General features: G+C 59.5%; 16 protein-coding genes across 28 annotated transcripts; 5 read left to right on the forward strand and 11 right to left on the reverse strand.

The window, feature by feature from the left end:
• The first annotated feature begins 4,054 nt into the window (after nt 1–4,054).
• On the forward strand, nt 4,055–13,258 carry VAT1 (vesicle amine transport 1). The gene is given in 7 exon segments (XM_055697359.1): nt 4,055–4,456; nt 5,727–5,831; nt 5,833–5,935; nt 6,308–6,478; nt 6,568–6,657; nt 7,605–7,849; nt 8,920–13,258. Coding segments are annotated over 7 exon segments (1,164 nt in total). The 5' UTR covers nt 4,055–4,108; the 3' UTR covers nt 9,022–13,258.
• Nucleotides 13,259–13,594: 336 nt separating this feature from the next.
• On the reverse strand, nt 13,595–20,722 carry LOC114015919 (uncharacterized). 3 transcript variants are annotated; one of them, XM_055697297.1, is made up of 5 exons: nt 20,243–20,720; nt 19,261–19,364; nt 15,379–18,294; nt 14,808–15,016; nt 13,595–14,332 (listed from the first exon to the last, which is right to left on the reverse strand). In XM_055697297.1, exons 1-5 carry the CDS (start codon nt 20,418–20,420, stop codon nt 14,263–14,265), a joined length of 3,477 nt encoding a protein of 1,158 aa, XP_055553272.1. In that variant the 5' UTR covers nt 20,421–20,720; the 3' UTR covers nt 13,595–14,262. The 3 variants fall into 3 exon arrangements, with proteins under 3 accessions (XP_055553272.1, XP_055553273.1, XP_055553274.1); XM_055697298.1 differs by having other exon boundaries at nt 15,379–19,405; nt 20,243–20,357; XM_055697299.1 differs by lacking the exons at nt 13,595–14,332; nt 14,808–15,016 and having other exon boundaries at nt 16,157–16,360; nt 16,456–18,294; nt 20,243–20,722.
• Nucleotides 20,723–21,247: 525 nt separating this feature from the next.
• Nucleotides 21,248–24,463, reverse strand: LOC102047578 (interferon-induced 35 kDa protein). 4 transcript variants are annotated; one of them, XM_027805841.2, is made up of 9 exons: nt 24,314–24,463; nt 24,141–24,233; nt 23,721–23,876; nt 23,297–23,410; nt 22,850–22,994; nt 22,503–22,636; nt 22,108–22,297; nt 21,733–21,839; nt 21,248–21,504 (listed from the first exon to the last, which is right to left on the reverse strand). In XM_027805841.2, exons 1-9 carry the CDS (start codon nt 24,326–24,328, stop codon nt 21,466–21,468), a joined length of 993 nt encoding a protein of 330 aa, XP_027661642.1. In that variant the 5' UTR covers nt 24,329–24,463; the 3' UTR covers nt 21,248–21,465. The 4 variants fall into 4 exon arrangements, with proteins under 4 accessions (XP_027661642.1, XP_005439555.1, XP_055553333.1 ...); XM_005439498.4 differs by having other exon boundaries at nt 21,248–21,527; XM_055697358.1 differs by having other exon boundaries at nt 21,248–21,547.
• Nucleotides 24,464–25,028: 565 nt separating this feature from the next.
• Nucleotides 25,029–27,326, reverse strand: RPL27 (ribosomal protein L27). 2 transcript variants are annotated; one of them, XM_055697379.1, is made up of 5 exons: nt 27,206–27,326; nt 27,031–27,113; nt 26,705–26,874; nt 25,962–26,072; nt 25,029–25,118 (listed from the first exon to the last, which is right to left on the reverse strand). In XM_055697379.1, exons 2-5 carry the CDS (start codon nt 27,109–27,111, stop codon nt 25,070–25,072), a joined length of 411 nt encoding a protein of 136 aa, XP_055553354.1. In that variant the 5' UTR covers nt 27,112–27,113; nt 27,206–27,326; the 3' UTR covers nt 25,029–25,069. The 2 variants fall into 2 exon arrangements, with proteins under 2 accessions (XP_055553354.1, XP_055553356.1); XM_055697381.1 differs by lacking the exon at nt 27,206–27,326 and having other exon boundaries at nt 25,029–25,803; nt 27,031–27,199.
• A 922-nt stretch (nt 27,327–28,248) lies between these two features.
• RUNDC1 (RUN domain containing 1) lies at nt 28,249–32,922 on the reverse strand. Its single transcript, XM_055697341.1, has 5 exons — nt 32,460–32,922; nt 31,647–31,805; nt 31,173–31,371; nt 30,801–30,908; nt 28,249–29,824 (listed from the first exon to the last, which is right to left on the reverse strand). The coding sequence occupies exons 1-5, from the start codon at nt 32,787–32,789 to the stop codon at nt 28,959–28,961; spliced, it is 1,662 nt and encodes a 553-aa protein (XP_055553316.1). The 5' UTR covers nt 32,790–32,922; the 3' UTR covers nt 28,249–28,958.
• Nucleotides 32,923–32,966: 44 nt separating this feature from the next.
• On the forward strand, nt 32,967–35,130 carry PTGES3L (prostaglandin E synthase 3 like). Its single transcript, XM_055697378.1, has 7 exons — nt 32,967–33,126; nt 33,384–33,497; nt 33,637–33,703; nt 34,029–34,127; nt 34,521–34,610; nt 34,716–34,769; nt 34,951–35,130. Exons 1-7 carry the CDS (start codon nt 33,119–33,121, stop codon nt 34,960–34,962), a joined length of 444 nt encoding a protein of 147 aa, XP_055553353.1. The 5' UTR covers nt 32,967–33,118; the 3' UTR covers nt 34,963–35,130.
• Nucleotides 35,131–35,284: 154 nt separating this feature from the next.
• Nucleotides 35,285–41,458, forward strand: AARSD1 (alanyl-tRNA synthetase domain containing 1). Its single transcript, XM_055697354.1, has 13 exons — nt 35,285–35,462; nt 35,533–35,655; nt 36,142–36,301; nt 36,775–36,832; nt 37,172–37,328; nt 37,419–37,535; nt 38,228–38,358; nt 38,536–38,602; nt 38,796–38,887; nt 39,368–39,422; nt 40,007–40,101; nt 40,267–40,398; nt 41,285–41,458. The coding sequence occupies exons 1-13, from the start codon at nt 35,424–35,426 to the stop codon at nt 41,328–41,330; spliced, it is 1,272 nt and encodes a 423-aa protein (XP_055553329.1). The 5' UTR covers nt 35,285–35,423; the 3' UTR covers nt 41,331–41,458.
• Nucleotides 41,459–43,507: 2,049 nt separating this feature from the next.
• G6PC1 (glucose-6-phosphatase catalytic subunit 1) lies at nt 43,508–47,659 on the reverse strand. The gene is made up of 5 exons (XM_005439440.4): nt 47,368–47,659; nt 46,155–46,264; nt 45,430–45,538; nt 45,085–45,200; nt 43,508–44,685 (listed from the first exon to the last, which is right to left on the reverse strand). The coding sequence occupies exons 1-5, from the start codon at nt 47,595–47,597 to the stop codon at nt 44,174–44,176; spliced, it is 1,077 nt and encodes a 358-aa protein (XP_005439497.2). The 5' UTR covers nt 47,598–47,659; the 3' UTR covers nt 43,508–44,173.
• A 3,937-nt stretch (nt 47,660–51,596) lies between these two features.
• LOC102047909 (membrane primary amine oxidase-like) lies at nt 51,597–55,789 on the reverse strand. The gene is made up of 4 exons (XM_027805827.2): nt 54,031–55,789; nt 53,647–53,932; nt 52,767–52,896; nt 51,597–52,631 (listed from the first exon to the last, which is right to left on the reverse strand). The coding sequence occupies exons 1-4, from the start codon at nt 55,598–55,600 to the stop codon at nt 52,329–52,331; spliced, it is 2,289 nt and encodes a 762-aa protein (XP_027661628.2). The 5' UTR covers nt 55,601–55,789; the 3' UTR covers nt 51,597–52,328.
• A 999-nt stretch (nt 55,790–56,788) lies between these two features.
• On the reverse strand, nt 56,789–62,124 carry AOC2 (amine oxidase copper containing 2). Its single transcript, XM_005439501.4, has 4 exons — nt 60,320–62,124; nt 58,262–58,547; nt 57,907–58,036; nt 56,789–57,395 (listed from the first exon to the last, which is right to left on the reverse strand). Exons 1-4 carry the CDS (start codon nt 61,887–61,889, stop codon nt 57,111–57,113), a joined length of 2,271 nt encoding a protein of 756 aa, XP_005439558.2. The 5' UTR covers nt 61,890–62,124; the 3' UTR covers nt 56,789–57,110.
• A 439-nt stretch (nt 62,125–62,563) lies between these two features.
• Nucleotides 62,564–68,269, reverse strand: LOC102048254 (membrane primary amine oxidase-like). Of its 2 annotated transcripts, none has more exons than XM_027805828.2 (2): nt 65,436–68,269; nt 62,564–65,339 (listed from the first exon to the last, which is right to left on the reverse strand). In XM_027805828.2, exons 1-2 carry the CDS (start codon nt 66,000–66,002, stop codon nt 64,386–64,388), a joined length of 1,521 nt encoding a protein of 506 aa, XP_027661629.2. In that variant the 5' UTR covers nt 66,003–68,269; the 3' UTR covers nt 62,564–64,385. The 2 variants fall into 2 exon arrangements, with proteins under 2 accessions (XP_027661629.2, XP_055553317.1); XM_055697342.1 differs by having other exon boundaries at nt 62,564–65,036; nt 65,169–68,269.
• A 2,230-nt stretch (nt 68,270–70,499) lies between these two features.
• Nucleotides 70,500–77,266, reverse strand: PSME3 (proteasome activator subunit 3). Its single transcript, XM_055697366.1, has 11 exons — nt 77,116–77,266; nt 76,280–76,312; nt 75,895–75,957; nt 75,287–75,391; nt 74,931–74,979; nt 74,186–74,298; nt 73,624–73,692; nt 73,308–73,375; nt 73,102–73,156; nt 72,774–72,860; nt 70,500–72,287 (listed from the first exon to the last, which is right to left on the reverse strand). The coding sequence occupies exons 1-11, from the start codon at nt 77,155–77,157 to the stop codon at nt 72,207–72,209; spliced, it is 765 nt and encodes a 254-aa protein (XP_055553341.1). The 5' UTR covers nt 77,158–77,266; the 3' UTR covers nt 70,500–72,206.
• A 126-nt stretch (nt 77,267–77,392) lies between these two features.
• On the forward strand, nt 77,393–82,206 carry BECN1 (beclin 1). Its single transcript, XM_055697351.1, has 11 exons — nt 77,393–77,589; nt 77,669–77,736; nt 77,824–77,882; nt 78,276–78,366; nt 78,640–78,776; nt 79,297–79,491; nt 79,696–79,842; nt 80,385–80,534; nt 80,620–80,680; nt 81,113–81,255; nt 81,598–82,206. Exons 1-11 carry the CDS (start codon nt 77,463–77,465, stop codon nt 81,764–81,766), a joined length of 1,347 nt encoding a protein of 448 aa, XP_055553326.1. The 5' UTR covers nt 77,393–77,462; the 3' UTR covers nt 81,767–82,206.
• A 439-nt stretch (nt 82,207–82,645) lies between these two features.
• CNTD1 (cyclin N-terminal domain containing 1) lies at nt 82,646–86,303 on the reverse strand. Its single transcript, XM_005439504.3, has 7 exons — nt 86,132–86,303; nt 85,955–86,030; nt 85,582–85,747; nt 84,902–85,064; nt 84,266–84,410; nt 83,770–83,866; nt 82,646–83,148 (listed from the first exon to the last, which is right to left on the reverse strand). Exons 1-7 carry the CDS (start codon nt 86,301–86,303, stop codon nt 82,987–82,989), a joined length of 981 nt encoding a protein of 326 aa, XP_005439561.1. The 3' UTR covers nt 82,646–82,986.
• Nucleotides 86,304–87,444: 1,141 nt separating this feature from the next.
• LOC129734354 (cytochrome c oxidase assembly factor 3 homolog, mitochondrial) lies at nt 87,445–88,162 on the forward strand. The gene is made up of 2 exons (XM_055697382.1): nt 87,445–87,681; nt 87,762–88,162. The coding sequence occupies exons 1-2, from the start codon at nt 87,480–87,482 to the stop codon at nt 87,872–87,874; spliced, it is 315 nt and encodes a 104-aa protein (XP_055553357.1). The 5' UTR covers nt 87,445–87,479; the 3' UTR covers nt 87,875–88,162.
• An 853-nt stretch (nt 88,163–89,015) lies between these two features.
• On the reverse strand, nt 89,016–102,048 carry WNK4 (WNK lysine deficient protein kinase 4). Of its 6 annotated transcripts, none has more exons than XM_055697296.1 (20): nt 101,501–102,048; nt 95,515–95,687; nt 94,749–94,969; nt 94,497–94,654; nt 93,771–93,859; nt 93,476–93,695; nt 93,067–93,397; nt 92,766–92,896; nt 92,625–92,692; nt 92,403–92,544; nt 92,208–92,324; nt 91,987–92,133; nt 91,632–91,689; nt 91,360–91,512; nt 90,606–91,216; nt 90,259–90,355; nt 89,725–90,142; nt 89,345–89,547; nt 89,138–89,241; nt 89,016–89,051 (listed from the first exon to the last, which is right to left on the reverse strand). In XM_055697296.1, exons 1-20 carry the CDS (start codon nt 101,942–101,944, stop codon nt 89,034–89,036), a joined length of 3,903 nt encoding a protein of 1,300 aa, XP_055553271.1. In that variant the 5' UTR covers nt 101,945–102,048; the 3' UTR covers nt 89,016–89,033. The 6 variants fall into 6 exon arrangements, with proteins under 6 accessions (XP_055553271.1, XP_055553266.1, XP_055553270.1 ...); XM_055697291.1 differs by having other exon boundaries at nt 89,138–89,235; nt 89,725–90,145; XM_055697295.1 differs by having other exon boundaries at nt 89,016–89,054; nt 89,138–89,235; nt 89,725–90,145.
• Nucleotides 102,049–102,657: the final 609 nt, after the last annotated feature.

Below are 102,657 nucleotides of genomic sequence, written 5' to 3' on the forward strand. Positions count from 1 at the left end.
CAATAATTGTCAGTAAATTATTGATGCTGCGGTGGCAGGTTGAAGTTAAGGAGGAGTCTCATTTCACAGGATTACTCACAGTAGAGAAGATGCCTCGGTGGGATGCATTCTGTGCACACCTGGAAACTGGGCTCGCTCCAGCCATTGCTGCGTGCTTGTGCTGCCCTTCCTCTGGCTCTGCTGTTTGGGTTTGTGCAGGGGAAGACGCCGGAGCAGCCTCAGCCCAGCTAAGGCAGTGTTCTTTGTAGGAATGATGCTCCGTGCTGGGAGGATTTCTTCAGTCTGCTGTCACCGTGAGGAGTGAACTGATGTTCACTGAGCATCAGGTACCACTTGACAATTGCCTCCATTGTCTCTGTGATCAAAACAGCAGCGCAGGGAACTGTGGCTGTGAGTGGCAGGTACGTCTGAAGGGTTGTGTCAGATCTCTTCCACCCGCTGCTCTACCTGTCAAATCTAAATGTAATTTACTGTGATACAGGCACGGTGTCATCCAGGAGGCACCAGCGTTCCTGGTACACGTGATGCAGCTGGGAGATCTCGTCTGCGTCTACCTCTGTGTGCATCCCAACACTCTGCAGACACAGGTGAGGAAAAGGCAGAACAGAGGCAGGAGCAATCTTTCTCTTGAGAGAGAGACGGATTGAGGTCAACACTTGCTGTAGATCCAGGATGCCAAAATACACAGCCCTGAAAACATCACTGTGGGCTGCAGCCCCCCGTGGGGTCTGCAACAGCCCCACAGCCCCTTCCACAGCCAGCGCCCTACGCCGCTCTGCAGCTGGGGGTGGCCTGGGAGTGGGTGGTCTTGGGGAGCAGGGGCAGCACCAGCAGAGCAGAAGGGAGATGGTGGCACAAGGTCAGGGTCTGAGTGGGACAGGGACAGCTCAGCTCTGCGTGCTCACCTGCCACCAGGTGTGGGGATGCCCCACAGCAGGTGGTCCTGAGCAGGGTCTCAGGCAGCCTCGCTGGCTGAGGGAAGGATTTTGGGGGCCTGGCCCCCCTGGGCTCCATCCTGAGGGAGCCCAGGGGCCAAGGTTGAGCTCCCACAGGCAGCTGACTGCTGACTGGCGAACGGCTGCCAGGCTTTCTTATCTCCGGCATGTTCATTGTTCCTGTGTCCTTGAGAGCAGAGGAAAGGGACTGTGAGAGCCCTGTGCGAAAATAAAGGGAGGTGGAACAAAGAGCCGGGCAGGGCGGCTGGCACTTCTCCTGCTGCCAGCGCGTCCTCCTCACCCCTGCCAGAGGCTTCGGGGGGAGCACCGGGGGGGCTGCAAACAAGCAGGGAAGCTGAGACTCTGGGAGAGAGATAATGGGGATGCTTTCCTCGGGGACCTGTGCCTACCTCTGACTGTAAATCACAAGTCAATGCCGTTCAGAAGGTCCCAGCACCTTGGCTGCGTGCTTCTGTGCCGCGAAAGCCCACGGTCAGAGAGCTTGCCAAAAAAGGGCTGGAGGAGTGAGCACCAGTTCCACTGGGGAAACGTGTTTTCTCTGGCTAGTGCTTCCCCTTGCCAGCCCGCACCGGTGTCCCAGGGGTGGTGAGCGGCACCCGGTCACCGTGCTGTGCCGGGGTCTGCAGAGCTGCCAGCTGAGTGTGCAGCTGCAGACCGGGCACGGGCACGGGCACCTCCCCACCCCCCACAAACAGCAGCACTTCACCCGTACCGACCTGCCCGAGCTGCCCCTCTGAAACCTGCACCAGTGGAAAAGCCACCACGGCAGAGCAAAAACTGAACTAACTGGGTAGAGTGAGATTTACAGGGAAAACGTTACTGAGCTGAGCTGATCAGGAAAGACTGACTCGGAAGCACAGGAGAGACACAGGCAGCAGGAACAGCCCACCCAAGGGTGGCACCACACAGAACTACCCCGGGCTGATCCGCTTTGGAGCTGCAGGCAGCTGGAGCAGCCTGGCAGGAGAGGAGCCTGGCTCCCCAAACCCGCTGCCTTCGTCTACCACCCCCTGAGCTGTTGGGAGCCATCCCCTTACCTCCGGTGCCTACCGGGGCTCCCTCCTGGCCAGTATGTTCCGTCCCTCCTGGCCAGTATGTTCCATCCCTCCTGGCCAGCATGTTCCATCCCTCCTGGTCAGCACGTTTCACCCCTCCTGGCCAGTATGTTCCATCCCTCCTGGCCAGCATGTTCCATCCCTCCTGGTCAGCACGTTTCACCCCTCCTGGCCAGTATGTTCCATCCCTCCTGGCCAGCATGTTCCATCCCTCCTGGCCAGCACATTTCATCCCTCCTGGCCAGCATGTTCCATCCCTCCTGGCCAGCATGTTCCATCCCTCCTGGCCAGCACGTTTCATCCCCCACAAGAGCCCTGACAACTGTGAAAATAAATCACTGAAAGGGCAAATGCTAGAAAGCTCCTCAGAAGGGCAGTAGGAGACAGAGGATTGTGCTTTGACTGCTTCTGACTAATTGTGGGTGTGGGAGATGCCCAGATGTCAGGAAGGCACATCTGTATTTCTCAGAGCTCAGCAACAGCAAACCAAGGTGTAAAGCAACTGTCCCAGCCGGACTGCCGTCCTGTCGTGCAACGGGACATGAGCCTCCTCCTTGTTCCTACCACAGCCATAAACATGTCATGCTGCAGGTGCTGATGCTGCACTGCCTGCTCGAGGTCTCTGCCCTCCTGGCCGCTTTCCTGCCTTTGTGCTCGGCTTCCTGAGCCGCACAGCTCGCCCAGCTCGCCCAGCTCGCCCAGCTCCCGGCCAGCCCTGCCGGACAAGGCCACATTCATGTAAAACTCCCGCTGGCCTGGCTCGGCAGGCTGCATTTGCCTAACGAGCGGGACTGCTGTGGCAAACAAAGCCCCTGGACAGGCTGAGCTTCACTAATCCGCTGGCTGGCCAGAGACTTCCATGAAACGCTGTCGGGAGCCCTGCCCAAAGCAGGCACCGTGCCCAGCTTGGCTAGGCACCGGAGCACTGGGATGACACAGAAACTTGCCCAGTACATGTTCGGATCATCCTCCAGGTGGTCTTTGCTTGCTTTGGGGGGGCGGATGCTTTTCTGTTTCAGGGGCTCGTTGAGCTGTGTGCTCGAGCAGTCACCCTGCGATGGCTGCAGGTTATTAGGGAGGAGGGTGCGTTCGCCGAGCAGCGGAGCGTGGATCTGACACGAAACCACGGTGCATCAGCAGCCGCCATGGCGAGCGTGACACACAGGAGCTGGACACAGACCTGTGCAGTGAATTAATGGCGAGCTGTCTGCTGGCAGCTGCTTCGCGAGCGGGGAAAAGAGGCTGGATCCATCGATTTATCAGCGCACCCTGCCTTATTGATGTGTCTTGAGTTACCGGACTAGAGCTCTACTCCTCCCTCTTGTCTGTGAGCCAGTCTGTGCCTCATCTCCACCACACGCAGCCATTTCAGGGCTGGGAGCGGCGAGATGTTTATTAAACCTCCCTGCAAGTGACATCAGTTACAATAAATTGCAGGAGTAGCTCAGCCAGATGACACTCCAGCAAAACAGCCATTTCGCATGTGTCTCCAGAAAAGATGCGAGCAGTTTGTTTGCTTGAAATGAATCATTGGGGGGGGGGGGGGGGGAGAGAAAAAAGAAAGAAAAAGCAGGTTGTGAGGGCTGGGGGGGGGGGGGAGATGCTGCGGGCAGGAAGCCGAGGGCGGCGCATCCCGCAGAGCCGGGGCACCTCTCGCTCCCCGGCAGCGGCGCCGGTGCCCCGGGGAGGGGGTCGGGCAAATCCCCCCCGCTCCCGTCTCCCCTGGCAGCGGCTCCAGACCTGCCGGGGGAAGCGGGGGCCGCGGGGAGGGAGCGGGGCTAGGCTTCCCCCGGGGCACCGGGCTGCGGAGGGGCGCCCGCCGTCGGGGCGGGAGCGGGGAGCGGGGGGCGGCCCGGGAGCGGGAGGCACACCGGGAGCAGGCCTAGGGCCCGGGGGAGCGAGAGGCACACCGGGAGCGGGAAGCACACCGGCAGCGGGCCCAAGGCCGGGGGAGCGGGAGGCAGCCCGGTGCCCGCCCCGGTGCCCGCCCCGGTGCCCGCCCCGCCCCGCCCGCGCCCCGCCCCCAGCCGCGCCCCGGCTTTTCCCCGCCCGCCGCCGCCCCCGCGCCCGCAGCCGCTCCCGCCGCTCCGCTCCGCCATGTCCGCCGAGCCGGCCCCGGCCGCCGCCGCCGCCCCCGAGCAGGCCCCCGGCCCCGAGCAGGCCCCCGGCCCCGACCCGCCGGCGGGCGGCGGGGAGCCGGCGGAGCACCGGGCGCTGGTGCTGACGGGCTTCGGCGGCTACGAGAAGGTGAAGGTGCAGGCGCGGCGCGGCGGGGCCCCGCAGCCCGGCGAGGTCTCGGTGCGGGTCCGCGCCTGCGGCCTCAACTTCGCCGACCTGATGGCGCGGCAGGGGCTCTACGACCGGCTGCCGCCGCCGCCCGTCTGCCCCGGCATGGAGTGCGCCGGCACCGTCCGCGCCCTCGGCGACGGCGTCCGCGACCGAAAGGTGAGGGGTGGCCCGGCCCGGTTCCGCCCGGCCCGGCCCCGCCGCACTGCGGTGGCCCCGCCCCGCCGGTGCGGCCCCGGTGCGGCTCCGAGCCCCGCGGGGGCGCCCGGTGCCCGCAGCCCCGGGAGGCGGCGGCGAGCTGGGGCCGGGGCTCCCCGTCGGGGCGGCCGGGCGGCGGTTGCCGTGACCCGGCCGCACACAAAGCCCCGGACAAAGGGGCCCGGCCCGGTCCCGGCGGCTGCAACATCGCCCCCCCGGGGGGGCCGCGGGGGCTGGGGCCGGGGGGGGGCGGCGCGTCCCCCGGGGGCTGCCAGGTGTTTGCACGGGCACAGATGCCTTGGTGGTGGCGGACGCCGGTGGGGGTGGCGGCTGCGGCGGGGCCGTGCTGGTTCCAGCGCGTTCGTGACCGTCCTTGAACGGCAGCAGCACGGGGGGGGGGGGGGGGGGGCGTGGGCGGGCAGCGGATGGGGGGGCTGGGGCTGGGGGGGCTGGAGCTGCGGCCCCCCCCGGCAGGGCACTCGGGGGACAGAGAAGCTGGCTCTGCCTCTTCCCAGCCCGTCGGTGGGGCCGTGGCAATCACGGTGCTGTAGGATCATCTGGGGTGCACAAGTAGCAAGACGAAGTGGCTGAAAAAACGCCCCCCCCCAGCGTGTCCGAGATGATTCCCTCCCATCCAGGAAAACCTCGTGGTTTATTCACGTGTAAAAGCCAAACCCAGAGGCCGGGAGCCGTTCTGAGGAGCGGTTCTGCCGCTGCCTTGGTGCCTCTTGGTGCCGGCTGCTTCCCCTTGCACAGCCAGATGTTTCTTGTCCACTGGGATAAGAGCAGATTTTGGGGGATGCCTGAGGCTTAGCCCTGAGGGGTTTTCCTAAGGTTGGCTGTGCTTTTTCCAGAGCTGATCCTGTTAGGCCCTGCCCCAGGCCTCCTGCAGCAGGAATATTTCACAGCGTTCAGACTCCTGCTCCCAGCTTGGGCAGGGAGGGCAGGACACAGCCCCCTCCCCTCTTTCCCTTGCTGGGGGTCCCCTGGTTCGGGCAGCTGGCAGTCAGGCAGCACGGTGGGTGCAAGCCAGAGCCTGGGGGTGCCTGCGGTCCCATCCGGCGTGCGCCCAGGGCTGGGCGAGAGGTGCTGTGGTGCGAGCAGAGCGCAGCTGCGGGCTCCCATCCAGGGCTGGGGTGCTGCGGTCCCTGCAGACCTCTGCATGGAGAACAGCAGGCGTGGACCTGGCTCTGGCCTCTGGAGACGCACCTTGTCCTCTGTTTGATTTTAGGTTGGTGATAAGGTAATGGTCCTGGCAAGGTCAGGGCTCTGGCAAGAAATTGTGAACGTGCCAGCCAGGCAGACATTCCTGATACCTGAGGGGATGAGCTTCGAGGGAAGCGGCCGCTTTTCTTGTAAACTACATCACCGCCTACATGATCCTGTTTGACTTTGGAAACCTGAGACCCAACCAGAGCGTCCTCATCCACATGGCTGCAGGTAAACGGTTCTTGCCAGCCTGTGCTGAGCCTCTTGACCTCGATGTGCAGCTTCACATCGGGTGTGAAGGGGGTGAGGCACGGGGGTGGCACGGGTGAGGCGGTGATCGGCACGGGGCTGGACTGCCAGAGCATCGCCTGCCGGAGATGCAGGCAGCACGCTCACCCTGGCAAATGCTGAACCTATTTCTCAGCAGCCGGGGTCAGCCTGCCCCAGCGTGTCGCAGGCATCAGCCCGCCCCAGGCAAAGCCGTTATCCCGTAGCCTCCCAGCACTGTCCAGTCAGTACGAGCAGGGATAATTTACCTATCCAAAAGCTTTTCTGACTGCTCGGGCTGTTTGCTTCTAAGTCTTTCTCGCTGCTGATTTTCAGGTGGTGTGGGAACTGCTGCCATCCAGCTGTGCAAGACAGTAGAAAATGTCACCATTTTTGGCACAGCATCTGCCTCCAAGCACGATTTGCTCAAGGAGAGCGGAGTCGCTCACCCCATTGACTACAGAACGATGGATTATGCAGAGGAGGTCCGGAAAATCTCTCCCAAAGGTACCATGTGGTGGTGGAGGGACTTCTACAACTGTCCTGCATTTCTTTCAAGTGCAAAGAAACTTCTAGTTACTTTCAATTCCCTCTAGGTGTTGACATTGTCCTGGACCCCCTGGGAGGATCCGATACGTCCAAAGCATTTAACCTGCTGAAGCCGATGGGCAAACTCATCACTTACGGTAAGTGTGAGCAGCGTGCCCACAGCCCGGCTCCTGCGTGGGAGGGACCCTGTGATGTCAGGGAGGGCTTGGATCCGCGTGGGAATGCTCCACACCGCTCCGTGCCTGGATGCGCAGCCATGAGGGAGCATCGCCGCTGCTGACTGCTGTGCGTGTTGTAGTTCTGTTATCTCGTGAAGGTCTTTAGGATGCTTCGCCTGGGTGATGCACTGAGGGGAGTGAGATTTGTGCCTTGTCCTGAAAGCTCTCCTGGTCACGGGCTCCAAGGGTCTTCCCTCCCATGCCAAGATCTCTCCTTGAATATGAGCTGGTGCCTGCAGGGGAAGCTGGAATGTCCCTGTGGAGGAACGCTGGCACAGCTGCTTTGTCCAGGCTGACTTAATGCACAGCACTAATAGAGCCTTGCTTTTTCTTCTAGAGGATGTGTGGGTGATGAGGTTTGAGGCTACTGAATACTTATCTCTCCATTCCCCGGCCCTGAGACACTGTGATTTTTGTCCTGTAGACAAAGCCCTCACACAACCCCCAGTGAGATTCCAGGCACTTGCACCAGTGTGCTGCTTCTGTTGTCCCAGCCACTGCAGCGCGTGGCTCCCTGGAGAAGCGTGGCTGTAGAGAAGAGGAGTGCTGTCCTGCCAGCCTGGCTGGATGTGACTTGTAACCCTCTCTTGCCTCTGCCACCACTCCAATCTAGCTGTGCTGCTGCTGCCCACCTAAGAGAAGAGTTGTTCTGTATTGTGGGTGCCCATAAACCAAATTCTGTCTCTCGAGGCTGAGGCAGGTACCTGTTTCCACTGAAGGTTGACTGGGCAGATCCTGGTGTGATCCAGTTTTCACCTCTGTCTGTGTGAGCGGCTGTTGCCCCGCGTATTCTCTGAGCTGTTACGCGGGATGCCCGCTGCTTCTCGTGTTGATCCCAGCTCATCTGTGGCTTGCCTTTTTTTTAGGGATGCGAAACCTGCTCACTGGGCAGAAGAAGAAGAACTTCATGGCTATGGCTAAAACCTGGTGGAACCAGTTCAGCATCAGTGCCTTGCAGCTCCTACACCATAACAAGGCTGTGTGTGGCTACCACCTTGGATATATGGATGAAGAATTTGAGCTGATTGGCATCGTTGTAGCCAAGCTGCTTTTCCTGTACGGCCAAGGCAAAATCAAGCCCAAAATAGACTCTGTATGGCCCTTTGATCAGGTGAGTCTGAGCTAACGTATAGGATGGCAGCACTCAGAAATTACTGGGTGATTGTTTTCTGCACAGTGAGCTCTGGTTCAGTGTGAGCCCCTTATTCACGGGGGCTGAACTGTTGCAAATGTTTAATAACCATCTGTTCTCAGACATTCAGTGCCTTTTTTTCTTTTTAAGATATTAAGGAGGAGCAAAGTGGCTTGGGCTCTTCTGCTCCAGTGCGCAGAGCTGGGCAATGCCAGACAGTGTCCCTGTGGAATAGGGCAGGTGCTCAGCTGTGCTCCGTGGGCAGCAGCCGTCTGTGAAGGGGGCTGGGTTATGCATTAGACTGGAGACTGCCCTTGAGTCTGCACCCTGTAATTATGCAGACAGCTGGTAAGACTGCTGCTGCCCTCCCATGAGTGAAAAAGAGCCCAGGCGGTGAAGCAGAATGAGGATGTTTGGAGAGAGCGGCAGGTTCTTCAGCAGCTCTGCTGTGCTCAGTGTTGTTGCATTGATGCGTCCAGGCAGAGTCAGGTTCTTCCCTTGGAAATCCTTTGCTGGGATAGGACTTAGTGCAAGGGAGCAAAGGACTTGGTAGCGATCAGTTGGTGTTAGTACCTGAGAATTAGAATCAAGAAAAAAATTGATTCCAGGCCTGGTCTAGGTGCTGTTTTACTTAATAATGATAAAACCACCGTGCATGTGTTGTTCTGTGTTTGTGTAGATGGTAGGAGCACTGTCTTTCTGGCTGTTGGCTGGGTTTCTGCGATGCTCCCCTCTGTTTGGGATGGAAGCTGTGGTGACTCACACTTCACTCTTCCACAATTTGTGTAGCAGAACATCCTTGCGTGTGTTACCAGTGGGCTGTGTGAATTCTTGAGGACAGTTTCCTATGGGCAGGCTGGGGTAGCTGCCCAGCTCTGTCCAAAATGCATCTGTGCAGAGGCATCTGGGTGCTTCGCGCTTGCTCGGCTGCTGGGAAAGCTGCCCCCAGGGTGGCCCTCGGGCTAGTCTGGGTGGCCCAAGGGGCCCAGGGAGGGCACGACTGCACTGCATGGTGGGCCTGGGTCTCACGAGATTCCTGTCGCTTCCAGGTGGCAGATGCCATGAGGCAGATGCAAGAGAAGAAGAATGTTGGAAAAGTCATCCTGGTTCCTGAAGCACCCAAGGAAGAATCCAAAAAAGAAGAGAACTAAGGAGAAGACGTGTGCAGATTGTGAATTCATGGTTTAACTCCCTGATCTCTTTTGGGACCTGGAAATGGACAGATCAGTAGCTTCCATATTCACTAGAACAAGAACATTGTGCTTAAAGCTCAGGATGAGGTTTGCATGCTCTCGTTGTGACTGACCCTTTTGCCAGAAGCCGGCCTCCTGCCCTAGCTCTGTCCTGAAGCCTGCTTATTTTCTATACTTTTTCTAATCCCTTGGTTCTTTTGCTGAATTTCCAAACTAACCTTCGTTTTCTCTGGCAGTGCAACTGGCGCTTCCAGCAGCTGCCGTGACAGTGACAGGTTGTGCGGTTGTTAAAAGTCAAGGTGTGCCACGTACTGTAGCAACTGCTGAGTGTCTCCACAGAAGCCGAGCCCTGCTGAAGCATTTGCGCTGTCACCTTGGGGAAGCTCGTTCAGCAGGAGAATGGGCCAAACTTGGCACGTTTCCTCAACAGCCAGAGGCAAAGCCTGGCTGGCCCGGTTTAATTCTAGCACGAGCTACTCATCTGTTTACACTAACCACGCACTTTCCCCTCTGCTTTTGTAGGCCTCCAGCACCAGTCAGAGCGTAACAGGTCTTTGCCTTGTAAATAACCATCCTGGCACTCTGGAGTCTGTGGCATATTGCACTTAATTTGCAGTCACTCTTCTTTGCAGTCGGCAAGAAACCCGACAGGCTGGGCCGTGTCTGAATACGGAAGAAAAAGTTTCATTTGGGTAACTTGATCTTGTCCATTTTCCGATTCCAAACTGTATAGGGGAGATCTAAACCGTGTCTTGATTTTTAGAGACCATAAGGACTCGACTGTGTCTCAAGTGACTGGAACAATTGATGTTGGCTCTGTGCTTTATTAATGTTGGGCTCCAAGTTGGTATTGTTAAGGCTAAACTTCACCCTCGTGTTTGTATTTCCAAGGGCTGCGGTGTTGAGTCGGACTTAAGCAAGATGGGAAACAAACTAAGCCCCCTGTTAACGCTTGCTTTGTGCTGTGCCCTGTGTGCTGGGGAGGCGTTGCAATTTGGGAATCAACGTGTAAGAACTGGTCGCGGGAGCCTGGGCTGGCTCGCTCTGTGCACGCCGCTCAGCAAAGCGTGCGTCGAGCCTCTTGGCTTGGGCGCCTTGAGCAGTGTAGACGTGCTTTTCATTCTCTAGCTAGCTCATTCGATACGCGCTCAGACCAGCTCCCACCTCGGGGCTCGGTGCTGCAGTAGGGCTTGACTTTTTCTTCCCCTGAAACTGCAAATTTGGGGCTCTCATTCAGCACTGAGGGTTTTAGGAGCTGCTGGGGTGCTCCTCCCAGACCAGCACTCTGTTTCCTCCTCCTTTTTCTTTCCTTTCTTCCATGCATCTGGAAACCGTGGCTGTGCAGAGAGCCAAGCCTAGTTCTGTGAGCATTGAACATCCCGGCGAGTGCCCCCCTTTCCTGCCAGACGGTGTTTTCAGGCCTGAGTGACTGTGGTGCCGTTTGTGCTTGCTTTGAGGCTTTGTCATGGATTGGAGGTGCTGCGGGATTTTTAGGCTTCATTTTGGATTTGAAAAAGGTGTAAACCTGGGGGTGCCAAGGAGAGCTGCCCATCGAGGGAGAGCTCGGGCTCCAGGAGCAAATCCCTGCTGCCCGGAGCCCTGCGTAACCATGCCCCAAGGAGGAGGGGATGCTCGCTGGGCAAAGGGCCCCGCGTGTGAAGCCCCTCCAGGGCTCGAGGGCAGGCAGGCTGCGTGCAGGGCTGGGGGGTTCTGTGCGGCTGAGGACGTGGGGCTGCTGCCTCAGCCAGCCCTGTCCCCCAGCGGGGCTCCTAGCTTGGATTTCAGGTGCTTGGGTTCAGTCCCTAGTTCTTCAAAGACGCGTAGGCGCAGCCTCTCAGGGACTTGCCGCTGGCTCACTTTTAAGTATTAAAACAACCCGTTCCCTACGACCTCAGAGGAAGGCTGGAGCCCCATCACAGATCCTTGTCAGTCCATCTCTCGCACTTGATAGGCAAACTTCATAAACGGGGTCTGATGAAACTCGTAAGCACAACTTTTAACCTTTCTGAATCCAAAATCTTGCCGCTTCTCCATTCGATCTGCCCTGTCATTCTAATTCAGATTAAATCGGACTGTCTAGTGCTGCTATGCCAGGTCTCCACAACAGGACTGTCAAAATTGCTGAAATGGGAAGCCTGAACCTGTTCCTCTGAGAAACTGAACTTGACCCTGATGAAAGAGCAGCGTGCTCAAACAGCACACCACCGCACACTTGCAAAGGGGAAAACGATCTAACGGTGTTTCACGGTAACACCCTTTTCCTTGCTTTAGTCTCGGCTAAGTGCGTGCTCAGTGCCTTACTTGGTTGGCCGTGGTCAGGCAGCGTAGCGAGGCTCTTGCAGCCTGAAGGAGGAAAGCGGGAGTCTTGGAGCTTCCCATGGGATACCCCTGACGTGCTGCCTTGCGGTGTGCCACAGAAAACAGTATCTCAGTGCCTTCTTCTACATGCCTGTAAGGACTAGGAAGTCACTGGCGCCTTTTCCATTCTGGCCTTTTGAAATATTGCCAAAAAACCTCTTGACAACTCTCGCTGGCTCTGTTTTGTGAACGTTGCTGGTGTAGTCTGATTTACTGTGAATAAGACACTCCCTTTCCGTGTATTGCAGCCTTTCCAGGGCCAGCCTGGCGGTTCTGTGCTCCCCGCTCCAGAAGAGCTGTTGTAGAGCCCTTGTCTCCCCCCGGGGTGGCTGCTTGGCTCCAGCTGGTCCTCGACTGAGGCTTTATCTGCCACCCTGGCCTTGGCTCTCTGGAAACAATCCCGGCTCTCTGGAAACAATCCCGGCTCTCTGGAAACAATCCCGGCTCCCAAGTCTTCGTGGGTAGCTGCTTGCACATCTTCTGCCTACAAGTCCCAGAAGCCCTTATCAGGGCAAGAGTGCAAAGCAGTTACTATCTGTCAGAGTTTAGCACTGTTTGTTTTTGTCCCTTGGCAGAAACAATGTTTTCTACAGAAAGACTAAGATTCAGTGTAACTTTGCTCTCCACTGCCTCAAGGCTCTGCTCTAGGTGGTTGTGGTTGGTTGTTTTTTTGGGGTTTTTTGTTGTTTTTACTTTTTTTTTTTTATGGACAAGCATTTTATGGGCCAATAAGTATAGAACCTATGTAAAACAACTTCAAGTGTCTTAAAAAGTTAACCAGCAGGTTTGTATACCAAGGACCAAAGCAAAAAACAAAAAACCTAGGATGAAAATCATTCCAGTCGATGTTGCTCAACTGTTTAGGGCAAAGTTGTGCTATTGAGGAAATAGAAGGTTCCTGCTCTTAAATTGCATGTGCCATTCCACCTATCAGAAGTGCAATTTAATGTTTGTTTTATGGATTGTCTGGCTCAAAGTTTATGCTGTGTGGAGTCCAAGTGGAAAGCATGAGGAGCTCGTGAGCAGAGGCGACCTCAGCCCTGGGGGCGCGCCGTGCAGGGGCTGCTCAGCACAGGGATGCCTGTGCCAGTGCCATTCCTGTGTCATTACTGCAGTTGTTACCTCTTCCCAGACTGGTACCACTGGTCTTGGGCAAAATGCAACTCCTTTGCTATCACCAGGCAGCTTTTTGTCATGTTTTGACTCTTTGGTTTCTCTCAAACTCACTCGTGTTGCACGCTAACTGCGGAAGGGGAAGGAGCAGAGCGTGTGCGGAGGAGTGCGACCTCTGCCAAGTACTTTGAGAGGGGGGAAGGAGTTTTAGCTGTACATTTCATTTTGGACACCTGTATTAAACTAGAATTGATTGACCAGGGAGAAGAAAGAAGCATCGTGGGCCTCGGGCTTTACTTCGTGCAGGATCCTGGTGTACCTACAGCTGCTATCATAGGTGTAAAAACCACTCTTGTTGCCTAATGAAGTCTCTAGTGTGCTAAGCCCTGGTGATGGCAAAGTGTGGTGTGAGTGGCAAGTAGTACATGAGCGTGATGTGAAATGCATTAGACTCTGAGCCTCTTGCAACATATGGTCTGGTCTGTGCTGTCTGAGTCGTGTTGATTTGCAGATATGTGATATGAGTGATACTCATCCTACAGACACATGGAAAATCTTTGTTTTAAAAAAAAATATATTCTGCTTTGTGCGTGTAACCAAGTCGGACAGAAAGCAAGTGTGCCAATGCTGTTTACATGACTATACTGTGTGATGCTCCTCTGTCTAATGTTACCATATGCCTTATGTGTTTCAAATGTTAATTAAAAGCATAACAAAACCCTCAGCAGTGTGCTGCTCAGTCTCCTCTTGGAATGAACCCTCTGCCCCTAGCTCAGCCTCTGGGGCACTTTTATCACTTCTCCAAGGCAATCAGTGGGTAGACACACTCAGTTTACAAATTGTACCCCTCCCAGGGTGAGAAGATGCCTCTGCTTTCAAGGACAACTGTTAATTGCTGCCTCAAGTGTTGCACTGGTCTTCTAATGCCCTGTTCAGGAGAGCGAAGCCCTTAGCTGGCCTCTGCTGTTTACTCTGTGTCTGTCACTGAGAGCCGTGGAGATTGAAATGGGTGCCTGAGGTGATGGTAAAGACAAGGCGTGAATAACAACTACTACAAATGTGGGAATAAATCTTGTTTATTTGCATTTCTCCACTTAGAGACTGTCCCTGCCTGTATATTCTCAGGGGAGGCAGCTGTCCTGGGCACTGAAAGCTGTTCCTGCTCCCCCAGGAGAGCATCAGGGTGCCTGCTGGCCCCAGAGCAGGTGCTGGGGAGGGGCTGTAGCTTGGGGCTGTCTGCTCCAGGACTCAAATGGCTGAGCCAACAGCTGAAATTAATCACAGCTCAGCTCTGGCACAGTCTCCGGGGAGGGGGGGGCTGAGCTGGAGCCTGCCTGTAGTGGCTGGAGGTGGAAGAGACTTCCAGAAGATGGGGCTGCTGGACTACACGCAGGCTCCTGCCCAGGTTTGGGTTCTGCTGCTGAAAGCCACGCCGGGGCTTGGCCTGGAGCTGGTGTTGACACAAGCTGCATGATCAGCTGGCTAGGGAGGACCCGCATCCAGGAGGAGCTGGAGTTTCAGGGAAGCTCCCATCCATGCAGGGGCTTGCCGGGGGCCAGGGATGGAGGTGCTGCTGTCACTGACGTGCAGCTTTCTGTCTGTCTCTGATGACACAGGAGCTCCTTGGCCAAACACTTGCTTTTTCCTGAGCTATCTGTGCTAAGCTGCAGTTTTGTCAGCTGGAAAGTGAAGCAAAGGCACGGGCCGTGGTCACTCAGGCAGGGAGCCTTACGCAATGCCCAGTTTCTTCAGTACTGCACAAACCTCACGGAGATACTGGGTGTCTGGATAGCCGTTCCTGTGGGGCAGAGAGGGAAGTAGTGTAAATCCTGCTGATGGTGCTAGAACCACTGAGGGGAGAAGCAGTTTCTTTTTGCCTCAGCCCTTCAACAGGGACTGAGGGTGGAAGTCCTGCTCCCTGGGAGCTGCCTGCAGGCCCGGCTTGCACCCAGAGCCAGCTGCAGAGCACCGTCACGGGAAAAGCCAGGAAAGCTGTAAGTGAACAGGGCCCAGAATTCTTGTCCATGGGGAACTGGGTGTGGGATGGACAAGGGCTTTCAGCTCCAGCTGGAGGGTGCCAAGTCTGGTCTGCCACACCACAGCTGCCCTGTGAGCCAAAGCAAAAAGGGAGGCACCAACTCTGCCATTGCAGGAGCCTGGAAGAGCCACCCATGCCAGGATGTGTTGAGCTGGAGTCCATGGTTCTCCTCCTCCAATTGCTAAAAAAAAATAATAAAAATACACCTAGAAGCTTAGGATGAGCTGGGCCATACCTGGCTTTGCCTCCACCCCAGGAGGTTTTGTGTGGAATAAGGCCCCATGTCACTCTTTCCTCTCCGTTGCAGGACTTGATCTGGAATGTCAACCCATGCTCAAATGCCTTCTTTAGCAGCATTGCTGTCTTCTGTCCTTCCCTATTGTCAGGCAGGAAGGCACAGAAAGTGCCCCCTTTGTAAGGCTGTCCTGGGCGGGGGTCACCAACCTTAGAAGAGGAAGCAAGCATTTTAAACAACAACCTGAGTGCTGTGCCTCGGAGCCGGCTTCTGAGATTCTGGCAAGCCTGAAAATACACAGACAACTGTGGCCTCTCACTTTGAACTAAAGCCAGAGCTTACACACTCTTCAAAAGCAGCAAGCTGCTCCCAGGCCTCGTGTGGAGCTTTTTGCCTTCCACAGGTCCATACCTCTGCTGCTTCGGTATGTGGGGCATGGAGCTCTAGCTGTCCTCCCCCCTGACACACACACACACACACACGCACACACTCCCTGCATGCCCAGCAATGCTGACAGAACCCATTGCACGTCCTGCAGCAGGACGGAGAAGCCCCCGCAGTGGGTACCTACCCCTTGCACGCCATCAGGGATGTTGTAGGCAACCTGGAGCGTTAGGTCTCGATAATAGCCAGGCAGACTCTGAGACAGGGAGGAGATCCTGAATGTCCCCGTGATCTTGCAGCTTGGGGCAACCGAGGAGGAGCTGCAACAAGCTGGTTGCGTACTGTCCACTGCAAAACATGTCCTGCACAAGGCGTGACCGCAGGGGGCCTGGCAGGTCACACCTGAGCCCTTGCAAGCATCACACTGGCCCAGAGGGGTCTTGCTGCTTTCCTGTCCAGGGCTGGGACCTCTTGTCTGCTGTGATGAGAGGTCAGGCTCCTCCTGCACACTGCTGCTGCCCGTTGGGAGCGGGGCCCTTTCCTGGCCCCTGGGCTCTGCTGCAGGTGACGGTTCGGCTGCAGCCTCGGGGGGCTCAGCAGCCGTAGCCCTGTACAGCCAGGTGGGCAGGGAGTGAGGAGCACCATCTGCCACAGGAACCAGCGGACGCGCCTGTCCCATCGCTTCATTGTGACCTCCTCTGATCTTGTCTCTGGCAAACTGGAATCTGTCTGGCAAAACCTGCTTTAGCCGTGCAACATCAGGCTCCCCCCCAGACAATTTTGTCTTCAGCTGTTCCTGGGACTCCCTCAGACCAGCAGGACTTGGCTTATCCACGGCACTGGCACTCAGAAGGCTGCTTCCTCCTTGCGCAGCCCCAGAATCAACATGGTCATTGGCCTCCTCCTGCCCCAGTGCCTGCTGGAACCTCCAGGGACTGGGGGACCTCTTTTCCTTAGCCTCTGGCAGCTGGAAAGCCTTGAGCACATCTGCGTGGTCTGCTTTGTTGCTGATGTTCAGGTGCTGCAGGCCCATTTGTAGGGACTCCAGACTGCTGGGAAGGGCTGCACCCAGCACCACGTCCTGGCTTCTGCTCGGCTGGATGACACTAGAGTGCCCTGTACTCTCTGGTCCTGGAGACAAGGATGAAGACTTCAGGGCACGGAGCCTCCTGGAAGAAAACACGTGGAAGGCCTCAGTCACTCCTGGCAGCATCTCCTTGGGGCAGGCAAGATAGAGCTGGTGCTTGTCTTTGCTGAGTCCAACCTGGAGGGAGTTTCCTTGCAAGAGGCTGCACAGTTCACTCAGGGCATCATCATCTGGACCATCTACAGCGAGCTCCGAGTAGCTCATACTCTGACACACAAGGTCAGGACACTTCTGTACGAGGGCCTCCACCTTCCATTTAGCCTGGAAGAGCTTGCTCCTCTCCACCGCCTGTAGCGTCAGCACAGTGCAGTCCCCGGTACGGTGCTCTGAGATCTGCACGCCTCCATCCCTGCACAGCTCATCAATAGCAGCGTGGCAAACGTCTTTCAGGTATGACCACTGCAGAGAGTCCAGACTCATTTCTTCACTCACCCTATGGCCTCCACTGCCTGCCCTGCCAGTGTCTTGGAGCTTGTCGCTCTCCTTTGACCTTGGCAGAGAGAAACTGTTGGAACGTCGCAGAAGAGGCCTGGATTCAGAGGGTTTAGAGTCTAAAGCAGAAGAGGTCCTTGTCGTGTCAAAGGTACTAGGTGCACTAGTGAACAGGTGGAGCTTGATGGGACCAGAGCCTTTGGAGTCCCCAGGATACGGCGAAGTGCTGTTTTCTTTACCCGCAAAGGGAGACGCAGCCTTGTGTCTCGTAAGCCTGGCACCTCCTTTCAGATGGTTATATTCTTTGGGGTCCTTCTGCTGAGACTCTGCTGCTGACCCCAAAACCACACCTGTTGTAGAGGCATGAGGCTGGTACTGCCGGGTCAGAGCTGTTGGGTCACTTGGACTTACAGTATCCACGTCTGATAAGTGTTTTGCAGAAAACTGTGCCTGTCCCACTGGTGGAGAGTCCTGATTCAGCGAGAGGCCCTGGCTGGCCTGGGACCTGTCAGCTCTCCGAGTGCTGAAGTTGGCAGCCAGCTTAAGCTCACCTTTCAGCTCCAGCCTGCCTGGGCTGAGCCTTGAGGCTGAAGTGTCCACAGGCACTTTGGGTTTGTGGGGTGCAGCCTCTGTGGCGCGGGAGGTTGCTGGGTGTGAGGGCTGGGAGCTGCTGAGCATGCCGACCGTGTGTGCGTGGGCACCTCTTCTGGTGCTGAAATCCTGAAGGTACTGCTTGGCCTGGGACACATCAACAAGGTTTCCAATAAGATAAAGCTGCTTCTCATCCTCATGGCAGAGCAACTGGGGATACAGTTTCTGCAGCTCAAGTGTCAGAGCCCTGAGCGCTTGGCTGTCCATATCCAGTCCTCCCTTGGCGATCTTCTCCTTGCGCAAGCTCACCTCCAGCTGCTGGTAAAGCTGCTGCAGGGCCAGGCGGGCCTGTCGCAAGGCGTCCATGTCCCCAGGCACACCTGCAGATGGTTGGAGGTACAGTATGGTGATGCCATCGCTGCTAACATCCACCACATCCACATGGTGCTGGCACAGCACACCTTGGTACTCGGCAGCACAGAACCTCTGCATGTACAAGTAAATGTCCAAGTCCATCACTAGGGAAAAGTCCTCCATCTGTTCCACAGACTCCCCATCCACTGGGCCCCGAGTCGACGGGACTTTAGCTGCCTTTTTACACACCCGGTCCCAGTTCAGCAGCTTTGCTGTGTCTTGTGGTGACTCAGTGGAGTCAGGCACTTGTTGGTGATCATGAATTCTGGTCTCTTTGGCCACATGGCTGGAACCTGGCTGGAAGATCTCTCCAGCAGCTTGGCTCTTGAGGTTCAGGCTGCCCAGCAGCTCTCTGCTGAAGGCCTGCAGCTCAGTGAATGGTCCCTTGATTATGCAGTGTGTGTTCTTGGAGTCGAAGTTGAACTGCACATTGCTGTAGCCTTTATGCAGGTTCCTCAGGAGGGTTTTGCCAGCAGGGAGCTTGCCATAGTCAACTACCATGCAAGTGCGTATGAAGATCTGCAAGTAGATAGCAAAGGACTGAAAAAGTAAGGAGCCTCCAAGACAAAGGGGGAGGCAAATGCACCTGACACTTGCCACCGCCCCTGCATTATTATGACAGAAGGGATGACACGATCTGCCACTTCTCTCTCTCAGCATCCTGCTTTCCAATGAGATGGGAGCATAACATGGGCAGGACTCAAAGACTCAGCCAGCCAAAGCCACTCTTGGGACTTTGTATGCATGGCCAAAAGCTTTCTGCAAACAAGAAATGCAGGGGGCAAATTGCACAGAGATTCCCCGCTTCCACAGGCTCTGCAAACAGCCCAAACCCAAAAAAATCCACCATCCGTTCTGCACCTGAAATGTAGCTGCCCTCTTGCTCTCCCAGAGCTTCAGCTGCAGACCTTCGAGCAGCCTGGCACCACAGGCTTGCAGGAAGGTCTGCGATGCCAGGCTAGCTCCCATGCCCTTGTATTCAGTGCTGAGACATGAAAACATGAGACGTGGCTACTGCCATACTTTCTTGAAACTGGAGGAAGAGGCAAAAACTCTCCAGTGCCTCCTAGATACTAGCATGTCTGTCTCCTAAGCTCTCCTGAGAAGGAGAGAGGAAAAATACACTGTGCGTGTCCAGCTAATGACACGGTGTCCAGCTAATGACACGGCAGAGGCATTAACAGGATCCCTCGTGTGTCACCAGATGGGCTGGGGAAAAGTGCCGCATCCCTCCAGCCTATTCTTCCTTGCTTTGACAGGCACAAATACCAATCAACTGACTGCACAGTCTGCCTGGCTGTCCCTGTGTTATTAGCACAGAAAAAAATTTGAATATGAATAAAAATGGATTTGCTTTAAGTCTAATTAAGATTAAAGGACAGAGTGAGGTCTTTGCTCCCAAGCGTGTCTGCCAGGCACAGAGCTGCCTGGGAGCCAGCTGGGGCTGTCACGACTGCGCTGGCAGGAGCCGTCTGTCCTCGCTACCTCGTCGGGGCTCAGCTCCACGATGTGTGCCGTCACTTCCAGCGGGTATTTCTTCCCTCCGATCGACAAGACGTGATTCTTCGCCTTCAGGATCCTCTGGGCCACTGGGTGGGAAAAGCCACCAGGAGCCGCATCAGCCCAGCCCCTGCGAGGAGGAGCAGCAGCTCCATCTCTGCCCTGGGGATGTGGGGGAGGATGGGGCCGGCTGCTGGGGAGCGGGCAGAGCCCCCGGCAGGGCCCACGGTCGGACCTGCGGGCAGAGCCCGTGATCAGGGTGTACAGGCCGGGCCCACGGGCACAGAGTCTGGGCAGAGCCCCGGGCAGGGCAGACCCATGGGCAGGGCCCACAGGCTGGGCCCCCGGCATGGAGCCCAGGCAGAGCCCATGGGCACTGACCCGGGGAAGGGCCCAGAGCAGGGCTCACACACAGGGCCCACGGGCAGAGCCATGGGCAGGGACCCAGGCAGAGCCCCGGGAAGGGCCCACGGGCTGGGTCCCCAGGTAGAGCCCACGGGCAGAGCCCCAGGAAGGGCCCATGGGCAGGGTCCCCGGACAGGGCCCACAGGCAGAGCCCCAGGCGGGTCCCCGGGCATGGACCCCAAGCAGAGCCCACGGGCACAGACCCGGGAAAGGGCCCCCGGGCAGGGCCTGGGCAGAGCCCCCAGTCAGAGCCCCTGACAGGGCCCACGGGCAGAGCCATGGGCAGAGCCCACGGGCAGGGTCCCCGGTCAGGGCCCACAGGCTGGGCCCCTGGGGCATGGACCCCAAGCAGAGCCCACGGGCACTGACCTGGGAAAGGGCCCCCGGGCAGGGCCTGGGCAGAGCCCACAGGCTGGGTCCCCGGGCAGAGCCGACGGGCACAGACCCGGGGAAGGGCCCACGGGCAGGGCCCCCGGGCAGAGCTCCCAGGCAGAGCCCCCAGGCGGGTCCCCGGGCAGAGCCCCCGGGCTGGGCCCGGCGCTGCGGGCCCCCCGGCCCTCACCTTCCAGCGCCTCGAAGGTGATGAGGGCGCAGGCCCGGGGGCCGGGCAGCACCTGGACATCGGCGATCTCCCCGCCGCCGTTGCGGGAGCGCAGGAAGTGGATGGTCAGCTTGTCGGCCACCCGGTCGGGGGGCAGGTCGGCGGGGAGCCCCCCCACCCGCACCGTGCGGCCCGCCATGCTGCGCCCGGAGCCCCGGCAGCAGCGCCCCCCGCCCCGCGGGGCTGCGTCCCCTCGCCGCGCCGGGCCCTCACCCGCCCCCCCCGGCCCCGGCCCGGCCGCGCTACTTGCGGCCCAGCTCCGGCCCCGCCGCCGCCGCCGGGAAACGAAAGCGAAAGCGGGGCCGCCCCGCCTCGGCCGGCACCGCCCCCGGTGCACACAGGGCCCGAGAAGGGCCCAGCCTGGCCCCCGGCTCTTGCACGCAGGGCCCCGGCCCCGGCCTCATCGCCAGCCCTGTCCTCGGCCTCAGCCCGATCCTCATCCTCATCCCCGGCCCTGGCCCCATCCTCAGCCTCGTCCCCATCCCCATCCCCGTCCTCGTCCCCAGCCCCATCCTCCTCCCTATCCCTGGCCCTGTCCCCATCCCCGTCCTCGTCCCCAGCCCCATCCTCCTCCCTATCCCTGGCCCTGTCCCCATCCCCATCCTCATCCCCAGCCCCATCCTCATCCCTGTCCCTGTCCTCATTCCCGTCCCCATCCTCATCCTCAAACCTATCCCTGTCGTCCCCATCCTCATCCTCAAACCTATCCCTGTCCTCATCCTTATCCCCGTCCCTGTCCTCATTCCTGTCCCCATCCTCATCCTCATCCCTATCCCTGGCCCTGTCCCCACCCTCATCCCCGGCCTCATCCTTGTCCCTGTCCCCACCCTCATCCCTGTCCCCATCCCCAGCACCGTCCTCATCTCCAGCCCTGTCCACATCCCCATCCCTGTCCTTGTCCCCCCATCCCTGTCCTTGTCCCTTTCCTCCTCCCCGTCCCTGTCCCCAGCAGGACAGACACACTGCTCCCTGCAGATGCTTTAATCCCTGTGGTGCCCAGGGGCTGGCAGCCAGGCAGGGCTCTGCTGCGTGGGGCTGGGGGCGCTGGCCAGGGTCAGCCCGCATCTTCCGTGAAAACGGCCACCGCCTGTTGTCCCGCCGGCACGTAGGCGAGGGCATCCACCTCTCCCCCGCCGCGGCTGGCCTTCTGGAAGTGGATCTCCAGGCTGTCCCTCATGAGCTCCTCACCCAGCACGTCTGGGATGCTCGAGAGCAGGACGGTCCTGGGGCAGCGGGACGGCTGGAGCTGGGCAGAGCCAGGCTGAGCTGCAACAGCCCTGTGCTGCACGGGGCAGCAGGAGGGCCACAGGGAAGGGACCCCTCGGGGCTGCCCGCAGGAGCCGCGCCTCGGGCTGGTGGCAGTGCGGGCAGTGGGTCTTCAAGACCCCCCACCAGTGCTGCCGTGCCCTGGGCTGCCAGGTGCTGCTTGGCACCGGGGTTCCTGCTGTTACCTGCAGGTTGGTGATGTCTCCACTCATGCACGGTGATATTTTAAGCTTGTACTCTCTCCTCCCAATAAGCACCTGCATATGTCCTCTTGCAATTAGTGGCTCCGCTACTGCAGGTGGAGAGGAAAGCCCTGAGCCGCACAGGCCCCTGCGGAGCTCCAGGGGAGGCTCCGTCCCTAGCATGGACACCAAGGCTGGCACTGCCCAGCCCCAGCTCACCTGCACCACCACAATCTCGGGGGAGACAGGGCAGCCTGGCCTCACTGCCTTCCCCGTTCCCCACAGACACAGCCCCATCTAATCTCAGATGACCTGTGCTCCCCCAGAGCCGGACACGCTGCTCCCCCCGGCAGCCTGAGCTCAGCACGCCCCACGCACCTCCGTCCCGCGCGAAGGTCAGCACCACCTGGCCAGAGTCGTCCAGGAACTCCCTGCTCTCCACCTCACCGCCGCCATTCTTCGTCTTGCTGAAGAAGAGCTCCAGCTTGTCCAGCAGCGTCTCCTCAGGGATGCCCAGGCTGGGCAGGTCAGACACGAGGATGCTCCTGCTGCTGCGAGTCAGCCCGATCTGCAGGTGGCACAGGTCGGTGCCAGGGCCAGCCCCAGGGCTCGGGGAGCAGCGCAGAGCTGCGGCACTAACACACTGAGCCAGTCAGGTACCAGTGACCTGGCAGAGCCAAGCCTGGGCAGTGGTGGAGCAGGGCACAGCGAGGGCAGTGTATGCCCAGGGCAGCTCTGCGTGGCATGGGGAGCCACAGGCCCTGGGGACCTACCTCCAGGGCAGACGGCAGCAGCACATCCACCGGCGCTGCCTGCACTCGCACCCTGCACCGGTCAAGCTCCTCCAGCTCCTCCCCAGAGCTCAGCTCCACCATGTGCTCCTTCGCCTCTATGATCCTCTGAGCCACTGCAAGCAGGGACAGCCCCCAGCACAGGGGATCGAGCGCGCCATGGGACAGGACATGGGGGCAGCTGGTGCTTTGGGGAGGGGGCACAACCCTGCACAGTGCTGGCAGGGGGGGCAGCGCTCTGAGCCCCGGCCCAGGGAGCAGGTGCAGGGCAGGCGCCAAAGCTGATCGCCCAGGGCACCTGGCTGTGGCAGCGCTCCTCTCGCTCTTACCCTCTGCCTTCTCAAAGGTGATGAGAGCTGAGCCCCCCGGCAGAGGGTAGTGGATCAGTGGGGTGAGAACCAGCTTGTTCATGTCCTCCTTGTTTGTCTCAAGTCCCTTAAACACCATTTTCTTCTCTGGCAAGGCAGGCAGCATCTAGGTTCAAGTACACAGACAGCACCTAGGGGAGACTGGACCCTGCACAGGGCCTGTCCCTGCCCATCCACAGACTAGAAACAAGCTCATGGCTCAAAACAAACAGCTGGGGAGCCTCGGCAAAGTCTCTCCCAGGGTCTGGCTGTGCCTGGAGTCCCAAAGGCCCGATGGGAGCTGCTGGCCCCGGCAGAGGAGCCACCTGCCAGCAGAAGCTGTGCCAGCTGTCAGTGCCCGGCTGCCTGCAGCCTCTGCAGCCAGGCTCACGCCCCTGCCAGCAGACCCCAGCGCCCACACGCAGTTACCGTCGCCAGATCCTCCCAGAGGACTCTCTTCCTCACTTCTTCCAGTTTCTTTTGCAACACCTGCTTCTCCTGCATCAGTCTGTTCTGCTCCTCCTTTGCTAAACAAATGCTCGCCTGGAAGGAAAGAAAGATGGGGCAGCAAGGGAAGCACTGGGGTGCGAGGGGCTGCAGCACGCTCCCCATTTTAAGCACAGCACTGTCTGTGGACACGGGCCCACCCACTCTTTTTCTGCTCTTGCCGGCCTGCAGCCCTGCCCTGGCTCCTCACGTTCAACGAGAGCCCTTCGGCACGGCCCCGATGTGACACCCTGTGGGACCTCCACCGGCTCCACAGCAACGTGGCCCCAGCACAGCGAGCTGAGGGATGCATCCCACCACCCACCACCCCCTTCCCAAGCCCATAACGAGTCCTCCGACCACCAACCTGGAGGGATCCCTCTTCATCTCTGTTTAAAGACATTTGTTGCTCAAAATTTTTACAAAGTTCTCCTTCTTTCCTCAGCTCCTGTGTCCTTCTCTCTACGCCTTCCTTGGCCATTTGTAGGTCCACATGTTCTTGCTCCAGAGCGCTGCAAAGTTCCTGTGGGAGACATGTGAGACCCTGCGGATGTCCCACCACCTCAGCAGCTCTCCAGTCTCAGCCTGGGAAGGAGGTGGGTGCGCCCAGCGTGGAGCCCCGGACCCCAGCGCGGGCTCTCTTAGCCATGGGACACCCCCTCGCCACCACTTCTAGCTCAAGAGTCCGAGAAAAAAATCAGAAAGCCAAGCTCACAGCCCAGGCTGGCTGGATCGCCGTGGGGATCCCCGGCCCGATCCCGGCCCGATCCTCCGCCCAGGGACTCACCTTGCAGCGCTCGATCTCCTGTCGGACTCGCTCGGGGGTCAGCTCCAGGCAGCTTCTCCCCACGCACCCGGGGGCGATCAGGTATATGAAGTCCTAAAGGCAGGAGGGGTCCTCAGCCGCGCTGTAGCGGCCCCGCGCCCCGGCCCGCCGCCCCCCGGGGCTCAGCCCCTCACCTCGTCCGGATCCATCCCGGCGGTGCTGGCGGCGGAACGACGGCGGCTTGGCTCAGCCCCGGGGAGCCCGGCCCGGCCGGTGGGAACCCTGGTGCCGTGGGACCCCGGTGCGCCCCGCACCTCCTCCCGCCCGTCGCTTTCACTTTCGTTTCCTCGGCCCGGCCCCGCCCCCCCCCGCGGGCGGTGCTGACCCCAACCCGCGTTTCTCCGCCCGCTTCCCGCCGCAGCCCGGCCCCCCCCCCCGCCGGGAAACGCCCCCCGCATCCCCACGGAGCCCACCCTCCCCCGGCCCCTGCGCGACACAACCCGCCGAGCAACGGAACACGTAACGGTCGCCGGAGGCCACCGCTGTTCAGCCAGAGACGAGGCACCTACCCCCATCTCTGCCCTCCCCCCCCTTCCCTCTCCCACCCCTCTGCCCTCTCCCCCCCCATCCCCCCCTTCCCCCCCCCAGTCCTCTCGCAGGGATGACCGCAATTTTGGGAATGGCAGATTCCCAGGAGGGGCAGGAGCAGCCTCAGTCACCCTCGTGCGAGGGCAGCTCAGGGATGTCTGGCCGCACAGCCCTCCACCGTCCCACCCCAGCCCCCCTGGTCCCACCCCAGCCCCCCTGGATGGTGACGGCCTTCCCAGCTCTTACAGACACACCAAGAAGAACACCCGCACCACAGAGAAAAAGGCCTAGGAAGGTTTTTTCCATACAACAAACCAAAACGGATTTTAATAAACATTTATTGATGCGACCTTGTTACACTTTTAGAATCGCAGCTTCTGGAAGAACCACTTATTCTTGCCTGTCTTGTATCTGGAAGAGGAACACATAGGTTAGAGAATGCTCCGTACCAACAGGCAACAGCACCAGCCCCACACCCTAGATGTCCTTGACTTCCCAGCCAGGCAGGATGCAGTGCCCTGCTCGCCCACAGGGAATTCACCTGGTCTCTTCAGCCCAGGCTGCCACTACAACTGCTTTACACGTTTGAACTCCCGATGGAAGTGAACATCAGCTTCCAAATTCTCTGATGAAGCCACCTTGTGAAGGACACCTGCACTACAGTGGCTCCCAGCCCAAGAGCCCCACTAGACACCTTGTGCAGAGGGCAGCCACCGGGAGGTGCCTGCGATTGGCCTACGATCACGGGCAGGGTGCTCTGAAACAGCCAGCGCCCCGGGCTGCCCATGAGACACCCTGCGTCCCGCTGAGGCTGCACCACTTCTTCTGCTGAAGGAGCTTCTGAACAGAAAACTGACCAGAAGGACCGTTAACCCCAACGCTTCTAGGTAAAGCATCACCACTGCCCTGTCCCACTCAACCCAGTGACAGGCAGTGGATGAACTGGCAGCGTGATGCCAAGAGATCGTCATCTGGCACCTGAAAGGCCCCCGCTCGTGCCAGCAGGAGGCCACAGCATCGCCATAAACATCAGCCCACCTCTGCGGCTGTTGGTCAACTGCTCCCCATCTCAACCCACCGCTCCCCGAACAGACGGCTGCATAAACACGCACAGCAGGTGAGGAGAAATGCCCTCAACCACAAACATATCTGAGGAATTTGGGGCAGAAGCGTCCAACCCGGGACTCACCCAGGCTACAGCACAACTGCAACCGAGTCCTCTGACACCGCTGAAGAGACCAGCTTCCCACTCACCTTTCCTCAAATTTCACCTTGGCTTCACGTCTCGCTTTGCGTTTTAGAGCGGGGTCCCTGAACACGTCCTTGTTGACCACCGTCTTGTCCAGTGGAATATCGACAGAATACCTGGCCAGGAGAGCAGCCAGGTTCACAACAGTTGCGGTATGTGGCAGGGGGATGAAAATGAAGTGAGCAGCCCAAAGCTGCTGTCAAACACAGATGCTAGTGCCAGCGTAGGGGACTACAGTCCTTAAAGCCTTCTCAGCTCAGGAAATCACCAAACCAAAAGCATTCAAAGGCATTTAATGCAGTCTATAAAGGAAACAGCTACATGCATCACAAGGGACTGTACACAGTTCTATCCACTGTGCTGCATCTGGCCACCTGCACCAGCAGGAGCTCCCAGGAGATGGGATGAAATGTCACTGGCTTGCAGCAGCTCTACCAACACCCCAGAGCTTCGTGCTTGCCTCAAAGGATCATCCACGATCAAGAGCAAAGTGAGTGTAGCTAAAATAAGAGCCAGCTGCCTTATTTCAGTAGTTCATTAATATTTCCTGTCAGCCTCACACCCCCCAAGTCTGTTTTTGCAGGGTGTGCACCCCACGTTCCTCCAACCGCGTAATTACGATGCTTAGTGACTCCCAGTGTTCACTAGAGAGAACACACAAGAGCTACGACCGCTGAAGAGACGAGACTCCCCCAACCCCGGCAGCAACAGCCGCAGCCCTGCCAGCCGCACTCCTGCGGCCACTCACCGGGTCGGCATCAGGTGGTTGTAGTTGTAAACCTTGACGAAGGACTTGATCTTGGACCTCTTTGCGATCTTCTTCTTGCCCATGGCAGCTGTCACCTTCCGCGGGTACCGGTCGATGCCTGCCACCAAGGCGTGGCTGTACGGCCGGTCCGAAGTGCCATCATCGATGTTCTGAAACACAGCGACCGCAGGCGGCCATGGCACCGCGGAGCCCCGCCAGCAGCCCCGCCGGGGCGGCCGCTCCCCAGAGAGCCCGCGGCAGCGCTCCGGGCCCTCGCCCACCCCGCGGCACCGCCGGCAGGAGCGGCCGGGCCCGCCCGCGCTCACCTTCACGATGACGGCCTTGCGGCCCGAGTAGCGGCCGGCCAGCACCAGCACCACCTTCCCCGGCTTCATGAACTTGCCCATCTCTGCGGGACACAGCACGCCGCGGTCACAGCCCGGCCCCCGGCCGCCCCCGGCCCGCGGATGGCGGCGGATCCCTCACCGGCCCCGCACTCACCGAGGATCCAGCGGCGATGGCGCCCAGGCCGGAAGAGGACGCAGCCGCCTCACCCCGACCTTTCACCCCGACCTTTCACCCCGTGTCACCGCCGTCACTTCCGCTCCGCCGCGACGAGCCGGGCGCGCATGCGCGGGGCCACACCGCCGGTGCCGGCGAACGGGCCGCAGTACCCGGTGTCCGCCCCCCGCGCCCTCGGCCCCGCTCCTGGCCCCTCCCGTTCCCGGTGCCCCCAAATCCCTGCCTCACCCCCCACCCCCGCCTCCGCTTCTCACCGCCCTGATTTCGGTGTCCCCCCATCCCGGTACCCCCCCCCCCCCCCAATTCTCACCGCCCTGATCACCATGTCGCCCCCATCCCGGCGCCTCCTGCCCCACTCCTGGGGTGCTCCCGGTGCCCCCCAATCCCAGCCCCCCCCCCCGATTCTTACAGCCCTGATCCCAGTGTCATCCCCTCCCATCCCGGTGCCTCCCAATCCCACCCCCTCCCCCCGATTCTTACAGCCCCGGTGCCCCCCCCAATCCCAACACCCCACCCACCCCCCCCTCCACGCCGATATCCCCGCCCCCCCTCCCCCCCCCCCCGGTTCTTACAGCCCTGATCCCAGTGTGTCCCCCACCACCCCAGCACCCCCCCAAACCCTGCATCCCCCCACCCCAGTACCCCTCCCTGATTCTTACAGCCCTGCTCCCAGTGTCCCACACCATCCCGGTGCCCCCCAAACCCTGCATCCCCCCATCCCGGTTCCCCCCCCACATTCTCACAGTCCTGATCCCAGCGTCCCCCCCCACTCCCAGCCCCCCTACCCCAATCCCCACCGCCACCCCCCCCACTCCCAGTGCTGTGGCAAGGTAGGCCCCACGGGGAGTGGGTGCCTGACCACCCACCGCAGCACAAAGCCAGGCCCTGTTCTGGCAGGAATTACAGAAAATGTAAAGCCCGATCCCGGGATTCCGAGCCCGGCGACCCAGCACGTGCGGCACAAAGGCCAGCAGCGTACACACATTCAAACACGGTTACTGGAGATGGGTCTCCCCCCACAGACACTTGCTAAAGCGATTTAATGAATCCCCTAGAAAACACGGGGTCGTGGGCACACTGACCACTGCACAAACGCTTCAAAAAAGGAGCTCGGGGACCGTCAGAGGAAGCTCCCAGTGCCAGCCCCTCACCGGCAGCCTGAAGAACGGGGCCACTTCTGCGGCCTGCGGAGCCACCACGGAGCACAGCCCCCCATGCCTGCAGCTCAACGTGTCTTCCTCATCCATACAGCAGGCAGGGAAGTCATTTGCCATGAGGCAACCAAACACCTGCCGGCCTGCCTGGCCTTCCTGGGAGAGGTGTCTCCGAGGGGCATCTTTTAGAGCACAAACTTTGAGAACCAAGTGTGCAGATGGGGCACAGGAGCCAGGCTGCGCATTCCAAGGGGCTTTATCGCTCTGTGGCCAGCCCCCTACCACGCTCAGGCAGCCAGCCCCACGCACCGCACGCTTGCAGGCACCTGCTCACCAGCGCAGCCACTTCCGAGCTGCACAAAAGGGGGCAGGGTGAGGTGCTGTACAGCGTGTGGCCTCCAGCAGCTTTGCAGCAGCAGCCTTGTCAAACACAGATTTCCAGCATCAAGACACCGTGAGATTTCCCTAAAAGCAAATACCAGTTTCAAAGAGCTGAACTTAGTCTTAAAAAAGCCAGGCTTCTTGAGCCCAACAGCTGCCTACTTGTGGAAAACCGGATGACCTACAACAAAAATACATCAAAAAGCGTCTTTGATGTTTTTCAGCTGCCGGACAGCCAGGTCAACCGGGAGGTTGAATTTCAAGTTGCTGAGGCGACTGAGAACATTGAGCGCGCTCTCAAAGCCTGTGTTTGCCATGTAGCTCCATGGCTGGTAGTGGGACTGTACCAGAGCTCCAGATTTGCAGATCAGATTGACCCAGGAGACCAGGCGCTGCTCGTTCAGCGCCATACACACCAGAGCTTTCAGTTCAGAGTCTGCACTGCGCTTGAAGGGGTCATGTTCCGTCAGGACAGTGTGAATCGCTGTCAGCAGGCTCTGCTTGGGGGTAACGGCCACTCCTCCCGTCACAGGCAAGGCAAAGGACTGGGAGAGCTTGTGAGCCGGGGATTCTACAAAGGCTTGTCCATTCTTAGCATTGTAGTACTTCACAAAGAGCTCCCAGGGGTGCATGGTCTGCGGCGATGAGGTGAACGCAGGAATCAAGCACGCAATGGGTGCCAAGACCAGGCTCATTCCTTGAGAAGAGGCGTAGAGCCCGTGAGCCATCAGGTCCCGCAAAGCTATGGTCAACTCCTTCCGCACAGCTAGAGTCAGCTCATCTCTGCCTCCTAAGGGAACGTCCTGCAGGTCGGAGGAACTGATAACGTGGTCTTCCTGCTGGTGTTTCAGAGCCAGCTGCCTCACCCGCTCTACTGACAACTCCAGTTTCTTAATTAAGGGGGAATAGTCCTTGTTGGCTTGGTCCTTCTGCCAGAGGGTCCGAGGAATCTGATCAGTAGCACAACCAAACTGACTGACAGCAAATATTTGTAGCACGGCCAGCATGCGACGCATGAGGTGCAGGCCTGTCTCTCGCATCTTTCTGGCATCTTCTGGGTTCACTGATCAGGTTAGAAAAGAATAAAAAAAATCTCATTAAGGAATCACCAGCTCTGGTCTTTCATATACACAAAGGGAGCACAAATGCCTGCTTCTCCTCCTTGGGAGCTTTTGTCACTAGAACTGATGCTACTTTTTCTAGTTTCAAAGCGCTGAAGCCAACCAGAAAAGCAAACATTTGCATATCTTGTTCTCGACAATCGGGTCATCTTACAGAGAAGAAACCCTACAACAGCTTTGCTAGTGGGCATGTACACAGTGAGGAAAGATCATTCTTTAGACACGACGATATCACACCGGTAATCAAGAGATATCAAAACCTTTGCTGAAGGAGATCACTGCTTACTTTTAAGAAGCGTCTTGTCTCAGCAGGCTAACATATACTGCTTATTCCTGAAGCCATTATTAAATTCAATTTTTAAGAGCAGCCACACCAGCTAAGACCCAAATTTCATCCCTGACTAGCAGCAGATGCCTCAGATTACAAAAAGCAAAGGTATTGTAGTATTTCCTCTAGTATACTATTCTAGCTCCAATAAATTCACGTGATAAGTAGACAAGTCTCAAATTATAAAGAACACTGGATCCATCCAGCTCCCTGTACCTGCTCACAGAGCTAAGTCTTCAAACAGCATTAATTACAGTGCGGCCCAACAGCGTGTACAAGACAAGGCTGCTCAGCCTGTCTGCATTTTGCACTAAGCATCACAAGTCCCTTACTATTCCTGATCCCTGCTGAGGACCAATCCCACCCTCTATGCCCAGGCTCAGGTTCTGTGATTACACTCATGATCCCACAGAGGAAGGGTAAAGGAACTGGACACAGGGCTTGTGTCAGTCAGAGCAGGAAAGCAGAAAATCCAGCTGCCAGGAAAAAGCAAAGCAGCCTAGTGTGACTGGATGCTGGTTTGTGCTTGCCAAACCCCAAGTGTGTGGCAGCGGGAGCAGTGTGGAAGCTCTGAGCCAAGCAGCGCCCACCTCTGTTTCCAGAAGGCCGTGTATTTGGTTTGCAGGAACCACCACCATCTTTTCTGCCTGCACATTCACAGTGTCCATCTTCCACCTTACCCGAGCTTCCAACTTCATCTAAAACAAGAGTTTCACACTGTTATTTCACACTTGTGAATTTAAGCTGTGTATCCCAAGTATTAAGGTCAATATTTATCAGACCTCTCTGTGCTCTTTTTGTCAAGTCTCTCGTTCTCCCCACCATCACTTCAGCGAGATTTGTACTTCCCTGTGAGCCAGAAACTCTTCCTGCATCCTCTGACACCTGTCCCCCCTCCTCATGACTTTTTTCAGGGAGTTACAAAGCAATTCAATCTGCTCATCTAAAAATTCAGCACTGACCCTGGATGAAGTTGATGAACATTTCGAGGTCCCTTATCTGTGTCTTCAGTTGTTCCACCAGCTGTTCCTTCACCCTGGCTGGATTAACGATCTGTGCTATGGCAGCATCCACACGCTGCCGCAATTCCTCTGGTGAGAGCGTTGCAATATCTTCACTTAAGTCCATGTCCAGCTTCTTTATCAACTCATTTATAATCATCTGCAACACACAAGTTAGTAGCATGATCTCACCATGTGGTGCTGCTGCCCGTGAGCTTCAAAATACTCCTTTACCCATCCGTTACCCTGGAAACAGGCCACCTTTGCTGCACATCGAAAAGTGCAAGAGAAGACATGGGACAGGTTTACACGCGCAGACAAACTACTAATACTCTACTGCAGCTGCTGGCGAGACATAAGGACTAACTCCTACCGTCTGCAAGAGGCTCTCACAGATATTAAGAAATACAGCCAGAAGGGTTTTGTGAGCCTTACCCGTTGTCTTTCCATAACCACAGACTGTGGCAGGGAATCATAGCTGCCCTCTTGGTAAGCAAATGTCTCCAGGTCATCCAGCTGTGTCTTCAGCTGCAGGATCAGCTCTCTCTGTTTCTCCTTCTGCACCTCAATTTGCTCCCGCTTCTCTTGCTCACTCTGGAAAAAAAATACCAGTAAATAAAATTGAAGACTTATTGTCATAATAAAGCCCCAGAGAACAGGATCACAGTATGAGGAACATTTCCTTCAGCTCATGCACTAACTAGCCAACACTGCAGGCCAGTCCAGGAAAGAGACGTGCCTGCGCATCAGGGAGAGGCACCAGCTGCTTCGCCTCACCTGACAAAGGAGGCGCCTCCCCAGACCTGCTGCACCCAAACCCCGTCTCACCAGGCCAGGGCTCAGGAAGCACCGTTGCACGTTGCCAACCAAAGCGTACGTTATCACGGATCCTCTGAGTCAGCACCGTATCGCGGAGCAGAGCAGTGACACACAAGGCAGGGCTTTAACGCCCGTCCCCGCAGGCTGGCTCCCAGCCACCGAGGCCACACACGGCACGGCAGCCCAGCTTTGTGCGAGCTCCCACGGAGGCAGCCGGGGCCTCTGGGCAGCGTGGGGCTGGTCACCTCAGCCGCCACGCTCCCTCCATGCCTCCCCACAGCCAACGGGCTCACAGCCACCGCTACCGGCCAGCAGCTGGGTGGGACGCACACAGCGGTCCCGGGGCTGCCACCGCCGTTATCCGAAAGGAGACGGGACTCCCGTCAGGGGGCCCAGGCCTGGCCTGGTGGCGGCGCCCCCCGCACTCACCGGGGCACCCCCTAGGCCGGGCGCTAGCGGTGCGGGGCAGCCGCGGAAGGCGAAGTCCTCCAGGTCGCGGAGCAGGCGCTGCTGCTCGGCCGGGCCGGCCCGGGCCACCTGCCGCAGCCGGAACTGCACCTGCGCGAAGTGCGAAGCCAGCGCCAGCAGCGCCCCGTGCAGCCGCCGCCGCTCAGCCCGCAACCGCGGCACCGACTGCGGCGACCCGCCCGCCGCCGCCTCCTCGTCCTCCTCCTCCTCCTCGGCCGTCACCGCCGCCGACACGGCGCCCACCGGCGCCCAGCGCTCCCCCGGGCCCAGCGGGCCGCCCTCCGCCTCCATGACCGCCGCTACCGGCGCCGCCACCGCCACACCGGCGCCATCTTGCTGCCGCGGGGCGGGGCCTGGCGGGGGCGGGGCCTGGCGGCGGGGGGGCGGGGCCTGCGTGGCGCCAGGGCGCCCCCCCGCGGCCCAGCGGGGCCTGGCGGTCCCGGGGGGTGCCGGGGGTCCCGCGGGGCCCCGGGGTTGCGGTCCGGGGCGGGGCGCTGGGCTGGCGAGTGGGCCGCGAGGTGACCGCGACCGGCCCGGCCCGACCGCCCCCCCTGCCCACGCTGCCACCCCCCGCTGACGCCCCCCGGCCCAAAATAGCGCGGGGCGGAGCCGGCACCGCCATGGCGAGGTGAGTGCGGCGGGACAGGACTGGACGGGGCAGGCAGTGCCCGGGGGGTCGCTCCGTCGTGGCCCGGGGGCTAAGGCACCGGCAGGCAGGACCCTCCAGCGCGGGGCGGCGCGGGGAGCGAGGGCAGGCCGGCCTGCAGGGCTGGGGAGGGCCGGGAGGGGGGCCCGGCCAGCCCACTCCCCGCGGGCAGGGCACCCCCGGGGGACAGGGACCCGGCGGGGGGCGGCGGAGGCACCCCCGGCCCGCTCTCTGCACAGGCAGCCCGCCAAGACGCTGTGGTACGACCGCCCGCGCTACGTCTACCTGGAGTTCTGCGTGGAGGACAGCAGGGACGTCCAGGTCGTCATCGAGGAGCAGCGGCTGGTCTTCAGGTGGGCTGCCACCACCCTGCCCGGCGGGGCCGAGGGCCCCCCACCCGGCTGGCTCGCGGGGCTGGAGGGACCCCATCAGAGCCGGCTGCGCGTGGCCTCGGCCCCCTCCTAAGCCAGGCTGTTGGCGGTGTTTTGGCAGTTGCAAGAATGCAGACGGCGTGGAGTTCTACAATGAGATCGACCTGTATGCCAGGGTCAACTCCAAGGTGAGCCTTACCCCAGCAAACCGCTCGCCGACAGCCTGCGTCAGGCTCGGAGCTAAACCCAGCCTGTGCGGGGCTGAGCAGCACCGCTTGGCGTTGAATCCTGCCCGTTTCCCGAGAGCCTGAGTGGGGTGAACACCAGCCTGGGAGCCCTGGGCCTGAGCCCGGCGCTCACCGTGCTGCCTTGGGCCAAAACCAACCTGCCTCCCTGCTTCTGTGTCTCTCATGGCCTGCACGTGGCTGAGCTTTAATCCTGTGTGTGTCTGCAGTGGATTACAGAGAGGAGTCTGGCAGACGCTGAGGTGAGACACACCTGATCTCTTGTCAGGACTCACGGGAGAAGCGCTCTGACCGCTCCATCACGTGCTTTATGAGGAAGTGGAAGGAGAAAGTGGCCTGGCCACGCATCACCAAGGAGAACATCAAGGTGTGTGTGGCACAACAGGCAGGACCAGCCTCAGCACGTGTCCTGTCCTCACACAGCACCTCGCAGCCCCCGGGGAGCAACCTACCCCCGGGACAGACACCAGGGACCCCAGCAGAGCTTCCAAATAGCCCAACATCACGATCACCGCCATTCCATAGGCCTCTGCCCTCCAGGAAGGATGTGGCTCCCCTTTACCTTAACACACGCAGGGCCAGGGCCAGCACCGGCTGGCGAAGGGACACGCTCCCCTTTCTGCCCTTCCCCAGCCCCCTCGCCTGCGTGGGAGCAGCCTGCGCTCGCCCCACAGAGCGACCCCTGGGCTGCGAGGATGTGGGTGGGTGCTGCGGCCCCGCCGTGCCGCTCCCTCCCTCAGGAGATGCTCTCTGCCCACAGCCGGCCTGGCTCTCCGTGGACTTTGACAACTGGCGAGACTGGGAAGGGGACGAGGAGGTGGAGAGGGCCATGATGGAGCAGTACGCAGAGGTGAGCTGGGCCGCAGGCCTCGGGGTCCTGGGGTGTGTGGGCGGGTGCTCGGGATGGGGGGAGCCGGGCACCTGGAATCGCCACAGCCGGCTGTTCCCCATCCAGCTCCTGGAGAAGGTGACGGACAAAGGCCCCCCGCCAGCCATGGATGACCTGGATGTAAGTACGGCCTGCGGGCTGCTTCCCCCGAGCCTCCGGCTCCCGCTTGTCCCGGGACACCGGCAGCAGCTCCAGCTGCTCTGCTTGGGCTGCCGGTCCCGGGGGGGCCCGGCCGGTCCCTGCTGCCGTGGCCGGGGGCTGGCCAGCCCCTTCCCCAGCACCTCGCCCTTCCCTCCCGCAGGACGAGCTCTGAAGCCCGGGCCCCCGAGGACACCGCGGAGGCCTCCCGGTGCACCGGCAGCACGCGCTTCCGGGGGCCGCCCCAGCAGCTCCCCGCCGGGCCGTGACCCAGCCGGTCTCCGGTCTCCTGTGCCCGTTACCCGCGCGGGGCACGGGGCAATAAACGTGAGCTGCCACCGCAGCCTGTTGTCTGCTTGGGCCGCCGCCGCGTCAGTCACTGGGGAGCCGTCCCCCCCACCGGCACCGGGTGCTCCTCCGCTCCCCGCCAGCCCCGTGTCACTCCGCGGTGGCCGTTCCGCTACCCGGCCCCGTGTCCCTTCTCGGCCGCCGTACCGGTTACCCAGCCCCGTGTCCCTCCTCGGCCGCCGTACCGGTTACCCAGCCCCGTGTCCTTCCGCGTCCGCCTTCCCGCTACCCGGCCCCGTGTTCCTCCGCGGTCACCGCCGGCCCCGTGTGTCCCCCCCGGCCATCGCCATGGTGTTCCAGTGCCAGCGGGACAGCTGGGCCCGACAGGTAGCGGCGGGGCAGGCGGGGGGGGTAGGGGGCGCCCGGGCCTCCCCTCACAGCTCCGCGTCTCTTGCAGTTCGCCACCCGGGTGGTGTCGTGCCGGGCGGCGGAGCTGCGGCCCGAGGGCGGCGGGGAGCCGGTGCGCGGTTTCCAGGTGGTGCTGGAGGACACCATCCTCTTCCCCGAGGGCGGCGGGCAGGTGCGGGCCGGGCCGGGCGGGGAGTTGGGGGCCGGGGCTGGGTGGGGGACAGACGTGGCCAGATGGGGGGGGGCGGAGCTGGGGGCCGGGAGCCGGAGCTGGGGGCCGGGGTCCGGAGCTGGGGGCCGGGGTCGGGGGCCGGAGCTGGGAGCTGGGCCGAGGCCGGGGGCTGGGGGCTGGAGCTGGGGGCTGGGGTCGGGGGCCGGGGCCAAGCTGGTGCTGGGCTGGGGGCTGGGCCGGGGGCTGGGGCTGGATGGGGGCAGACATGGCCAGGTGGGGGGGCCGGGCGGGGGGCAGGTACGGCCAGGTGGGGGGCGCCGGGGCTGGGGGCCGGGGTCGGGCCAGGCTGGGGGCTGGGGCCGGGTGGGGGCCAGACATGGCCACAATGGGGGCGGGGGGGGGCTGGGCTGGGCTGGGGCTGGGGGACAGGTATGGCCAGGTGGGGGCAGGGGCCAGGCCAGCGGCACTGACCCCCTGTGTCCGCAGCCGGATGACCGCGGCCTCATCGGCGAGGTGCCGGTTCTGCGTGTGACCCGGCATGGCGCCGAGGCCGTCCACTTCGTGCAGACGGCGCTGGAGCCGGGCGCTGAGGTGCTGCTGTCGCTGGACTGGGAGCGCCGCTTCGACCACATGCAGCAGCACTCAGGTGCGTGCCCTGGCCTGACCGAGGGGTGTCCGGTGGCTGGCGGGGCCGCGGAGCCTCACCTGGCTTCACCCAGGCAGGGGCATTCAGTGCCCAGCTGTCCCCACCCAGGTCCTGGCAGGGGGCACCCCACAGCTCTGTGTGACCAGTCCATCCCCGGGGCCACTGAGGAGGGCAGGTGGCTCCCCTGCGGGCTCTCCTGGACTTGTGAACAATCCCGCTGCAAACAGGGGATGTTCAACCTGCTTCGAAGTCTTTAGCGTGCGCCATGGGGCTCTCGGGATCTCAGGGCCCACGGGGTGATGGCCACTTCTTCTGTCTGCTCCTAAGCAGCAGCACAAGCCCCACAGCGCCAAGCGCACAGCTGGGCATTTGCAAATGGTGTGGGGAACATCAGCAGAAAAAATACGGTCTGACTGAAAATCATTTCTTGTATGCGGTGGTGCTCAAAGCTGTTGCTTGCACGTCTCTTCCAGGACAGCATCTCATCACTGCCGTCGCCGAACAGATGTTTGGATTCAAAACGACTTCATGGTGAGGGGAAAGGCTCCCTTAGACCCCGGTCTTACCTTGCTTGGCACGTGCCACCGTGCTGGGCCGCAGGGAGCTGAGCATTGATAAATCAAAAACAGTTTGTCCTTGGACGTTTCCCTTGAGCTCAGAGGGCCTGGGAGAGGTGACTGAACTGGAGGACGCTCTGTCTTGTCCTCCTCCAGATGTTTGGTGTGCATCTGGTGTGCTGTAAATAGCAGGGAGAAGAGGGAAGTATGTTTTTAGTTGCCACGTTCCCAGCAGTGGGATGGCATGCAGTGCTGCACAGTGGGACCTTCCACTGCTCTTAGCTACAGCAGCAGATGTTCTTCATTGGTGCAGGGAGCTGGGCCGTCAGCGAAGTGTCATTGAGCTGGACACCCCCTCCATGACAGCAGAGCAAATAGAGACCCTGGAGAGGAGCGTGAATGAGAAAATCCGGGAGAGGGTGCCGGTGGTGGTGAGGGAACTGGCTGCAGATGACCCTGAAATTGAAACAGTGAGTGGTGGGGAGAGAACTGACGGTATCCACGGGACCAAAATAACTGCGGCGTGGATGTCACCTTGTTTGCCATTGTCCTTTTGCTAGGTGAGAAGCCGTGGTTTGCCCGATGACCACGTGGGGCCAGTGCGAGTTGTTGACATTGAAGGCATCGACTCCAACATGTGCTGTGGGACCCACGTCTCCAACCTGAGTGACTTGCAGGTGAGGGGCTGCAGCTGAGCTGCCGTCGAGGGCCTCGTTCCACACATTCAGACCTAGCACAGCGGGAGTCCCCGAGTTCCACGGTCTGCTGGAAATTGTCCCGATGGTAAAGGGAGTGGTGGAAGCCCCGTGCTGGGTGAGCCCCCGCAGGACTGCACACAGGTTGGCAGGCTTTGTCCGGTCAGCCAGGCTCATTTTTTTGTTAACAGAACTCGGCCCTTGGCTGTAGCAGTGATGTTTTCTGAACTGTCCGTGCCTCTGCAGAGGGCTCGTGGTATCTCTGCAGTATGGCGGTGCATTGCTGGGTGGCTAGCCATTTGTTCCCTCTGCTTAAATCACTGATATTTTGAGTGTCACGAATGAGATATCCTCTCTGCAGAGAGGTGGAGATAAAATTCTAGAGCCACCTTTAAGTGTTCCTGTCTTTTCAGTCATTTGTTGGAGCCTGTATCCCGGCAGAGGCATCCAAATGCACTGCAGAGTGCAGCGTGTGACTAGCAAATTGTATTAATTCCACTATATCACCATCCTTTGTTTTTTGTGTGTTGACCTTATGGTTGATTTTAATCGGTTTATTTTCACTGTCAGAGAGTCAATATACACGACAAGGCATAGCCTAGTAGGAACTGGCCACCTCTGTGAGTATAAGTGAAATACTGTTCTTTTCTGACAGGGGTGATTTTCTTTTTAAGGTTATTAAACTCCTTGGCACAGAAAAAGGGAAAAAGAACAAAACCAACTTGGTTTTCCTGACAGGAAACAGAGTGCTGAAGTCAATCGAACAAAGTCACAGCACTGAGAAGGCTCTAACCTCACTGCTCAAGTAATACCCTTTCCACTTTTGTTATTTCATCTTTATTGTTCCTTCTGACAAATATCACATAAGCCTCAGAGTACAACTACACGGTGCTTTTTGTGATGATACCTGTGTTTGCTCCTTTAAGAAATCCTTTCTTTGTCCTTTAGAGTAGGGATTCAAGTTCGCCTTGTGTTCTTTCAGAAACGGACCAGGTGAGCACATAGAGGCTGTGAAGAGACTGCAGAGTTCTGTGAAACTGCTTCAGAAGGTATGAGGATGGCTCAGAAAAGCAGGTTGTGCTGCTTCCTGTAGACGTGAGCTTTAGTCGTGATAACTGGGAATTGAATCGTAGGCATCTGTTTTTGTGGAAATGGTGAAAACTGCTCCGATCTCTGGGAACACTGTGTTCACAGTGACTTCTCCATCTGCAGCACAGTTTATTTGCTTTTTTTTTTTTTCAGAATAACTTGAACCTGCTTAGAGATATTGCTGTTTTGATAGCCCGGGACTTCAAGAGCAAACCTGTTCGAAGTCAGCTGTTTGTGTTACACAGGTATGGGAGAGTTCAGGGAAAAGGGTAAAACAGTATCTTGCACCTTTTATGGCAGTTCTCTCCGACACCTATTCAGGCTTGTTTCTCAAGGAAGAATACAGACAAGGTGAATAGAACTGCCTCAGCCTGCTGGAAGGTTGTGTGATGAAAGTTCATTTATTGTGTAAATAAAATTCAGTCACTGAATTCTCCTGGTTGTATAGCTAAACGGTCTTATCTGGTTTCTCTTTGCCCTTGAAATTTTTAAACAAAACCGAGGAGCTCTGTTTTTTAAAGATAAACACTTAAATAATTCCTAATATGTCCACAGGAATGCACAGAGAGGATTTAGATATATAGAAAAAACCCTAATCCCCATCCTAACAGCAAGAGGCCAAAACACAAGGCTTGATCAGGCCTTTGGTTTCTGGTTGATATTTTGGTCTCTAGTGGGGTTTTTTTGCTTTTTTTCTGAAGTGCTTTTTTTACCCACCCATACAGGAAAGAGGGTGACTCTGAATTTATGAACATCATCGCTAATGAGATTGGGACAGAGGTGAGTCACTGATGAAGGCTGACCTGGCACCACTGGCTTTTTCCTTCAAGCTGTAGCCCAGGCGGGCACTGGCCAGGCTTCTGTTTGTACCGTAGTCACAAGCTACAGGTCTGTTTCCTTTCAGAAGTTAGTGAGGTGATTGTCCCCAGCAGCCTCGGTCTGCAGGGGAATCCTCGACAGCCAAGAGATGCAGCAGTGAAAATTCGGAGCCCTGGGGAAGAGCCTGTCCCCCCGAGAGCTGTACAGAACCTCTTTGGATGTGGACGGGATAGGATAGGACAGCTGTTTTAAAACAGAATATTTTAGTTGGAAGGGACCTACAACAATCATCTAGCCCAACTGCCAGCGTTTAACTGGGGATACCCCAGTACCTGTTCTGTCCCCCGCAACATATGATTGAACGTGAAAGGTTCAAAAGCCCCCCTTTCCTTTTACTTTCTTCAAGTTGAGTCTCTGTCTTGGTAATGCACACAAACTGCTGAATTGTTGGCATGCTTGGGGTCCTGTGGCCAGGGTCTCTGTCCTCTTCCCAGACCAGGGGGGCAGTGGTTATTCCACAGCAGGACCCTTCTCTCTGTCCACAGGAGACCCTGCTGTTCCTGACTGTGGGAGATGAAAAAGAAGCAGGACTCTTTCTTCTAGCTGGACCTGTTGAAGCAGTTGAGAATTTAGGTCCCAGGTAATGCGTTCTATGGTTTCTTTAAAATTAGTAGGAATGCTAATGTTGCAGACTAAGCAGCTGAGCAGTATAATTAGGGCACGGATCCTTGTTTGGGTCTGGAGCAGGTTAGGCTGGGCAGCTCTCTTCTCTGCGAGTGGCCTTCAGCCCGTACTGTTGCTGCAGGGTGGCAGAGCTGCTGGGAGGCAAAGGAGCTGGGAAGCGAGGCCGCTTTCAGGGCAAGGCGACCAAGATGAGTCGGCGAGGAGAAGTGCAAGCTCTGCTCCAGGAATTTGTCAGCCACCGAAGCCCTGAAGCGTAAGGAACAATTCTCGAAGTCTTCCCTGCTTTGCATAAGCTCCACCACCTTCTCTCCCAGAGAATAAAGACATTAAACCCAGGAGCTGGTGTGCATATGCTCTGTGTGAGCTGATTTGGTGCTCGTGGAAAACTGGGGGAGGGCGTCTGCCATCCAGGCTTTGCTGCAAGGCATCTTTCATTTCTTCAGACAAATGGTACACAGTCTTAAGTGATTAAAAGTAGTCATTATTTAACTACTTTGTAGGCTTCCTAAAACGAAGAGCGGGGCCCTCCTGTTTGCAGTACATTGTGGCTTTTTACTTTGTACCAGTTGCTGAGGAATAATTGCTTTGTGAGCACATCAGACTTACAAGCTGGATGACCTTAAAAAAATCAGAACAGTGGTATGAAGCAGAGAGTTTGAGTATGGTATTTGCCAACAATCGCAGGGAAAATGAATCAGGCTTTTGCTGCTGGAATTTTGTAGGGAGAAGAAGGGATGAAATCAGGCAGGAATGGGAGGGATGCTCAGATTAGTAAATCCCCCTTAAAAGACCAAACTAAGAAGCTCACCGGTTATAGCTGCCTACAGAACTGGGAGGCAAGATGACAAGATGTTACCAAGCCTGTGAGCAAGGAAGGAAGAGGGCACCAAAGGCCAAGGCTCCATGAGCCCTTTCTTAAAAAAAAAGGACCTGACATTTTTTTTCCTGGCTATTGGGAAATCTGCGGATGCAGGAGGTCTGAGGGTGTGTGTGCTGATGCCACTGTCACGGCTCCTCGCTGCTGCCCAGCGTGCAGGGTCGCTGCTGAGCTCTGGGCTCAGTGGTCGCTGTGGCCCCAGCTGCAGCGCTGCCGGGAGCAGCTGGCGGGTGACACCGGCTTTGTCACTGCGGTCCCACAGCTCCACTGCGGTACCATCGAATATGTTGCTGCAAAAGGGAATCTGATCCGTTTCCAGTTGGCCTGGCAGAACCATGTTGACACACACCCGCTCACTCTGCATGGATAGAAGCAGCCACCCGGTGCCTTGGTTTGCAGGCAGACAGAAAACCCTATTAAAGTTGTTTGAGCTGCACGTTGGGCGTTTCTTGTAGGTATGTGCTCGAACATTTCCTTCAGTTCTGTCACTGTGAGTTTGAGCTGTCATTACCGTTCTCTTCTCCCCAGCAGTGGCCTCTGCCTCTGCAAGAATATCTCATGTTCAGTTGTTTTCCACGGTAAGAAATGCCCCTACAGAAAAGCAGCAACCTGGCCTGAGCATTGCTCTGAGCAAGTTGGGACCGTCAGTGACGGGTGGCATACAGCTGACACACCGCTTGCTATGCTAGTCCTCAAACTGTGGCGTTGTCCAAGCCCGTGCCTACGGCTCCTGAGCGTCCCCTTCGAACAGCAGCTGTTCCTGGAGTCCCCCAAGTAGAATCTGCAGCTTTCTGTGCACAGGGGCCCGGGCACCAGGCTGTGCTGGTGGTGCCTTGTCTTCACCGCACCCAGGGTGGCATCTTCCCGATCCTACTCCCGGCCTTCCAGCACGCTGTACCTGGCCTTCGCTGTGGGGTAGCTGGCAGAGGAACCGAGCCCGCAGCTGTCCTCCAGCAGGTCACCCCCAGTCTCATCTCCCGTCCCCACTGCAGCTGCCTTGGTTCCCCTCTTCCCCTCCAGCTCCCACCACACGAACAGGACGTGAGTTCAGAAGTCTCCGGCAACCAAACTCATTTCTGAGGGAGTATCGTCGCTAACGCTCAGCAAAAGGGGGCTGTTCCCCACCCGGTGCCTCGGCCCGGAGGGGGGCAAGCTTTCTGCAGGCTCGGCCAAGCGCAGCAAAGGGCGCAGCAAAGGGCGCAGCCCTGGATCATCAGCTGGGGTAGGGCAGCTGGACCGGAGAGCGGGCGCTCCTTCGGCTGGCATCCTTCCCCTTGCTGGGGTGCACTTGTTACCCGTCTGTTTTTGAACATCAGGACTTTCTTCAGCTAATGCAGGTGTAAACTCCCCGTGGATCAGGGTGAGCTACCCCCCAGTGTTTCGTCAGCTTGTCCGTTCTGCCAGGCTGGGTCCTGCAGCTGATGCAATCTCGGCTGCAGAGACTGAAGGGCGCTGTGGAGCCACAGTGTGAAAAAGCACCACAGGTAATTTGGGATTTTTTCCCACTTTCTTGCTAGAAAATGACAGGTTCATTCCAGGTGTTGTTAATAAACAGAAATAGAAAGGAAACCTCTGCCCTAAGGAGATTTATCTGTCACGAACACAGAGGCTGGCAGTAGCCCCAGCACGCAGGGTGTCCACACGCAGCTAACGCGGATGCTGTTCCCTCCATCGGCTCTGGTTGCCCCGTACTGATCCTTCCTGGTCGGGATAAGCACTGGGCCGAGCCTGGCCGCTCCCAGCTGGAGTAAACTGGGGGGGATGTGTGTGTGCTGATCTGGGTAACCTTTCTACAGAGGCTGAGCTCCGTACCGAGCGAGAGCCGCAGCACGTTTTGCCGTGGGAGGTGTTTTAGTGTGGATGGGTGTTAGCGTGGGGTTCTGCTGACGTGCCCTTTGGTCAGAGGGAAGGTGCCCTCCCACCTGACAGCTCTCGCTGTTTCGGTGCCAGGGGGCTCCCACCAGGCGCTGATGGCCCATCCATCCATGGCAAGACAACGGATGCTGGGCACCATCTCCCAAAGGCGCTGCAGGACCTGGGCAGGGGAGGTGGCACGTCCTGGGTGCCACAGCAAAGAGCACTGGTGATGCTTATCGCGAGGTATGGGCTAAATGCTGCAGGAACTGGTGTTTTGGGGGAGATGCCGTGCATGCACACGGGCAGTCTGGCCGGGAGAAAGTATCTGAGGTGACAGGAGTGTGTCTCCTGGCACAGGGTGCACCCAGAGACCCTGGATGAATGGTGCAAAAAGCAGCTTGTCCCCACCCCGCTGTGCTGGCTGCGTTTGCACCCAAGGGTGAAAGGCAACAAGGAGCAGGGAGCCTGGCGCTGCCTTTCCCGGCGGTTTGGCTGAGCCTGGCAGGTGATGGTAGGAGCAGGGCACCAGGAGAGACGTCCTTCCTCCAACGCCAGCAGCAGCCCCTGTGCCGGGGAGCCGATCCCCCATCCTGCCTCACCGGCCACCAACATCTCTGAACTCACCAGCTAAACACACCTTCAGCTTTAATAAAATCCCCCTGTTTACAGACACCCGTATGTATGTGTGTGTATGGATACACATTATTTCTGTATACACACACATGCATACGTGTACCCCATGCTGCTCACGCAGCAGTGAATCCCCGACACCTCGGGGCTGGGGGGGCTCCCGCAAGCCGGCACTTTATCTCCAGATCACGGTGTCTGCTTGTTCCTGTAACAGCTGCCTTACCAGCAGACCCTGAGCACCCATGGGTGAGCACCCTGCTCCCGGTGGAGCCGTCCCCAGCCCTGCAGTGTGGAGGTGACACGTCCCCATCAGCTGCAGGGGAGCACAGGGTCTTCCTGCTGCTGCTGCTGGGTCCCGGGCTGATGACCCCCACCCGTGGGCATGGGAAGGGCAGCAGGAGAGCCCTGGGAGTGTGGGGCTCACCGTGCCATCAGCTGGCCACAGACCGCCCGAGCCTACGGCACGACTGGCATTGCGGGTCCGTGCTGCAGGAGCCAGCCGGCAGCGCCGCCAGCCCAGCCTTCGTGGTCCGCTCCTGGTGTGGAGTCACCCCGTGCAGGTCTAGTGGGGTGGCTGGGGTGCACCCATGGTCTGTTGGGTGCCCCCAAGCCTGGAGCCGGGGCGGCCACCTGCCTGGGCATGCCGTTACCTGCGGGGACACCCCTAGACACCCTTCTTGTGCTGCACGGCCAGGAGCTGCGAGATGCAGTAGGGGATGAGGCCGACGGTGGCCAGTGGCACGGCTGCGCTCTTGCAGAAGGAGAGGATGTAGAAGAGCAGCTGCATGTGGGAGGGTGGCTTGAAGGCATCGAAGAGGTGTAGGACCAGGAGGGAGGCGGCGATGCAGCCCAGGCGGAAGGGCAGCTGCTGGCCCTGCTTCCCCCGGCAGCTCTCCAGGTACATGTGGGAGTTGAGGGCCAGCCCCAGCCCAAAGAGGATGCCCAGGTTACGGAGGAGGCTGGCAAAGGGGGTGGTGTCGATGTGGACCCACTCGGGGTGGGTGCACCACCTCTGCGCCTTCTCCAGAGTCCAGAGCAGGTCCACGCCGAGCACCCGCAGCAGCAGGTAGAAGCCCAGGGCGAAGCTGAAGAGGAAGAAGGTGATGCCCAGGTACTGGCGGAGGCTGGCGTGGTAGATGTAGCGGATGTGCTGGAAGGTCTTGGCCACGGCCATCCCTGCCAGTAAAGAAGGGGGAGAGGAGGCGGTGCTGAACAGCGAGCCATCGCCTGCCATGGGGCGGTGGAGCTGAGCGGGTCCCGCAGCCCTGGGCACTTTGGTGGGGAGCATGTGCCAGGGGCTACCCAGGTGCTTCCACATGGTGCTGACTGCCCCGACGGCCACCGCTGTGCCCCTTGGCTGGCTCCCTCGCCTGGTGACGACCCTTTCACACCCCAAGCCTGCCCTGCCTGTGCCCCTCAGAGCCCAGCAGCAGCCCCCCGCACCCTGCCCGTCCCCCTGGGACTCGTGTCTCAACCAGGGCAGGGACAAAGCCGTGCTCTGGCAGGCATCCAGTGCTGCTGGTGTTGCGGTCCAGCACTGCCGTGGGGAAGGGGACAGGGGTACAATATACTCACCTGAGATGACCCCCGCGATGACCTGATGGGGGAAGTGGGCAGCAATGAAGACCCGGGACAGGCAGACACAGACCTGAACTGCCCAGAACCCCGTCCAAAGCACCGTCCACAGCACCCTGCGAGGGGCAGGCGGCCACATCAGTGCCAGAGCTGGCTCATGTTGTCTGGGGTACCACCATCATGTACCCCCAGCAGTGCCTGGCCACCTGCCGAGCCCACCCTCACGCACAGCCCACCCAGGGGGACCCATCCCAGCTCTCTGTCCACAGCCTTGTGCCTCGCCGGGCTCGGCTGCGCGCCCATTGGCTCTGGAGCAGCCTCTGCCCAGGATGGCGCACGGCTTACCAGTATTTGAGTGTCCTCGACTGCTTCTTCCCCATGGCAGTGGAGAGGAGGGCTGTCACCATGACATAGTACACGCCTGCTGCGCCCATGGCGTGGCCAGAGGGGCTCCCTGGGCCAGAAGAGAGCCCCAGGTGAGACCCCGTTGCAGAGCAGGCTGCGTCCGAGGGCTCCCAGGCAGCAGCCCCAACACCAGGGGCTGCAGCACCAGCTGGCATGGCACCCAGCACCCGTCCCCAGCGCAGGCAAGGCTGGAGCAGGGCACAGCATGGCAGGGGCACTGTGGGAGCATCGTTCCGGCTCCGTGGCCTGTCTGCCAGGCGAGGCTGGGCAGAGGGCACCGACCGTGCCTGACGGCTGACGCTGAGCGCGCCGGGGATGCCTGCAGCCCTTCCCTGGCTCCCACGGAGAGCCACGGGCAAAGTACAGGCAAAGTCGCTCCACTTCCCCATGGAGCAGCTGCTCGCGTTCGGGGTCAGAGCACAGAGCACAGCCCCGGCACGGGCCAAGGCAGTGGCTGAGCACCGGCAGGGGCTTGTGCTGAACCGCCACGTCTGTGCCGAGGGTCAAGGTCTGCAGGCACGGCCGGCGGCCCCAGGAGCATGGTGGGGCCCAACGCCGCGGCTGTGGCCGTGCCAGCGCACCCCCCCTCCCTGTGGGGACAGACCCGGAGTGGGGAGCTGCACGTGCAGGTCCCCCTGGGCAAACGCCAGGGCTGGGGTCCCTACCGGGGCCGGTCTCGCAGGTGAGTGGGAACTGCTGGATCTCTGGGGCAGAGGTGTTGCTGTAATAGTCGGTCTCGTGGACCCACCAGTACGGTCTCTCCCCAAAGAGGATCCTGAAAAGAAAGGAGAAAGGGAGCTGTAGGGGTCCTGGGCACCAGAGCAGGTGGGCACAGCTGTGGTTTCAGCTCTGGCCTGGGAGGTGGGAGAGGCAAAGGACCCATGAGCGGTCCAGGGCATCCCAACAGGCACAGCATCCAGCTGGTCACTCGGTCCTGACAGCTGACGCTGTGGGTCTGTGTCCCCATCCCCGGCCCCTGGAGGGGAAGAGTAAGAACTTGCTGGGGGCAAGTCAGCACACTGGGAAAGAGGAGCAGTGTCCGCTCGCTCTTTTTCAGGCCAAGAGCAACTGTGTCGTGGTGGCAACAGAGGCAGAGGCCACCGGTCCCTGTCACACGTGCAGGCAGCATGGGCATCCCAAGGGATTTGAGCTGCGGGGCAGGCACAGAGCCAGCACCCTCCCCCCGCCCCACACTGCTGGGTGCTGCCACAGGGACGTGGGACACAGCCTGTGCAGGGGGGGCACACTCAGCCCCCGGCCCCTGGGATGCTGAAATGCAGCTGCAGGGATGGCACCGCGCTGTGCCACAGCCCACTGCCCGCGGGGGCGGCACCCACAGCTGCCTGCTGACACCGAACCCTGCCAGGGTGGATCAGCGCCGCGGTACTGGCGCTGCCGACGAAGCTGTCCCATGCCCAGAGCAGTGGCTGGGTCCCTTGCACGCTCCCCACCATGGCTCCCTTTGCATCAGCGATACCAGCGTTACCAGCCGTGGAAAGGATGGAGATATCCGCATCTTGGCTTACCCATGGGAAACACTCAGGAAACTACCTGGAGGAGCTCCATATCAGAGCCGTGCCAGGCTGCCTCCATGCCCTGCCCCCATCCGCCCCCCATGGCAAGGGGCTCTATGCAGCCCCCAAACAGAACTGCAGCCCCAGCTGACGGCGAAGGGGTCTGTTTGCAGGAGGCTCTATCCTCCTGCCTGGTTTCTTGGAAACACGGCTCGGGAAGGCGCAACCAGTGCCACCGCCAAGCTGGGGGCCAGACTCTGCTCTTTGTCTTACACCAGTGTCAAGGCTGAAAGCGCACATCTGGTCCGCGTTAGTCCAGCTGTGCCAACACGCCCGGAGGGAGCCGTGGCACAGGGCCACTCACCACTTGAAGACGAGATTGAGCCAGTCACCGATCACGGCCACCCAGATCAGCCTGATGCCCACCGGCTCGCTGAGGTGGAACCAGATAGGGAAGAGGACGAAGAAAGCATTCCTGAGGTCGGCGGCGAAGGAGATGAAGAGGAACCAGTCCTGGGAGCCCTGGAAGCGCTCCTGCAGCCAGCGCGTTGCCTGGATGCCCGTGTCGTGCAGGTGGTTCATGGTGGTCTCCATCCTCCTCGGTGGCCGCGGCCCCTCGGTGCCGCTCGGGCTGTCCCGCGCGCCTCTGCGCTGCCAGGGTTTTATACTCTGCAGGGTCTTGTTTGCCGCGGGCAGGTCGCTTGTCCCAGCGCTGATCTTTGGACCCCAAACCACTTTTGCCAAAGGTGCATCACCCGGGGGTTGTTACAAACATGTTTGGAACAACTTACGTAAAAGGGAAAAACAGGCTTTGAGGGGGGAGCTGAGCGTGGGGTGCTCGGGCACCAGCGCCTTAACCCTTCCCTGCACCGTGTCCACACGTGGGGGGATCCTGCAGCCCGATCCTGCCCGGTACAACAGTTCGGCTGCTCCTGCAGAACCAGCGTTTGCTCCGTTACCAGGGAGGCGAACAGCACCGCGCTGCCGTGGCCCGGAGCGGTGATGGTGACGCTTCTCCCATCCCTCTGCCATCACCCCAGGCACCACCGCAGCATCGCAGGGATGCGCAGGAACATAGACTGGGTGGTGTGTGGAGTGGAGGGTGCCTGCCCACCGCCCCAACCTCAGCTGAAACCTCCAGCCGGTGAAAGCACCTAGCTGCCATGACGTTTGCCAGGCTGATTCAACCAGGACTCTGCATAACTGGAAAATTTCCAAGTCACTTCTGGAGCTCCCCGCAGCCTCAGAGAGTGAGGCTCCGGGGAGCTCCTGGCTGCCAGAGATGTTTTTCTGATGTCTGGTGTGGGGTTAAAGGACCTTTGTAAATAAGGTCCCCAGCCAGGGAAGGCATTCCTCCCAGCACAGCTCCCCCACATTAACTCCTTCCTGCACAGAACTGCCCCATCAAACCCTGGCTGTGGGGACTTGGCCAAACACGCTACTGGTCCCATAGTGCCGGATCCCTGCAGGCAGCCTTTCCCCCCGGCCACGCTGTGCTGTCGCTGGCAGCAGTGCTGGCACCACGGCTTTACCGTCCTGGTCCTCCTGGGATGGTAGCAGGGAATGAGTAACTTGGGGAGTTGTTCCCAGGAGCCTGAGGACACAGGGTCAGCCTGGCAAGAGAAATCACCTTCCCCAGCCCTGGCTGTGCATCCTGCTGGTGCACAGACACGCAACCCCATGGCAGCGGCACGGGGTGCCCAGCCACTGCCTGCCACAGCAAAACGGGCAGCTGCCCGTTGGTGGGGGAACAGGCAACAAGGCGTTAATGATTAGCAGCCAGTGAAAATGCATCACTTATCTCCCTCCTCCTCGAGAAAGTTCAGGTCAAGATCCTTGAACCTCTACCCTGTGAGTGCACCATGGCGCTGAGCAGGCAGAGCTCACATCCAGCGCTGCAGCAGGCAGCCCCCTGCCCTCTTGCCCTGCGATGGGGAGCCACGGGGTCTAACACACAAAAACATTGTGATGCTTCGATCCTTCCTCCCCGGGGTACAGGCACCAGGCTGAGGAATCAGGATCATGTGTGCAAACGGGGGTGCTCTGAAGGAGGATGGATGAGCAGCGCTGTGCCCCTGGCGGGGGCTGCCAGGGCAGACCTTCGGTCATGGACCAGCAATGTCCATGCTCTGCCAGCCATGGCCGTGTCCCCAAGGAGCTTCCCGGCAGGCGGCGGCACCCGGGATCCCTCCTGCTGTCCTCGTCCCGCTTCACACCAGAGCTGATGCTCCCGGGCAAAGGGAAACGTGGGCACGGCCAAAACCTGCCCCTACACTCAGCACCCTTGGTCCAGGCTGGCCTGATCCAGGGATGGAGCGTGGACGGAGCAGCCTCGCTGTGCCGGGGAGTGGGGCCAGGGGAGTGCCGGGGTGCTCAGGGCTGCAGAGGGTGGGGGGCAGCACGGGGGGCTCACACTGGTCCTGCCGAGCGGCAACGACCCAGCTGCTGTCAGTGAACTGGAACTGCACGTGGAGGAAAGTCAGGCCCCTGGAGAGAGGCGCTGGATGCGCTGCAGGATCAGTCCCAGCTGCAGGATCAGCTCCAGCTGCAGGATCAGTCCCAGCTGCAGGATCAGCCCCAGCTGCAGGATCAGCCCCGGCTGCAGGATCAGCCCCAGCTGCAGGATCAGCCCCGGCTGCAGGATCAGTCCTGGCTGCCGTGTCCCTGCCCCAGGCTGATCCTCCCCAGCCCTCCCAGCCTGGCCTTACTGACCCCAGGGGAGATGGACCCAGTGTCCCACCCCCGGACTGAGCTCCCAACCTACAAAAAAAAATCCTCAACAAAGCAGATGTTTGCACAGAAATGGATTACTCTTGCAAAACAAATCCCCCAACAAATCGTTCCAGGGTCCTCAACCGAGAGTAGCTTTGGCCGGCATGAAGGAATGCAACAGACTTGGCTTCCGTGTCAAAAATATTTTGAAACAGTCAGCATTAAGTTCTCCCTGAGAGATTTTTACAGCAGAAAACGAGGGCAAAAGGTGTTGGGGGATGGGGATTAGCATGCTCCAGTCCCCTTGGAAAGAGTCACCGCAGGAAAACTGGGGCCGCAGGGGGAGAGGCGAGGAAATGGGACGGGAGCTGCCACCTCCTCCCTCCTGGCACGGTGGGGGCTGCTGCATGGGAACGTGCACGACGCGCTGCGATGGAGCCCAGCATCCCACGCCGCGGTGGCCCAGCCGCACGTGCCGCAGGGCTGGCCTGTGCCGGAGCTGCTGGCGCCCATGGCAGAGCTTTCCCAGCACCGGCTCCGTGCCCTGGGCTTCGGGTAAAGCCCTGGCCCCGCAGCTGCTGCGCAGAGCCAGGGCAGGTCAGGGTGGGGGAGGGTGCTGACCTGGGCATCGCACGGTTTTGCATCCTGGCCCATTTGGCTGCCAGCTCTGGGAATGCCGTGCCAGGCTCTGGCTGCTCCCCTGCGCCAGGCAGGCGTGCTGGCAGCACCGCTGGCCAGGGACATGCATCCTGAACTGGCTGGGGTGACTTTCCCAGGGGAGGAACAGGGCCAGGGTGGGGGTGCCTTAATTCTGTACTGGGGTGGCACAACGAGCTGGCACCCAGGAGCTGTGTGCCTGCAGCGGCTGGCTCGGGGACACAGCGTCCCCGCGATTCCCAAGGCGCCAGATGCAGCTATGGGAGGTGCGGCGCACGTGGGTGCTGTAACATAACGTGCTGCATGCGGTGCCAGGGTTTCATCCAGAAAGTTCCCAGTGAGCTGGGCTGCTGCCAGCACAGGAGTGCGTCCAGTCTCGCCTGCGTCAGCATGCGGGCAGAGTCCAGGCAGCGCTCGCAACACATGGGCACAGAGCAGCAGGCAGGGAGCCTGTGGGCTGCGACCTTCCCCTCGCAGGGAGCATCCCGCCCGCTCCCCCCGAGCCCTGTGAGGTGCCTCTGGGGCCCCCGCTGTCACCCCAGGGCACCCGAGGACCACCGCAGCCTCACACTGAGCCATGCCCCCGAGCTGCCCAGCATGCCATCCCTGTGCCGCAGCGAGCTGAGCTGGCTCCCAGGGGGACACACTGCTGCTGCCAGGGCTTCCTAAGCCCATCCCGGCGTGGCTCTGGGCAGACCCAGCTCCCACAGTAACGGGTCAGAGGGGCTGGATGCCCACCATGCCCGCAGGGACACTTTGGCCAGCACTTGGCAGCTGCAGCCATGTGGATCAGCACTTCCCTCACCAAGCCCCTCAGCGTCTCCAGCCCAGTCTGGTGCAGCAGGGACGGGCTCCGGAGGCTGCAGGATCCCACAGCCCGGGGCTGTGCACACAGCTAGGGGTGCAGGAGCAAGGGTCCCCACGCCGGCGGGGGCTGAGTGTGCTGGGCAGCAGCCAAGGCCAGAACGGATTCATGCAGCTCGGTACAGCCGTTACACATTAACTCCCTTGTTTGTCCCATATTCCCCGGCAGGAGCCTCCCGCCAGCGCCTGGGGTCCGAGAGCAGAGCCGGTGCAGGCTTGCACAGCCGTGCACCCTTGGGTGCCCACGAGCGCTGCGGAGCTGAGCCAGGACTGCCCGTTACAGGGCACCAGTGCCCGCAGTGCCGACAGCGCCGGGGCTCCGGCCAGCAGCCACAGCAGCACCCACCAGCTACACGGCGGTTTGGTCAGGAGAAGCACCCAAGTGCGTGTTTATTGGGGAAGGTGGATGTGGCGTAGCTCAGCCCAGGGAGTGCCCATCCCGTGGTCCTGCAGTGAGCTCCTCCTGCGGGGTCCCGGTGCTGCCCAGCACATTTTCCCTGTCGCTCTTCCCAGAGCTTGGCACCACCACAGCAGCCGGAGCTCAGCGCCGCCAGGACCCCAGCAGCCCCAGAGCTGCAGTGGCTGCGGGGCTGGGGTGGATGGTTTGGGCATCCTGGAGCTGCTGGCTCCCACCAGCCGCCTGCTCCTGCCAGCCTGGGCAAAACCTTGGTGGGGACCATGGCTCCGAGGGGAGCTGTGGCTTTGTGTGGTGCCCAGCCCTGGCCAACACCGGCACCCTGTGCGTAGCCACCTACCTTGGGGAGGTGGCGGGAGCCCCGGTGCCAGAGGAGGAGAGTGGCAGTGGGCACCCCACCGCACTTTGGGTGGCATCCTGGATGGAGTCTCCAAAAATCCCTCCTTGGGGCTGTTCTTCAGGGGGTTTCAGAGACGAGGCTGCCTTCAGCAGTACTGCAGTGCTGGAACAAGAGCTGAGCTCCTCCAAAAACCTGACCCTGAGCATGCCGCATCCCAGGCACAGGAGGGCAGGTCCCGGTGTGGCGGCAGAGCCCCTCCAGGGACCACCTGATGGCTGGACACGGACCACCCGCACCGCCGGGGATGGGGGCAGCGGCAGCCCTGTCCCCATCCCCGTCAGAGCCCGCCGGCCGGCACTGCCAGGCTGAGGTTGAGGAAGCCCCCGTAGCGGAACGGGGGCAGGTGGGGGGTGCAGGCGGCAGTGGGGGGCAGGCAGGCGAGGGGGTTGGCCCCGCACACCCCAGCGTCCTGATCGCTGCTGAAGTAGACGCTGTCAGGCGAGTTCACTGAGGGGTCCTCGCTGAAGTAGTTGTAGGGTCGCAGGAAGAAGCCGACGCCGTTGCCAATGGTCACTGTGTTGGGGACGTCTTCAGCATGGGGGACGTGCAGGAACCCCACGGAGATCCAAGCGACCAGGTCCTGGGCAGGAGAGGATCCAGGTGCCCCATCAAGCCCCAGTTTGACCATGGGACAGGTGAAGCCTCTGGCTGGGGCAGGAGCCAGGGCAATGCCCACGGTGCTCAGCTGCCCTCCACCCCGGAGACCCCAGCCCACCTCGTTGGTGATGGTCTCGTTGTTGATGAAGTCGGCAAAGGCGACGGTGGGCGTCCAGGGGTCATTCTGGTTGTAGATGCTGGTGCTGGTGGGCTCCTCCTCCTTCCGCCGGGTGACGGCCAGCTGGTACCTGCCAGCACAGGGAGCAGAGGGGCTCGTCCGTGCTGGCACCGGGCAGGGCGGCCACAGCATCACCGCCCGGGGATGCACCAGCGCTGGATGCAGCCCTGGCACGTGCCGGGGGAGTTGGTCAGGGAGGAAAAGGGCTGGCTGGGACCAGCGTGGCAGTGACAGGTGGCAGCCCTGGCACCTTCGGGCTCGTGGGCGATGGCTCACTGCCCACAGCTGCTCCAGCACAGCCAGGAAACACGAATGCATCCAGGCACAGACGGTGCCTGATGCGCTCGCTTCGGCCACGGCCACTTTCAACTGCTACAGCCCCCCCGAACATGAGCTGTTTAACTTCACCGCATCAGTGAGCCACTTCTGTGTTTATCCCAAGCATTTTCCAAAAGACATTCTGTCCTCACGTGAAGATTGTCAAGACCTGGGGATGCCAGTGCTTCTCTGGGGAGTTCATCCTACAGCCTGGTTGCCCTCACAGAGAAAAACACATGTGATTGCTGTAAATTCATCTTATCTGGGGCCAGATTCCTGCCTGTGAACTACTAAGAACAGATGTCATCGCGCAACTTTTCAAGGGATTTTTCAGAGCCAAAAAATACGTGTTTGCTGTTTAACCCTTCCCTGCAGCCTAGCACAGGCTTGCCGGGGGGAGGCAGCCCCCACCTCTGCCGGGAGGCTGGAGCAGCCGGGGATGTGGTGGTGGGGTGGGAGGAGAAGGGGGAGGGGTCGCGTGCACCCCAGCCCTGGTACCCACCTGCCCCAGCTGATGGACCTCTCCATGGAGCTGCTGGTGGGCAGGTGCTCCCCTGCGAAGCTGGAGATCTGGATCCGGTAGCTGCGCAGATGCCCCCACTTGTTGGGATTGGGGCTGGCAAAGGAGATGTAGCGAGGCATGGGAGCGTTGAGTGGGAACGCTGCCTCGTCTTCCCTCTCCAGCCTTTTCCTGCGGAGGTACAGCCGCTCAATGGTGTTCTGCATGCTCCAGGGTTCTGCCATGAGCTTGTACCCCATGTCCTGGGTCTCCACGGAGTTCAGCTGCCCTGTGAAGCAGAAGGGAAAACCCTCTCAAGCTCCATGCCCTGGGCAGAGCCACAGCCCGCAGTGAACTGCAGCCACACACAAAAGCACCCAGACCTACCGTCGACATCCAGGTCCACCTTGTAGTGGACGTGGTGGAGGTGCATTGTCCCCAGCGTGTGGGGCCCGACCCTGTTGCCGTAGTCGGTGCCTTGGCCGTGGAAGAAGGAGGAGCTGATGTAGCCAGTGGCGTGCACCCGGACCTCCATGGCCCCACTGCTGTGGAACATGAAGTCCCAGATGTAGTCGTAGTTGATGAGAGTGGAGATGGCACGGATGACCAGCGTGTTTTTCCGCAGCCCGCCGTAGTAGAAGGACTGCGAGTCAGAGAAGTGGCGCCGCAGAGGGAGGGCAGCATCGTGCTCAAAAATGCAGAGCGAGTTTTGGTTGGTTTTGGGGGTGTCTGACTCCACCAGGTAGTGCCGGTCCACGTAGGTCGCTGTGTAGGGGCAGTCCAGCCCCCGGACGAGCTCGTAGGCAAACCTGCCGATGCCAAAGCTCCCATCCAGGTAGCGGGTCGACATGCCCCCAGGGCAGTTGGAGCCATACAGGGCTAAGGCTTCCTGGAGACTCAGCTCATAGACAATCCTCTCCCCGTGGTACCTGATGTCAAAGAGACGCGGGCCAGAGTAGAGGTTCATGCCGAAGGCGATGCTCCAGCCCTGGAAGGTGACGCGGTTGTCCCTGACGTGGTAGCGGGGACCCTGGGGCTCGTACTGCAGCGGAGCCGGGGGCCCGGGTAGGCGCCGGGGTCTCATTGAACCCAGCCCTGCTTCAGCCTGAAGGTTCTCGATCCTGACAACCTCCAGCGAGTTGTCCAGGAACGCAGCCTCCAGGTGCCCCATGCTGGCAAAGTACTGGCCGTTGTAGAAGACTTGGCGCAGCTGCCAGCGGGAGACGTGGAGGTCCCTGTGCTCCACCAGCACCTCCAGCCCCACCGGCGAGAGGTAGTAGCCAGTGCCAGCCAAGCTGTGGAAGAGGACAAACCAGGTCGCACGGTCACCAGACTTGAAGCCCCGCGGTGCCGTTGTGAGGATGGCCAGGTCAGTCCCATCGGAGTCGCAGCACACGGCGAGGAAGCGCAGTGCCTTTCTCAGCTCCCGCTGGATGAGGGCATTGATATCCATGTACTCCCTGCCAGTAACGGGTCTGCGGTGATACGGCACCTTCCCCCCGTACTTCTGCACCGTGACGTCCCGGTGATACGCCGGTGTCGGCAGCGGACCCACCACGTACTCGGTGACGTTGGGCTCCGGCTGGTTCCCAAAGTAGAGCACAGCCAGCGCCTCCCGCGGGGGTCGGGCCCCCCCGCCATCCAGGAACCGCAGCACCTCTGCCTTGGCGGGGACCTGCAGGTCCACGGAGGCGATGCAGTTGTCCGAGGGTTTCGCACGCGAGGCATCGACCAGCGGCACCCCGAGGTTCCCCTGCAGGTACCGCACCACCTGCGCCAGCTCTTCGGGCGTCAGGTCGGCAAAGACCAGGCTCTGCCCATCATCGGCACCATCCTGCTCCGGGGGCTGGTGCTGGCAGGTGCTGGGGGCCCTCCCTCTGGTCAGCAACACACAGACTAAAGCAAATATCGTGGCTAAAGCCAGGACGAGGAGGATCAGCACAGTTTTCACATTCATGTCTGCTGAGGGACCGAGAGCTCCCGCAGTCTGGCAGGGCGGGTTTCCAGCTGCGGAATCCTCCAAGGGAGCTGCTGACAGAAGGGGCTGGGTTTGCTTGGGTTTTGTTTTTCCTCCTGTTTTCTCAACAGGGAACAGCCCAGAGGAGCTTGCAGAGAGCACAGGGGGATGTTCTCAGCAGCCATGGCTGGGATTTGCTGGGAACCATAAAAGGCAACTTTGCTCTGCTTCCCCCAGTGTGTCATAATTCTAAGTGAAATTAATGCTTCTGCATCTGCCTTTCCCCTCCTGTCCCACGTGCTACACTGCAGAACTTGGACTCCAGTCACTTGGGGGGAAATAAACCATCTCCCTGTACCTCCTCCTCTTAACCCTGCAGATGCCAACAGCTGGGCAGGCAGCACAGACCGCAAGGATGACGCTCCTCCCTGCAGAGCAGTGCCAAACACAGCGCTGTGGCCCCATCCTGCTGCAGCCGCCACCATCACCAGCACCACCTCCACAGCCCGCGCGGAGAGATGGCAGCATCGCAGGCCGCTGCGCTGACCCCAGGTGTGGGGAGGCACCAGTCCTGCAGCCAGGAGGGAGGAAGGGGACAGCTGCTTGTCACCCCTCTAAAGGTGCCTCCTGGTCCTGGCTGTGTCCTGGCATAGATGGGGCCGGGGGGAGGGGGCTGAGGGCTCCAGAGCCCACCCAGCATCCCAGCAAACGGGCAGCACCACTGGCTGTGCTGCACCGCTGGCAGCCACGTGGCTCCTGCACCCTGGCTTGAGCCTGGAGGGGGGTTCTCGTGCCAGGCTGGGCAGCATCAGGCTGCGATGGCCCAGGTGCTGCCAGTGGGGCCGATCCCTGCCAGAGGCACCCGTGGGGATGCTGCGAGCGCAGGGATAGGAGACCCACCCCTGCAACAGTCCCCTCCGCTCCCCCCACCTGGAGCCAGCAGCTGCAGGTCAGGCAGGTCCTGGCTCTGTCCCCAGCCTCACCCCAAGCACCTGCAGAGCTCAGTGCCCGCACCCCCCTCGGTTCTCCCCCCACTGCCCCGGGGGTCCGGCCCCGTGCCCACGGGGGTGCCCAGAGCCGTGCTGCTGGGCTGGTTTGTGGGTGCAGGAAATGCAGCGGAGACCCAGCATCATCCCCCCAGCAGAAGCGGCTGCAAGTTGTAAGAACAAGACAGGAGAGCATGGGACCAGAACCATTTTCTTTTTTTTTTTTAACCTGAGACATGCACTACACAGCGCCTTGCTTCTATGGCAGAGGAACAGGATTTTCTCCTCACTTTCCTCCTGCAACAGACTCAAATTCAGCAATTAACAGAGACAGCGTAGACTCCCATCTGGCATCACGCCAAGAAGATTATGCTTCCCTTTTAAAGAACACTATTTTAAAAGCAACGATAAAAAGCGAAGTCATCACACAACTGGAAACTGAGACGACTTCACTAGAAAACTGAAAATCTGAGACAGACCAGCCAGCCTGGTGCCTCTGGGTCTCCTCACACCGTCCTCTGGCGTTAAATCCTGCTCATATTTTGGAAACCGTCGTAGGTGAACGGGGGAAAGTTTGGCAGACACGAGGCGGTTTTGGGCAGGCAGGCAACAGGGTTGATTTCACACGCCATGAAGTCCTGCTCACTGGTGAAGAACACGCCATCGTGCGAGTATATGGAGGGGTCCAGGTCGTAGTAGTTGTAGGGTCTCAGGAGAAAACCGACCGCGTTGCCCACCGTCACAGTGTTGGGAATATCCTCGGAGTGGGGGATGTGAAGGAAACCAGCGGTTATCCAGGCAACCAGGTCCTAGGCAGATAGAGCCACCAGACCGCGGTTATTTCAGAAGCCTGCGGCAGTGGCAACCGACATCTGCGCAGCGGCTACGGAAAGTTGCCGAAGAGCCAGAGGGGACCTCCATGGGCACCAGCCCGGCGCATTCCCGTGTGCCAAGCTCCCCCCTCCAGGGAAAGGTTCCCTCCCTTCCCCAAAGACCAGCCCACGGCCATGGCTGCAGATGTCCCCCCAGCAGAAGGGCCCTTGCCCTGACCCCACAGAGTTTTTCCTGACGTTTTGCCAGCATTTCTCCATAGGGAGAAACGAGCTTCTGCTCTGCCCTCTGATGGACACGCTGCCTGAAGCATTGAGCAGACACACGGACAAGGGGGTGCTCAAACCCGCTTTCCTCATTCCCTGCGGCTGCTGCTCTCCCAGCTGAGCCCGCTGTCCCGTGGGGTGGGTGACGCCAGGGTGGCTCAGGGGCTGCCGCTCAGCCCAGGGCTGGGTGCTACAGCTCCAGCCCGGGGGGACCCCAGCCCACCTCGTTGGTGATGGTCTCGTTGTTGATGAAGTCAGCGAAGGCGATGGTGGGCGTCCAGGGGTCATTCTGGTTGTAGATGCTGGTGCTGGTGGGCTCCTCCTCCTTCCGCCGGGTGACGGCCAGCTGGTACCTGGGGACAAGAAAAGAGACAAGAGCAGCCCCTTGGGGCAGGGCAGAGCCAGAAGCCAGCTCCCCAGAGAGGCTGCAGAACACAAACCTGCTCTACAGAGGAACCCCAGCCCAGGAGAGCGCTTGCCCTGCACCCCCCACCAAGGAGCATCCATGCAATGTCTCCCCAGCCAGGGGGGCTGGGGGCATCTCTGAGAACCTGCTGTCCCAGTCAGAGCAGCCTGACCTTGCCCAGCTGATGGCCCTCTCCATGGAGCTGGCTTCAGGGACGTGGTCCCCCGCAAAACTGGTGATCTGGATCCTGTAACCACGCTGGTGGCCCCACTTGTTTTTGCTGTTGGCTGCAAAGTAGATGTATCTGGGCATCTTCGACTGGAGCCGGAATGCAGCCTGGTCCTCCGTGTCCAGGACTTTCTTGGTGAGTCTTGGCCGCTCTATCTGCTGCTCTGGGCTCCAGGGAGCCCGCACCATCTCAAATGCCATGTCATGGGCCACCAGGGAGTTCTTCACCCCTATGAAGCAATAGCAAAGTCACTGACGAGCATCCCCAGGGTACCCTGTTCCCCACGGACATCAGTGCAGCCAGAGCTCGCCCCCCCATCCTCCCTTCCTGCACCCCAGGCTCTGAGCACCGGCTGCTGCCCACGAGAGCAGTTACTGCTCTGCAGCTCTGCCATGCCACGACTGTCTGTTGTGGACGCCGATCTACGGCTGTACAACCATCTGAGGCAGGCAACAGCGCGCCGTGGCAGCCACCCCCACCCAGGGGGACTCTCGCCCTCTGTAATGGACAAGAGGCGAGTTTCGTCCTGGTGCAGAAGAACAGGTTTGTGTCCCAGTGCAAGCACAGCCTAATTAAGTCGGGCTCCTGACGGCCCAGGCACTGTGTTTGTGCTCATCAGCATGCATCCCGCGAGGTGCAGAGCGCTGGGAAGAGCCAAGGCCCCGCACACCTTTGCACATCACAGACCCGGGGCAACGCTGCACAGTTCAGGCCTTTCCAAAAAGAAAAGTGACCCAGCGGCTCAGAGCAACAGGAGGGACACAAAAGCAAATAGATGTGTGGACAGGATGCTGAAGAGCTGGCTGAGAGCGTCTGATGGCCAGCACCAGCACGGCTTGGGCTGAGGACCCGGTGCTCAGCACCCACTGTGCATCCCGGCTGGGGCACGTGGAATAACGCCCTCCCGTGCTCCGCTCCCCGTGGCCCCACACGAGTTTCCAGCTTGTGCAAAGGCCGTTTCAGAGCTGAGCCTCTGGCCCTCCCGGCAGGTTTGAGCAGTGCCCCAGGGTTGAGCCTGAGCCCCAGGGCTGCCATCGAGGGCAGCACCAGAACCCCACAGAAGAGGATTCATGCCCAGTAACCACCACCGTGCCCACTGCCTTCCCTTTTCTGATGTGAACAGAACATCTAACCCCTCACCTCCCCTTCCAGGGATAGCAGCAACAGTCCGATTTCATCCGCCTTTTCCCCTGCTCTTGCAGTTTTAGTCCCCCATTTTTACTTAAGTACTCAAAACTCATCCTAAACCCATGCTTTAAATTTGTATTTCCCAATTAAAAGGAAATTGGGAAATTTGGAATAGATGGCAGGAGCATAGAACAAAAGGAATTCCAGCAGGAGCGAGGACAGATTGGTGGCATAAATGGTAGGGGAAGACCAAATAAACTGCAGCCGACCCTCCCGTTGCTGCTGTGAGCAAAGGGTCCTGTGGACCCTCGGTAAAGAGTAAGCTGGGGCTGGCCGCCCGCCCGGCACTGCCTGCTGTGCCCGCAGCCCCGCGGAGGGGGCAGCTCCCGTCCCACTCGGACAGGAGCAGCAGGAACGGCTCGACAAAGCTGTAGGAAGCAGGAATGCGAGCTGGAAACCACATCCCAACGAATCAGCTTGATTGACTCAAACTATGATGCGGGGCACAGGACAGGGGCAGGGTGCCAGAGGGAAAAATCCCGACTTCGGCAGAGCCCCGGCAGCATCGAGGGCAATGGGGCAGGGCTGGGGCTGTCTGCCCGGGCAGGGGGGAAGGACCACTTCCCATTAGGGGCAGGGGCTGGGCACATGGCACTGATGGCGATGCCCAGCCCGGGAAGCTGCAGCTCTGCACAGCCCCTGGGGGGAGCCACACGGGCCAGGGGGAACCAGAAGGGAGGGGGCGCGGTGTGAGCACAGCCCCCTCCCTCACACGCAAACAGAAAAATGCGTGTAAAGACCAAAAAATGTCACGTCTGGGGAGTCTGAAAGTACTCGGGGAGAGCACAAGGGAAACACAAGACCCAGACCTACCTCCCACGTCCAAGTCCACTTTATAGTTGATGGAATGGGTGCGTATCGTACCCAGCGTGTGCTCCCAAACCCTATTGCCGTATCTCAGGCCATCCCCGTGAAGAAAGGATGAACTCGCATAGCCCGTGGCCTGGACCTTGCCTTCGATGGCCCCATTCTGGTAGAAGATGAAGTCCCACACATAGTTGTGGTTGCCAACAGTCGCGATGGACCGAACGACCAGAGCAGAGTTGACCAGCCCCCCGTAGTAGAGCGACTGCAGGTTGGAGTAGTGGCGCCTCAGAGGGGAGCCCAGGTTCTGCTCAAAGATGCAGAGGGAAGCCTTTCTTTTGCTGGGCCTCAGGGTCCCAGACAGAGAGTGTGTGTCCACGTAGGTGGCCGAGTACGGGCAGTCCACGCCTCGCACCAAGGGGGAGGTGTAGTGCCCGATGCCAAAGCTCCCGTCCATGTACCGCGTTGACATCCCTCCAGGGCAGTTGGAGCCATACACTGACAACGCCTCTTGGACGCTGATTTCATAGGCAACCCTCTCCCCCTTGTGTCGGATGTCAAACAGGCGCAGGCCCCTGTGCACGCTCATCCCAAAGGCAAAGCTCCAGGCCTGGAAGAGGACACGGTTGTCCCTGACGCTGTAGCGCGGACCCTGGGGCTCGTACTGCAAAGGGAACAGCACGGCCGAAGGCGCACGGGGCTTCATGGACGAGAAGTCCCCGTCCCGCGGCGCCTTCTTCACCTTCTCCACGCTGATGCGACCTTGCACGTAGGCGCTCTCCAGCTGAATCATGTCCCTGTAGTACTGCCCGTTGTAGAAGACCTTGCTCACCGCCCACCGGGAGATGTCCAGGCTGCTGTGGTCCACCAGCACCTCCAGCCCCACCGGGCGCACGAAGAACCCGCTCACGTTCTGAAACAAAACAAACCAGGACTTACGGTCTCCAGACCGGAACCCGTGAGGAGCTGCGATCTGAAATGCCACGTTGGTGCCGTCATACTCAAAGACTTCTTTCAGGAAGGTCGGGGCTGCAGCAAACGCCACCTTCTCTAAGAACGCTCCCACCTGCTCGTTCTCACTGCCCAGCATCGGTCTGCGGTGATACGGCACCTTCCCCCCGTACTTCTGTACCGTGACGTCCCGGTGATACGCCGGTGTCGGCAGCGGACCCACCACATACTCGGTGACGTTGGGCTCCGGCTGGTTCCCAAAGTAGAGCACAGCCAGCGCCTCCCGCGGGGGTCGGGCCCCCCCGCCATCCAGGAACCGCAGCACCTCTGCCTTGGCGGGGACCTGCAGGTCCACGGAGGCGATGCAGTTGTCCGAGGGTTTCGCACGCGAGGCGTCGACCAGCGGCACCCCGAGGTTCCCCTGCAGGTACCGCACCACCTGCGCCAGCTCTTCGGGCGTCAGGTCAGCAAAGACCAGGCTCTGGCTTGTGGATCCCATCTTCTCCACAACGTGGGGCTGGGAATCACAGCTGGGCGATTGCCTCCCCCTGCTCAGCAGCATGCAGGAGAGAATGAAGATTATCACGGCAGCCCCGACCAGGAGAACGTAGGGAAGTTTGGGGTTCATCTCTCCGAGCGCAGACACAGCACACAGGGTTTGGCTGCGGCATCCAGAATACGTCCCTCACCTGCAGACCAGGTTCTTAATTCATTTGCCGACCATGGGCGTAAAAAGGCGTCGCTTGCCGGGTGGGAGGGAGCCTGGAGCTCCCACGGGATCGAGAGATCACAGGTCCCAGCTAGTTCAGCCTGTTCCCTCCCCACCCCAGACACACCGAGGAAGCAGCTGGGGAGCCGGTGCCTGACTCACTCCCCAAGCTACTGATGGTTTCTCCGCTGCAGGGTGACACCAAGAAGAGCCCCAGCCTTGGCCTGCCCAAGGGGCCTTTGCTTCCTCCAACATCTCCCAGTACACCCTGTCCCTTCTCATGTGGCTACGCCACGGGGGCAGGCTCAGCCGGCCCCATCCTCCCGGTGCCCCGGGAGCAGCCCCCCTCCCCTGAAGGGCCATCTGGGCTGGCACACCAGGACAGCCCCAGACCCGCCGGCTCCCCAGCGCCTCCACATGCCACTTCTCCCTGTCACCACTCTGTCGCCTCCAAGTCCCTCCCAGCCCTGAGGGAAGTGACCTGGGAGCACCGAGACACGGGCAGTGCTCACCAAACCCCAGGCAGCACCGGGAGCAGCCGCACAGGACCGCAGGGGGACTAACAGGACCCCCCCCATCCCCATCCCGACCCCACTCCAGTGGGCACCATCCTTGGACCAGAGCTGTCACAGACAGAACTGGCTACTGTCAGGAGAAGGTCCAGGATTCCTGACCGCACGGGGACCTTCCATGGCGAGGGGAGCAGCCAGCAGCCCCTGGGAGGGGGTGAGCTGGGGGCTGGGGCCACCCCACTGTGGTGTGAGGTGGCTGCTCCTTCGTGGCCACCAGCTCCTGCCAGGCTGGCCCCCCACATCGCCGGCAGCACGGGTGGCTTTCCAGAGACCATTGCCCACTTCACACCCTTCTGGGGGGACAATCTGGGCACAGGCAGAGGGGCTAAAGCCACCTACAGCACCAGATTGATTTACCGCTCCTGCGATCACGTTACTTTAGGAACTTCTGTTTTCATTCTCACTTCCAGCCAGGGAATAATCACCCTTTTTCCCTGCGCGTCCCACACCAGCCTCAGATCGGCATCCAAGAAACCTATGGGAGAAGACCCGCTTTTGCTGCGCTGCAGTTTTGCTTTCCCTACACTCAGAAGGTGGGGATCCTGCAGGATGACTCGAGCATCCCGCATGGCCCTGAGCTCTGGACGGGACTCCCCTCCCTCGCCACAGGGCACAACTCCGGGATTTTACTGTGACTCTTCCCAAGAGCACTCTGCAGCAGCCTGGGCTCAGGGTCTGCCAACAGAGCAGGGAGCTGAGGGGCACGGCAGTCATGGAAAAGGATCTTGCCACCACGCAGGAACTGTGTTTTAGCACGCTTTTGAGCCTCACTTACAGAAAGGGAGCCAGCATCAGCCCGGGTTTTGACTGTAACGACAGCAGCAGCACCTTTCAAAGCCACACAAACCACTGCATCGCAGGCAGGCACAGGATGGGACACATGCCGGGACCGAACGCGTGCACAGGAGGCAGCTGCGGCTTGGCACGAGTAGCTCTCCAATTAGTCCCCACGGTCCAGGGGACAGCACGGGTTAGCGGAGCTGCGTTTCTGCTCGGGCTGGCGCAGATGCTGCCCACTGCCTACCGCCGATCTCTTTGGTCCTGTGCAGATATAAAATATTTCCCCCCCCTACCTTTTACAGGTTTCAGTAACAAGACACCTAACGCTGCCAGTCTGTGCCCCCCAGCACCACCAGTGCCTTTGCACCTTCCTGGAATGGTCTTTGAGGGGAACCAAGCCATCCTTCCCGGCAGAGCATCCCTGTGCCTCCTGGAGGATGCCAGCACTTCACTGCCCAGCCAGGCGGTGCGGCAAGGCGCTGCTCCTGGACTCAAATAACCCTCTGCAGGATCCGCCGCCAAGAACCGTGGCTCCGTGCAGGAGCGGGGGAATTCACTGGCTCACTGCAGCGCCTTTGCAGCCCGAGAGACAGGATCCAACTTACAAGTGTTTCCTCAAAAGAGAAGCAGGGATTGAGCGGCACAAGCTCAGCCCACAGAGCGCCAGCCCTGCTTTACGCCGGGCAGTTGAGACAGAAAAAGGACTTCCTCGAGGCATGAAGAGCAGCAGGATCAGCATCAGGCGCAAGAGCTTGGGTCTTGCAAACAGGGCTGTGTCTGCCTGGCCATGGCTACAGCAACACGCGCCGTGCCAGCCGGGAGGCCTCGGGGAAACACAAACATTTTTCCACGGCTATACTGCTACACAGCTTTCATACTTTCCCTGGGCTGAACGCCAAGCTCCCAGACAATTCCCACCGCCTTCAGCTCCACGACCTTGACTGACTACTTTATACATACAAAAATCATTTTGCAATGAAAAAAAGGTTAGGAGAGTGCAAAAGCAGAGTTCCGATGCCAGTTATTAGGGACTCTGCAGCCGAAGAGTCAAACCCCCAGAGCTCTAGGGTTTACCTGTATAACAACAGGCGTTAAAGGAAGACCCAGACCTACCTCCGACGTCCAAGTCCACTTTATAGTTGATGGAATGGGTGTGTACCGTACCCAGCGTGTGCTCCCAAACCCTATTGCCGTATCTCAGGCCATCCCCGTGGAGAAAGGATGAACTCGCATAGCCCGTGGCCTGGACCTTGCCTTCGATGGCCCCATTCTGGTAGAAGATGAAGTCCCACACGTAGTCATAGTTGCCGATGGTGGCGATGGACCGAATGACCAGAGCAGAGTTGACCAGCCCCCCGTAGTAGAGCGACTGCAGGTTGGAGTAGTGGCGCCTCAGAGGGGAGCCCAGGTTCTGCTCAAAGATGCAGAGGGCACTTTTACTAACTCTAGAGACCTGGGAATGAGCAAGGTAGTGCACGTCCCGGTACGTTGCTAAATAGGGGCAGTCCACGCCTCGCACCAAGGGGGAGGTGTAGTGCCCGATGCCAAAGCTCCCGTCCATGTACCGCGTTGACATCCCTCCAGGGCAGTTGGAGCCATACACTGACAACGCCTCTTGGACGCTGATTTCATAGGCAACCCTCTCCCCCTTGTGTCGGATGTCAAACAGGCGCAGGCCCCTGTGCACGCTCATCCCAAAGGCAAAGCTCCAGGCCTGGAAGAGGACACGGTTGTCCCTGACGCTGTAGCGCGGACCCTGGGGCTCGTACTGCAAAGGGAACAGCACGGCCGAAGGCGCACGGGGCTTCATGGACGAGAAGTCCCCATCCCGCGGCGCCTTCTTCACCTTCTCCACGCTGATGCGACCTTGCACGTAGGCGCTCTCCAGCTGAATCATGTCCCTGTAGTACTGCCCATTGTAGAAGACCTTGCTCACCGCCCACCGGGAGATGTCCAGGCTGCTGTGGTCCACCAGCACCTCCAGCCCCACCGGGCGCACGAAGAACCCGCTCACGTTCTGAAACAAAACAAACCAGGACTTACGGTCTCCAGATTGGAATCCACGTGGAGCCGCCGACAGGGCTGCTAGATTGGCTCCATCATACTCCATTACTTGATGCATGAAAGATGGAGCTGCGGAGAACACTTGGGTTTTTAAAAACCCTGCGATCTGTTTGTATTCAACAGCCAGCGTTGGTCTGCGGTGATACGGCACCTTCCCCCCGTACTTCTGCACCGTGACGTCCCGGTGATACGCCGGTGTCGGCAGCGGACCCACCACGTACTCGGTGACGTTGGGCTCCGGCTGGTTCCCAAAGTAGAGCACAGCCAGCGCCTCCCGCGGGGGTTGGGCCCCCCCGCCATCCAGGAACCGCAGCACCTCTGCCTTGGCGGGGACCTGCAGGTCCACGGAGGCGATGCAGTTGTCCGAGGGTTTCGCACGCGAGGCGTCGACCAGCAGCACCCCGAGGTTCCCCTGCAGGTACCGCACCACCTGCGCCAGCTCTTCGGGCGTCAGGTCGGCAAAGACCAGGCTCTGCCCATCATCGGCACCATCCTGCTCCGGGGGCTGGTGCTGGCAGGTGCTGGGGGCCCTCCCTCTGGTCAGCAACACACAGACTAAAGCAAATATCGTGGCTAAAGCCAGGACGAGGAGGATCAGCACAGTTTTCACGTTCATGTCTGCTGCTGGTCCTGGGGCGTTCAGAGCAGCTTTCCGAGCAGGGTTTCTAGCTGCTGCCTCTGTCAGTTTACGCTGCACTGGATGGATTAGCACGGAAAGTACAAAAGCCTGGGAGAGGCTAGGGGAGGAGATCTGAAATTCGTGGTGACCAGAAAGGGCAGATCTCCTCTCTCAGCTGCAGCCTTCTCTTTCCTCCACTACAAGCAGTGCCTTGAAAGAGCTAGTGGAGATGCAGGGTCAGTGACTCAGACAAGTTTCACATAATTCTGTTACTTTTTCAGGCCAACCTAGTTTCCTGAGGCTGCCTGTAAAAACGAAGATCCTGTAGCCAGGCCAAGGTGGCTGGGACCACTGTGAGGCTCTGACAAGCTGGGAATTGTTGCCACACTGTAGAATTTCACCTCTTTGCAACTCACCGAATTGCCTTGTTTAGCAGGCTGCTTCCTTGTAAACATTCTCCCTGGCAGCATGATTCCAAGCTTGGAGTTACTTTTTATTTTATTTTTTTAAATCTTCCACATTTGCTGAAAACACATCCATCTGCTGTGTAGTAGCAGAAAAACTTTGGCAGGGACGGAGAGATGCAGTTGAGGATGAGACTCAGGCCCCAATGCACTGTGAACAACCAGCTCTTAGTTTGCACCTCTGAGCAGCTACGAACTAATGAATCCCTCAGCATCCCACCAGAAAAGGATCACGCCGCTTTTGTCTCTGCCTCCGATTCAAAGATAAACTGAGGGGCAGCTCCGGCAAAGTTCCCTCGAGGACCAAACCTCCCGCAGCCGGCGGCACCCAAGCAGGCAGGTGATGGCAATGCCTGCTGGCGTGGCGCTGCCGGGCTTCTGCTGCCCAGGCTGAGCGGCCACCCCCAGGACTTCTACCAAAGGCTGGGACAACTGCCCCCCGCCACAGGTCCCTGCTGCTCTCAGCACTGCTGAACTGCTGAAAGGCCTTGGCAGAAGGAGGTGGCCAAGCAGGACTCGGTGCTCCATCCTGCCACGCGGCAGATGCCTGGGGTAGGCAAGACGCACTGTGTTAGCTACAGTCCCTGCCTGTCCCTGAGCTGGTGCTGAGAAGCACAAGGCATCCAAGAGAACCAGAGCTGGAGATGCAACCCAACATTTCCACTCCTGCTGCCAACCTCACCTCACCTCACCCTGGCCTTCTCTCCTCCTCCCGTCAGAGTTTCCTGGTGGGAGACAGCCCCCCCGCAGCCTCAGCACTGCCTCCAGTTCTTCCTCCACAGCCGGTCTTGCCCTCTGCGGTCCTCCGGCCGTGCTTACCAGCCACCACACTGGCAGGCAGGCGGCCACGTTGCCATAGGACACACTCCATTATCCTCACCACCGCTGGCAGCCTCAGCCTTCTTTAGCCCAGGCTGCAGCTGCGGAGGCCGGGGACACGCACGTCCCCTCTGTGCCAGGCCACGTCATCGCCGCCTCACCGGCCATCGCGCCAGCAAAGCCTGCAGGGTCACGGCAGCCGCTTCACGTGGCTGCTGTGCCAGGAGAGGGGCTCACTGCGGCACGGACACAAGCAATGGGGAGAGGCAGGACAGGTAAGAGCCTTGGCTACACGGGATGCAACAGCTACAGGTCCCAGAGGCTCCCGTCGACTTTCAGCCGGCCTCCAGCGCCAGAATCAGGTGCCCCCAAGCAGCACCACATCAAGCCAAGCGGCGCTGACTTCCAAGTCCGTCTTTCAACCCAGGAAGCCAATGAGGCTTCGAGGATTACTGGGGGTGAGGCTTGAAAGAAAAATTCCCTTTTGGTGCAAGCCTGGAACGCGGCGCCCATTTCGCTCGGAGGAAGCGCCGTTGCCCCAGTTCAGGTTTCCAGTGGAGCCAGCACATACCTCTTGCCTCCCAGGAATTTCACAAGCGTTCTGCTGCAGCACACACCTACACGGCTGAGCCGAGACCACCGCACGCCCCTCTGAGCCGCACGCAACGCTCACACCGCTGCTTCCTTTAAGAAGTACAAAAAGAGCAGATCAGTCAGGTTTGACTTTGCCTCTGGGTTTTGCATCCCATGCCCCAGAAAGTCAAGGCGTAGGCTGCAATTACAGATGGTCATTTTCTAAGCAGCACAGCAGTAGTTTAGGAGATCTGGAGAAACTCCACGGGCCTTCCCGCCCCACAAATCACAACTCAACCCTGCAGCTTGCCTGGGAGACATTTGAAAATAAAGTGTGGGAACACTCCTAGTTCTGGGCATGCTGGGTGGCTGGGGGAAAAAAAAAAAAAAAAAAAAAATAGAAAGCCTAACCTGTAATGACATCGCCATGACAAACCAACCCACAGCACACACCCCAGGCCTGCAGGACACGGATGGCGCTTGCTCATCTTTCTCAGCTTTCTGCGCTGCCCCTGCCCTGCTCCAGGACGTGAGCCACGGATGCCATGGCTAATGCCACACCATTTAATACTGACCATTTCTGCCGTACTTTTCAAGCTGAGGACTTTTAAAGCTTATTACAAGCAACACAAGAACCAGCCTGCACTTCCTGGGAGCTGCAGTTTGGAAGAACAGAACAGCCCTAAACCCACCTCCATCCTGCAGGAGGAATTTCAGGAAGCAGAGTAATTAACTGCGCCTGCAGAGCCAGGAAACCTGTGTCAATACCTTCCTGATGAAAAGCGATGGGGGATCTTTAAGGGCCACACGTACCACTGAATTGCTTGTGTACCTCTTCCAAAAGAAGCCTGAAGCAGCTTAAACCTAACCTAGAATTTAAAAAAATTACACGTCTCGCTAACGGCAGCATAACTTGTTTATGACCTGTTTGGTGCACGCACCTCTTCCCACAGCTCAGCTCCCCAGCCTGATGAGCCCATCACTCTGCCCCACATCTAAGACGGAGAAGTCGCATCCTACTGGTGTTTATCTTGGCTACACCGTTGCCTTTATAAGGACCGCCCATCCGTACTGGTTTTCACTCACGCAGAAAGGTAGAGGTGGTAAAAAATAGCCTTTGAAATTTATAGAAACCCAAAGCAGAGACAGAGAGAGCTTTTGGCTCAGGGAAACTTGGAGTCAGCGACTGCCAGACAGCTGGGTACAGCACGGCACAGAAAACCCCTCGCCAACTCTCCTGACACGGGTAAGTCCCTCAGACTTCGGAGAAGTCCCGCTCCCATTCTCTCACCTCGCAGGGTCAGCTTGTGTGAAACCAAACAGTGGAAACTGCCTGACCCTTACCCAAGCCGGCTGCGTTTCTGGCAGCGTTTGCGTCTAGCACACAACTGCTGTGCCTTTATTTTCCTCTCAAAGCTTTAACGGTCACTGCGTATGAGCTGGGATGTCTGAAGAACCTGGGAATTCGAGCCCTGCCGGCACGCTGCCACCTCTCCTGGAGAGCAAAGCGGAAACACTGTGCTGAGGCCGAGGGGTGACGATGGTGGACAACACACCCTCCCCCGCTCCTGCGGATGAACCACGCTCCCTGCCGACACCTGCCAAGACAACGGTCCTAGATGCTCCGTCCTCCCGCAGGACTGCGGGCACAGGCCTCCTGGGAGCTCAGTTCCCTCCGGCTGTGGCGAGGAGGAAGCCCTCGTGCCACACCGCATCCAGTCCTGCCAGCAACACTCCCTCCTCCAGGCTCTGGCTCCAGCCGTCTTGGCCACCAGTGACCCATTTCGAGCTCGACCCCCGCCGCCCCACAGCGGCTCAGGCACCAGCCGGGCTCTCCCACGCCATGGGATGCACCGTGGGGCAGGGAACTGCGAGTGGCTGCTCCTGCTTCTCAGCAGAAGAGATGGAGGGTGGCCATGCCAGGCAGGAGCCCCGGTCTGCAGTGGGCGCACGGGGCCTGGCATGGGCCCCAGCTGGCGGCACCGTGCCCAGGAAGGGGCCAAGCCCCAGCCGGGCGCTGTACTCTGCCTGTCCTGGGGAGCAGGCTGCCTGCACCCCAGCAGCACGGGGACCAGAGTGCCACCGGAGAGGCCTCCGCACCCTGGGCTGTGGCGCAGCAGGAACGGGAGGAAGCACACCAAGAACGAGAACGATCCGCTGGGCACAGCGGGGGCCACTGCCTGCGGGGGGCTGCAGGGCAGCCTGCATTTCCTTCGGCCAAGAGTCACGGACCACGCGCCCAACACGCGCACCGGGTGCGGCACCCAGGCGCCTGCCCCAGGACAGCGCTGCTCGGCGGGGGGGCAGGAGCAGCCCCTGAGCAGGCCGCAGGCGTAGTGAGCGCCACACAAATCACCACACAAATCTCTCGTGGCTACTTTAACCGAGACAGCCCGAGTCCCACACACTGGGTTGAGGTGGGACTGCTCGCATTAAACCCAAGACCGTGGGCCCAGCATAGGGCATGCGAAAGGAATAGAAAGGACTGACGAAGCAGTGCATAGCATTTTACAACGCAATCAGAAAGAGGAATGAGGAGAATGCAGGGAAGGACCAACTGGATGTGAGAAAGAGAGGACCAGAACAGACATTAACACTGCACAGCCTAAGAGCTCAGCATCACACACAAGGGGCTACCTTAAAAGAATTCCAAGCACCTTATTTTAATTTCTTGACATGGTAAAAGTTTACATACTTTCATCTGGCAAAGAGAGCCAAACAAATTAAAAGGAATCAATACAAAGAAACACAAGGGGAAGTGCTGCTCCCAGACAGCAGCGAGAACGCAGTTGGTTTGTTACTGAATATTTATTAGCGGGAAGACTAAGAGTTGACTTAACTACAAACAACAACAGAAGAGCCTATAGCAAGGGCCAGCAGCCCACCACACTCTGGGCAAATCCCTGGGAAACCAGCAAGAGACAACATGGCTCTTAGATGTGGAAGCAAAAGAAACCAAAAGTAAAAAAAAAAAAAAAAAAAAAGAAAAAAAAAAAAAAAAAGGGTAGAAAGTTAATTCATTTTGTCACTGTTGTTACAATGAGGTTAACACAAACTATTAAGGCTACTGCACAATAAGAATATACAGGTGTAACAGTGAGACCCAGGGAACAGCAAGGTTCCTGAAACAATTGATTTAACGTTCCCTGAATAGGGGACTTAAGTAGAAATACTATAAATAAGAAATTTTTGGAGCCCGCAGTGTTATGGGCCCACCTGCCACACACAAAAACTGACGCAACACAACCAGTCATTTCCAAAAGGGTTTGCAATGGACCATGAAACATTCCAGCGGTTTAGAGGAGTCACCAGGCACACGAGCGTGCCCTTTGCAGGGGAAAGACTACAAGGTCTGCAAATGGTCCTGGGTGGGGATCAGCCACCCTCACCCCCAAGCACCAACTGCCACAGCTGGCCTGCTCTGCCCAGGCAGTGGGGAGCACTGCCAGGGGACAGCAGGTCTCAGGGTGACCATGTGCAGAGACTATCAGGACTTCAGTATCGGACCTCTGGCCCCTCCCTTCCCTCAGCCCGGGCAAAAGCATCTCATGCTGAAGGGGCACTGGGACGTATGTCAAGTCACATTGGTTTGAGCCAAGAAAGTGGCTCTAGTCAAATCACAAATAGGAGCGGAAGCCACCTGAGCTCAGACCAGCCAGGACAGCAACCAGCCCTAGTTTCAAGCACCACCTCGCCCTCTGCACTGATCCAGCCAGAACTGACAAGGCAGAGACAGATGGGGCAGGCTCTGCTGAGTCAGAAGAGCGCCAGAAAAGGAGTGCAGACTGCCCAGCAGCTCGGGAGCGCGGCTGCTGCCACCAGCCCCGAAGGGGCAGGGTCCCCTGGCTTTGCAATGGGTCAGTGCAGAACACCAGCGGCAGAGGGGCCCAGCTACAGCCAGCGGCGAGGAGAGCGAGCTTCTCCGCCTCTGCACCAGCACCTGGGCTTGCTCTCGTGCTGCAGACTGTCTGCCCCATTCCTGGAGACCCCTAGTGAAGCCTCCAGCCAAGAGATGGGACAGGACAAGGGCTTGGTCTCTAGTGTCGTTCCTACCCAGGTAGGAAAAGGCATGAAGGAATGTTCCTGCCTGGCTGGTGCTCTTACTCTGCAGTAGCCTCTAGGGCACCCCAAAGCAGCACGGCCTTCTCTTTACATTACTGGAGGGAGGGAAAGCTCCTGAGACCTGAACAAAACCAATCACAAAACTAGGCGAGAATTTCTTTAGAGTTTAACTAAGAATGCGATACTATTTCCAGCCAGTTTCCCATCTCGATAGTCACGTAACAAACCAAGGCAATGACGGTCTTTAGTTGACTGAACAGTTCTCAAGTTCAAACGTTGACACTTAATAGAGGGTCTCAGCATTGCTGCTCCGAGGCCTCTTGATCTTCTCAATGTTTTTAAGGATCATGTCATGCAAAGTGACCTGCAAGAAGGGAGAACAGGACTCAGACAAGAAGGGTGAAGTCATCCAGTGTTCAGCTCTCACAGTGAGCACTGGTTACAACAGCAACACAGCTCACCTCAGCACTACCCTCAGCCCCTGCGTGCAATCACCCCCCCAGTTAAGATAAGGGCTTCCTTCAGCCAGGCTTTACAGAAGCCACTGCGTGTAACGCTGAAAAAGATTCCTTTACAGACCCCCAGGAATGGCCGGTACTGCACAAAAAGTTTAGGACCACAGGTTCCCACAGAGGTGGAAGGAGTATTTTGTGCTAGATTCTTGTGAACTTTCAGCTGGAAACACCCGCATCTCTAGGAGATGGTGGAGAGGCTCTTCTTGTTACAGCCAAAGCGGAGCAGGACCAGGACTAAGCGTACTCATAGGAAAAGGGAAAAGCAGCAGCAGGATCAAAAGGGCTCTCTCCACTGCTGTGTGGGGAGCCAGCGCGAGCTCTGGTTTTTCACTTACATATTGATTCCTCAGCTCTGAAATGATCAGGCGCAGGCTAATGTACTCCTTCTCGTCGATCTCTGTCACTGTGCGGCGGTAGTCCTCCTACAGAGAGCAGACACACAGCTGAGCGGCCCAAGCTCAGCTGTGCCTCCCAGACACCAAGTGAAGGTCCTACCATCCACAAAGGAACCCCCCCTTCATCTTGCTCTCCTCTAACACAGGTGTCCTGCATCCGTTTACCATCCTCCCTTTTCCCCAGGACGCTCAGCTCAAGGACAGTGATGAAGCAGCCCAAAGAGCAGCAGCGTGTAACACGTAGATCTCCACCTCCCTGCTTACTTACCACATGAGGGTACTTGGCTATTTTGGAAACCAACTTTGCTCTTGTGATATAATATCTGGTAGGAAAAGGGAGAGACTCAAGGTCAGACAAATAGCACCAAGGTTTTTGTCAGGCCCAAGCTGCCCTAGAAAAGCTGGGGGACCTTCCCCAAACACTTTCCTTTTCCAAGGGGATCCCCCAAAAGAGGTCTGTTCTTGCATGCCTACCTAGAAATCTGGTCCAGGTAGGATGCTGCCTCACTCTCCACAGTTCGAAGCTCAGCAACTGTTTCCTCCTGCAGGGAAGACAACGAAGCCATTAATTAGCTTCAGGAGAATGCAACTGGCTGTCAGGGCTCCAAAAGCAACATGTCTCAGCCCTGCCATATCAAGCTCAGGTTTGGGTTCTAAAACCTAACCCAACCCCATGACTGCAGCTGTTGGATACCATCAAATGAAAGATTCAGAGGAACCCAAGAGACCCTTGTTGTCCCTGGAGCATGGCACTCTCCTGCAGCAGGGCACAGAGCCAGCGGTGCCTTACCTGAATAGAAACACCAAAGTTGTTTCCATCTTCTATCCTGGGGATGAGGAGCTGCACCCACATTTTGACCTGTGGTGGAGAGATCACAACACTGATCAACACCAACACCTCCACAAAGGTCTCTTTCTCAGAAGTTTTACCAGCCCCTCCAGGACTCTGCCTTTGCCCCACAGTTCATGATAAAACTCCTGCATGTCCTTCATGCTCATGCAGCACTCCCAAGGGGATCGTTCCCCACCACAGCTGGGACACCCCACAAGCCCAGCTTCCCATGGGAAGCTCTTGGCAGGTGTCTGTGACAAAGAAGGGCGAAGAAAAGCCTCCAGGAGGCCTGTGTGACAGACCTCCTCCTCCTTCAGGTGAGCTGCAGAGCTCCCTGAGGGCTCAGAAAAACATAATTTCCCTAAAACTACCTCCTAGCCAGTTTCAGGCACTGCCATACAAATCCTGCCTCTCCTTGCCTACAGGATAGAGGGGGCCGCTCTTTCCGCCCAAAGCAGCTTTGCCTCTCCAGGAGCAAAAGCATCCTACCGTCTCCGCTTGCTCCAGCGCTCATACCCACCGTATTACACTTCTCGATAAGCAGCCTGATTTCTGGTTTCACTTTCTCAATGATGTCCACCAGCTGCTGGTTGCTCTTCAGCATCCCATTGGGCATCACGAACACTTTGGTACCTAGCGGCACAGCAGAAAAACACCTGGCGTTAGCAACGCATAGGAACAGCTGCGCCAGGGGATCAGACCGAACGTCCACCCAAGTGTCCTATCTCCTGCAAAGGCTAGCAGTGGACACTGATCCAGGCTACAGCTAACCTGTGGGGAAGGGGAAATCTGATGTGGGATAACAGCGGTTACCACAAAGGAAGGAAAAGAGAAAACACGGAGTGGAGATGAGAGCTGAAGAGCTCTAGGTTGCTGAGGCTGGGCACAAAGGATTTTCCTGATGCACGTGTATGAGCTGTTTCTGCCTCAGCTTAATCCAAAGCCTGGTATCTTCCTCCAGACAAGGAGAGCTTTCAGCACAGAGCCACAGGGAGATCAGCGGCCTCTGTCAGCAGGCCAAGCTCAAGCAAGTACTCCTTATGTCTATGAGAGAAGTCCTAATTATGCTTTTAAGAGCTGGAACCTGACTCCTCCACAAGAGAACATCTGTAGGTCAGGCTCTAAGAGGTTGTGGGAACAGGCTAGCACAAGCAGCAGCTGCTGTCAGGACAGGTCAAGCGGGGTTCAACTGATTTCACATCCCTAAGGTATGGTGCACTGGTTCAGGGGGCAGGCAGCAACACAAGAGACTTGGGGACTCTTACCCTGAAAGGTCTCTTCGCGGTCTTCCAGCTTCCTCTTTTTCATATTTGGCTAAAATATACAAAACGTTTTACTCACAAACTAGTCGTAAGCTGTAACAGTGTTGTAAAGGAAACAAGGAAAACTTTAGAGCCTCTGCTATGCTCCTGGTTTCTAACCATTCTTCCTTAAAAACAAAGGAGGGCTGCAGAGCACAGCGTTACCTCCAGCAGACTTCCCAAGCTCGAGAGACCAATTCCTAAAAGCCTTTGGGAGAGCCATAGCATGTTATTAATAAGAATGTCCTATTCCAGCACACAGCAAGCCATGCAGTTTTAATTAACAGAAATAGGGATCACAGCCAAGAGAGTAACCTTACCCCATCCAGTCCATCATGGCTGTTCGTGAGAAGAATTGGGTCAGGCACTGGGAGGTTCATGTCCGAATGGATCTGAGTGAGATCATGAATATTCAGGATAGGCTCCTGGAAAATAAAGAGGATTTTTGTTATTTAATTATGAACTAATAAGTTCAGCCACACCAAACACAACAAGAAGACAAAAGATTCAGACCTCCCCCTTATCCAACTATAAAGCAAGGATGAGTGAAAAAAAACCCTAAAAAAATCTATAACAATAGGCTTGTGACAAGACCTCCCTCCACCCAACAGCAAAGTGCCAGCTCCAGACTGCTATCAAAGCTATCAACTGTCTGCAGCACTGGGGTTCCTGTGAGACTACAGCATCGCAAAGGACGGCCCAAAGTTGCCAAATACGCAGAAAAGATAAATGTGGTGATCACACAAAGGAAAAAGGAAGCACACCCTCTAGAGCTAGCAGTGCTCAAATGCATGCAAGCAACCAAGCCACTGCTTCGGGTCTTCGTAACAAGGTGAAACAGACAATAAAATGCACAGGACAAGACCTGCCACACGGCTTTCAACTTCTAGCTGCAAATGAAAAAGTATATGTCATTTGTATCCCTTACCTTAAGGAACCCATCGAGTTCTAACAGCTTCTTTGGGAAAAAGTTTGCCACCAGGTCTTCAGCCTGAGAAAGGACAAGACAATGACATGAAACAACGCCACGAAGTTCCCGCTAATAGGTAAGAACGCCGCAGAAATCAACTGTCCAAAAGGCAGGAAACAGGAGAGAACATAAGTTCTGCCTGCTGCCAACCGTCACGCTAAGCCAAGATGCCAGGAGAGCCATGAGGCCCAGTAACCTTGCTCCAGTTTATAACTGGCACTGAGCACCACTAAGCTTCCAGGAGAGGCCCAAATCGCAATCAAGCCCATCAGAAAGATACGGCCGAACGGCCTCTTTGCTGCGCTACCACACTCTGGGGCAGTGGCAGAGAGATGCTCCTCACCTCACTCGTGATCCGCTCCCTGAAGGAGTCAACCTGCAGAAGGAAAAAAAGCCAACAACAGTTCAGAGTCATTTCCAAAAAAGCGGGGCCCAGCACGAGCCGAGCACCGTGCCCTGCGGATGTGGGAGCTCAGCCACGGCCCCACCGCACCCTGAGGATGTGGGAGCTCAGCTACGGCCCCAGAGATGCAGGAGCTCAGCCACGGCCCCGCCGCACCCTGCGGATGCGGGAGCTCGGCCACGGCCCCACGGATGCAGGAGCTCAGCCACGGCCCCGCCGCACCCTGCGGATGCGGGAGCTCGGCCACGGCCCCACGGATGCAGGAGTTCAGCCACGGCCCCGCCGCGCCCTGAGGATGCGGGAGCTCCGCCACGGCCCGAGCCCCGCGGCTCCAGCGCGGCTCTGCCCCCCCACGGGCCGGGAGAGCCCGCGAGCACCGAGCGGCGGCCGCCAAGGGGCGGCACAAGCCGCTCCCCGCGGGTCTCGCCTGCGCGGGCGGCACTCAGGAGACCGGGGCGGAACGGCGAGAGAAGGCGCGGGGGGACGGGAAACCCGCGGCTCCCGCCAGGGCTGGCTGCGGGGCGGCAGATCCCCCGCGCCGCACGGGCCCAGCCCGCGGCCCCCTCCGCCGGGGCACCGCTCGGGGGCGGCCGCGGGGCGCTCCCGCCCAGCCCGCGGGGGAGCGGCGGGGCCGGGGGGGCCCAGCGGGGCGGGCCGGCCGCACGGCCGGGGCGGGGCGGCGGGGCCCCGAGGCCCGGCCCGGCGGGGCCGCTGAGGCGGCGGGGGGGTGGGGGAGCTGCGGCGGCGGGGCGGGGCGGGCCGCGCCCAGGGCGCACCTTGAGCTTCACCTCCGGGTCCACCTTGAGCAGCGAGGCCATGGCGGCGGCGGGCGGATCCGGCTGCGGGTCTGGCGCGGGGCCGCGCTGCCGCCTGCCCCACCACCGGCGTCGCCGCCACCGGAACTGACCTCACGCCGCGCGCCCGCCAATGGGACGCGCGCCCGCCGCCCACGTGACCCCGCGCACGCGTCCCGCCGGGTCCTGGCCGCTCACACGGGGCGGGGCGAGGCGAAGGGAAAATGGCGGCCGCGGCGCTTACACCCCTGCCAGGACCGTGCCCCGCCGCGCTGCGTCACATCCGGCGCGCGGCGATGGCGGAGCGGGCGCGGGGCTGAGCCGGCGGCATGGAGGGGAGCCGCCCGCCCGCCTGCACCACGCAGGTCAGCTTCGTGTGCCAGCGCTGCAGCCAGCCGCTGAAGCTCGACACCTCCTTCAAGATCCTGGACCGCCTCACCATCCAGGAGCTGACCGGTACCGGCGGGGCGGGCGGGGGGCCGGGGCCGGGCCGCGGGGCTAGGCCTGACCCGGGGTGACGCCTCCTCTCCCGCAGCCCCGCTGCTGACCGCCGCCCCCGCGCGGCCCGGGGACGCGCCCGAGGAGGAGAGCGCCCTGACGGAGGTACGGCGCGGCGGAGGGCGGTGGCGGAACCTTCATCCCCCCGTCCCCTCCCGGGCCCCGGCGGTGACGGTGTCCCTGTGCCCGCAGGAGGCCTTCGCGGAGAACCGGCAGGATGGCGTGTCCAGGAGGTTCATCCCGCCGGCCAGGTACGGCCACCGTTGCACCCCCAGCCCCTCTCCCGCTGGGCAGGGCCCCCACAGTCCCCGCCGGGCAACCCGAGCCCCCGGGCGCTGCCGCAGGGGCAGCCGCTGGGTGCGTCCCCTTGGGAGCCTGCCCCGGGGGACCCCGCGGCACCGGGCCCCCAGCGAGCGGCAAGGCCATCTGGGGGCACGTAAATCCCGGGCACGGCACTCAGGATGCTGCTCGTAGCTATGACTTAATGCTGTCCTGGCAGAGGCGCAGGCTGCCCCGTCCTCTCGCGGGTGCATCCTGCGTGTCCGTCCTTCCCGACTGCCGATCTAGGCTCAGTTTTAAGGCTAGCACCACACCTGCCTCCCCCAGACCCTTGGCACTCAGCTTTCCGTAAAATTTTTTCCAAGAATGATGTCAACAGAGAGCGCCAACAGTTTTACACTGATCGGAGAGGCGTCAGATGGCGGCACGATGGAAAACCTCAGCCGGAGACTGAAGGCAAGTTTTACACCAGCTGGTAAGCTCTGGTGCTTTTGAACGGGGCATCAGTTTTTCCAGATGCTCTGCAAGATTAAACTGCAAAGTCTCCCGTAGCGCTGGTCTTCCGGTACTGTTGTTGGTGAGTAGTTTGGTAAAGCTGGCTTATTTTAAATCAAGATCTGATCTGCAAAAAATTACTTTGCCAACTGAAGAAGCACAAGCCCGCCTGCTGAAAACCAGCCAGCAGCTGCCTGTGCCGTCGCTGGAGCTAATGGTGAGCTCTTCCTGCAGGTCACCGGTGACCTCTTTGACATTATGTCTGGGCAGACGGATGTGGATCACCCCCTGTGTGAGGAATGCACGGACACTCTGCTGGACCAACTAGACACACAGCTTAACATTACGGAGAACGAGTGCCAGAACTACAAGTGAGTGGTCTGGAGGTGACCCAAGACCAAGTTGCTTTAGCTTGAAGCCTAGAGAAGGAATACGGCCCTGATCTGACTTTCCCTGATCCGTAAGAGATGTCCCCAGCTTCAGTGCTTGGGGTTTTCTTTGTCTGAATGAAATGAAAAACTTATTTTTGAGAGTCCTGTGGCATGCAGCTTCTCCAGCTGAAGCCTGTGAGCCCATCAGAGCGACTGGTGCCGCCTGCCCACGCTGCCCGTGTGGCAGCATTCCCAGGCGATCGAGGGTGTCACAGAGACAGTTGCTGACAGGCAGTCACAGATCCTTGGTCACCATCTAGCCCCCCTGTTCTCCTGCGTGCATTCCTGACCCGCAGCGCAGGATCAGCACAGAGAGTCTGGGATGAACGAGAGGTGCACGCACGCTCGAGTCCCCGCTTGTGCTTCTGCTCGCGTGTGCAGGCTGTCGCCGAACTGGGGGCTGTCAGTGGTGGGGGCTTCCCAGGATCCCTGTTTTGGTAATCCTGTTGCTCTCCTTTAGGAGATGCCTGGAGATACTGGAGCAAATGAATGAGGATGATAAGGAGAAACTGCAAATGGAACTGAAAGAACTTGCGCTGGAGGAAGAGCAGCTGATTCAGGAGCTGGAGGACGTTGAGAAGAACCGCAAGACTGTGGCTGAAGACTTTGAGAGAGTCAGGGCAGAGGCAGAGCGGCTGGAGCAGGAGGAAGCTCAGTGAGTGAACCTCAACTGCAGCTTATGGCAGGGATTTTAGGTAACATAAATGAGATGATAGCGCGGAGAAACCTGTCAATAATGCTCAGATGCAAGTGGCTTACTTTTTGCAAAATTGGCTAGACTAAAAAAAAAACTAGTATGCCCTAGGAGCAGTCACTAAATGCCTGTACTTAACATTTCCTGTCTTGCTTTTATTAAAAGGTATCAGAAAGAATATTGTGAATTCAAGAGGCAACAACTGGAGCTAGATGACGAGCTGAAAAGTGTGGACAACCAAATGCGCTATGCCCAGATGCAATTGGATAAATTAAAGAAAACCAACGTGTTTAATGCAACCTTTCACATCTGGTAATGTAGTTGCTGGAATACCTCGTCAGTTTGCTAAGAATCTGCAGCCTAGGGCCGTTTAAGTAAGACTGCATTGGACAGGAAAAGTGCTGCTGAAGTCATAGTTGCTACACAACAAAGCAGGTGGCCACAGCTGTCAACAGCGTCAGCTGAGAGAGGTTTGCAACACCGTGTAGATCTCTGAGTAGACTGAAATGGCTCTTCCACGAACCCTGTTAACGAACCGAGACCCAGTGTGTGAGCCAACGGTAACGCTTTAATGTCAGGCTTCACGGAGCAGGTAGCTCAGGGGTTTGGGTGTTTGGCTGGGGGGGATTTCTTAGGTTTGATTGTTGGTTGTTTTGTTGTTTTTTTTTTCTTTAACTGTTATAAACAAGTGGTTGGTATTTATAAATGCCTTTTAGCCACAGCCCCCAAACCCTCCTTCTGCTTGGTTAGCAGCGTGTGTTCCGTAACTGTTCAGTACACGGCCCTTGTTTGGTTAGCTGTGTTAGAAGCTGGTCCTGCCCCAGTGTGTTTATTTATAATTCTTCTTATCGCAGGCACAGTGGTCAGTTTGGCACAATAAATAACTTCAGACTTGGCCGTCTCCCCAGTGTTCCTGTAGAATGGAATGAGATCAATGCTGCCTGGGGGCAGACCGTGCTGTTGCTACACGCCCTCGCTAACAAAATGGGCCTGAAATTTCAAAGGTATATCCAACACAATACAAACTTCACTTACAACCCAGATAAAGGCAGTTGGGCTCATCTGCTTGTGAATCCTGTCTCCTTTCAGATACCGCCTGGTACCGTACGGCAACCACTCGTATTTAGAGTCCCTCACGGACAAATCAAAGGTAAGAGACTCTGCATGAATTGGAGGACGCTGACCTTGAATGCCCCAGAGCCCTGGTCATGCTGGGGACGCAGAAGGCAAGCTCAGCTCTTTATGAATATACAGTACAGGAGAGCTGGCTGCCTGTAGCAACGTCTCACTCTATCTTGTATCAAGCCAGTCATTCTGCCATCCAGCAGCATTAAAATGTGACAGGGCTCTTGAACTTGACCACAGCTGGCCAGAGATACAGTGATTTGGGAGGCTGTTGGTCATTAGGAACCCAGGCCTACACGCAGTAGGCTCTTTGCACAAAACAAGTCCCGCTACTACGTGCCACAAACCATTTCTAAGCATCCTATGACAAATTTAAGCCTCGCACAGGACTAAAGAGCTGCAGTGACAGTATCTAAAATGGAGCGTTTGGGGTGCCTGAAACAAATCTCTTTTTCAGGAACTCCCCTTGTACTGTTCTGGAGGCCTGAGGTTCTTCTGGGACAATAAGTTTGATCATGCAATGGTGGCTTTCCTGGACTGCGTGCAGCAGTTCAAAGAGGAAGTGGAAAAAGGCGAAACTCGGTTTTGTTTGCCTTATAGGTGAGTGTTGCTACATAACGTGTCACGTTAAGGCCTGGTGTGCTGTCCTGTGCAACACTGACCAGCCTCTGGAGCAGCCTACAGCACTGCTTGCTGTTTCAGTCCTGTCTTTCTGAAATCATCTGTATAACGTGCAGGATTACCATATTTGCTCTTAACTGAACTGAAATTTCAAGCTAGTTCCTCGGGTGAAGATCTGAGGCTTGCTAGATTTCCTTTAAAAACAAAGTATCCTTACACAGAATAATAGGAATGTCAGATGTGGATTTTAGTATTTGATATCGTACTGAGATTAAACGCTTGCGATGGTAATGCGCTAATAAAATCTTGTGTGTGACACAGGATGGACGTGGAGAAAGGGAAGATTGAAGATACAGGTGGCAGTGGCGGCTCTTACTCTATTAAAACGCAATTTAACTCTGAGGAGCAATGGACAAAAGCACTAAAATTCATGTTAACTAACCTGAAGTGGGGTCTTGCCTGGGTCTCATCCCAATTCTATAACAAATAACCATGTAAAGAACTCGTCCTGGCAGCTGTAGAGTGTCTGCGTTTCGTTGGAGAAAGTCAAATCGAGATGTCTCTTAATATTAACCAGTACAAAATGTTTACAATACCAAAAATCCACAAGACACTTTATTTAAAATACCATTATTACAAGTAGTATATAGAAAAGCAATATGTAAAGTTATATCATTGAGCTGAACAGAATAAAAAAAATCGGCTATTAAACAGATGCTAAACCAGCACTTCTGAGGTTTATAGATATGTGTATAAATTACTGCTGAAATTCACCAGTGAGTTTGATACTACTCTGTTACAGTTTAACACAGATGAGAAAAGCAAAATGTTACAAACATAGGGAATAAGGTGGAAGAACTCATGGAAACTGCTTGGTCATTTAAGAGTAACTACAGTTTGAAATAAAGTATTTTCTAAGTCATATCAGCACTTCTTTGTGCCACTGACCTTAACGAGGTTTGATACAGTTTAAAGTATGTGTTCGCTACGGTGATACTGACTATTTGTAATACTTCCTGCAGCCGGTTCTTGCACAGATATACACTAAGTAAATAATAAAACACTGCTCTACACAAGGCGTGCTTTCATCTGGCGTATGCCAGGCGCAGCGTGAACAGCCCCTGGCACTTACATGGACGTGCTGAACACTTGCATTGCTTGCAAAACTGGTGGGATTCTGTCCTTTTCATGACACCGGTCAACTAGGTGGCTTTTTTTGGGGCAAGAGCGAACAAGCTCTGAGCAGTGGCAAAGAGGGAATGCAGGAACAAGCAGCCTGGCTGCAGCAGGCTGCCCAGGACAGTGCTTTAGTTTTTAAAAAGCAGCGAGCCAAAAAAGAAGATACAGCCCTGTTTGTACCAGCTGGGCATGCAAGCTGCTCCTAGCAATGCAGGTTACCAAGCAGAGTACTGTGCACGTTAATGCCTTTTCAAAATACCACTCTTAAGAGTTTTCTCTAAAGGAAACTTATAAATTAGAAGCTATAACTCTTACAATAAAGTTTTCGGTGCTGAAAGAGAAATGCTGCTTTGCTTCTGCACACTGCCTGAAAGGTCGAGTTTTTCTAATTCACACATAATATATGAAATGTTAGGGAGCACCTGGTGTTCAAAAGTATGAACCAAACTGCAGTATCACATGAAGTGGTCGGTTAGTGGCAGCGTAGCAGTTTGCTGCTGATAGGGTAGCGACTGGCCGTAGAAGATAGCTCTATTTGAAAGACAAAATTCCGTTCTGTGGAGCTTTTGTTCCAAAGCCTCTGTAGTGTTGCTTGGGAGTGGTACTGCCAATGACATGTTTCAGTACTGCATAAGAAAATTCTAAGATGCTTTGTGAAGTAATGCCAGTGATACTGGTTAAATGCTCCACAACCTTAAAAAAAACAACAAACAAACAAAAAAATAATTAGTGCCTGAGACATTATTTACAGACATACTTCTTAATCCTCCAAATCTAATGAGAATAATAGTGCTCCATCAGTACACTCCAACAAAAGTTGAAGCCTCTCAGTATGTTTTTTTATTTGGTTAGTTTTTTTGTTTGCTTACTTGCTTGTTTTGGGTGGGTTGTATTTTGTTTTGCTTTTCTTTTCTAACTTAATTGCTTCTACTAAAGAAGTGAAATGGAAAAGCTACTCTCTGTAATAGGCTGTTACAGTATTCAGTATATAGTCTGGGCAGGAAGCTGTCCCATGGGATCGCTTCTCCACCTGCCAACGAAATGACATCTAGGGGGGTTTGTTCTGGCTGTGAAGAAGCTGCAGCGTGGGGAAACGCTCACACTAGTGCAAGCACAAGCCTTCCTGTGGGATTGGCCTGTACCCTCATACTATTCTTACAAAAGTATACACTCTTCCTGCTAAAAAACCTGAATGTCATCACCTCCCTCACGCCACTCCCAGTCGAGCCTACCTGTCGTCTTGGCTGTGCCTCAACATATAAGCAACCTTCACATTTTTTCACGTAGAGCTCACATGTTTAGAAGCGCCTGTACCTGCTTCCAGTGCTCCGGGTTTCGTATGAACACGCTTGTGCTGATGATTCCAACAGCCAGCAGCATGAAATCTTCCTTTACTGTCAGAAACTTTGCTCTGCAGAAGTAAAAGTGTTTTCTGGTGCAAAATGACACCAGCTTTACAGTTCAAAAGCTCCTGCTTCTGTAATCGCTATACAGCCTATGGACATGATAGCTTATTCGGTCCAAATAAAGCCTGATACTGTTTAATGGACAGTGCTAAAGCAGGGTTTTTACGATTAAGTTAAACGCTTTCCTAGCTTGCCCCTAACCTAAAGGAAACATGGTGAAGCACATTGCTTTGAACTGGGATATTAAGATCAATAAACAATGCTGAAAGCCCCCCAAAATTAAATTTTTAAAAAACATGCCCAAAATGTAGCATAATAGGTATTATGCTACTATTTCTTAGGGGTTTTTTTAGGGTTTTAATTTCAAATAGTTATTTTAAGTAATGGTCACGTAAGGTACTTACACCTGCAGTTCACTTGGTGTTGAATTTTCAATGGCAATCTTCAACAAAGTGTCATAGATGCTATCTCTTGTAAGGTAGGAGAAGTCTAGTAGTTGCACACACATCTGATACAATGGTTTTGCCGGAAGCAAGCAGCCGTTATGTCCTAACACAGAGATCATACATAATCAGCCATGCATTTTGAGCCATTAAACCAAATTAGAAAGAAGCATTGGTTACTGTAAGTGAGGGATGAAGATTTCTAGTGACAGCTGCCCTTTGTTTTTGAATGCCACAAGCTGCCTGATGCCATCAGCTTTCTCAGTCTCAGTATAATTTCACTCATTCTGAAATGTAGGTTTTCAGGCCTGGGCAAAGAAAATGGTAAGTCTCCGTAGAAAATGTGGCCTTACACGATGTTTTGGGGGTTTTAAACTCAATCTTTTACTGAATGAGTCACAACTGGCTGTCCAACAACATTCAGCAGATTCTACTAAGGACAAAGTTCTCATCTGAAAAGTAAAGCCCTGAACAATCTGAAACGTGCCTTCACAGGATGCAAAAGTCTGTAATATGGCACATTTTGGTTCAGATCAATAATAGCTCTATTATGCTTTTTAAAAAACTTTCCCATTCTCTCCTATTAATACTCTTTACCTAAAACCTCTAGAAGCAATTCCACGTAAGCCAAAGGAGTTGACACACTGATCTGGAAGTGCAGAGTTTTTAAAACAGCAAGCTCTGAGTCGAGCAAATCCTGCTTGGTGTATGAGTATTTTAAGGATTGCAGAAATTTTACAGCTGTGTCATTGTTAACTATCTGAAGAGGGGAAAAAAACAAAAAGACAAATTATCTCCTAGGCCATAAGGCACTTGCTAAGAACAAAGTACTTTTTTGCTTAACTCCTCCCACGGCACTGAAGCATGAGCCACTGTGGTGCTGCCCACTAGCCCAGCTGCCCAACTTCTCCTTTCAGCTGGCATGAGAAATCCAGTTTGGACCTTCTTTCCTGCAGGTTTCCTCTACTCCATAAACCTTCCCCAGGCAGGTATGAACCCTCTGTAGCCCTAAGTTTTCAACAACTACAGGCTGAGTTTTCCCACAGCCAGTGCTTTTTTCCCCAGTATGAGGAAAATGGGAACATTTCTTGACAAATTGTTACCTGACAAGTGACAATTGATCTGCCCTAAACAGAAAAGATTTAGGTCTGCAATATCCTTTGCATTTCATTGTCATTGTTGCCCTTCAAAGAGGAAATCTACTTTCTAAGAAAGATTAACATACTGGATTAATACACTGCTAAAAAGTGTTAAAAGAAAAGGTTTAGCTGGCTTACGTTATAGTGTAAGGAGAGTTTGCTTGCAAGCTGAACGCACGAGACAAGACGCAGGACAAATGTGTCGTCTATCTGATCTTTCAGGGAGCTCCAGCTGCTCCCTTGTCCTTGTTCACAACTCTGAACATTCTCTCTGGAGATTTGTTCTACTTGCTTGATCATAAACCTACAAAACCCACAACTGCTCAGAAAACAGTTCTGCTGAGAAAAAGAACAGCAATTCTGCACATACTCAGAACACATGGATAGCTGTTAATTTGAATTAAATTAATAAAGAGGCAAAGCTCTTGTTTGAACGAGTGGTGTAGAGTGTGCACAGTGTAACCACATGAGAGAAATGAGAAATGCACTGAGCGTTCAGGATATTTATTACCTTTCAAATAACTCCACCGCTTGGTACCTTGCCAACTGGTCCAAGTGCCATTTTTCACACAAAAGGAATATAAATTCTGCAAAAAAGTGCAACAGTCATTCAGTTCAGTCAACAGAAGCTAATTATACAGCTGTTAACTGCCTCAGGAGTTAGCTGTAGTTGAGAAAACAGTCTCACCCACTATCTGTGTCTCTTTGAAGCATCCGGCCTGATCCGGAAGCTTGCTCAGGTACTGTTCGTTTTCTGTGGCCAGACAGATCAGCTTATCCTCAATAACCTCAGGAATGACCTGGCCGAAGATGGGGTCTGCATCACGGTACCACGATCTTGCTTGCACCTGGCATGCCATTGAGCAGTGCGGGCCAGAAGCCCTCTGGACAATAATTACTTCAAAGGCACCACAGCGCTTCAGCGGTGCCAGTGGGGAAGGGCACTGAGAGCCCCTCCAGGGCTGCGCTGGGGCCTTGGCGTCCCAGAGGCACAACCGGGGAGCTGCAACCCCTCGGCAGCCAGGCTGTTTGGGGGAAGGGGCTCACGGCACCTGTTGCCCACAGGGCAGGTGTAGGTAAAGATGGGGATGAGAGGGAAAGTGAAGGCAAAGGGACAGGGACTGGGACTGGGTCAGGGACAGGGACCAGGACCAGGACCAGGCCAGGCCAGGCCCAACTACCAGGCCAGGACCAGGCTGTGCAGGTGAAGGCAAAAGGACTGGGACAGGGACTGGGCCCAACCACTGGGCCAGGCCCAGGCTGTGCAGGTGAAGGCAAAGGGACAGGGACTGGGACAGGGACAGGGACCGGGACCAGGCCAGGCCCAACCACCAGGCCAGGCCCTGGCTGTGCAGGTGAAGGCAGAGGGACAGGGACCGGGACCAGGATAGGGACCGGGACCAGGCCAGGCCCAACCACCAGGCCAGGCCCTGGCTGTGCAGGTGAAGGCAAAGGGACAGGGACTGGGACCAGGACAGGGACCGGGACTAGGCCAGGCCCAACCACCAGGCCAGGCCCTGGCTGTGCAGGTGAAGGCAAAGGGACAGGGACTGGGACTGGATCAGGGACCAGGACTGGGCCAGACCCAGCCGCCGAGACAGGCCGTGGCTGTGCAGGTGAAGGCAAAGGGACCGGGACTGGTCCCGGGACCGGGCCCAACCACTGGGCCAGGCCTAGGCTGTGCAGGTGAAGGCAAAGGAACCAGGACCACGCCCGGGACTGGGCCCAACCGCTGCGCCAGGCCCAGGCTGTGCAGGTGAAGGCAAAGGGACCTGGTCAGGGACAGGGGCCGGGCCCGTGCCCAACCGCCAGCCCAGGCTGTGCAGGGCCCCACCTCGGCGCCTGCCTGGTCACGAGGCCGCGCTCCGCCAATCAGAGCGCTCCTCCGCCACGCGCCGGGCCTCAGCCAACCACTCGACGCCCTGCTCCCGTTACACCTGCGCGTAGCCAGCCCGCCGCGCCGGCGCCCTCCTGATTGGCCAGCGTCCCCGCCGGATGTGACGTCGCCGCGCTGTGCGGAAGCGGCGGCGGGGAAGATGGCGGCGCCGCGAGAGCCGGGCGGGGAGGCGCCTTTCGCGCAGCGCATCGACCCGGAGCGGGAGCCGGGGCTGAGCCCCCAGCAGCGCCTGCTCATGGCGCAGGTGGAGCGCGCCCAGCGCCAGCGCGCTCTGCAGCGGCGGCTCCGCGGCCGCAACGCGCTGGTGGCGCTCGGCTTCGGCGCTGTGGTGCTTGGCATCTGTATCCTCCGGGGCCGGGGCGGGGTCGGGGGGGACGCGCCGCGGACGCACCTGCTCTTTTCCTTGACGCACCCCCCGCAGATGGCTACACCTTCTACTCGGTGTCGCAGGAACGGTTCCTGGACGATCTGGAGCAGGAGGCGGAGGCGGCGCGGGCCCGGGCCCGGGCGCGGGCCGAGAGTGCAAAGAGCTGAGGGCTCGGCCCGGCCCCGGTAAACCCCATGAGTGAGCTGCGGGCCTGGCGGGGCAGGATGTGCCCCGAGCTTGGGGGAATCGCCTGGCCCTGAGCACGGAGCAGCCGCCCTTGCAAGGGCCTGCACGGTGCTCGGTATGGTCCAGGGAAGTGCACAGGAGGACTCCCCTGCAGGCAGGGCTTCCCCCCTGCAGGCAGCCACCTTTCTCCTGGAGAACAGACACCAGGGCCTTGCTCCTGGAAGGAGCGGGGATGCCCATTGCTTTCCACAATAAACATTCTGTCTGGAGACTGTGTTAGCGTGTGTTGTTAAAGCAGCTGGGGGACTAGAGTCCAGCTCGGAATCTTACCACCAGCTCAGGTGGCTGCTGAGATAGGACAATTTTCTCTTTTGCTCTTTTTATTATCTTACTCAGTTTGCGCCCTTATCGCAAGCCAACAGCAAGGACAGCGTCCACAAGTCCCACTGAACAGACACAGACAGACCCCACTTGTATTTAATTCATATTTATGAAAAAGCTTTCCAGACCTCAGTTCATAACAAAGTGCACCTGCCACTGTTCAGATGCACCAGCTGGGGCTGGGGGAAGCTTCGTCCTGCTCCACAGCCAGCTCGATCTCAGCTGGGCAGGACGAGATGAGGGTGGCAGCGAGCAGGGCAGCACTAGGCAGTGGGCTGGGCTCTGCACGTTGTCCCACAGAGCGAGTGGGGCGGGAGTGGCCCCAGGACAGAGCTGGAGGACAACACGGTGGCAGGGTGGTGGTGGTGGTGATGTGTCATGACTGGGAGGTACTGGGGGATGGTACTGGGGGATCGTTCTGCTCTGCCTGCGCGGGTTCAGCTCAGAGTAAAGCCATGAAGGATGGCAGCAGTCACATGTGACCTGCAGCTGGGGCTGGGCTTGAGCAAAGGAGCTGGGAATGGTGGGGAGGGGGCCAGGGGGGGCACGAGGAGATGGGAGGACAAGTGTGGGACAGGCCTGCCCTCCCTCTGATACAGAGGCAGCAGGTACCCGGGCGCAGGGCCAAGGGGCACAGGGGCAGAGGCAGGGCCTGGGTGCTGGCTGCCCCTGGGGCCGGTGCTGTCCTCCTGGGGGGTGCAGGGGCTCGTGCCCGACCCCCGCCGGGCAGCAGGCACTTGGTTGAGGTAGTTCATGAAGTCACTCCTGGCCAGCTGGCTACTGGGGAGAGAAGTGGCAGTGAGCTGGGACCGCTGGGAGCACCCTGGGGGTGCCAGCAGCAGGATCAGCCCCCTGCCCCTTACCATCCGGCCGAAGTCATCAGCGAAGGTCACCCCCTTGCTCAGCCGCTGCTCCTGCGAGCCGGTGCTGCTGCCGCTCAGTGAGTTACGGCGCATGATGCCTGCTGCTGAGACAGACCAGCCCTGAGCAGGGGGCACCCCTGACTGGCCCAGCACCCCTCCCAGCCCACAGGGGCCCAAGGAGGGAGTGGGGACAGCGGGGGCTGTCACCTGGGGGCTGCGCCAGCTCCAGGCGCTGCAGGCTGTTGCGGCGGGAGGGGTTGAAGCTGCCCTTGGAGAGGCGTCGCTGGCGGCTGGAGAGCATGGCAGCGGGGGAGACGATGGCCAGCGGTGGCTGCTTCCCCATCCGCAGGTACAGCTCCTCGATCTCCTTCTTCTGGGCGCTCTGCAGCAGCTGCACCTCAGCCAGGTGCCTGGGGAGGAGATGGGGGCTGGCAGCTGAGCTGTGCCCCACACCCAGCCATGCCAGGGCCTCCGGGGAGTGGGCATCGTCCTCCTGCCCGGGGCAGGTGGGAAGACCTGTCCCCTGTGCTGCCCGCCACGTGCAGCCCACCCCTCTCTCCACCCCCGCCACGGAGCTTCTCACTCACTTCTGGCGCAGGTTCTGCAGCTCCTCCCAGATCTCCTCGTCCTCGCTCTCGGTGTCGTCGCTGCTCAGGTAGGACAAACTGCGGGGGTAGCTCATCCACACCTGGTTAATCACCGCCTGCGGCGCGCTCTCTGTACCCTCCTCCCCGGGGCCCTCCTGGTCGCTCTCCGCCAGCGGCACCGTGCCCTCCTCAGCCTGCACCTCCTCAGGCTCAGCGTTTTGCTCCGCCATCTCCAGCACAGAGTCTGAGTTGCTGCTCGAGCTATCCCCCGTGTCAGGGGCCGCGGGCAGAGGGGAGCTGCTTGCTGCCGGCTCTGCACCATGCTGCTCACCCTCGCTGCTGCCCAGCACCCGGGAGCTCACAGCCAGGTCTTTGGTTGGTGTCACCTGGAACCGGCCCAGGATCTGGGGCTTGGCTTCTGCTGGGGAGAGGGGGCAGTTGGTGGGGTTTGGGGCACATGGGCTGGCAGGGACATCGCGGTGCCTCACCGCAAACACGGCCACGCGGCACAGACTCGGCCCTTCCCCACCTCACCTTCGTTGATGGGTGAGAGCTGGGCCTTGGGCACGCCAGGGGCTGGTGACTCCGAGACGATGAGCGAGTGGCTGGACTTGGGGGAGCCAGGTGGCACCTGAAAACATCCAAGCGCTGTCAGCTGCCCCACCCAAGGTCCCCCCATATCTCCTACCCCCCCTGCTGCTGCTCCCATGGCCTGGGACCCCCCACCCGCTCAGCCACCCCTGCATCCCAGGTGCTCCCCATGCCACAGGGCTCCCTGTCCCAGCCCAGGGCAGCACCTGCAGTGACAACCTGCCCCCCCCCCCCGGTGCTGAGCCCTACTTTGAGCAGCCCCGGGGAGCCCCTTCCACACCCACACTCACCGTGCCGCCCTCCGGGCTCCCCAGTGCGGATGGCAGGGGACTGAGCAGTGTGGGCGTGCTCAGTGACAGCAGGGGACTCCCTGCAGCCTCGCTGCCAGCAGGGCACGGTGACGCCAGTGCCAAGGTAGGGGATGGCATGGGTCCCCCGGCAGCGGGGACATCAGCTGCCACTGACTGCAGGGTGCCACCGCAGGCCGGGGATGGCTTGGCCATGCTGGCGGGGTCGGGGTAGACGAAGCGTGGGGGCCCCAGGAGGAGGCTCTGCGGCCGCGGCAGCAGCGGTAGGTAGAGGTGCCCACCCGAGCTGGCGATGGAGGAGACAGCGGGCAGCAGCGTGTGGGCCACGCTCATCACTGCCAGGGAGAAGACGTTGGCCAGGGACAGGAGGGGGGTGGTGGGGGACCAGGGCGTGCTGGTCACAGGGGGGCTGAGGGGGCTGCTGGGCTCGCTGGGGACAGGGGATGTGGGGAGTGGCAGTGGGGACAGGAGGGCTTGGGGCAGGGCTGGTGGGACAGGCCCCCCTGGGGTGCTCGGGGGCGTCTGCGGGAATGCCGGCGATGCTGTCAGCCAGGAGGGAGCCATTGAGACCAGGGGCCAAGTCTGCATTGAGCCTGTGGAGAGAGGAGCATCAGGAGTGGTCCCAGGCCCCCCCCGGGCCCCCTGCTCCCCCACCCAGGAGCTCGGAGCCTCGAGCCACCAAGGAGCCAGCCAAGGCCGGTGGGATGGATGTGCCTGGCCCTGCCAGCGCTGGTACCTGTGGTGGAGCCCGGCAGCATCGGCTGCAGCTCACCAGCCGGGGCTGCCAGCGGCTCCGTGGGGCTGGCGAGGTCCTTCTCCGCCGGGGAGCTGCTCAGCAGCGGCAGAGCCGGGGACTGGACTGAGAAGCTGGGACTGGTGCAGCCCAGGTCTGTGGCACAAGGGTGACAGGCGATGCTCAGCCGGGGCGGGAGGTGCCCCACAGGACCCTCTGAGCTCAGCCAGGGCCTGGGGGGTGAGGGGAAGGGTCCACATGGGGCAGAGACATACCGCTGAGTGAGGATGAGGAGGAGATGGAGCGGGAGAGCTCCTGCAGCTGCAGGTCCACCTGCCGAGGGGGATGCAGCTAAGGCCAGCGCTGGGGCAGAGACCCCGGAGAGGCCGAGCCAAGCCCCTGCTGGCCCCCACCCCAGCCCCACCACGTGCAGGGACAGGAGCCAGCAGCTCCGCCGGGCAAGGGGGCACCCCAAGAGCAGGCAAGTGACCCAGAGCCACAGGCATGGGGCTGGGGGACCCTGCACCCCAGCCCCCTCCCCGCTGGGCTCCCCAGGGCCAGGCAGCACCCCCAGCAGCACTCAGCACCAGCAGCTTCGCCAGTGGTGCCGAGGCTGGGCTGGGCACTCACGGGGCTGCACTCGGCCTCGGGGGTCTTGGGCAGCTCTGTGGTGCTGTGTCCGTCCTTGCGGAGCAAGGTCTCCACGCGGTGGATGATGTCCCGGATGCGGTGGATGAAGCCGTCCCGCTCTGACATGAGGATGAACTCGTTGTGGACCTGGGGGCGGAGGGGCCGGTCAGCACCCGGCAGGACCAGGCAGGCCCCCGCCCTCACCCCCACACCGCGCTCACCATGACGGCCGCGATCTCCTCCGGGTTGTCCCCATCCAGGTCAAACTTGAAGGTCACCATCTTGTTGTTGTAGGTCTGCAGCTGGCACTCCACCACTCGGTCATTCTTGTCGGAGATCTGCGGGTGACAGAGCCGGCTCAGCCCGGGGAACACCCACTCTGCCCGCCCGGCACGGGTGGCACTCGCGGCACTCACGTTGGTGATACGCAGCCTGGAACGGGCTCGACGCCGCAGCAGCTTCCCCGAGACCCGCTTGGGCGGCAGCTTGGCGCTCCGCTCGCTGGCCGAGAGCCCCTCGTAGCCGTCGCTCATGCCGGACGCCACATCCGAGGCGTAGCTGTGGGAAGCCCCAACGCCGGAGCATCAGCGTGGCTGCTCCCAGCCACTGCGCTCCCCCTCCAGCCCCCCCAGCCTCACCTGTCCACTGGGGAGGAGAAGCCGCTGGCGGGGGGCAGGCGCTCGGTGGGCAGCTGCACTGCAATGCTCTGGGGGGGGAGAGGACAGCGTGAGCCGGTGCCGCGGCTGCCCTGACCCCCAGCCCCACAGGGCTCTGCTCACCGTGGGGAAGCAGCGCAGGGGGCGGCTGGGTGGTGGGCTGGCGGGGTCCCCCGCTGAGAAGCTGCGATGGGCCAGGTCCGGGGAGTCCAGGAAGCCAGAGGAGCTCAGGTAGCCATCTGTCTCACCGTCAGCTGCGGAGGAACGCTCGCATGAGCACAGCCGGTGCAAGCCCCCTCCCTGGCTTGCACCCCTGGGAAATGGCTGCAGGGCTGGGTGTGCGGCACTGCTGGAACTGGGGAGGGACCCCCCACCCACCTCCCACCAGGTCACCCTGCTGTCCCCCCGCCCGGCGCCTACGCACAGGTGGCTGAGGAGTAGCTGGTGTGCCGGTAGGCGAAGTGCTGGTGCTGGTCAGCCTCGGGCTCCTCGGGCTCCGGTGGGAAGGGGCTGCTGAAGACGGAGTCCCCGGAGCCGGGAGTGGCCAGGGCAGGCGCGGGGGCACCAGGCGGCAGTGGGGACTTGAGGTCCTCCAGCAGCTGCAGGACACCCGGCGACTGCTCCGGCTCCGCAGGCGAAGGCACATCCTGAGCACGCTTCAGCTTCTCCCGTTTGCGCTTGATGGCCACCACGCGGTCCCGCACCGCCTTGGCCACCAGCTTGTAGTCAGCCTCACAGACAAAGCCCAGGACCACCTGGGGGGTGGGGGGGGCTCATCACGTTGGGGCATAGGGACCCTGCAGCACCAAGGGTCCCTCTGTCCCTGTACCCACCATCTCCTGGGCCACCTCCTCCGCCACGTCCTTGTAGAGCTCGAAGAGGAACTCGATGGCGTTGTTGTCCTTGTACTTGCCGTGCAACTTCTTCGTGTCATCCATGCGCAGCCAGAGCTTGAGCCCAGACTTGACGCCATCGTCCTCCTCGGCCAGCTCCACGTGCACCCCTGTGTCCTCCTGGAAGAAGGAGTGCTCCAGCAGGTCCTGGATGGTGTACCTGCAGGGAGCACAGCTCAGTGCGGGGCCAGGGGCTGGGGGGGCTCTGCCGCCCAGGCCCCCTGCTCCCTCCCACCTCTCGTTCTTGTCCATGCGGATGCAGCCCTCGATGATCTCCTTCAGCTCCGGCACCTTCACCTTGTAGAAGCTGCTCGGCTTCAGGCCCTGGGGGTGATGGGTGTCAGCTCCACCTGTGCCGGACCCTGCCACAGCGCTGGGTTCCAGGGCCGGGGGCTGCACCCAGGCTCTGCGGGACCACGGCGCTGCTGGATGCTCCCCCGGCAGCCGCAGTCCCTGGCACCGCCAGGCACAGCCCCACCGCAGCAGGGGACATGTGGGGACAGGGCTCCCAGCCCGAGGTGCCACGGGCCCAGCAGTGGCTCCTGCAGCCTGGGCCACGCGTGCCGGCACGGGCAGCCGGGGCCGGGACGCCCCAGGGCTCCGAGTTTCCACCCCAGTGGGCAGGAGCCGGCCAGGACCGGCCGGGGCAGCCGCCGTGCCGCAGGCAGGGGGTGGCTGAGCAGACCTTCTGCTGTTCCACCCCGTTAACGTGCTGGCAGCACCTGGCGTGGGACACGGCGTCTGGCCAAGCTGCACCCCCCAGCCCCCGCGGCCCCTGCACCCTCTCACCGCCCAGACTCATTTGAGCTGATGCATAACCTGCACAGTGATGCATTTTGGGGAGCAGTGACACCAGGCAGCTCCATCCATCCATCCAACCAGCCCCCTCACCCCGACTCCCGTGCCCGTGGCACCAGCCAGCGGTGCCCCCCCCCCCCAGCCCGGGGCCACGGCTGCTCACCGAGGTGACCTTGCGGTAGATCTGGGCGGCGTTCTGGCACTCGGAGTAGGGGTACTCCGAGGTGGCCATCTCCAGCATGCACATCCCGAAAGCGTAGACATCCACCGCCTCGTCGTACTTCTCCTCATACATCTCTGGTGCCATGAACTCGGGGGTGCCTGGGGGTGGCAGTGGGGCTCAGCACCCCCTGGTCACCGACCCACCCGCAGCCCCCATGGCGCAGCCACAAGCCCAGCTGTGCCAGGACCCCACCTATGACACTCTTGGCGAAGGAGGCTCGCTTGAGCGTGGCCAGACCCAGGTCCCCGATCTTGACCGAGCCGGTGGGGCCCGTGATGAAGATGTTGTCACACTTGAGGTCACGGTGGATGATGGGGGGCGAACGGGTATGCAGGAAATGCAGCCCCTTGAGGATCTGCCGGCTCCAGCGCTGCAGCACCTTCAGCTTCATCTCCTTGAACCGCTTCAGATAGCTGCCGGGGAACCCATGGGGCTCGGACTCACGGGGGTCAGCCCCCAGCCCCAGCCCACCCCCCTCTTGCCACCATGCCGAGCCCCTCGGGATGCAGGTGCCCATGCGGGGTGAGCAGCAAAAAAGCATCTTGGAGTCGGGGCTGCTGGTCCCCTCCCGGCTGGGCTCTGCAGGGGCAGCACAGAGAACCCAACCCAGGAGGAGCTGAGCCCCCTGAGCCACCAGCACTGGGAGCCAGCCGGGGCAAGCAGCCAGTGCCACCACCCCACATGGCACTGGGGTGCCCAGGCCACACCATCCCAGTGAAACTCCTGGCTCTCCAAACACACACGAGCGATGCCCGATTTCTGTCTCCAACTCCCAGCCCTGCCCTGCCATCCACCCAGATCCCACCTGAGCCCCCTGCAGCCCATCATCCCCACCCAAATACCCACGTCAAATACCTGGGGGGTGTGGGGGTGTGTGCAGACCCGTCCCTCGCCTCACCATCACTGCAGGGACCCCCTCCCCTCCCCTGCGCACCCCAGCCTGGCGGTCCCCGCTCACGTTTTCAGGGTGCCGGACGTCATGAGCTCTGTGACCAGCACGATGCAGACCTGGCCTTTGATGGACGATTTCCAGGAGTCGTAGAAGCGGACAATGTTGGGATGCTGCAGCCCCTTCAGCATCTCCACCTCCTCGCTGAACCGCTGCCGCTCCGTCTTCGACAGCTTCCGTGTCTGTGGGAGCCAGGGGGGAGGTGAGGGGGGCAGGTGGGGTCCCGGGCAAGCACAGGGGATGCCCTGGCTTACGGGTGACCCCCACGTCCTCATCCCCACCCCCTGTGTGCGAGGCAGCAGGGGCTGCTGTGGCCCTGGCGCTGATCTGGGGTCAGACCTGCTGTCCCCCCGCAGGGGCTCACACGAGGCTGGGGCTGTCGGGGACCAGGGTGTCCCCCACCCAGCCAGCCCCCGCGTGGCACCACTCTGCACAGAGCAGAGCCGCTCTCCCCTGGCTCGGGGAGGGCTGGCCAGGGTCTCCCACGACAGATGCTGCACCCAGGAGCCCGGCTACTTCCCCCTGCCATGAAATCTGCCCCATGCCAGTGCTGCCCGTCCCTGCTCCCGTCACTCTTAGCCCCCAGCCCGTGCCCACCAGAGGACAGGGGGTGCCCCAGCCCGCAGGCACCCAGCCCAGAAGACACGCGGGGGCTTTGCGATGGCCGGGCCCACCAGCGTGCCCCACACAGCCCCTGTGCCCCCCAGGACAGCCCTGCCCCCCGCCACGGCATCAGGGGCTCCCAGCACAGGGCACCGGTGTGGCAGGGTGCCACCAGCCTCAATGAGGCCTTTGTTGGGGAAAGCAGGCGGGGGAGGCTCCAGCCCAGGTTTTTCCGTGTTCCTCCTGCTTGAGTTAATTAAAGAAGAAATTGAAGCCGAGGGCACTGAGTGGGGCTGGGGCCAACGGGGAGGACGCAGACCCTCGTCCACGGCTCTGTAGCGCAGGAAGGAGGGAGCCGGCCGGCCAGACCCACCGGGAACCCAGCGGAGCAGCAGTGACTCCACCACAGCCCGGGATCCCGGGGGGCCCGGTGCTGCACAGCCTGGGACCCTCCCAGCCGGGACCCCAGTCCAGCCCATGCTGGCAGGGCAGAGCAAACTGGAGCTGCCGTGGGCGGCCACCGAACTCCCACCGCCAGGCGCTGCCAGAGCCATGCTCGGCTCCTTGGCCAGTGGCTGCCATCCATCAGCCCGGGCAGCTTTTGTAATATTTTCATTGCATCACAGCTGGCCCCACGGCCGGGCTGGAGCTGCTCCATAATCCCCTCTGCTTTTAACACACGCTCAGGGACCCGGCTCAGCCCAGATGAGAACCTGAGCCCTGTTGCAGCAGGATGAATGGGACCTTTCATACCCAAGGAGGAAAACAGCGAGCGAAGCCCCAGCCCAGCGGCACGCTGCCTGCCCTGCCCAGTGCCACAGCCGCCCTCAGACCCCCGGGCCCCCCACTCCCCACCAGGGAGCCTGGAGGCTTCACTGTGCCCCACAAGCTTGCAAGGGCACGGGGAAGCCCACATGGGCTATGAAAATGGGCAGGGAGGGAGCCACGGGCAGCCACAGTGCTCTGAGCTCAGTGAGAGGGGACCTCACTTGGAGTGGTTGTGCCAGCGCAGCCCCCACTGGGCCACCCCCGACCCCAGGCAGGACCACCAGCACAAGGTCACCTCTCCCAAGGTGCCTGGAGCAAGACCTGGGGGTTCGAGCTCGTCCCCCAAGCCTGCACCAGGCCTGCTGGGCTCCCCCGGCACCGTTCTTCCTGCAACCACCAAAGCGGCAGCCGGTCCCACAGCCGGGCACGGTGCTGCTCTCCCAGCTGAGCGCCAGCAGCGGGGACCAGAGCCCTGCCTGGCCAGAGGAGCGGCTCAGCCCAGGACAGGGCACCAGGGAGGGCATGGCTGCCAGCAGAGCCCCACCGCCCCGCACGGCACGCAGGGACACCGTGTCCTCTCCTAGCAGCACCTCGCGCTGGGCAGAGGAGGATGCTGGGGATGGTGGCACGGGGCCGGGTGAGGAGCTGGGTGGGCAGCGGTCCAGCCCCATCCTGCGAGCCAGGAGCTGGCTGCCGGGGAGCCCGGCACAGCCAACACCGTGAGCCGAGGCCAGTGCAGGAGGAGCGAGGGCCAGGCACGGTGGCCAAGGACGGCGCTTGCCTCCGAGGCAGGAGGCTCTCCCCAGCCACCGCGAGGAAGCACCAGCGCTTGGCAGGGTCTGCAGCCCCTGCAGGGCCCTGGCTCCGCGTCGCCCTGGCCAGCGGGTCCCAGCAGCCTGCGAAAGCCCCGTGTGCGGCGCTGAGAGCACTCCTGCACCAGAGGGATGTTCATAGCGATGCTGTGATGGGGCACAGAGCCAGTGCTGGAGACCACCCAGCACCCTCCCTCCAGCCACGAGCACAGCACCTCCAGCTGCAGGGATGTCCTGAGCCCCCAGCCCCCGGCAGAGCAGCTGGCACTACGGCAGCAGTGGGTGCCTGCACCCCACTGGTCTGCCCCCACCGCTTTGCAAGTGGTGACCCCGTGCACGCTCGCAGACACACTCATGTTCCCAAGCACACAGGACCCCCATGCAACAAATCCCCACCGCTCAGTCTCCTCAGCTCATCCCCCAGATGGCAAAGCCCCTGGCCCCACGTGGGGCTGAGTCCTGGACACTGCCCCAGGGCCTCGCCAGACTCGGTGGCAGCAGGATCCCCAACCACGGCACAGGCAGGATGGGCTGGGCACGGGATGGACAGGATTTTGAGAAGATGAAGGAATTTGGTGTCCCACAGCCCCTGGGGCACCAGCCCAGGTTACCTGCCCCACCTGGGCATGGGAGCTGGGGGAGGCTGGGCAGAGCCCATTGCCCAGGCTGCTCTAGCCTGCAGGGAGCCTTGGGGGACCCACAGGAAAACTGCTCACAGCCAGGTATTTACAGCTCAATCCTGCTCTGGGCCTCCAGTTTCCTCCCTGCTTCCTCTTTCCCTGCCGCCCGCAGCACCTATCAACAGAAATAGTCCCAGTCTAAAGCTGGAAAGCACAAACAGGTCACGGCAGGGCTGCAGGACACAGGCAGGAGGCAAAGACAGACGCTGTGTTCAGGGCTGGGGGGCAGCAGCACGGGGGGGGGGAGGGGATGGGGATGGGCAGGTCCCCAAAGGGGGTCCCACAGGAAGGCAAAAGTAGCCTCCAGGTCACCAGGCACTGGGGAGGGAAGGGCAGGGCAAGGACGGCATGGAGAGCTGGGATTTGGGATCGGAAGCCATCACAGCAGCTGGATGAGGCTCTCCAGACCGGAACAGGTCAGAGCTGAGGTTAGGTATTCATTTAGAATTGAAAGGCAATAAAAGGAGAACTGTGAAAGACACAGGACAAAGCTATTTTTAAAAGGGCAGAACCACAACCATTTTTATTTGCGGTTCCAAATCCCATATTTGTGTCACAGTGTCTGATTCTTTGCATGATTGCTGAAAAAACCCAAACTTTTAAAAGTCTGCTTCTGTGCTCCCAGCCCCTCGTGGGATGTGGATTTTGGGACAAGAGACACTGGATAAAGAGCAGTCAGTGGGATGGAGCGGAATACTGCGTCGAGAAGGGAGAGGGGCGGGGGGAGGGCTGGGAGGGGGGGGGGGCAGGCACAGGAGCAGGGCAGGGGCTGCCTGTGCTGCTGACCCTCGAGGGGTGCTCAGCTACAGCCGGGCTGCACTGCCCTGGGAGGGTGACAGCAGAGGGGAGCCAAGTCTCCCAGACACTGTGGGATGCTGACAGGTCCTGCCAGGAGCTCGGCCTTGGCACACATGTCCCCCACCAGCCCCCCGTGAGCCGAGTGCATGGCTCCCACCCGCGCTGGCCTGGCAGGCTCACGGAGCCGGCAGCAGTGCCAGCGTGCGCCTGCTGGACTCGGGGCACAGGAGCATCTTTGCTTCCCAGCTCCCCTTCCTCCACCTGGACGGTGCAGCCTCATCCCCGCCACGGCCACCTCGCAAGACCCCAGAGCTGCCCGCGCTGGCTGCAGGCATGCCCTGCCTGCACCGCTGCCGGCTCTTCGCCAAACAGAGCCCCGGGTGCATGCGGCTCCAGCCCTGGGCTGCAGGGTGGGCATCGGGGGCCGCATCCAGCCCCAGCGGACAGGCAGGAGCTGTTCTCACACAGTGAGATGCGGACGGGGACCCGCAGGGCAGCACAGCCCGGCCACAGGGACAAGCAGGAGGGCAGGGAACAAGCTGTGCTGGCAGCCCCGCTACGGAGCTGGGGCACTTTTGTGACGAGGGGCTCACACCCGCAGGGAGGGACATGGAGCCAGCCAGGTGGGAAGCATCGGGCACAGCTGACTCATCCAGAGAAGGTCCTGGGCTCGCCAAGGAGAGCCTTTCCCTGCCAGCAGCGCGCTGGCACTTCCCTCGCCGCGTGCTGCTGGGGACACGGGACTCAAACGGAGCTCAGGAGCATTTGGATGGGGCCGTGCGAGGGAAGGAGCGCTGAGCCGGCTCGGCAGCCAGCTGAAGCAATTGTGCAACCCACGAAAGCAGGCAGAGGCCCAAAACCTCACCTTCCGCACCAAGGGGCCATAGTCAGCTCCTCCAGAAATCACCCACCACTATCTCAGGATCTCTTCTTGCACTGCTGGGCTGCAGCCACCCCAAGGACCCAGCCCAGGCAGCCACACCAAGGTTTTAGGAACAAGACAATAAATAAACTTGCAAGACACGTTTTTCTGTGTTAACAAGGACTTGGACCTTCCAGCCACTGCAGCCATCCCAGAGCCAGGAGCCTGGTGGAGACTTTGGACTTTACCAAAGCCCCTCCCCAGGGGCTCCAAGAAGAAAAGGGAGCCCCACGGCACAGCTCTCCCTGGGCACCTCCACGGACAAGATCAGGCCCATTAAAAGCAACAAGCGGGACAAGGCATTGAGGAGGCAACACCTTCACTGCCGCCTGCAGCATCCCACTGTTAGCATCCTGCTGCTGGGCAGCAAAGGGGATGGAGGAGAGCAACGGCAGGGAGGAGATGGGGATGCTGGAAAACCACAGGTCTGGCTGCTCCCAGCAGAGAGCCCTAGCAGCATCACAGAAACCACACACGGGTGCCCACAAATACCACTTCAGCCAAGGTCAAGCTGCTGGAGCACACCAAGGTCACACCGTACCCTGCTCCCAGCTGACGCCCAGCCCCAGGCTCGCCGCAGGCACGTGCCCCTGGGCACGCCGAGAGCTATCGGAGCAAACCTCGGCACCAGCGCCAGCACTGGCACAGGCGCGTGTGCAGAGGCCAGCACCGGAGGGGGCACCCCTGCCTTTGCTGCCCCTCCGGAGGGAAAGCTGCAGGCTGGCAGGCATTGGAGTGCCCAGCCCTGGCAGCCGGTCCCAGATCCACCTGTAAACCCCCCGAGCGGGGACTGGCACCGGGAGCGCCGGCACCCCAGTGTGCTCCATAGCACGGGCAGCAAGAAGGTAAATGGAAAACAGCACGTGATGGGCAGGAGGGCCAGGAGCAGTGGCGTTAAGCAGGGATCCTGGGTCCAGGCCAAAAGCCCCGTGCGGTGCCCAGGCACTGGCAGAGCTGGGCATGGGGCAGTGCCGGGAGCCCGAGCCTGGCCGCAGGTGCCCTGCCCTGCCACTGCACATTGGTGCTGTCCCTGGCAGAAACAGGGGCTCTGGGGTCCCCGCTGGGCTCCAGCCCCAGGGGATGCCCTGTGGGTCCTGCAGAGCAGCCCAGGCAGGCAGCGGTGGGCAGAGGGGCTCTGGGCCGGCGCAGAGCAGGGAGGGGAGGGGGTTGCCCACGCCAGGGAAACTGGACAGAGAAGGGTCCAGCTGGCCCTGCTGATGCCCCCTCCCCCGGGGCGGGGGTCTGGGGTGCAGGCAGGGGTCTGGGGCAGGGGGACGGGGCTCTGGGACACAGGCGGGGGTCTGGGGCAGGGCGGCAGGGGTCTGGGACACAGGCAGGGATCTGGGGCAGGGGGACGGGGGTCTGGGACAGGACGCAGGCGGGGGTCTGGGGCAGGGGTCGGCCGGCCGTACCTGCAGCTCGCACCAGGCCACCTCCACGGTGGTCTCCGTGTCCAGCCCCTTGTAGACGGTCTTGAAGGAGCCGCGGCCGATCTCGATGTCAAACTTGAGGAACCGGCCGTCGGGGGAAGTGGCGACCGCGCGCGTCTCCACCTCCTCACTCTCCGTCTCCTCCGGCTCCCGGTGCCCGGCGGCAGCCGGCGGCGGCGGCGACCCCCCGCGCTCCCCGCCCGGTGCCGGGTAGCCCAGCAGCTCCAGCTCGGCCGAGCTCCGCCGGTTGAAGCGGGAGGAGGCGCGGCGGGAGTCGCGCCCCGAGGGCCGCCGGCCGCGGCTGCGGTGCGGGGCCCGCCCGGGGAGCCCCGGCCCCGGCTCCGGCTCCAGCTCCGGCGCGGAGCCGCCGCCCGCCCGTTCCGCCTCGGGCTGGGACATGGCTCCGGCGGGCGCGGCCGCCAGCATCGCCTCAGCCCGGCCCGGGGCCGCCGCCGCGCAGCTTCGCACCTGGTGCCGCCGCGACCCCACGGCCAGGAGCGACCGCCGGGCACCGGCCCCGGTCCCGGCCCCGCCGCGGCCCCGCCCGGCGGCACCTCCCCCGCCCCGCCCGGGCCCGCCCCCGCGCGGCCACCGCCCCCCGCCTGCGCTGCGCCACCGGGCACGGCACCGGGCACCGGGTACGGCCCCGGGCATCGGTCCCGCCACCGGGCACGGCCCCGGGCACGGCATTGGCCGGGCCACTGGGCATGGCACCGGGCACTGGGCACGGCCCTGGGCATTGGCCCCACCACCGGGCACGGCTCTGAGCACCGGGCATGGCACCGGGCACAGACCCGGGCATTGGCCCCGGCACCGGGCACGGCTCCGGGCACTGGGCATGGCGCCAGGCATTGGCACCAGGCACGGACTCAGCTCCACCACTGGGCACGGCACCGGGCACCGGGAACAGCACCGGGCATTGACCCCACCACTGGGCACAGCGCCAGCACTGGGCACTGACCCCACCACCGGGCACGGTACCGGCATTGGCCCCGACACCAGGCACGACACCGGGCATGGGCATGGCCCCGGGACGGGCACCTAGCGCTGCGGCTCGGGCTCTGTGCATGGAGCAGCCACCCTGCAGCCCACGGGAACGGGGGGCATCCCCTCCCCCCCGGCACGTCTCCCAGCTGGGC

This window comes from Falco cherrug, chromosome 20 (assembly GCF_023634085.1).
Source record: "Falco cherrug isolate bFalChe1 chromosome 20, bFalChe1.pri, whole genome shotgun sequence".
Classification (NCBI taxonomy): domain Eukaryota; kingdom Metazoa; phylum Chordata; class Aves; order Falconiformes; family Falconidae; genus Falco; species Falco cherrug.

Bases quoted from the DNA above. Each gene is read 5' to 3' on its own strand.
- LOC114015919 (XM_055697297.1), bottom strand. From the start codon at position 20,420: ATGGCGGGCCGCACGGTGCGGGTGGGGGGGCTCCCCGCCGACCTGCCC. The intron at 19,365-20,242 runs GTGAGGGCCGGG...TTTCCCACCCAG, and splicing joins CACCTTCGAGGCGCTGGAAG to TGGCCCAGAGGATCCTGAAG. The intron at 15,017-15,378 runs GTAGGTACCCAC...TCCTCTTCTAAG, and splicing joins TCCCTGATGGCGTGCAAGGG to GTTGGTGACCCCCGCCCAGG.
- LOC102047578 (XM_055697356.1), bottom strand. The intron at 23,877-24,140 runs GTGAGTCCCTGG...TGTCTCCCACAG, and splicing joins AGGAGATCGAGCGCTGCAAG to GAACTTTGCAGCGCTCTGGA. The intron at 22,298-22,502 runs GTAGGTCCCCAG...TGCCACCTGCAG, and splicing joins TGCTGCCGTCTGCCCTGGAG to ATCGGGCTGACTCGCAGCAG.
- RPL27 (XM_055697379.1), bottom strand. From the start codon at position 27,111: ATGGGCAAGTTCATGAAGCCGGGGAAGGTGGTGCTGGTGCTGGCCGGC. The intron at 26,875-27,030 runs GTGAGCGCGGGC...GCTGTGTTTCAG, and splicing joins GCAAGGCCGTCATCGTGAAG to AACATCGATGATGGCACTTC. The intron at 26,073-26,704 runs GTGAGTGGCCGC...TCTCCTGGCCAG, and splicing joins AACCACCTGATGCCGACCCG to GTATTCTGTCGATATTCCAC.
- RUNDC1 (XM_055697341.1), bottom strand. From the start codon at position 32,789: ATGGAGGCGGAGGGCGGCCCGCTGGGCCCGGGGGAGCGCTGGGCGCCG. The intron at 31,806-32,459 runs GTGAGTGCGGGG...TTTTTTTTCCAG, and splicing joins CCGGCCTAGGGGGTGCCCCG to AGTGAGCAAGAGAAGCGGGA. The intron at 31,372-31,646 runs GTAAGGCTCACA...TGTGTGTTGCAG, and splicing joins TGGTTATGGAAAGACAACGG to ATGATTATAAATGAGTTGAT.
- PTGES3L (XM_055697378.1), top strand. The intron at 33,498-33,636 runs GTGGGCTGCCAC...GTGTTTTGGCAG, and splicing joins GAGCAGCGGCTGGTCTTCAG to TTGCAAGAATGCAGACGGCG. The intron at 34,128-34,520 runs GTGTGTGTGGCA...CTCTGCCCACAG, and splicing joins TCACCAAGGAGAACATCAAG to CCGGCCTGGCTCTCCGTGGA.
- AARSD1 (XM_055697354.1), top strand. From the start codon at position 35,424: ATGGTGTTCCAGTGCCAGCGGGACAGCTGGGCCCGACAG. The intron at 39,423-40,006 runs GTGAGTCACTGA...CTCTGTCCACAG, and splicing joins CTAATGAGATTGGGACAGAG to GAGACCCTGCTGTTCCTGAC. The intron at 40,399-41,284 runs GTAAGGAACAAT...GCGGTCCCACAG, and splicing joins AGCCACCGAAGCCCTGAAGC to CTCCACTGCGGTACCATCGA.
- G6PC1 (XM_005439440.4), bottom strand. From the start codon at position 47,597: ATGGAGACCACCATGAACCACCTGCACGACACGGGCATCCAGGCAACG. The intron at 46,265-47,367 runs GTGAGTGGCCCT...CTTTCTTTTCAG, and splicing joins CTCAATCTCGTCTTCAAGTG to GATCCTCTTTGGGGAGAGAC. The intron at 45,201-45,429 runs GTAAGCCGTGCG...TGCCCCTCGCAG, and splicing joins TCGAGGACACTCAAATACTG to GGTGCTGTGGACGGTGCTTT.
- LOC102047909 (XM_027805827.2), bottom strand. From the start codon at position 55,600: ATGAATGTGAAAACTGTGCTGATCCTCCTCGTCCTGGCTTTAGCCACG. The intron at 53,933-54,030 runs GTAGGTCTGGGT...TCTGCTTCACAG, and splicing joins GGTGGACCTGGATGTCGACG to GGCAGCTGAACTCCGTGGAG. The intron at 52,632-52,766 runs GTGGGCTGGGGT...TCTCCTGCCCAG, and splicing joins ACGAGACCATCACCAACGAG to GACCTGGTCGCTTGGATCTC.
- AOC2 (XM_005439501.4), bottom strand. From the start codon at position 61,889: ATGAACCCCAAACTTCCCTACGTTCTCCTGGTCGGGGCTGCCGTGATA. The intron at 58,548-60,319 runs GTAGGTCTGGGT...ATTGCTTCATAG, and splicing joins AGTGGACTTGGACGTGGGAG to GGGTGAAGAACTCCCTGGTG. The intron at 58,037-58,261 runs GTCAGGCTGCTC...TCTTGTCCCCAG, and splicing joins AGGGCCATCAGCTGGGCAAG to GTACCAGCTGGCCGTCACCC.
- LOC102048254 (XM_027805828.2), bottom strand. From the start codon at position 66,002: ATGAACGTGAAAACTGTGCTGATCCTCCTCGTCCTGGCTTTAGCCACG. The intron at 65,340-65,435 runs GTAATGGAGTAT...GTTTTGTTTCAG, and splicing joins CTCCATCTTTCATGCATCAA to AACGTGAGCGGGTTCTTCGT.
- PSME3 (XM_055697366.1), bottom strand. From the start codon at position 77,157: ATGGCCTCGCTGCTCAAGGTGGACCCGGAGGTGAAGCTCAAG. The intron at 75,392-75,894 runs GTAAGGGATACA...TTTATTTTCCAG, and splicing joins AACTCGATGGGTTCCTTAAG to GAGCCTATCCTGAATATTCA. The intron at 73,376-73,623 runs GTAAGGCACCGC...TCTTCCCTGCAG, and splicing joins ACTTTGGTGTTTCTATTCAG to GAGGAAACAGTTGCTGAGCT.
- BECN1 (XM_055697351.1), top strand. From the start codon at position 77,463: ATGGAGGGGAGCCGCCCGCCCGCCTGCACCACGCAGGTCAGCTTCGTG. The intron at 77,590-77,668 runs GTACCGGCGGGG...CCTCTCCCGCAG, and splicing joins CACCATCCAGGAGCTGACCG to CCCCGCTGCTGACCGCCGCC. The intron at 80,681-81,112 runs GTAAGAGACTCT...TCTCTTTTTCAG, and splicing joins CCCTCACGGACAAATCAAAG to GAACTCCCCTTGTACTGTTC.
- CNTD1 (XM_005439504.3), bottom strand. From the start codon at position 86,303: ATGGCATGCCAGGTGCAAGCAAGATCGTGGTACCGTGATGCAGACCCC. The intron at 84,411-84,901 runs GTAAAGAGTATT...TCTCTGTGTTAG, and splicing joins ATTGCTTCTAGAGGTTTTAG to GACATAACGGCTGCTTGCTT. The intron at 83,867-84,265 runs GTAAGTACCTTA...TTACTTCTGCAG, and splicing joins ACACCAAGTGAACTGCAGGT to AGCAAAGTTTCTGACAGTAA.
- LOC129734354 (XM_055697382.1), top strand. From the start codon at position 87,480: ATGGCGGCGCCGCGAGAGCCGGGCGGGGAGGCGCCTTTCGCGCAGCGC. The intron at 87,682-87,761 runs GTATCCTCCGGG...CACCCCCCGCAG, and splicing joins CGCTGTGGTGCTTGGCATCT to ATGGCTACACCTTCTACTCG.
- WNK4 (XM_055697290.1), bottom strand. From the start codon at position 101,944: ATGCTGGCGGCCGCGCCCGCCGGAGCCATGTCCCAGCCCGAGGCGGAA. The intron at 92,693-92,765 runs GTGAGCAGAGCC...CTCCCCCCCCAG, and splicing joins CCCTGCGCTGCTTCCCCACG to AGCATTGCAGTGCAGCTGCC. The intron at 91,217-91,359 runs GTACCAGCGCTG...CTCTCTCCACAG, and splicing joins GCTGCCGGGCTCCACCACAG to GCTCAATGCAGACTTGGCCC.